Raw genomic sequence first — 144,179 nt, forward strand, 5'->3', positions numbered from 1 at the left:
GTCTACTGCATCAAATTCACTTACAGCCCTTGAAAAGCAAGTGAAATATTTAGAGAATAAAGTGACTGACTTAGAGGACCGATCTCGCTGTAGTAACATCAGGGTGATAGGATCCCTGAGCGAGTAGAGGGCCGTGACCCAAAATGTTTTCTCGAAGTGCTTCTCCAAGAATTATTCAATCTGGGAAAACGGGATCCATAGCTGTTTATTGATAGCGGACATAGAGTTCCTGGCTGGGGCTCGCAATATAATAACCGTCTGCATACATTCATGATTAAAATACATTATTATCAGGCTAAAGAATAGATACTAAGGTGTGAACAAGAATCAGGGCCTCTCACTTATTATGGTACTTGAGTTGTGGTTTATCCTGACTATAGCAGTGCCACTCAGAAACGCCAAGCTGAATTTCTCAGGGTCAAGAAACAGGTACATGAGCAGCAGCTCTGGTTTCATTTAATCTATCTAGCATGCTTACTTGTATGGGTTGACGATGGTTGGAAATTGATTGATTCACCTGGGGCTGTGCTGGTGTTCCTAGAGACATGTGGAGATAGGAAAATGGTGCAGCTCAACAGTCTGTGCCTCATGGTGGCCTGCGCTCTTAAGAATAGAAGTTGGGACTGCACAGAGTCACATGGGCAGGGGCTGGGCCCAGTCCTCATTCCCAGGTTAGTGGCAGTGCCAGCCCCAGTCAAAACTCTGTGGCCCTGAGCAATCCCATGGATTGGCCTCCTCTTTCTACATGTCAGCTCTTAGCGCGGCTCGGCCTCGTGACCTGGAGGAGCCTGATAGAGATCAATGATAGGGGCTGGAGCCCGAAGATCGTAGTGAGTTAAAGTGAGATGCAGGCTTGCGGAGAGCTGTGTGGCCATCATCTTTATCCATGGGCTGTTCTAGTCTACACCACTCCTTGAGTGGGTGTCCAGCTTTCACTGTGGCAAATCCTGACATCCTTTCATATTATTCCTCTTTGAGTTGCTATGAGTGTCGAAGGGGATGAGAATTTTCTATTGGTTTAATGTTTTGTGTGGATTCTAGAGGGGTTTCCAGGGTACTAGCGGAGGATTCATTGTAGTATGCTACCATTTAGGTATAGGGAGGGGTTTAGTGGGAAAATAGCTGTAGTGAGGGGGGTGGATGAGTGGTGGTGCAGGGAGGTGTGTGTGGGGGGGATTACATGTTACTATCTCTTTTCCTTGCAATATATGCTTTAACCTTAGCTGACCAGATTATCACTTTGTACTGATATACTCATCGAGCCAGTCAATAATTCTGATATTTATGTCCCTGTCCTGATGGCATATTGATTCATCTTAGGACTGGGCTTGGACTTTGGGTTGAGTTTTAACGTGGCCCTGGGGAGAGTTGAGAAGAGCATGGGAAGATAGCTTAGGCGATGGAAGTTTAAAGAGATTTTTTAAAGGTTTCTGGTATTGGGGGTTTGGTAAAGATGGGATTGGGGATAATGCTGGTTTAAGAAACAGAGGACAGGTTGAAGTTTGGGAGATAAGTGCTTGCTGCTTCTTTGTACGACAAGCTATTCAATTTATAGTTCTGGGTTTTTGGGTTATCGTCTTAGGGGAAGTTGGGGTTGTAGGGGGTCCTTGGAAGGTAGCTTTTGGGTACTTATTTTGCATTTTATCACATAGATGACATCATTGCAATTATGGTTAACTCAGAAATCAATATCATCATGCTCAATGTTAGAGAGATTGGTACTCCAGTAAAGCATAAACACATTTTAGATTTTTAAGGAAAAGAAAAGTTGATATTGCACTTCTGCAAGAGACTCATCTGACAGCTGGGGAGCACATCAAGCTTAAGAGGTTGGCCAGGTATTTTACTTCTCCTACAGTACTAAAAATATGGGGTTTATATTTTAGTCAATAAAAACCTTCTTTTGTCTGTCAACAGCCATATTGCAGACCCGGAGGGCCACTACCTGGTTATAGACTGTGATTTATATGGGGTGAAGTTTACATTAGAACATAAGAACATAAGAAATTGCTATGCTGGGTCAGACCAAGGGTCCATCAAGCCCAGCATCCCATCTCCGACAGAAGCCAAACCAGGCCACAAGAACCTAGCAATTACCCAAACACTAAGAAGATCCCATGCCACTGATGCAATTAATAGCAGTGGCTATTTCCTAAGTAAATTTATTTGGCATCAGAGGCCAGCGCTCATTAAGCTATGTACACTCTGGAGACCTAAAGAGGCTGGGGGCATGGCCCTCCCTGATCTGAAGAGTTATCACTGGGCCTGTGGACTGGTGGGGGTCATGATGTGGTTGCACAGGGATCACACTGTATCCTGGTGTGCTCTTGAATGCAATATGGCTAGGGAAATGGACTTACCAATGTTACTATTACAGCCAGATTCACTCAAAGATGCCATAAAAGCTAGTAGGACCTACCCTCATATTACTTACACTCTAAAAATCTGGAGGACCCTAAGCAAAAAATTGAAGTGGCCAGAACTAGGACTTTCAGTGCTTACTCCCTTGCGTGGAAATCTCAAATTAGTGCCAACTATGTGGTATATTTATTTATTTATTTATTTATTTATTGTTTTTGTTATACCGAGTTTCATGATAGTCATCACATCAACCCGGTTTACAAATAACAAGGAGTGTAAAGCATAACGTAACGTAAAAAACAATATTTTCAATAAGAACCTTGAACTTTAAATACAGTGAATCAGAAAAAGGGAGATGGCACCAGATGTTGGAAGCTTGGCTTAAAGTTTCTTGGCCAATTATGGGAAAATGACAGTATACAACTTTGATCTTTTCAAGATCTCAAAGACAACTATGGGGTCAAGGATGACTCAGCAGTCTTTTATGGATTGTTAGTGGCTGCACTGACCCGTCTCAGAGATAGTGGCAACCCATGGTCTCTGACCCTGTAGTGCATATCCTTATTCAGGACTCTGTACCTCTTAGGGGTATATCTCATTTTTATAAAGCTCTATTGCAAATATAGATTGTGCAGGAACCCCCCTTAGATTTAATACAACAATGGAATGGCGACCTCCAACTGACATTAATGGGTCACCATTGGAAAAGAATTTGGGAGAAAGCACATTTCTTTATGTGTTCGCCGAGATGAAATGATGGTATAGCTTCTTCTCTGGACATACAGATACCCTTTATTTTATACTAAATTTTCTCCTGACTCCATGAAGTTGTGTTGCTGAGGATGTGGTCATCCTCACCAACGACCTGTGACTTTATTGTGGCTTTTTGGCATTCTGTCATAGCGGTTTGTTGTCTTATCTTGAGAAAAGAGATTGCCATTAAACCTGAGCTATGTGTACTAGGGTTAATGGGAGGGGGGGGGGGGGGGACATGACCTCACTATCTCGCAAAGGAGATTAGCAGATTATTTATTACATGCATAGAGATATACGATAACTCTAATGTGGAATTGGCTCCTACTCTCAGGTGTTGGCAAAGTCAGATTCATGAAATAACTCAAGTAGAGAAGCTTACCTACATGTTAAAATGTAAAATGTTGTTATATGATAAAATCTGGTCCCCATATTGGACATATCGTAATAGCCATCCTTTCTGAGTCTACCAGCGGGTCCTCACAGCTGGGCATGATGTACTTATTTGTTTGTTAATAATCGCTATGTAACTTTGTCAATTTGATCTGTCTTGATCAACATTTTGATTCTGCTTCCTTCTTAGGGTGAGGAGGGGTGGGAGGGGATACTACTGTTGTCCTAAAGTTGGATTGTTTCCTTCCTTGTCTTTTTTTCTGTACTATCTGTTAAAATAAAGAGTTAAAAAAAATACCATTCGATCTTTTTCACTTACTCTTTCTCACAAAGGTAAACTCATGGGAACAGGTTCCCTTCCTCCTTGGGCCCTCTCAGTACTTTTTGGGTGGTTTAAATCTCTTTTCTTTTCTCTTAAGCAAGCTTTGGCAGATTTTCTTGATCAGCCAACACTTGTGTGTAATTTCCTAGGCAGACTTACTTCTGAAGCTTCACAGACTCCAAGGGATCCTATTCTCCCCCGGGTTTCTAGACTCTGACTTCCTTAGGAACAATTCTTCTTTCAGTACTCTTTGGACTCCCCAGGCCTCTTCCCTCCTGAAATCCTTCTTCTCAGTAAGACCTGGCCCTCTTCTCCCTCAGGTCCCAGCTACCTTCACTAAGCAGGAACACTTCTCTTCCTCTCTAACCTTCCTTGTGCAGGGATACTAGGCCAACTGGCAATACTCGGAAAAGAGATTGCACCTAAGCAGAACTCCAGTACTTGGAATTCTTTTCTCACTCTGCCCCTAGCATCACATGGATGCAGTGACTTTATACTTACTGACAACCGCCCCTGCCCCATTGGGAAGAGATGCACCTCTCCAACACATGGACAGTATTCTGTCACCACTTGAGAGCAATGTCTAGTGAAACCTCTGTCACACACTGAGAGCACTCAGGTCAGCTGAAACCACTAATTTCATGTTTGTAAGAGGCAAAACTATTTTTAAAGGGCAAAAATGGATACCCCCCCCCCCTTGAGGGGGCGCTCTAGCGCTGAGACAAGATGGCTGCCTGATCCCTCCGCTCCGACAAACCTCCTTATTATTCGCTATACAGAGCGTTTCTTTCTAGACTTACAATCTCTCTGATAACAGTTATCTGCTTTCTATGATGGCCACGTCCAAAACGGGCAAAATTGAAGCAGCTTTTGCGGCTGGATCTGGTACTAAACGGGCTAAACAGGATCCGCCCACGCCGGACAAGGCCGCAACAACGAAACCAATGGCATCGGCTGAATTAGTATTAGTTGAACTTAAACAAGTAAAAGATATGATCCAATTGAATATTGATTCAACGACGGCCATTCGAGCGGATTTGCAGGCGGTAACAGCCCAAATGGGATCCTTTCAATTAAAATTGGAGGATCTGGAAACTCAAACGTCCACCCTTCTGGTAACTACTGCACCACTTCCAAAGGTGATGAAAGAGGTGGAGAAATTACAACGGGACTTGGAAGATCTGTCCAACCGTAATCGCCGAAGTAATGTCCGCATTTTGGGGATACCGGAGGGCGTGGAAGGTACGGACATGATTGCTTTTCTCCAAAAATGCATTCCAGATTTGCTGCGCATTACTTTTGACCAACCTTTTGAAATAGAACGCGCGCATCGCGTTCCTTCCCGGTCTCCATGGTCTTCACGGTTCCCCAGACCCATTATTTTTAAGACCTTGCGATTTCCTCAAGCTTTGGCGATCCTCACCACTGCTCGCACTAAAGCACCTCTTACCTTCCAAGGCACTTCAGTATTATTCGTTCCAGATCTTGCCAAGACAACGGCAGAGCGGCGCAAGGCCTTTCTTGCAATGCGACCTAGATTGCAAGCACTGGGAGCAAAATATGGGATACTGTATCCGGCACAGCTAAAGGTAACCTTCAATAACTCAGCGGATGCTGAGTGTTTTTTGTCCCAGCACGAAGGAGCCGCTGAAATGGTTACCTGAAAGACATTAGCTACTATATCTGGCGCTTGTTTTTTTTGTATGAGTGTCCCGTCGGAATTGATGGCTTTTGCCTTTATTCCCGGTGATGGCTTCCTCATATTTTGTTCTTGTTGCCTTTCAGGCCTGTTTATGACCCTGTTGCTGATATAAGCGTTTATTTTTTCTTTCTCTACGCACCGTGGAAGATCAAAGCGACAACGCATTTGGATATTAATATGGCGTTTTAATTTTTGTCTTCCTCCACACGACTCAGGTCTCTAGATTTTGAATTTCAGTGGCGGGGAAAGATACTTTGCTTTGCGACCTGGCCTTCATGGATGACCATTTCATTTTGTTACTCTTATTCTTTTTTTGCTCTGCATTGGCGAATCGGATATCTCAGCTCAGAATCTCTAGTAGCGGAGGACGCGGAGTCATCTGTCCACCTAGAGGCTCATCATTTACTACTTTTTTGCCTACAGTGCATTACTGTTTGGCTTTTACTTTTTGGTCTACCTCCTAGTCTCTGATCTCTACTCTCTACTCTTCCTGGGAATGTTTAGAGGCTCTTCTCCTCATTGGCTCTTACTTCTCTTTTTCCTTTTTTTTTTCTGTCTTTTCTCTGGTATGCTCTCTTTTCAGATTTTTGGAATACGACAAGCTTGGCTAGAGCTTTGGTTACTTAAAATACCGCTATCATGGCTTCTACTATATCTAATTTTACCATAACATTGCTTAACGTCAACGGTTTCACCCATCCGATCAAGAGGAAAAAAATTCTTACGTATCTGCAATCTTTGCGCACGGACATCGCCCTAATACAAGAGACTCATCTGAACGCTGTGGAATCTCTCAAACTTAAGCAACAGTGGGTTGGACAAGTTTTCTTCAGTGAGGCCGTAAAGAAAAAAAGGGGTACGGCTATCCTACTCCATAAAAGCTTGGGGGCACAGCTCCTCCATCAAGCAGCAGACTCAGAAGGTCGTTGGAACATTGTTCAGCTATTGTTACAAAATGAGAGATATACAATTCTTAATATCTACGCACCCAATCATGATGATCCGGTTTTCTTTCAGACAGTGCTAGCACAATTGCTATTGCTGGATCCTGCACAATATATAGTTGGGGGAGATTTTAACCAACCAATGGATGCTATCTTGGACAGACGGACTAAGGCCAAACCTTTCCTTTCAAAAGCTACGCAGACCTTGAACCATCCGGTGCAAACCTATGGGCTTTCTGATCCCTGGAGGCTTATTCATCCTACTACGCTTGATTACACTTTTTACTCCTTTTCTCATGCATCATACTCCAGGATCGACTTTTTTCTGGTATCCCATGCACTGATTTCGAAGGTCCGCTCTTCTAAAATACATCCGATTTTGATCTCTGATCATGCGGCTGTAACTTTAACCTGTGCCTTTCGGACACCGATCCAAACAGATCGTCAGTGGCGATTTAACCCATCCTTGCTTTCCGATGAGGTTTTCACATCTACTCTTCCTACAAAAATTGAGGAGTTTTTTCACATCAACGTCTCACCTGAAATACCACTACCCACTGTTTGGGCAGCTTTCAAGGCCACCATTAGAGGTGAAATTATTAGCTATTCTGCCTATAAACATAAATCTCAAAAAGCTAAATTAAACCAATTGCTGCGAGACGTGGAGGATCTTGAACAATCCCATATACAGAGCCCTTCGCCGCAAACGTTAACTCCACTATTGAAAGCTAGATTTCAATACAATCAGGCTCTTAGTGATCAAGTGGAACTCCATCTATTTCAAAACAAGGCTAGGTATTACGCTGAAAATAACAAATGTGGACATCTTCTTTCGTCTTTATTGAAGAAACGAGTGGACAAAAAGAAAATAGTAAAAATCCAATCTCCCATCAATGAACTTCTGACTTCAGATAAGGATATCTTGCAAACTTTCCGTGATTTCTACGCACATCTTTACCAAAGTGAAGCTTCTCCTTCGGCTTCTAGTATACAAGAATTCCTATCGTCTCTACCTCACAGCACGTTAACAGACAATCAGAGCCTTCAAATGGATGCCCCGATTCAGCTGGCTGAAATCTCTGCTGCTATATCATCTCTACAGTCGGGCAAGGCTCCCGGACCAGACGGTTTTACGTCTGATTTCTTCCAAGCGTTTCAAGGAACATTATGTACTCATTTGCAATCTTACTTTGCTTCTCTTTTGCTTCACCCACAAGCCTCTTCTGATTTTACTGAAGCATGCGTGGTGGTCTTACCAAAACCTGGTAGAGATGATTCTCTACCTTCTAATTACCGCCCAATTTCTCTCCTCAATACGGATTATAAAATCTTTGCTAAAATATTAGCCACTAGACTATCCCATCTACTGCCAATCCTCATTCACCCAGATCAATCTGGATTCATCAAGGGACGATTGATTACTAACAACTCTCGTCTGTTTATGCTAGGGATGTGAATCGTTTTTCAACGATTAAAATTATCGTCCGATAATGTTTATATCATCTTAAATCGTTATAGAACACGATACAATAGAAATTCTAACGATTTATCGTTAAAAATCGTTAAATCGTGTTAGTGCGCACTAACTCGAGTTAGTGCACACTAACTCCCCGTTAGTGCGCGCTAACTCGATTTAGTGCGCACTAACTGAAAATGATACAAATAAACACTTTCCAGGTCACTGAAGGTCAGTTAGGAATGAATATGTGTTCCTATTGGCTGGCTGCCCTCTTATCTATTGATGTTACCAAGGTTACCACTGAGGTGATGGTTGGGGGGATGGGAAATGGAACTGGAAACTAACGAACACCAACAGAAAATGAAACAAAGTGTTCACACTTCCCAGGTCAGTAAAGGTCACTTAGGAATGAATATGTATGTATGTATTCCTATTGGCTGGCTGTGCTCTTATCTATTGATGTTACCAAGGCTAATACTGAGGTAATGGTTGGGGGGATGTGAAATGGAAACAGTTGGAAGCTTGACAAAAAAGTAATGTAATGATCAGCACTCACGTGACTAGAACTTGTTTGTTTATTATTTTTGTTAGCAGGCACCTGAAATGCTAGTGCATGTTGAATTTGCCAATCACTGTGCATTTTAGAAAGGTGGTCCTGGCTGGAACTGTACACAGTTCAAATATATGTAATTGATTGTTGGTAAGTGTATTTTTTAAGTAGCCACACTGGCACAAGTATGTTTACTTTTCCTCCTACTTAACTCACTAGCTCAGCTTTGTAAGAAGGGCTTCTCTGCTTGTGTGTTGTTTTTGTTTGGTGTGAGGAGAGCAGAAACATCAGATCTTTATTCAATCTACTACAGTCATCTCTTACAGTGCCCTATCCCTATTAATACCAGGAGTGTTGTGATCTTCCTGCACACAGTGCCCTAACCCTGATACCAGTCTGAGACAGCTCCCTCCCTGCATTACTAGTGAGAGGCTGGCTTCACAGACAGGGGGGAGCTGCCTGACCCTCACTCCTGACTTCCCCCATGTCCCAGCTAGTGAATGGTGTGTGGGTGAGGGGGGGGGGGGGAGGATGGTGAAGTCTGAGACAGCTCCCTCCCTGCATTACTAGTGAGAGGCTGGCTTCACAGACAGGGGGGAGCTGCCTGACCCTCACTCCTGACTTCCCCCATGTCCCAGCTAGTGAATGGTGTGTGGGTGAGGGGGGGGGGAGGATGGTGAAGTCTGAGACAGCTCCCTCCCTGCATTACTAGTGAGAGGCTGGCTTCACAGACAGGGGGGAGCTGCCTGACCCTCACTCCTGACTTCCCCCATGTCCCAGCTAGTGAATGGTGTGTGGGTGAGGGGGGGGGAGGATGGTGAAGTCTGAGACAGCTCCCTCCCTGCATTACTAGTGAGAGGCTGGCTTCACAGACAGGGGGGAGCTGCCTGACCCTCACTCCTCCGGGGTATTGTGATCTTCCTGCACACAGTGCCCTATCCCTGATACCAGGGGTGTTGTGATCTTCCTGCATGCAGTGCCCTATCCCTATTAATACCAGGAGTGTTGTGATCTTCCTGCATGCAGTGCCCTATCCCTATTAATACCAGGAGTGTTGTGATCTTCCTGCATGCAGTGCCCTATCCCTGATACCGGGATGTGTGCAAGAAGATCACAACACCCCCGGTATCAGGAATAGGGCACTGTGTGCAGGAAGATCACAACACCCCCAGTATCAGGAATAGGGCACTGTGTGCAGGAAGATCACAACACCCCTGGTATTAGGGATAGGGCACTGTGTGCAGGAAGATCACAACACTCCTGGTATTAATAGGGATAGGGCACTGTGTGCAGGAAGATCACAATACCCCTGGTATCAGGGTTAGGGCACAAGTTCTAGTCACATTGACTGATCACATTACTTGTTTTGTCAAGCTACCAACTGTTTCCATTTCCCATCCCCCATATACTGTCAGTAGGAAACTTGGTAACATGAATAAATAAGAGGGCAGCCAATAGGAATACATATTCATTCCTAAACTGACCTTAACTGACCTGAAAAGTGTCAAATTGTATCATTTTCAGTTAGTGCGCACTAACTCCCAGTTAGTGCGCACTAACTCCCGTTAGTGTGCACTAACTCGAGTTAGTGCGCACTAATCGGAAAAAACGATTTTTTAACGATTTTTTAACTAAAAAATCGTGCCTAAGACGATTTTCTTGCCCTGCCACACGATTTCTATCGTTAAGACGATATGGAAAACGATTCACATCCCTAGTTTATGCATTTAAGTACTGTACAATTTAATACTGTTGAACCATCTGTTGCTATTTCTCTTGATGCGGAAAAGGCCTTCGACCGTGTCGAATGGCCTTTTCTTTTTCATGTATTGCAGTGGTTTGGCCTTGGGCCTATTTTTCTTTCTTGGATGAAGCATATATATCATTCTCCCTTTGCTTATCTTTACATTAACAATCAGAAATCCACTAGATTCCCACTTTTTAGAGGAACAAGGCAGGGGTGTCCTCTCTCCCCCTTGCTTTTCAATTTAGCGTTGGAACCCCTCTTAATAGCTATCTGCACTGCTCCTACTGTAACTGGTGTTACAGTTGGTATGGATACCTTCAAATTGTCCGCTTATGCTGACGATGTTCTGCTTTTTCTTACTCAACCTTCTTCTTCCCTGTCTGCTCTTTTTTCTCTTATCTCTCAATACTCATTGCTCTCTGGATACAAAATCAATTGGCACAAAACTGAGCTTCTCCCCCTTAACTATAGTGGCTCCCTCTTGGATCTCTCCCACTATCAAATACAGAAGGTGAAAAAGGGTCTTAAATATCTAGACATCTACTTCCATACTGATCCCAGCGACACTATCACCCAATGTGAAGCAACGATCCTGCAACAACTCCGAGACGCCACTCTCAAATGGTCTCCTCTCCATTTAACTTGGTGGGGACGACTGGAAACTATTAAAATGGTTTTAGCACCAAAGATCACATATATTCTCGCTATGGTCCCTATTTTTTTTTCAGCTGACTTTTACTCCTATGTTGACCGATTGTTAACCACCTTCCTCTGGAACCACAGGACCCCGAGGATAGCCTTACGTAAATTGAAAGCTGCCAAGCAGCATGGGGGGTGAATTTTCCTGATTTTTATAAATATCACCAAGCTTTTATTTTACAGTCGGGCTATTTTTACTTTTCCCACTTTCTTTCTAATGGGCAACCCCCGCGATGGTTGGGCCTGGAAACCACGTTAATATCCCCGCTGCCCATCTACTTATTCCCAGGGGTTATTTTATCTTCCCGATTGGCTTCCAATCCTATTTTACGATCTCTGCATAGAGCATTTGTGGAATTGGAAAATCTCCGCCCTTCCTCCACGTTTTCGTGGAAGTCTTCGAAATATGGTCCGCTCTGGGGGAACTCTTTGCTACGTATTGATACCCGTCCCATTTTTTGGCCAATTTGGACGCAGAAGCACATCTGGTCACTCTCAGATGTTTTTGATGCTAGTGGCTATTGCTCCTTCTCCATATTGCAGGATCGTTTCTCTCTCCCCAAGTCACAATTTTACTCCTGGCTACAACTTAAAGATGTGTTTCACACTGTTTGTGGAAGGAATGTCTTCCCCGCTCAGTCCCCTTACTTGCTCGAGATCTATCAGGAATATGGTCCCAGGGGTCACTTGGCTTCCCACTTATATAAGCTGATTTCCCGCCTTTCCCATAAACCTTCTAGCTTCCCGCTATCTATTATTTGGTCTGAGGAACTATCTATTCAAATCTCCTCTGAGTGTTGGGTATATGTATGGAATGTTATGATGCGCGTCTCATTATCCTCTAGCCTTACTCAGTCTATGTTTTTTGTATTACATAGGGCATTGTGGACACCTTGGAAACTTTATAGGGCAGGAGTTCTTCCCTCGCATGCTTGTTGGTCCTGTGACAGCCCTAATGCCACATTACAGCATATGTTATTCTCGTGTCCTTATACATATCAATTTTGGACAAAAGTATGGACCATAGTAACTGAGATTTTCCAGTTCACTGTACCCCTATCTTATGCCGTTACTATTCTGAAAGGTGCCCACCCTTCAGTGTCGCTCTCCGCCCCTCAATGCAAATTATTAGATTTTTTTCTTATAATTGCCCAACATAACATTCTATCCAATTGGAAACGTAGCGATTTGCTTTCTGAACATCTTTGGTGGAACTCTGTATGTATATATGTGAAATATGAAAAGGCCATGGCTATAAAGTTCCGGAGGCTGGCTGCCTGGGCACAAGTGTGGAAACCGCTTGACGTTTACTTGCAGATGTCTCCTTAATTAACATGTGTACCTTGTTGTATTCCATGTGGATTTATTTGCATATTTCTATATTTGATGCATACCTTTTCTCTCTCTCTCTATTGTATGCCCTGTGCTTTTCTCTCGTTCTGTTCTTTCTTTTTCCTCTTCGCTGCCTCTTATTTTCCTTTCTTTCTCTTTTCTTCTCTATTTTCTTCCTTCTTTCTTCTTCTTCTCTCATTGCTCTCCTATTTCATAGATTCTCAATGGCTATTGTCCGGATATAGCATTTGTATTCTGCATATGCATATATGCTCCTGATTGTAGTTTTAATATTGGATGTAATGCCCACTATGTTCTTTTTGTGAGCAATGATTTGTTCCTTTGTTCCTTTTGAAAAACTTTAATAAAAGATTTCAACAAAAAAAAAAAAAAATGGATACCCCTTTACATGTATGAAACAGATGCACTTTCCTGCTGGATCCTCTTTACAAATTGGTTTGTTGCTCAATAAAACATCCCTGCTGTTATGCTCTTATTTGGCTTCAGCCTATTTTAAAGTCAGCATCCACAACATGTAATAAACATTTTATTCTTCTTTAACAGTCTATATTCTTCTGTCTTCACTGTTGTTTGCAACAAGTATTTAATATTTTAGAACATTTATGCTCCAGTTATTTTCTACTCCTCCCTATTGGCAGCCCCCTACATCACTGCTTCTGTGGCCTGGTAAAGGAACTGGTGCCAATGACACTCTTTAGATTAGTTGCAAGCTATAGCAATTGCTACTAGCAATATTTGTGATGGTTATACTACTCTGTCCCTGAGAAACTGAAATTGTATCCATTTTAACTAGGCTCCAAAGATCTAGGTACTGGGAAGCTTAGCCTTTCCTCATGGTACCACCATACCAATGGAGCAATTCTAAACATTACTGTAAATTGAAACAGCATGGGCTCTGGTCACATAAATGTATTCATGATACCACGATATCAATTAAACAACTCTAAGCATTACTCTTAACTGAAACAACATGGGCTTTGGTCAGATGAGATGCTTACAAACGTATTTATTTACCCTGAAATTTGAGAGAAATAAAAAATAATGACAACATTGTGAAACATATATTTTGTTGAATTAAACTTCTACTATAAATTTCAGCTTCAGCATCCAAACCCACCTTCTTCTACAATACTCAGCTTACAAAACAAAATGGGTACAAAATAATTTCTTTAACTCTCTGAAGAGCACAGGTTTCAATTAAAATGAAAAGGATGTTAAGCAGGGGCAGCGAAAACGTTTCAAGTTGGGGGTCAAACAAACCGACCTCTATTGCCTGCCCACGACCCACTCCACTGATTTCTTAATTTACATTTACATTTATTATCCTTACATATGTAACCCTAACTCCAGGTACATAAAATGATGAGGGGTACTGTCCCTGAAGGAAGGGCAACAGACTTTGAAAGTTATTTAGTGGATTATAAATTATGGGTCATGCAGCTGGTTACGTGGACCCAGACAGAAACAGTAGGGGTAGCTCACTTGCCCTTGACTGATCAGGGCGAGCATTGACCCCTTTCCCCTTCATGAACCCGGTCCCCATAGCTATCCATCAGTGCAGGCACAAATAAAGCCTTGCAAACAGAGTCATACCACTCGCAGGTAAAACCAAAACTCTCAACTTTATTTCTGGTTTTGCAACCAGTCACTATGTTTATTTCAGTACGGGGTAGGCATTTCAGTTCTGAATACTCAGAATTCATGGAATACACAGCCAGAGTAAACATCCATGATAAAGCAGTATCTGGTACCTAAAAGGTTAAAGTACTAATCTCTCAGTTGTGAGGGATACTCCGATCCCCTACTAAAAACATTTTCCCTTTTGACCAATACTAGTGTAACCTTTTTTTTTTATTTTATGGTAGTCCAAGGGCACAAAATAATTTCTCTTGGGGCTATCTCCTTTCATCACTTCCCTAATTTTAAGAAGTCCCAAGGAGTAGATTCTTTCTTATGGGGTAAAGGCTTAACCTTTCAGTTCTACACAGTAAACAGGAAAACTCCCTGAGGTGTGTTACTGTCACCTTTGGTAATGTTAGAACTGTAGAATCCAGCAGGACATGATATGGGAGTTCAAAATAAACTTTACTTTGATTTTCAGAAATTAAATAAATATTTCAAACTGTGAAGGACTTCAAAGGGGCGTGGGATAAACACTGTGGATCCATCAGGTCTAGAGGACGTGTATAAAGAGGAGGCAGCAAAACACTGCACGGAGCGGCAATAGCCACAGAGGCATTCACGGAGCGGGATGCCAGTGGTCAGTGGTCGGTGTTCCAACTTCACGGAGCGGAAGGATGGAGGGCTGCCATCTCCAAATAAAAAAAAAAAACAGGGGTGGGTAAGAGTATGTAAAATTAACGGTGAGTTCATAGGCTATAGGTGTTACCAATTATTAGGTTTTTTAAATATTTGTTGATAGTTAATGTGGCTCTCGCGGAAATGGGGCTACTACCTGGAGATAATGCCTTGCCCTTGTTCAGTGTACATGCACAGGGTTGATGAGACTCCATCATGGCTCTGGGCTTCAACGGCAAGAGGTAATATGGAAGAAAAAAATAAAAAAATAAAAAAATAAATAAATACTTTTTTATTCACAGGGAAGCGAGGTGTAGCTGGGCTGATACTTTACTTTCAATGCATGTCCAGTGTAGCTCTCTGCTTCGGCGAGAGAGAGAGTCTGATACTTCATCGCCTTAGATCCGTGGAACCACAAGGCTTAAACGAAAAGATTGAATGGTACACTCTCATTTAGTCTCCTCGTTGTATATTTATATATCACAGCATTAATGCATGTTTTGTTCTATTGCTATGCAGATTACAGCGCATCGAGTTCTCTCTCCCTCTAAGATGGCGTCGCCAATGACGAATATGTCCTTTTTAGGACAGTCCCGGGGCTGCCCTTCATCAGCGAGGTATCCAAAATGGGGTCCGATGACGTCAATTTCCTTTTATGGGATAAGCGTCCAGTTCAAGATGGCGCCCCTCATGACGTACATGCCCTTTTAAGGACACATGTACCGAATTGGCGGTCTTTTTGCATCCTTAAAGGTCAGCGTTTTCTCTTCTCCTCGCCGCCGATAGATGTCTCACGGCCAAGCGATTGTCACTAATTCCACATCACCAAAGTTAGTATTTCGCGAGGATCAGGTATTTCTTCACGGCACTAAACCTAAGTTTATAGCCCTTGTTTTCATAGACTGCAATTTGTTGTACTTTCAGAGCTATATTGAGACGCCATCGGTGCTGCCGCACAAATAATCAATTCAGCACCAGTAAGTGTTTCCTCATATTGACGCGCCATTATTTAATGTTTGAGTGGGATAACTTATGCACATTATCTCTTGTACTCATTTCATTTATAGCATGCAAAAATATTCCCGGACAACGACAGAGCCGACCATAGTGGTACCCGACCCCCTGAAGAAGGAGGTTCTCTCCGAAACACTCTGTGTCGGGACTATGTCGGAGCATACCATTTGAACATCATTTTAAGGCTTGTCAACGGATACAAGATAAGTACATCTTTTGGATTTAAGCTTTAAAAATTGAGCAATCCGTTTTGGAAGTACTTACAGACTCAAAGTGCATATTGGGTAGCTTTCAAGATTGAGCACCCCTCACACATAGCCCACAGAGACCAATGATTAAATCATTCAATGCTATCAATGCTATCAAAAGCTTTCATTAGCTTAGCCTCTTGGCATCTATATATGAGGTCTCTCTGAGCTTTGACACCCACTCTCCATTTATTTCAGGATCAATATTTTGTAGTTTTACTACCGACTTCCTGTCTTTGTGGATTCTTTATTTTGTTGCCTAGTTTGTGTCCTGCATTCTCTGGTCTGGAGATTCAGTTGGGGTTTCCAATTTTATCTTGAACTCTTCTGGATTCCTTCTATGCTTTGACCTCTTAGGGGAAAAGGTATTTTTCTGCATACCAGCAGGGCTTTTATAGCCCAGCCACACAGTGAGGAGAAGTGGTGCAAATTAAAGCGTCCTCACTAAAAACACAACTTTGTATAAAATCCAAAACTTCACCATTGTGAAATTTCTTTTTTCGGGGTTAGCGCACACTAACTCCCCGTTAGTGCGTGCTAACCCCGAAATTCGGGGCGGCCGAAAAAAAAAGGCCTGAACCGCGGGAAACCGAAATTTCCTGCGGTGGGCCGATAACGAAGGCCAAACTGAAAGGTTCAGCCGAAGCACATCTCTAATGGATACCCCTGTGGAAAGGCTTTTATCACAAAGCTCTGCAATAGGATGTGGGGGTAGTCTAAGTTGAGAGTAAGAGAGGTTGTATTTTTCTAAGTTGGATTTTGGGCCTTCCTGGAGCCTCAGAAACCATCTGAGACCCCTCCAGGATAGGTCAAAGGTGCTACACTGCTGTACTCTCCGCACAAGGTACAGAGTGGCTCTTCTGGCACTAATTTGGGGATTTTAAACATTTGTTTAGAGGAGGCCCTGCTGAAGGCCTGAGCCTTTCCAAAGCCCAGGGAATGGGGAACCCTGGGTTGAAAACACCCAGGGCCAGATTTTAAAAAATATGCCCGCGGCCTACATGTGCGCCCGATTTTATAACATGCGCACGCATGTTATAAAATCCGGGGTCAGCGTGTGCAAGAGGGCGAAATTGGAGTGGCCTCGGAGAGAACTTCCTTACCCCCCCCCCCCACCTTCCCTTCCCCTACCTCCCACGCCCTTTCCCCCTACCTTTGATACTTTTTTTTTAATTTCAAAACCAGGGATCCTACAAGATTAATCTACTAACTGTGAGTAAAAGATCTACATTCAAGGAAGGACACATATCTGGCGTCGACAAAGAGCCCTGAGGGATAGAGACATTAACTCTGTGCCAAGATATATTTTTGTGCCATCATGAGGGGTTTCCCGACCGTCCAAGGGGGCCTGTCCCAGAGGAACCACTGCACAGTCTAATCCAGAAGTGTGGATGGATTCCTGGACTGATAAAGGCTAATGCACAGATAGAGGAGAAAAAATCTGTAATTAAGAGAGAAACTGCAGAGACTGTGGTGTCTGGTTTACCATTTTTGTGTCATTCAACGAAACTGTATCAGTAAAGCATTATTTTGGACACTGCCTATGCGGTCCAAGTGTGGTTTGTTTGGCACACAACACCCAGCGCACAGCAGAATGAGCAAACTCCAGCACAGCTCACTAGTCACTCCGGACTGAGACCGGCGAGGACTCCTTTCCTCTCCTAGTCTGAAGGACCTACATAGCCAGGATCCCCGTCCCAAAGAACTTACAAATAACTTATATGTCCCCCTCCGTACTCAACTTGCACCTTAAGGAAAGGTTAAAGAAGCTTTAGGATTTTGCCATTCAAGGTCCAGAGTTGGAGGATTATCAGAGAGATTGAGACCTGGCTTTTCTGCCAGAAGCCCACTTTCAGTCACCCAGAAGTGTGGGTCTTTCAAAAGTCCCTACCCCAGAGGGATTACTGGCTCAGCAAACTATGAAGTGAGAACAGGCACTATGAGCATTTGTGGGGATTTTTTAGATTCCTGAACTTTATCTTTAGTATGCACTGTGCAGTTAATGTTTGTCCTGTATGTTTTTATTTTATTCTGAAGGAAGTTACCATCCATGTGATCCAGCGTGCAGTGAGTACTAACTATCAGAGCGTGGAGAGACTGAAACTTGGTCCCCCATTCCCTTACATGCCTTAGGCCCAGGAGGTTAAGTCTCCCCCACCCCCCATTTAGATAATCCACACCCAGGGGCGTAAAGATCTGGTGCTAGAGAAACTGGGACTTAGCCCCGGGACTGAGTATTCCCCCTGCACCAATTCAGCCCTAACACCGAAGTAGGGGGTTACACAGTCTTCTATTGAACAGTAATTAAATCTTCCAATCATCCCATACCACACATGAATAGAAATCAGACCTTTTCACGCCCATTATTTTCGCTGCCTCTCATTGTCTCTTCTGGGACATAGAAAGGTCAATATTGAAACGGCATTCAGCCGGTTAAGTCAGACTTAACTAGCTAAGTAGCAGCCACTGTATATTCAGCACCCTTACGTTGGAATCCCTCTCTCTCAACCTCCACTGTAGAGAGGCAACTCCCACTAAATTGATCTGAGTTTTTATACCTCCCTGGGACACCTGCCAACCAATCAAAACCTCTTTTAACTTAGGAGGACACCACACCACTCAACACCCCATCACTCAGATACCTTTCCCTCTACCACGCACTGTAACCCAGTAATCCACCAAGTGCCATCCAGTGGCCACACCGCAGAAATGCAGCTTCAAGCATCCACACGTTTTTCAGAACTCTTTAGGCAATAGAACTCCTGGGTCTCCCCCCACAGAGTATCTCATACTGCTAGAAGTGAAAAGGGCACAAATTTGGGGGTCTGCAACTACACATTCATCAGGTTGAGGGCAACTGTCAAAATTCATTTTCCTGTGTAAAAGTCTATTTGGGTAAAAGGGCTTTATGAAAAGTGCCCACGCTGCATGCGGATAAAAGTATGCGAACTGTAGATCAACGCGCCTTTTACCCACATTTTCGTGGCAGGGTTCCCAGGGTGAGATTAGGCTGGTGGAGGCAACAAGGTGCATAGCTTTTTATTTTAAAAACGATGCGTGCTATTTTTTAGGGAAAAAGTATCCACGGAAAACACAGGTGCAAATCTCTGTGAGCAGTTTTTCCTTGTCCCCCGACCCCCCCTCTCTCTTTCTTTCCCCCTGCCCATCCCCTCTTTGACCTCCAGAACTGGACACACAATTCTGCATAAAAATCCACACTGCTCCCGGAGCCTTGGATTAAATAACAGAGTTAATGCTTACTCTGCCATGGTTTTGTGTGGGTGGTGGTGGGCATCGTTAAACTTTTCACAGGCAGGTCTCCTTCCCCGATCTACACATCTAATCCAGGGCTATTTTCTGAAGGGACTTGATTGTAATTAGTACCAGCACCTTTTTCTTCCCCCTTCCCCAGGAGGGAAAGGCTGGATTAGGAAGCAGAGTAACTGAGCTCCTCTCTGCTTCAGTCTGTTCTCTAATCTCTACAGGGTACTGGTCAACAGACATGGAGGGGCCCAACATTTATGCCATAACCAGGGATAATATAGAACAGCACCAGAACCAAATAATTAACCATTCTATAAACCATCCTGTACCCTATAATTTTAATTGCTGTTATTAGTACTATTAGATTCTTAACCCCCCTCCTAAGGGAGAGAAGGTAAAGAGCATGGTATCATTTAAGTGAACTGCAGCAGAGAAAACAAAGAGGCAATGCAGCTATGTAACATGAGCTACCAGCCCAAGAAAACCAGAATGAGATTGAAAAGGTTGCCAGATCCCTTACTGTCAAGGTGCTTAAATGACATTTAAATAGATGAGTCAGAGACTCAGGTAGGGGAATTACGCATGTCACAGCCCCCTGGATTACTGCTGGTAACTTGCAGTGAAATATCACTTAAAATCATGCAGAACTATGACTGGAAATGTCCTACATTGGAGAATTCTGAATGAGAGAGGGATTGATGAGAGAAATGTACTAAAAAATCAGTCCTAGAAAACAAACAGATTCTCACCCTGACTAACAAAAGGAGTCAGACCCTTTGGTACCCTTTTTCTTCAGACAACAGAAGAAAAAACCAGGCAGGATGAAGGTTATGCACACATTCTCTTTCCATGGTCCTGCCTGGGTCTTGGCCTTTTGGCTGAAAGAAGGTGACCCAACCAGGTTGGGTAACAACGAATGACTGGCCATGAGCTTAGTGGAGCTAAAATCACTAAAAGCTGAGACTGCAGAGGGCCTGAATCACTGAACGCTAAACAAATCATTACTCCTGGGGGAATTCTGTGCAAAAAAATGGAAAATTCTGCACCAAAAAATGGAAAATTCTGCGCACACATTTTCTAAATTCTGCAAAATTCTGCACATTTGTCAAAATAACACAATATTTTTTGCAAATTATTCTGCATTTCAGTGCAATCGAGTATTTTCATTTAAATAATAGCACAGAAAACATTTTTTCTCACTGAGTGATTTCTTTATTTGAAAAAACTGAAAACATCTCTGCTGAATTTGATCACCTACCCACCTATGCACCTTTTCAGAATTCATGAATATAAATGACGCTACAATCATAAACATTCTTACAAAATCAAAGCCTTCAAAAAGCCCTTTCAACTCCTGTTCAGGACAACTGCTAAAAGATATTAAAAACACATTGCTCCGTCTATAACCGAAATAGTAAATGCATCATTATCGCAAGGAATATTCCCTGATTCAATCAAAAAGACATCTGTTATACCCATACCTAGAAAGAAAAATCATGATCCCCTCGATCTATCCAATTATCGTCCAATCACCACACTCACATCAATAGCCAAGATAATTGAATCTGTTGCTCTTCACCAAATATCAACTTACATTGAAGAAAACAACATATTACACCAAAACCAACATGGTTTCAGAAAAGCACACAGCACAGAATCATTACTTATATCAGCTTTAGACACAATCATAAGAGGCTTTGACTCCAACACAAACTATATACTTGTTTTGATTGATATATCGGCAGCTTTTGATACCTTAAACCACACCATACTACTTTCCAACTTACAACAAATCGGCATCTCAAAGTCAGCATTACAATGGTTTACCACATTTCTCTCAAGTCGTCCACAAAGGATAACACTTGGAAATTCAAAATCTGAGTGGTATACCACTAAATCAGGTGTACCACAGGGTTCCTCACTTTCAGCGCCGTTGTTCAAGATATATCTTCTACCTCTGTGTCGTCTTCTTGATGGTTTAAACTTAAATTTCAAATTATACGTAGACGACATACAATTCATCCTACCTTTTACTGACTCTTGGAATAATACATTCTCACTACTACAAATCTACCTAACAACAGTAAGAACTTGGTTATCCCACAACAGATTGAAACTTAATGCAGCAAAAACTGAATTAATTTAGCTATCAACCGTACCAGATTCTGCTCATCAACCCCCAAATACGTTCTCATTCGACGGACAATCCATAACCATAAAGAATCATGCAAGAAACCTAGGTATAATTATCTACTCAAAACTAACACTAACCAAACACATATCAGAAACCGTAAAAAAATCCTTCTTCAAAATACATATGCTCAAAAAACTCAAACCGTTACTATTATCATCTGATTTCCGAACAGTCACACAAGCTTTAATATTATCAAACCTAGACTATTGTAATGCACTATACATAGGTTTATCCCTATCCACATTACATCCATTGCAACTAATCCAAAATGCAACTGCAAGAATGATCTTTAATTTACCACGAAAAGAACATATCACCCCCATATTACAGCATTTACATTGGCTTCCCATAACTCACCGTATCAGATACAAAATCCTCAGTACCATTCACAATCTGCTCTACAATCCCAGTTCTGTCTGGATTTGCTCTATGTTACACATATATAAACCTCCAAGACAGCTCCGATCCATGGATAAATGCCTACTAGAGATGCCCTCAGTCAAAACAGCCAGTCTAGCTCTAACAAGGAAAAGAGCCTTTTTGATTATAGGTCTAACACTGTGGAATTCTATTCCTGAATCAATCTGAATGACATCAAGCCGTAAAGACTTCAAAAAAGAATTAAAAACTTATCTGTTTAATGATGCCTACAAGTTTAATAACTAACCTGCGGGGAACGAGGTCTGGTATTGGTGAAGCAACTGCTGGCTCCCGTTCATCAGGCCACTTCGCCTACCGACGGTGGGGACCCATAGGTTCCTACCTATGGGTTGCATCAACCCCACCTCGGCCCAAGGGTCCACCTCCGGCGCAACAGTGAACAAAGCCCTAAGGTAAGTGAAAGTCCTTAATTAAGCAAAACAAACACTTGTATAAAAATAGGAAAAAAGGGCAATATTTGGAAAGCTATATACACTAATACTCATTGTATGGGAAATAAAGTCCCAGATCTAGAGGCAGTCATAGAAGAGGCTGACTGGTATGTAGTTGCTGTCATGGAGGCATATTATATGGAAACCATGACTGGGATATAGGGGGTCATTTTCCAAGGAGTTACCGCAGGAGATAAGTCCGCAAATCGCACTAACAGCCGTTAACGCGATTTGCAATTTTGTATTCAGGGGGCGGAGCATATGTTAAGTAGGAAAGAGTTATCGTGTGCCGCGAAACAGCCGCAGTGTTAGCACAGCCAATAGCTACACCTCTTTCATTTGCAGTACGTTGTGCGCTAGAGGCTGGTAAAGGTTTATTGCAGTTCACGATGTTTCCAGACAGCCTGTTTCAGTGTTCTGCGGGGGGGGAAGAAAGAAAAAGAGAGAAAGAGAGAGAGAGAGAGAAAGAGAGAGAGACTTGCTATAATGTCTCTTCCCTAGACAGGTATTTGTAACCCTATGAGAGGCTCACCTAGTAACTCGAGGTGGGGATTAGGTATGAGTGTAGAGGGTTGGGGGCCACTTTCACATTCAACGTGAGATGTACGAACAGAATAGTGGTCTCTTGTGAAGATTTGATGGCCTTTGGAGTGAGGAAACTCACTCCAAGATGAGATTTGGGCAATGTTCTCTCCACCTAGCTTGATGGACACTCTACCTGGGCAAGAGCGTGTTGCAAGCTGTTATCGCAATTTGCGATACGCATGCTTATTAGCATAAGGTAACACCCCTTTTTGGTATCGCATGCGATACTGTGTGACATTGGAAAATGAGGCCCATAGTTATAAAACGAACACAATTTCCTTGGAAAATTTATAGATGTAATAAATTCTAAAAATTATTCTATGTATATAGGACCTTATTCAAAAAGCAGCTTAATTATAATGAAATAGGACTGCATACAGATGTTCAGCCAAATTGCTATATTTTTTGTATTTTTATAATCCAATGCAATTAAAAATAAATAAGTAACACAATCCTAACCACACATGGAATAACAAAATTCAAATCCCAACGGACCCAAAAGGATAGAAAATGTAACTTCATCTTAGAGAAAATAACAGTCTAAAAACTGAAGAAAAACACTTAGCTTAATACTGTTAATAACACCTCTAGAGGTAGAAGGAAGCTACATTTTCCAATCCTTTTGGGTCCGTTGGGATTTGAATGTTTGTTATTCCAAGTCTGTTTAGGATTGTGTTACTTATTTATTTTTAATTGCATTGAATTATAAAAATACAAAAATATATAGCAATTTGCTGAATCTCTGTATGTAGTCCTATTTCATTATAATTAGACTTTTGAGTTCAGTCCTAAATACATATAGTAATTTTCAGAATGTATTACATCTATAAATTTTCCAAAGAAATTGTTTTTGTTGGGATTCATCATATTTTCCTTGTACATTGCATTTTTGGGAGCTTTCCATGGGATATAGCTATGCCAGGCTACAATCTATTCAAGAAGATCTGGTTAGAAAGAAAGAGAGGAGGACTGGCAATATATAAACGGCCCTATGGCCACTAGATGGCATGCTGGTAATAGAAAAGAATGGGAGTTATCTCTAACCATGTGATTTTTCAAGCAAAAGAAGGTCACTGGGAGTGCAAAAGTATTCTATAGTGTGGTCTAGTCTTTATAATAAGGAACTTTCTGGAAAAGGTAGTTCACTAAGAAGACAAAGGATGGAAGGATCATTAAGCTGAGTGACAGAGTGCTTCAACCCAGAAGGGGGTAGGTACTAAGAAGCAATATATAATATACTTTCCATGAGGATTTCAGGGACAAAGAATAGGAATAGACTGAGAGATGGTTGAAAATACCACTAAGAGTGGTGACACTGGTGCTGAGGAGCTGGGGTGAAAGGAGTCTGAAGCAAAGAAAACTTGCGCTAACCTTTAAAAAGGAGATAGAGCAGCTTTTAAACTAGAACAAAGGGGAAAGCCGACAGTCGCTCAGCAGCGCATGGTTCGGAGAGAGGTATCTTTAAAGGATACTAATGATGCATTAGAATTAGGGCATCCCGACAGTGAGGTTCCAATAATTAGAAAAGTAGTCCAAGTGCCTGTAACTAAAAACTCCCCTGAGCTAAAAAAATTCTAACTTATCTCTATCAATTAAAAAGCAGAATGAAAATACAAACAAAAATCAAACTTTGAAATGTTTGTATGCTAATGCCAGAAGTCTAAGAAGTAAGATGGGAGAAATAGAATGTATAGCAGTAAATGATGACATAGACTTAATTGGCATCTCAGAGACATGGTGGAAAGAGGATAACCAATGGGACAGTGCTATACCAGGGTACAAATTATATCATAATGACAGAGAGGAGCACTCGGGAGGAGGTGTGGCACTTTATGTCCGGGATGGCATAGAGTCCAACAGGATAAACATCCTGCATGAGACTAAATACAAAATTGAATCTTTATGGATAGAAATCCCTTGTGTGTCAGGGAAGACTATAGTGATAGGGGTATACTACCGTCCACCTGGTCAAGATGGTGAGATGGACAGTGAAATGCTAAGAGAAATTAGGGAAGCTAACCAAATTGGTAGTGCAGTAATAATGGGAGACTTCAATTACCCACTTCACTAGAAAGACGTCATGCAAATATGATTTTGCTTAATGTGCTGTTACTTATGGAGCCATCATAACACCTGCAGGCATACCATAAGTAACAGCACATTAAGCAAAATCATATTTGCATGACGTCTTTCTAGTGAAGAATTGTATTTGTTGTGTTGGATCATAACTGTTTATAGTGTGTGAGACTTCAATTACCCCAATATAGACTGGGTACATGTATCATCGGGTCACGCTAGAGAGATAACGTTCCTGGATGGAATAAATGATAGCTTTATGGAGCAATTGGTTCAGGAACCGATGAGAGACGGAGCAATTTTAGATCTAATTCTCAGTGGAGCACAGGACTCGGTGAGAGAGGTAATGTTGGTGGGGCCGCTTGGCAATAGTGATCATAATATGATCAAATTTGATTTAATGACTGGAAAAGGAACAGTGTGCAAATCCAAGGCTCTCGTGCTAAACTTTCAAAAGGGAAACTTTGATAAAATGAGAAAAATTGTTAGAAAAAAACTGAAAGGAGCAGCTACAAAAGTAAAAAGTGTCCAAGAGGCATTGTTAAAAAATACCATTCTAGAAGCACAGTCTAGATGTATTCCACACATTAAGAAAGGTGGAAAGAAGGCAAAACAATTACTGGCATGGTTAAAAGGGGAGGTGAAAGAAGCTGTTTTAGCCAAAAGATCTTCATTCAAAAATTGGAAGACGGATCCAACAGAAGAAAATAGGATAAAGCATAAACATTGGCAAGTTAAATGTAAGACATTGATAAGACAGGCTAAGAGAGAATTTGAAAAGAAGTTGGCTGTAGAGGCAAAAACTCACAGTAAAAACTTTTTTAAATATATCTGAAGCAGAAAGCCTGTGAGGGAGTCAGTTGGACCGTTAGATGATCGAGGGGTTAAAGGGGCACTTAGAGAAGATAAGGCCATCGCGGAAAGATTAAATGATTTCTTTGCTTCGGTGTTTACTGAAGAGGATGTTAGGGAGGTACCCGTAATGGAGAAGGTTTTCATGGGTAATGATTCAGATGGACTGAATCAAATCACGGTGAACCTAGAAGATGTGGTAGGCCTGATTGACAAACTGAAGAGTAGTAAATCACCCGGACCGGATGGTATACAGCCCAGAGTTCTGAAGGAACTAAAAAATGAAATTTCAGACCTATTAGTAAAAATTTGTAACTTATCATTAAAATCATCCATTGTACCTGAAGACTGGAGGATAGCAAATGTAACCCCAATATTTAAAAAGGGATCCAGGGGCGATCCGGGAAACTACAGACCAGTTAGCCTGACTTCAGTGCCAGGAAAAATAGTGGAAAGTGTTCTAAACATCAAAATCACAGAACATATAGAAAGACATGGTTTAATGGAACAAAGTCAGCATGGCTTTACCCAGGGCAAGTCTTGCCTCACAAATCTGCTTCACTTTTTTGAAGGAGTTAATAAACATGTGGATAAAGGTGAACTGGTAGATATAGTATACTTGGATTTTCAGAAGGCGTTTGACAAAGTTCCTCATGAGAGGCTTCTAGGAAAAGTAAAAAGTCATGGGATAGGTGGCGATGTCCTTTCGTGGATTGCAAACTGGCTAAAAGACAGGAAACAGAGAGTAGGATTAAATGGGCAATTTTCTCAGTGGAAGGGAGTGGACAGTGGAGTGCCTCAGGGATCTGTATTGGGACCCTTACTTTTCAATATATTTATAAATGATCTGGAAAGAAATACGACGAGTGAGATAATCAAATTTGCAGATGACACAAAATTGTTCAGAATAGTTAAATCACAAGCAGATTGTGATAAATTGCAGGAAGACCTTGTGAAACTGGAAAATTGGGCATCCAAATGGCAGATGAAATTTAATGTGGATAAGTGCAAGGTGATGCATATAGGGAAAAATAACCCATGCTATAATTACACAATGTTGGGTTCCATATTAGGTGCTACAACCCAAGAAAGAGATCTAGGTGTCATAGTGGATAACACATTGAAATCATCGGTACAGTGTGCTGCGGCAGTCAAAAAAGCAAACAGAATGTTGGGAATTATTAGAAAGGGAATGGAACTTTTGGCCAGCTTGGGGGGGTCAGGAGGCCCCCCCAAGCTGGCCAAAAGTTCCTTTTGGGCCGAACGAGCGTTCCGGCGCGAACCCGCGGGGAATCACGTGACGCCGCGTCACTGCGACGTGACGCCGACGTCACGTGCTCCTTGCAAAGTTGGTCAGAAATGGCATCCTGACCCCGCTGGACCACCAGGGAGTTGTGGTAAGTCTTGGGGCGGGGGGGGGGGATTAAGGAGGGTGAGGGGTTTAAATTTTTATTTGCACATATGGACATATACTCAACTGAATGAATTATGTTTATGTCCATATTGACCGCAAATGGGACCCCCTTTGGACATATGGACATATGAACTTAAACTTTTGCTCTGCACATCCCTAGTAACTTGCCTTGAGCACAGGTTTGGAAAGGCAAGAAACTACATCCTGATCCAAATATGCATGCTTGAGCACCATTTTCAAAGTGAATTTACATATATAAGTCCACTCTGAAAATTATCCTGGCAAAATTACATGCAGACTATTACACATATGGGGCCACATTTAGTAAGTATTATTCCCATAGACTCCTTTAGTACATAAAATCCATTATTTGCTGAATGTAGTTTTGCTGAGAGAATTTACACATTTAAAGATGAATTTTCAAAAGTTGTACATGGAAAAAAGTATATATGCAAGTATATGCTATTTTAAAAACTGCAACATATACACATAAATCAAGATCTGCGAGTAAATTTGTGTGTGTTAAAACAGGTGGACCAGGGGTGTTCTGGGGAGGAGCAAACATTTAGGTGAGAAAGTTGCTATTTTATAAGTGAACTGGTAGACTAATGGTAAAACTGATTATTTCATTGCTGCACGTATTAGAAAATCCAGGAGTCCATATTCAGCTGCTGTGTGGCTGTTTTAATTAGTTAGCTGGTTATGCATAACCGGTTAACTAGCAGCGTATATTTCAGTGCCACAACCACACCGCTGAATATTTCTAGCTATCTTAAAGTTAGCAGGTTATGTAAAACTGGTTAACATTAGGACAGCCCCACAGCTGTCCTAATGTGGGGCTGGAACACCTCCAGCTTATCTGGTTACATTCTAGCCGGCTAGAATTTTGCTGGATAAATAGTCGGATAAGCCATTTAAATAGATAAATATTATATTATCTGTCTAAATGGTGTTTGAACATGAACTTCCCCTGACTTATGCGTATAAAATTTGACTTACAGAGGGTAAATCTGTCTATATAATGCACGTAAAATCTACTCACATATTCCTTTAAAATCTGAATTACAATTATGTGGATATATCATTTATGCACACTTATATGGCTAAATTCCAACTTATCCGGCTAAGCAGTACATTTACCGCTACTTAGATGGACAAATTTGAATTTATCTGGATAAGTAGCACATTTTATTAGACTTAGCCAGCTAACTTACATACCCAAATAAGTCCAAAAAGAGCTACTTAGACAAGTAGTGCTTTTCAAACTTAATCAGTTCGGTGTTCACTAAAGAGGACCCTGGAGAAGGACCGTCGCTAGTTAACAAGAAACTGGAGGGGAGTGGAGTAGATGTAACTCCATTTACAGAAGAGAAGGTATGAGAAGAGCTTGGAAAACTAAAAGTTGATAAAGCCATGGGGCCTGATGAGGTTCATCCCAGGATACTGAGGGAGATCAGAGATGTGCTGGCGGGTCCGCTGTGTGACCTGTTCAAAAGATCCCTAGAAACAGGAATGGTGCCGAGTGATTGGAGAAGAGCGGTGGTGGTCCTGCTTCACAAGAGTGGGAGATGAAAGGAGGCTGGAAATTACAGGCCAGTTAGCCTCACCTCAGTGGTAGGAAAAGTAATGGAGTCGCTGCTGAAAGAAAGAATAGTGAACCATCTACAGTCGGAAGAATTGCTGGACCAGAGGCGGCATAGATTCAGCAAAGAAAGTTCCTGTCAGACAAATCTGATTGACATTTTTGATTGGGTGACTAGAGAATTAGATAGAGAAGAGCACTCGTTGCCATCTGCTTGTATTTCAGCAAAGCTTTTGATATGGTCCCGCACAGGAGGCTTGTGAATAAAATGAGAAGCTTAGAAGTGAGTGCCGAGGTCATGGCCTGGATTGCAAACTGGTTGATGGACAGAAGACAATGTGTGATGGTAAATGGAGCTTACTCTGAAAAGAGAGTGGTGTTAAGCGGAGTGCCACAAGGAACGGTGTTGGGACCGGTCCTGTTCAATATCTTTGTGAGCGACATTGCGGATGGGATAGAAGGTAAGGTCTGTCTTTTTGCGGATTATATTAAGATCTGCAACAGAGTGGACACGCCGAAATTAGTGGAGAGAATGAGACGGGATTTAAGGAAGCTGGAAGAGTGGTTGAAGATATGGCAGCTGAGATTCAATGCTAAGAAGTGCAGTCATGCATATGGGATGTGGAAATCCGAAAGAACTGTATTTTATGGGGGGTGAAGGGCTGATGTGCAGGGAGCAGGAGAGAGACCTTGGGGTGATAGTGTCTAATGATCTGAAGTTGGCGAAACAATGTGACAAGGTGATAGCTACAGCCAGAAGAATGCTGGGCTGCATAGAGAGAGGAATATCTAGTAAGAGAAAGGAAGTGATGATCCCCTTGTACAGGGCCTTGGTGAGGTCTCACCTGGAGTACTGTGTTCAGTTCTGGAGACCATATCTCCAAAGGGACAGAGACAGCATGGAACTGTTCCAGAGAAGGGCGACCAAAAAGGTGGATGGTCTTCAAAAAATGACTCATAAGGAGAGATTGAAGAACCTAAATATGTACACCCTGGAGGAGAAAAGGAGCAGGGGTGATATGATACAGACTTTCAGATACTTGAAAGGTTTTAATGATCCATGGTCAACAGCAAAAATGTTCCGTTGGAAAAAAATCAGTAGAACAAGGGGTCACAATTTGAAGCTCCAGGGAGGAAGACTCAGAACCAATGTCAGGAAGTATTTCTTCACGGAGAGGGTGGTGGATGCCTGGAATGCCCTTCCGGAGGAAGTGGTAAAGACTATAGCTGTGAAGGATTTCAAAGGGGTATGGGATAAACACTGTGGATCCATAAAGGCTAGAGGATTGGAATGACGAGAAGAGCCATGGGGGTAGGGTACTGGAATGGATGCTACTACCTGATGATTACTACCCTTACTCAATAAGCCTTCGCAACTCCAACATTGCTCTCTGCTTCAACAGCAAGGGGAAATGTGGAAAAGGGGATTTGCATTCAGATAACAACCAACAAGGGCTGAACTTCACAATCTGGGTAAACAAAGAAACATGGGGGTAGCTTGCTTATTACGGTGGTTACTACCCTAAACTAATTAAGCCTGATATCACTTTGAATGCATATACAAAGTCACTCTCTGCTTCTACGGCAGGAGGAAATGTGGAAATCAGGATTTGCATTCAGACAACCACCAACAAGGATTAAACTTCACAATCTGGGTAAACAAATAAGAGTGGAAGTAGCTTGCTTATTTCGGCAGTTACTACCCTAAACAAATTAAGCATGATACATATACGTATATATTACAAAATGTTTTAATGTATACAAAATGTATACAAAATGTTTTAATGTAACGCCTGAACCGCGATTGTTCTGTTGTACTGTAAACCGATATGATTTGTAAACTATACAAGAATGTCGGTATCTAAGAATTCAAAATAAATTCAAATGTCGGTATCTAAGAATTCAAAATAAATTCAAAATAAATTCTCGTTCTTCAGAGGAGGGAGGCCTGCGCGATCGGCGCCCAGACCCGTCGGGGTAAGGCCTGTTGAATTTTCCCTTCCCCCCGGCGGGCCTGATCGCCGACCTCGCAGATTGAGCAGCGGCCCCGGCGCTAAGACCCGCCCACAGCCCGATCCGGCCAATCAGACAGCAGCAGAGGGAAGTTTAAAACTCCTCTCCCTCCGGCGCCGCGTCTGACTGCCTGCCTGCTGCCCTTATTTACCGAAGCTGACATCGCTCATTCTTCAGAGGAGGGAGGCCTGCGCGATCGGCGCCCAGACCCGTCGGGGTAAGGCCTGTTGAATTTTCCCTTCCCCCCGGCGGGCCTGATCACCGACCTCGCAGATTGAGCAGCGGCCCCGGCGCTAAGACCCGCCCACCAGCCCGATCCGGCCAATCAGACAGCAGCAGAGGGAAGTTTAAAACTCCTCTCCCTACGGCGCCGCGTGCCGGCGTCGCACGCTGAAGGAGCGCGACAAAGGGGCCTGCCCCTTTGTGCGCCCCTTCGTGCACCCCTGAGGCACAACACGCTCCCTTAACAATCAACGTCTACCACTCTTCTTCAATTTACCAGTCCTTCAAATCACTCGACCATTCTCCAAGCCTACAAACAATCCGCATTCTAACTTCACATCTCATTCAAACCTCAGTCACAAAACTACTGTGAATCTCTCCTACCTATCCACCCCCATTCATACAACAAACCACTAATTCCTCTCGTCAAAAATAACAACAAGACATCCGACTATTTCCAACCATCATGCTCTGTGGTCTCCCGATTCCGATTCTCCATCACAGGAGACACAACGCAACTAGCAACTCTCTGATCTCTCATCCTCACACCTATAAAGCCCTCATTCCCATTATGGCGTCCCCCTTTACACAATTACTAGGGCTAACATTTTTCTCACTATTTCTATTCAACGCCCAATCCATCACTAAGAAAACCCCCATTCTCAACGATCTTCTCCTAGACGCAAATCCAGACGTATGCGCTATAACAGAAACTTGGCTCAAACCGACAGACACTGCACTAATTAACCAATTACCTACACATTCATATGACTTCTTCTCAATTCCCCGACAGAAAAGAAAAGGTGGAGGAATTCTTCTTGCTACCAAAAAAGATTTGAATTTCACCCAATACACAGTCAACTCTCCTAACAAACTGGAAACAGGCCTTTTCAAATCAAACTATCTTCAAATCCTTCTTGTATATGCCCCCCCCAGGCCTTCTCGACTCAGATGCCTCTCCTCTTCTGGAATTAATAGTCTCCCACATTAATCTAGATTCTCCAGCAATTATACTCGGCGACTTCAATTTACATGTTAACAATCCCTCTCTATCTACAAATGGGAAAACTTTCATTACCGCCTTATCTGCTTTAGGTTTCAACCAAATTATCAAGGAACCCACCCATAAAGCAGGTCACACGTTGGACCTCATCTTCACTAATTCTGGTATCTCTAATTCAACTCAACCGATCTGCGAACCAGTACCCTGGTCGGACCACTCTCTAATCTCGACCACCATCACACTGGCACAAAAAAACAGCTCCCTCGCCCCTCAACAACAATTCTCCTATAGGAAAACATGTGCATCTGAGGACCTCCACAACCACCTAATTTTAGAACTACCCCACATGGACCTTTCCTCTCCAAATTCAGCACTTCATTCTTGGAATAATATCACAGAAACTGCAGCTAATAAACTCTGTCCTCTAACAACTAAAAAACTAAAACACAACCTTCCAAAAAAACAACCTTGGTTTAATGAAGAACTACAAAATCTAAAACTTTCCCTCAGACGGAAAGAAAGCAAATGGCGCAAATCTCCTTCAGCGTCCACCCTCTCTGCCTACAAATTTGCTCTCCACCACTACAAAAATTCCTTGCTAAAAATCAAAAGAGACTTCTATGCTCATAAGATCCATCATATGATCTTTGATGCTAAAGCCCTATTCGCCTACGTCTCCAATTTAACTCAAATCCAAATACCTATCATTCCATTTAACAAAGCCCAAGAAAAAGCAGAGGAACTTGCCCTCTTCTTCAACAACAAAATAGCCAACCTTCTTTCTAAGAATTTGCTCAATACCTCTTCCCCTCACAGTACCTTTATACACCATAACAAAAACATCTCACTCAACTCATTGGAACCCACTACAACTTCGGAAATCCTTAGAATACTGAAAAATATGAACCCATCGACACACCCATTAGACCAAATCCCTTCCAAATTACTCCTCCTTATTCCGGACACCATATCCAAAGCTCTGGCAGACATAATCAACTGCTCTTTATCTAAAGGACTCTACCCTGACGACCTCAAAATGGCATCAATCAAACCGCTCTTGAAAAAACCAAAGTTAGACCCAGACGACCCCTCCAATTTTCGCCCTATCTCAAACCTCCCATTCATTGCTAAAGTCATGGAAAAACTGGTTAACTCTCAATTATCAGACTACCTGGAAGACCACAAAATTCTCTACCCTTCACAATATGGCTTCAGGAAATCGTTAAGTACAGAATCTCTCCTAATTTCCTTAACAGACTACCTCATCCTAGGCCTAGACAAAGGCCAGTCCTATCTTTTGATTCTCTTGGACCTCTCAGCCGCCTTTGATACTGTTAACCACTCCATGCTCCTAAACCAACTATTGAACATCGGCATAACAGGCTCTGCACTGTCCTGGTTCCACTCATTCTTAAAAAATAGAGGCTTCAAGGTAAAAATACACAGCAAAGAATCTAAACGCTACCCTTCATCTCAAGGAGTTCCCCAAGGTTCATCCCTCTCACCTACCCTCTTTAACATCTACCTCCTCCCTCTCTGCCAGCTTTTAACCAATTTGAACCTTAAACACTACCTGTATGCCGACGATATCCAAATTGTAATACCAATCAAAGAATCCAATAAAAAAACCCTCGAGCTTTGGGATTATTGTCTACAAGAAATCAACTCCCTCCTTTCCAGTATGAATGTAATCCTAAATTCCTCAAAAATGGAACTCCTTCTCATATCCTCTGAGATCTGCCACACACCCACAATTCCTCAAACTAATTTACAAACAACAAAAGTAAGAGATTTGGGCGCAATCATCGATAATAGGCTTAATTTAAAAGCTTTCATAAACCAAACTACTAAAGACTGCTTTCATAAACTGCATGTTCTAAAAAGAATAAGACCACTGTTCCACAACCATGACTACAGGACTATCCTACAAGCAATAATTTTCTCCAAGTTAGACTATTGCAATTCTTTATTATTAGGTACCCCATCAGCACACACCAAACCGCTACAAATGGTTCAAAATACTGCAGCCAGAATCCTAACTAATACAAAGAGAAGAGAGCACATTTTCCCAATCCTTAAAGAATTACACTGGCTGCCAATTCATTTCAGAATTCTTTATAAGTCAATCACCATAATCTACAAATCCATCCAACAAATCGCTCCTCTCAACCTACAAATCGTTTTCATAAAACAACCTTCCTCCAGACCCATAAGAGAGTACTACAAAGAGTCTCTGCAAGTACCGCCTTCCAAAACTTCCCTCCACATAACTTACAGAGATAGGGCTTTCTCCACAGCAGGACCTACGCTTTGGAACTCCATACCAACGGAACTTAGACAGGAACCCTGCTTACTGACATTCAGAAAAGGACTTAAAACATGGCTTTTCAAACAAGCCTTCCCAGACTCAGATTAAAAACAACTCTATCCGATATTCAACCTCCAATCAACATCTTTTAGTATTATAACCATCCTGGTATCCTACCCCTAAGCATTATAATCATCCAGAATCTTCATTACTTATGATTTTGTCTTTATTGTTAAACTACATACTTGTACTGTACAATTCATTGTAAATCTCAAACATCCATTTTTGGAAATTCCTCCATTCTACAGGTTTATTCACTTTGTTAAAGTTTCTATCTGGTCTTCTTCTTGCTCCTAGTTGTACGTCTCCTTGTTTATTGTAACTGCATCTATATTATGTATAGTTCATATTATTTCGTTCTCTGTTCCGGTTATCACCCATTGTTTATTGTAAACCGGCTTGATGTGATATTATCACGAATGCCGGTATAGAAAAAATTAAAATAAATAAATAAATAAATATATATATATATATATATATACAGCACTGCTCTTTGCTTCAGTGGTAGGGGGAAATGTAGAAAACAGGTTTTACATTCAGACAACATCCAACAAGGCATTGATCTGTGCAGTCTGGGTAACCAAGCATCGGGGTAACTTGCTTGATCCGGTGGTTACTACCCTTAACCATTAAGCCTTATGCTCACCTTTGATGCAACTCCAAACATTACTCTCTGCATCAATGACAGGGGATGGCAGGAAATTTGAATCAAACAGTTACCAACAAGGGCCCTGAACTTGCTGGTAGATGAAACAGATAAGTATGGGAAAATAATGAAACAGATAAGTATGGGAAAATAAGGTGGGAGCTTGCTGGGCAGACTGGATGGGCTGATTGGTCTTTTTCTGCCGTCATTTCTATGTTCTATATAAGTGCAGCTATTTAGTTTGCTATAATCAAAATGTATCCAGATAAGTTCTGCTACTTCTCCAAATAAGTCCGAACTTGCACAGCTTATGGTTTTACATATGCCAACATGTGCATGCATATGTACTCATATGTTATAACCTGCACATATTATACCACACAGATTACAAAATACAGTAGTATATTTGCGTGCACCCCATATACACGTGTGAATGGATGCATGCAAGCAGTTTTGAAAGTTATCCACCCTCCTTTTAAAATCAAAACTTCCCAGTCCTGTCTAGTCTCCATCGGCTGGACTGCCTCTTCCATATGTTCATAAAAATATGCGCATTGGGAGCCTAATTTTATAACATAGCACATAGGGATGAAGTCTACATATACAATGTATATGCAAACTTCAGCCATTATTTTCAAAGTGGATTTGTATCATGTCTGTTTTTAAAATTAGTGAGTACATGTGAAACCTTGCACGGCATAGAGATATATTTATGCCTGCATGGGAGCAGTTGTAATATTCATGACATGAGTATCATAGAGTAAGAGTGCTTGTATGAACTGGCTGTTTTTCACTCTACTTCTCACTCTAATTATTATTTTGATTTGCTATTTTAGTTCTTTATTATTATGTTTGATGTTCGTTTTTGAATCCATTTTTTCCTAATGTATATTAAGTGACCCTTATTTTTATTTTTGGCAGAAAGTATATGCAGAAATGATTATTCTCACCCTAACTTCCCCCCCCCCCCCCCCCCCGGAAATGCCTCTTTCAGGCATTACACATATAGGTGCATACAAAATTGCTTCTGCAGCACTTTTGTGTATAGATCCCCAGGGTAACTTTCAGAAAGCTAATCCATATATGTGAAATGATGTTGTACGTACCAATATGCTTTTGAAAATTCACCTCCACCAGTGTGTCTGCGCAAAACTTTAAAATGTGATCAGTGCACCCACATTTCTGTAGGGCCATTTCTTCAGGGAAAAGCACTACTTTGCTTGGCAGAAGTCCCTTTGAAAATTACCTTCCCTAAGTGGCTTTTTCCCATTTTTTTTTTAAAAATCTCAGAAAAGAGGTCTGCGCTATTTTGGGGTAGATTTTAAAAGCCCTGCGCACGTAATCCTACTGGATTTACGCGCGCCGGGCACTTGCTTGCCGGCGTGCCGATTTTGCATAGGCCGCGGCGCGCGCAAAAGCCCCAGGACGTGCGTAAGTCCCGGGGCTTTGCTTGGGGGGCATGTCGGGGGTGTGTGTTGGGGGCGGCGTGGCGTTCGGGGGTTTGTCTGGGGGCATGGTGTTTGTCCGAGGGGCAGGGCTGGAGGCATGACCGGCGGGCCGGGGGGCGGGGCCGAGTGCTCGGGCACAGTGGCCTGTGCCGGGGCAGAGAGCCGGCGACACGCGCAAGTTACACCTGCCAGGAGGCAGGCGTAACTCAATTAAATAAGGTAGGGGGAGGGGGATTGAGTTAGAGGGCTGGGGGGTGGGTTAGCATACAGGAAGGTAGGGAAAGGTAGGGGGGGACAAAAAAATAGTTCCCTCCGAGGCCGCTCCAGTTCGAGCGGCCTCGGAGGGAACGGAGGCAGGCTGCGATTTTGCGCAGCCTTGTGTGCGCCGACCCTGGATTTAAAAAGGTACACGCGGCTACGCGCGTAGCTTTTAAAATCCGGCGTACTTTTGTTCACGCCGGTCGCGCGTACTTTTTAAAAATCTGCCCCTTTCTGAATAATGTGCACTATTCGGAAACAGCACACACTATTTTGCAAAATAAAGGAGAATTTAACAGCGTGGTGCACGCATTAATTAGGGGATGCACGCATAAGTTGGGCTTACGCACATCAAGTAGATTTTAAAAACTGGCAACAGTGGGGAAGGAGAGAGAACGGCTCCTGGTTTGAACGTGCGGAGATTCCCCTTCTTGAACCAGTAAATATTTCCTGAACATTATTACCTGAAACTTTTCCTCTTCAACGGAGGCTCCGGGACATTTCCTGCTTCAAACCCATCTGCGTCTGACGTCATCTTAGGGGCGGGACCGGTAGGGCTAAAACCGGCCCCCCCTGCGATGAGAGGTTGGGGAAGGAGAGAGAACGGCTTCTGGTTTGAAGGTGCGGAGATTCTCCTTCTTGAACCAGTAAATATTTCCTGAACATTATTACCTGAAACTTTTCCTCTTCAACGGAGGCTCCGGGACATTTCCTGCTTCACCCCATCTGCGTCTGACGTCATCTTAGGGGCGGGACCGGTAGGGCTAAACCGGCCCCCCCTGTGGCGCGCAGTCATCGCCGGCGCGCGGCTTTGCCTAGAAAATTTGGACATAAAAAATTTGTAATGGAATAAAGAATAGGAGCCAACAAGACTACTAAATGTAAGTTTATCTTTTCTGCTTAACCGTCTCTCTTCCTTCCCTCACGAAGACCCTAGCTTACAAATAGGTGATTGAGAAAGTACTTAATATTTTCTTTTTTGAAATATGCCGCATACAAAGCGGAAGGGAAGGTTGCGTTCAGAGACCCCGACTGTTCTCACTCCAATCCCTTCACAGCCGTTAATAGATAACTTTCTCAAAGCTTTAAGTGAGATATCTCCGGGCAGTTCCGAACTAGGTACAGAGAAGGAGCAGTCTCTGGTACCTCAGGAACATTTTCAGACCTCTTTAAGTCCCGGAGCTCCCCTAACTCCTGAACCGCCTAAGCCTCCAAATATGAATCCTGAGGCAATGAACTCTAACGAAGATGTAAATTTATTGCCTAATTTCGGGGGAGGAAACATGTTGGGTGAGGCTTCTGGAGGGAGCCCTAGAGATGACCCATTGTTGGAGACGGAGAAAGGAAATGGAGATACATCATCCTCTAGGGACCCCTCAACATCAACCCCGAAGAGCGGCACAGGAGAGGTTGGATCCTCAGGAGTGAGGGTCATAAACTACCTGCAGCAAACTGGGAACAGTGTTAAGAAGAAAAACCCTCAAGTCAAAGATAATGGTGGGATTACATTAGAAAACATATGGGAAGTATTAATAGATCTAAAAACTTCAATGAATAATTTGGAAGTAAAATTGTCTGAGGTACAAGTACAAGGGAAAGTGATAGAAGAAAAAGTAAAAATAAACTCACAGAAGTGTGAGACTTTAGAAAAACAGTTGATCAAGGTCCAAGAGATACAGATAGTTTTGATAAAGGGAGAAACAGCTAATGCAAGAAGGCTAGAGATTTTAGAAAATAATCTTCGCTATAAAAATATAAGAGTTTTAAATTTCCCCTCAGTTAAACTCATATCACCTTTAGAACAATTTAAAAGATTTTTGCATCAAAATTTATCGATTACCCCTGAAAATATTCCCTCAATAGAGAAAATCTTCTATATTGTAGAGATGTGAATCGTGTCCTCGATCGTCTTAACGATCGATTTCGGCTGGGAGGGGGAGGGAATCGTATTGTTGCCGTTTGGGGGGGTAAAATATCGTGAAAAATCGAAAAAACGTAAAATCGCAAAACCGGCACATTAAAACCCCCTAAAACCCACCCCCGACCCTTTAAATTAAATCCCCCCCCAAATGACTTAAATAACCTTCGGGTCCAGTGGCGGTCCGGAACGGCAGCGGTCCGGAACGGGCTCCTGCTACTGAATCTTGTTGTCTTCAGCCGGCGCCATTTTCCAAAATGGCGCCGAAAAATGGCGGCGGCCATAGATGAACACGATTGGACGGCGAGGGTTCCGGCGCCTCGCTGAACGACCTCCTGCAGTCGATCTCCTGCCGGCGCCATTTTCCGTACGAAAACGATTCGCGGCGGGAAATCGCTCCCTGACCCCCGCTGGACCTCCAGGAACTTTTGGTCAGCTTGGGGGGGGCCTCCTGACCCCCACAAGACTTGCCAAAAGTCCAGCGGGGGTCCGGAAGGACCTCCTGCCGTCCAATCGTGTTCGTCTATGGCCGCCACCATTTTTCGGCGCCATTTTGGAAAATGGCGCCGGCTGAAGACAACAAGATTCAGTAGCAGGAGCCCGTTCCGGACCGCTGCCGTTCTGGACCGCCGCTGGACCCGCAGGTTATTTAAGTCATTTGGGGGGGGGTTCGGGAGGGTGGGAGATTTAATTTAAAGGGTCGGGGGTGGGTTTTAGGGGGTTTTAGTTTGCCGGCTCACGATTCTAATGATTTATAACGATAAATCGTTAGAATCTCTATTGTATTGTGTTCCATAACGGTTTAAGACGATATTAAAATTATCGGACGATAATTTTAATCGTCCTAAAACGATTCACATCCCTACTATATTGTAACAAAAAATCAGGGACAAGGTGAGGCTACTAAACAACCTCAACCATTGGATAATCTCACAGAGTTTTTAGAGAGTTCAATGGAAAACCAAATTGAGTCAAGGGGAACATTGTGTGTGAGGTTTTTAAAGAACGAAGATAGAGATAACATCTTAAAACTGTTCTTAAGGAACCGAGAAAAATTATATCTCACTGAAAAAGTTTGGATGTACCCAGATATTACTAGAAATACGCAAGTTAGAAGAAAAAATTTTCTTCAGATGAGCTCAGAAGTTAGACAACTAGGAGCCCAGATGACAGTTTATTATCCATGCAAATGCATTGTAAAACATCTAAATGACCGTTATGTTTTCTTAGAACCACTGGAATTAAAAAGATTTTTGGAATCAAGGGTTAAAATTAACACTCCTCCCAACTAACTGGTCAAAGGGATTTAGGAATGAATCACTTAAATACACCTATCTTCATAGATAAATATTACCTGTAATTTGCTCCAAATATAAGAAATTAGGGTCTTCTTTTTTCCTTATAAATAGGTATATGTATATGGGAAATGGATTGTTTTTCTTTTAATAAGTTTATTTTTGTTAAAATTGTCAAGGATTTATAACCTATATGTACCTTTTAAATGACAAGATGTTTAATTTGTCAAAAATGTATAAATTTCATAAATAAAGTATATATAAAAAAAAACTGGCAACATATGCGTGGATCTCTCGCAGTGCGCACATCTAGAAAGTTTTCAAAAGGAGGTCGGGCATGGGCATTTCGGGGCATGATCCAGAGATGTGCACGTAAATATTGAGGTGACCCGCGCGCACCAGGGTCCCCGCTGCATAACTTTACTTCTTCTATGGATGATGTGTATGTTAGAAAATAAAGAAAAGAAGTCAGGTCTGCAGGATTTTAAGGGTCAATGATAACTTGGGGGAGTTTGAAGTACCTATCTCTTAAGTGGGCGAACTGGGGACAAACTGTTAAAATTGGGAATAGCGTTGGCATGTGCCCCTTATAAAATCCCCTGATTTGTGTGGTAAAAATAGCATTTGTGCATACATACATGTGTACTGCCAGGCATGCAGCTATTTTATAACATGCATGTTATAAAATAGCTGCATGCCTGGGCATGATCCAACACATGTGTGCACATGTGCGCCCACACACCGGTTTGAAAGTTTCTATCCCAGTGTGCACTAAAAATGATAGAAGAAAAACACGTTGATTTTGTCTATGTCATTTCGAATGAACACACATCTCTAATAATAGGTAATAGAAGCTGCACAAATTGACAATCTCTAGCCTGGACTTACATCAGCTCTGAGCCAGATTAAGTTTAAGGCAAATAAAAGGTGAGGAAGAGTCTCTTCAGTATGTCTCCCAATACAATTATTCCTTGTGGCAAATCTTTATCAAGCCATCCTTTTATGAAGTGACCTCAGTTGGTGGCTCAGAATATGATAATAAAAAAAAAGGGAAAATAAAATATATCATTATCTCCTACTATAAGTAATGGATAGAAAAATTTACTGTAGTGAACTAACTGCAGTGTGCACAGCTATACAACACATTGTAACCTGTACAATTACAGGATTGACAATAAGAAAACCTCAAATGCAGTCTTTTCTGGTGTAGACTTCCAGGTAACAGTCGGGAGCTGAACATGGGTGAAGTGGACATTCAGTAAAAGAAAGAGCTGAAATGTAGAATATGTATGACCCTAGAGGCTGTTTGCCCAAATGTTTTCCCAGGCCCTTTCTCAACTTGTCATGAGGAGTTTTATCTTCCATTGGATCACCCTGTATTCACTTAGACAGATTCATTGGGATTTGCATCATTGGTCACTTGAAACTGACCATGGCTTTCACCTTGTCTTCACAGCCTAAAATTTTCAACAATAAAAAGTGGTAATGCTTGGATAATTGATTATCCTTGCTTGACAAAATAGCTGAGTCACTGTTGTCTAAAAGGGATCAAACAGTTCTTTAATTCTCCCTTATAACAAAAAGAAAATTCTAACTTGAAACATTAATATTTGTAATAAAATATTTTTCATATTTTGCATGAAAGAGAGAGATCAGAACTCCAATTTTAGGTTGGAGCTGAAATAGAAAATAAAGGGGGCTATTTTCAAATGAACCTGCCTAGTTGAAAAGTCCATGGGTATTTTTATTTTTTACATATAGATCTTGCACTGCCCCCTTTGTATACAAATAGATCTCATGTATAATCATTGTGGAAATTCCAAAAACTCGACTGGATTGCAGCTCTCAAGTGCTGCTGGAGGAGAATAAAAAAAAGTGCTTATGAATTTGGATAAACTGGTATATTTTTGTAAGCATAACTATAAGCAATTTGCTAAAATGACTTTTTCTCATTCTGTACTATCAAAACATTTATGCTAGCTTCTCTTCCTTCATGCTCCAAATATCTGTTTTCAGACTGTGCACTATATATATATATATATATATATATATATATATATATATATAAAGCATGCATAGAAACATAGAAACATAGAAACATAGAAATGACGGCAGAAGAAGACCAAACGGCCCATCCAGTCTGCCCAGCAAGCTTCACACATTTTTTCTCTCATACTTATCTGTTTCTCTTAGCTCTTGGTTCTATTTCCCTTCCACCCCCCACCATTAATGTAGAGAGCAGTGATGGAGCTGCATCCAAGTGAAATATCTAGCTTGATTAGTTAGGGGTAGTAGGGGTAGTAAGCGCCGCAATAAGCAAGCTACACCCATGCTTATTTGTTTTACCCAGACTATGTTATACAGCCCTTATTGGTTGTTTTTCTTCTCCCCTGCCGTTGAAGAAGGGAGCTATGCTGGATATGCGTGAAGTATCAGGTTTTTTTCTCCCCTGCCGTTGAAGCAGAGAGCTATGCTGGATATGCGTGAAGTATCAGTTTTTCTTCTCTCCTGCCATTGAAGCAGAGAACTATGCTGGATATGCGAGAAGTATCAGTTTTTCTCCCATGCCGTTGAAGCAGAGAGCCATGCTGGATATGCATCGAAAGTGAAGTATCAGGCACATTTGGTTTGGGGTAGTAACCGCCGTAACAAACCAGCTACTCCCCGCTTTGTGAGTGTGAATCCTTTTTTCTTCTCCCCTGCCATTGAAGCTATGCTGGATATGCATGAAGCATCAGTTTTTCTTTTCCCCTACTGTTAAAGCAGAGAACTATGCTGTATATGCATTGAAAGTGAAGTATCAGGCTTATTTGGTTTGGGGTAGTAACCGCCGTAACAAGCCAGCTACTCCCCTCTTTGTGAGTGCAAATCCTTTTTTTCCACATTTCCTCTTGTTGAAGCTTAGAGCGATGTTGGAGTCACAGTAAGCATGTGTATTTTTATTGAATAAGGGTATTGTCTCCAGGCAGTAGCCATCATTATGGCGAGTCACCCACTCTTCATTGGCAGCCTCTTGACTTTATGGATCCACAGTGTTTATCCCACGCCCCTTTGAAGTCCTTCACAGTTCTGGTCTTCACCACTTCCTCCAGAAGGGCATTCCATGCATCCACCACCCTCTCCTTGCAGAAATACTTCCTGACATTGGTTCTGAATCTTCCTCCCTGGAGCTTCAAATCGTGACCCCTGGTTCTGCTGATTTTTTTCCTACGGAAAAGGTTTGTTGTTGTCTTTGGATCATTAAAACCTTTCAAGTATCTGAAAGTCTGTATCATATCACCTCTGCTCCTCCTTTCCTCCAGGGTGCACATATTTAGATTCTTCAATCTCTCCTCGTAGTCATCCGATGAAGATCCTCCACCTTCCTGGTTGCCCTTCTCTGTACCGCTTCCATCTTGTCTTTGTCTTTTTGTAGATACGGTCTCCAGAACTGAACACAGTACTCCAGGTGAGGCCTCACCAAGGACCAGTACAAGGGAATAATCACTTCCCTTTTCTTACTCGATATTCCTCTCTCTATGCAGCCCAGCATTCTTCTGGCTTTTGCTATCGCCTTGTCGCATTGTTTCGCAGACTTCATATCATTAGACACTATCACCCCAAGGTCCCTCTCCTGCTCCGTGCACATCAGCCTTCCCCCCCCCCCCCCCCCCCCATCGAATACAGTTCATTCGGATTTCCACTCCCCATATGCATGACTTTGCACTTCTTGGCATTGAATCTCAGCTGCCATGTCTTCGACCACTCTTCCAGTTTCCTTCGATCCCTTCTCATTCTCTCCACTCCTTCCGGCGTGTCCACTCTGTTGCAGATCTTAGTGTCATCCGCAAAAAGACAAACCTTACCTTCTATCCCGTCCGCAATGTTATTTATATATTTGATTTTTTTTTTGTTAGTATCTTTCAAATATCACATTTTACAACAGTTGCCATATCAGGTTTTTCCAGTATTCACCCTTCTGAAGTCATAAAGATAAGGGGTAAATCAAGCCTCAACTGACTTTTGTGACCCCCATGATTAAGAATACAAGTCACAACTACAAACATTTTGCAGATATTGACAGAGGTGAAGAAGCAAATTCAAATTATTTCTGTCCTCTGCACAGCCCTTCTTATGCTTGATGAGGAAAGAGAGAGAGAGGCAAAGGAAAGGATGCTCATCTTAAAAATAAGTTTACTTTTACTTTAAATAAACACACTGATTCCCATTACCTCTGACAGCTTGTTTGCAAACCATAGAAAGCAGTATGATACGTGGAATATCGGCACAATGTGGCATTCTAATGCAGCTTCCCAGTGGAGCTTACATAATGCACTTTTAATATTACACACCACAAAATCCCATAAAACATGTACAGCCAGATTTATGAATTGGAAAGACTCTCTGCAAAAAAAAAAAAAAAAGCCCACAGAATTACAAATAGTTAGTATACATGACTCCTTCCTTTCAGAGTGAGAAACGGAACAAAGCAGTAAGTTTAAAGGAGCTGAGTCATCGGCAGCAAGGCCGCAAAGCATAGCGGGGCTCCCGGAACAGGCTACCACAAGCTTTGGGATAGGGTCCATTGACACAGTCTGCAGGGACTGTGAAAATGGCTCATGTTCTGCAGTAGCCCCTGCTTGCATAGGATACTGGTGCTAGCCTTAGGCTAGAGGGATGCCATCTCTTGCACAGCACAGTGCAGTTGCAGTATTTGCCCGTACCTAAAGATGGTTCTGCTTTCTTGCATGCTGTCTGTCACGCTGCTCTGTTTCTTGCCACCCCCCCCCCCTTCTCCCTTGCTCACTATCCCTCTCTCTCTATTCTGACTTGTGTGCTTTCTTCCCTTATCTCTCCTTCACTTTTATCCTCCTTTTCACTCCATCCCATTTTATTCTCTTTCTTCCAAGCATTGCTAACCCTTCCCTTCTGTAGTTCTGTCTTCTAAACCTGTCTCTTTCTGTTCACAAAGCCTCTCTCCCTTTCCTCTTCAGTATTCACGTTTTTTCCCTCCTTCACTTCCTCCTAATCCTGCATATTTTCGTCTTGAACCTTCCTCGCTGTAGCACAATGTTTCCTAACCAGCGTAGCATGGCAGGTGCCTTCAGACCTGCTCTGTGCCATGGAAAAGTCACCGCTGCCTGATGCTCAGATCCAGACCAGTGCCTGGGCTCTGCTTTCAGCATGTCACAGCAACAAGAAACACCAGCTCCTAAACATGTATGAGTGTCTTTCTGAGAACCTGAGTGTGGTAAATAATGGGCATCATGCAGGGCACAGAGAGAGGGGACCCATTTTGTGAAGCACATTAAATTGCACACTAGGGATGTGAATCGTGTCCTCGATCGTCTTAACTATCGATTTCGGCTGGGAGGGGGAGGGAATCGTATTGTTGCCGTTTGGGGGGGTAAAATATCGTGAAAAATCGTTAAAAATCGTTAAAAAATCGAAAAATCGAAAAACCGGCACATTAATTAGTTTTAAAGCCAGCTCACAGGTCAAAGTTAGCGCCGGCGCCATTTTGTTTTTTTGTCCCCCGACGTCAGAAGCGTAGGAGATCGCTCCCGGACCCCCGCTGGACCCCCAGGGACTTTTGGCCAGCTTGGGGGGGCCTCCTGACCCCCACAAGACTTGCCAAAAGTCCAGTGGGGGTTCAGGAGCGATCTCCTACCGCAAATCGTTTTTCCGTACGGAAAATCCAGTGCTCCCTCCATGTGACAAGGGCCGGCCAATGGCACGGATACCCTGTCACATGGTAAAGGCAAAGGTCATCGGCGCCATTTTTATTAGTGGCAGCCGATGGCCCGAGAGCGGGAGATCATTCCCGGGACCCCCACTGGACCACCAGGTACCTGTAAAAAGTTTTTTGGGGGGTCGGGAGGGTGGGGGAAGCTAAGGGATTAGTTTTAAAGGGTCGGGGGTAGGTTTTTTGTTTATCGGCTCGGGCACAACCGATAAAAAAAAAACCCGATCGGGCCAGACAAAAAAAAAAACCACGATGTGAATCGGAACCAGAATCAGAACCAATTCCGGTTCCGATTCACATCTCTAGTAACTGCCACCTTATGTAAAGTACCTCCATGCTGAAATGTGGCACCTAAAGTTATAACAGATTACCCCATTTCTTCATTTCCATCTTCTAAGGAATGTCTTCATTCCTTACATCCACTACCCTTTCTGTGAAGAAACATTTCCTGACATTGAATAAGATCAAAGCAGTCTGCCTACCAGTTCCTCCTAGATTACCTTCTTCCTGACATTCTGCCTCAAGTTAGGGAGTGCCTGCACTTCCTGCATTGATCTTGTTGTAGCTGTTTGATGATAGAAATAGATAACAGAGAAAAGGGAAAATAGAAGAGAGAGTGAAGAGTTTGAGGAAAGGAAGAGGAGGGAAAGACATGATAGAAGGAAATGAGAGAAAAAGAGAAGGGGATAAGACAGAGAGAGAAAGACCATATAGAGAGGTGAAAGAATTTCCAAATTACATTTTCAACTCTATTTCAACCAAAGGTGTTGGAATTTTTTAAATGGTCCCTCCTACAGTCCTTATTTCAATGCATTTTGCGATTAAGATGTCTCTGCTTTTTTCTCATCACACTTCCCTCTTAAGAGATTTCAATTGTTAGCACATGTAATGAGAGCCAGGACATGGGAGGTGGGTGAGGGGCAGAGAAAAAGTAAATGAGGTAAAGAGACATAAACCATTGAACCACATGGAAAAGTGAAAGAAACAAAGAATGGCAGGCTGCAAGGATGAGAGATGGAGGATAGAGGCTACAGCATTGTTTCCCAACCTATTCAAGTCCAAGGCACACCTACATTAAGAAAAATGTGTGGCACACCATTCTCCATGAAGCAGACAGTGTGGACATGGCAAGGTCTCATATAGTCATAAGAAGAGCTAGCAAAGCACTGAAAGCCCCAACCATCTCTCTTCCAAATTTTAAAACAAAGAGAGAGAGGGGGTGAAAACACACCTGAACCCATAACTATGTTTGGCTCCCTCTATATACAGTTGGAGGAGCAGGGAGGAGTCAGTGTGGTGCAGGTAGCCAGCTCACAGGCCGATTCAATATAAAGTGCGGGAGAGCCGGCTCTCTGTGTTGAGTGCCCGCTCTCCTGACACGCACCTAGGAACATCTCCTGGGAGCACAATTCTCTATTTAAATTAGGGCCCGCACTAATAAGCAGGTACTAGAGACAATAGTCCGTCCCTAGCGCCTCCTTATTAGCGGAAGTGGCGGCTGTCAGTGGGTCCGACAACCGACACTTAATTTTACCGGTGCCGGTTTTCGAACCCGCTGACAGCCACAGGTTCGGAAAACGGATGCTGGCAAAATTGAGCATCAGTTTTTGAACCCGTGGACTGGTGGACAGATTTTTTTTTTTGGAAGTTTTTTATTCTTTTTATTTTTGGGACCTCTGACTTAATATCGCTATGATATTAAGTGGGAGGGTGTACAGAAAAGCAGTTTTTTCTGCTTTTCTGTACATTTTCCCGGTGCTGTCTATGATTAACGCCTGCCTTTGGGCAGGCCTTAATTTCTGAGAGTAAAATGTGCGGGTTGGCCACACATTTTACTTTCAGTATCCGGGGTGACTAACTAATAGGCTCATCAACATGCATTTGCATGTGATGGCGCTATTAGTTTTCACGAGTTTGGCCGTTCGTTTTCAAGGCGCTATTACCCCTTACAGTATAAGGGGTAATAGATGTGCGTCGAAAACGCACGGCCAAACGGGTGCTAAACTGTGCACTCAGCCGAGGGCGTTGTACTGACTCGGCCTATCAGTTAGTTACTTTGACTGCTGCATGCAGCTGCAAGATCTCATTGACTGCTGCTGTCACATCTAGTGTTCAGTCCAAGCTCTCCCCATCTCATTCAGCTTAGGGATAAGACAAAGGTTGGAAGGACTCAAAGAAGAGGAAGATGGAAAGGTGTGTGCAATAGGGATGTGAATCGTTTTAGGACGATTAAAATTATCGTCCGATAATTTTAATATCGTCTTAAACCGTTATGGAACACAATACAATACAGATTCTAACGATTTATCGTTATAAATCGTTAGAATCGTGAGCCGGCACACTAAAACCCCCTAAAACCCACCCCCGACCCTTTAAATTAAATCCCCCACCCTCCCGAACCCCCCCCAAATAACAAATAACCTGCGGGTCCAGCGGCGGTCCGGAACGGCAGCGGTCCGGAACGGGCTCCTGCTCCTGCATCTTGTCGTCGTCGGCGGCCGGCGCCATTTTCCAAAATGGCGCCGAAAAATGGCGGCGGCCATAGACGAAAAAGATTGGACGGCAGGAGGTCCTTCCGGACCCCCGCTGGACTTTTGGCAAGTCTCGTGGGGGTCAGGAGGCCCCCCACAAGCTGGCCAAAAGTTCCTGGAGGTCCAGCGGGGGTCAGGGAGCGATTTCCCGCCGCGAATCGTTTTCGTACGGAAAATGGCGCCGGCAGGAGATCAACTGCAGGAGGTCGTTCAGCGAGGATTCCGGCGCCTCGCTGAACGACCTCCTGCAGTCGATCTCCTGCCGGCGCCATTTTCCGTACGAAAACGATTCGCGGCGGGAAATCGCTCCCTGACCCCCGCTGGACCTCCAGGAACTTTTGGCCAGCTTGTGGGGGGCCTCCTGACCCCCACGAGACTTGCCAAAAGTCCAGCGGGGGTCCGGAAGGACCTCCTGCCGTCCAATCTTTTTCGTCTATGGCCGCCGCCATTTTTCGGCGCCATTTTGGAAAATGGCGCCGGCCGAAGACGACAAGATGCAGGAGCAGGAGCCCGTTCCGGACCGCTGCCGTTCCGGACCGCCGCTGGACCCGCAGGTTCTTGTTATTTGGGGGGGGTTCGGGAGGGTGGGGGATTTAATTTAAAGGGTCGGGGGTGGGTTTTAGGGGGTTTTAGTGTGCCGGCTCACGATTCTAACGATTTATAACGATAAATCGTTAGAATCTGTATTGTATTGTGTTCCATAACGGTTTAAGACGATATTAAAATTATCGGACGATAATTTTAATCGTCCTAAAACGATTCACATCCCTATTGCACACACCTTTCCATCTTCCTCTTCTTTGAGTCCTTCCAACCTTTGTCTTATCCCTAAGCTGAATGAGATGGGGAGAGCTTGGACTGAACACTAGATGTGACAGCAGCAGTCAATGAGATCTTGCAGCTGCATGCAGCAGTCAAAGTAACTAACTGATAGGCCGAGTCAGTACAACGCCCTCGGCTGAGTGCACAGTTTAGCACCCGTTTGGCCGTGCGTTTTCGACGCACATCTATTACCCCTTATACTGTAAGGGGTAATAGCGCCTTGAAAACGAACGGCCAAACTCGTGAAAACTAATAGCGCCATCACATGCAAATGCATGTTGATGAGCCTATTAGTTAGTCACCCCGGATACTGAAAGTAAAATGTGTGGCCAACCCGCACATTTTACTCTCAGAAATTAAGGCCTGCCCAAAGGCAGGCGTTAATCATAGACAGCACCGGGAAAATGTACAGAAAAGCAGAAAAAACTGCTTTTCTGTACACCCTCCCACTTAATATCATAGCGATATTAAGTCAGAGGTCCCAAAAATAAAAAGAATAAAAAACTTCCAAAAAAAAAAAATCTGTCCACCAGTCCACGGGTTCAAAAACTGATGCTCAATTTTGCCAGCATCCGTTTTCCGAACCTGTGGCTGTCAGCGGGTTCGAAAACCGGCACCGGTAAAATTAAGTGTCGGTTGTCGGACCCACTGACAGCCGCCACTTCCGCTAATAAGGAGGCGCTAGGGACGGACTATTGTCTCTAGTACCTGCTTATTAGTGCGGGCCCTAATTTAAATAGAGAATTGTGCTCCCAGGAGATGTTCCTAGGTGCGTGTCAGGAGAGCGGGCACTCAACACAGAGAGCCGGCTCTCCCGCACTTTATATTGAATCGGCCTGTGAGCTGGCTACCTGCACCACACTGACTCCTCCCTGCTCCTCCAACTGTATATAGAGGGAGCCAAACATAGTTATGGGTTCAGGTGTGTTTTCACCCCCTCTCTCTCTTTGTTTTAAAATTTGGAAGAGAGATGGTTGGGGCTTTCAGTGCTTTGCTAGCTCTTCTTATGACTATATGAGACCTTGCCATGTCCACACTGTCTGCTTCATGGAGAATGGTGTGCCACACATTTTTCTTAATGTAGGTGTGCCTTGGACTTGAATAGGTTGGGAAACAATGCTGTAGCCTCTATCCTCCATCTCTCATCCTTGCAGCCTGCCATTCTTTGTTTCTTTCACTTTTCCATGTGGTTCAATGGTTTATGTCTCTTTACCTCATTTACTTTTTCTCTGCCCCTCACCCACCTCCCATGTCCTGGCTCTCATTACATGTGCTAACAATTGAAATCTCTTAAGAGGGAAGTGTGATGAGAAAAAAGCAGAGACATCTTAATCGCAAAATGCATTGAAATAAGGACTGTAGGAGGGACCATTTAAAAAATTCCAACACCTTTGGTTGAAATAGAGTTGAAAATGTAATTTGGAAATTCTTTCACCTCTCTATATGGTCTTTCTCTCTCTGTCTTATCCCCTTCTCTTTTTCTCTCATTTCCTTCTATCATGTCTTTCCCTCCTCTTCCTTTCCTCAAACTCTTCACTCTCTCTTCTATTTTCCCTTTTCTCTGTTATCTATTTCTATCATCAAACAGCTACAACAAGATCAATGCAGGAAGTGCAGGCACTCCCTAACTTGAGGCAGAATGTCAGGAAGAAGGTAATCTAGGAGGAACTGGTAGGCAGACTGCTTTGATCTTATTCAATGTCAGGAAATGTTTCTTCACAGAAAGGGTAGTGGATGTAAGGAATGAAGACATTCCTTAGAAGATGGAAATGAAGAAAATGGGGTAATCTGTTATAACTTTAGGTGCCACATTTCAGCATGGAGGTACTTTACATAAGGTGGCAGTTACTAGAGATGTGAATCGGAACCGGAATTGGTTCTGATTCTGGTTCCGATTCACATCGTGGTTTTTTTTTTGTCTGGCCCGATCGGGTTTTTTTTTTATCGGTTGTGCCCGAGCCGATAAACAAAAAACCTACCCCCGACCCTTTAAAACTAATCCCTTAGCTTCCCCCACCCTCCCGACCCCCCCAAAAAACTTTTTACAGGTACCTGGTGGTCCAGTGGGGGTCCCGGGAATGATCTCCCGCTCTCGGGCCATCGGCTGCCACTAATAAAATGGCGCCGATGACCTTTGCCTTTACCATGTGACAGGGTATCCGTGCCATTGGCCGGCCTTGTCACATGGAGGGAGCACTGGATTTTCCGTACGGAAAAACGATTTGCGGTAGGAGGATTGCTCCTGAACCCCCACTGGACTTTTGGCAAGTCTTGTGGGGGTCAGGAGGCCCCCCAAGCTGGCCAAAAGTCCCTGGGGGTCCAGCGGGGGTCCGGGGAGCGATCTCCTACGCTTCTGACTTCGGGGGACAAAAAAACAAAATGGCGCCGGCGCTAACTTTGACCTGTCATATGACAGGTCAAAGGTAGCGCGGCGCCATTTCTACAACGCACGGAGATCCGAGAGTAAAAGATCACACCGGGACCCTTCCTCTGGACCCCAGGTAATTTAAGGCATTTTGGGGGGGTTCGGGAGGGTGGGGATTTATTTTAAAGGGTCGGGGTGGGTTTTAGGGTTGTTTTAGTGTGCCGGTTTTCCCGCCCTCCCCCTTCCCCAGATTTATGATTTTTTAACGATAAATCGGGGGAATTGTTATTGTATCGCGGCTCTAACGATTTTTGATGATTTAAAATATATCGGACGATATTTTAAATTGTCAAAAAACGATTCACATCCCTAATTGGCAGCATTAAAACAACAGACTGTGAGGTTGGGCAGGTCATGTAGGAGTTTCCATAGCAACCAGCCCTCATGACTATGATTCATGTGTAAGATCAGAGGAAAACCGGGTTCTTTTGTCAAGGAAACCTGACTGACAAAGCAAGGGAACATATGAAAGGGAAGCATTTTTCTAAATCAGCAAATCACTGAACTTTTCATTCTTTGTATTGCAATCCCTGACTGTTTCAGCTTGCAGTTGGATTCTACCTCTCATTTGTGGAAAATACATTCTGCTTTGCTGTTGTCTTAGAATTCTGAATTACTACATCTTTTGTATCAACAGTGCTTTGGTTCTAGATTAGAAACATTCTGTCTGTTCTAATCCTTTAGCTGCTGTCACACTGTATTAATTTGCACAGGTTTATAATATTTTTTTAACATCTCACTACTATCACTGCTACTGACATAGAGGAAGGTTGGTGATCTCCAGCATTCCCTTTCATTTAGGGGGAAGTCACTCCAGGCTACCTGGCCTGCCTGGCTGGCACTGGATATTTTTCCTGTGATTTATTAAATTTTAAACTTGTTGCTAACCAATGTAGAACCAGTGCTGCAGCTGAACTCTGTCATAGTATCCCACCTAGGGAGGCTGTTTTAACTTTCTTTGTCTGGGTCTGTGTCTGTTAGAAATGTCAGTGTATCTACAAAGAGTGCAGTAGGTCTGTGTCAGTTACCACCACAGGTATAGCCAGCTATTTTGTGGATTATTTTATTTTGCTACTGCATTTTAATTATTAGTGCACTCACTTTTACTTATGTTTTACCAGTAGTGAGCTCACACACAAGGTATAGCACTATATCATTCTTTGCTTTTTCTGTGTGGTGTGCATCAGTGTGTACTGTAGTCAAGTCACTAGCAGAGCAAAATACTAAAATTGTTGTTTTACTGTAGTATATTCTCTCTGTGTGTTGTTCAACCTTACACACAAAAGGATTACAATAATAGTTCATCACACTAATGTCATCAGTGTGACTAACCATGAAAGTTTCAGAATAAAGATTAATTGACAACACCTTTGCCCAGCACTGCAAACAGGAAAAAAAAATCCATCATGTCAGGCAAAGGATGTGGCTAGCTCGCAGTTTGTTTGTGCCAGGAGGTGGACCCTTGGCCTAGTACAGGATTGGTAGGCTCCCTGGTCTGCCTAGAGAACACCTGCCATGAGGAGGTGGAGCACAAGAGGAGACAGAGGCTAGCTGGAGCTTCGCCACTAGCAACCCGGGGTACCCGAGTCGCCGGGTCTTAGGTAGGCCTTGCAGGATCTCCTAGATAGAAAGTACAGAGGTGTGCCCACCACGATCAAGCGTGCGTGGTTGATATTCAGGCCAGAAGTCCAGGGTGCCTGAGAAGGCAAAAGAGACTCTCTGAATGTTTTGGCAAGGATCAAGGCCAGATTCAAGGAAGTGTGGTCAGCCAATGCAAGGGTAAGAGCCAGTAATCAGTCTGTGGATAGTCAGGCAAAGCAGGGGTCAATTACCAGTAGTCAGTCCGTAGGTAGTCAGCCAAAGCAGAGGTCAGGTTCTAGAAGACAGTCAGACGTGGTCGAGTTCAAGCAGAGGTCAGTTCCAGGCACCGTGCAGACGTGGTCGGTAATCAGGCAGAGGTCAGTTCCAGGCAGCATGGAGACATGGTCGTAGAAACAGGCAGAAGGTCAGGGGCAGGCAGCAATCAACATAGTCAAGAACAGGCCAAGGTCAATACCGAGAAAACAGTCCGAGGTACTACCTGGGGAGAAGAGGAGACAGAAGGATGCTGGAACAGAAGAACGTTGGAATAGAACTGGAACAGGACTGGAATGAGACTGGAACACAGACTGGAATGCATAGGCAAACTAGAAATCATGTGATCGACCCAATTGCCAAGGTAAGGAAGTGAGGGCAGGAGCTTCCTGTTATTCTGTGCTCAATCAGGGTGCACCGCAGAGCTGGGATCCGCCCTGATCCTTTAAGGCCCGGGCGATCTGTGCGCAGATAACTAGGGGCAGGACTGATGCCACGGAGGACCATGAGCCCCGCCGTGAGGCCTGGCTGGAGGAAGAAGGTCCGGCGCAAGGCCTGGCTGTGCTTGCCACCACTGCAGGGGAGGTTGACCCTTGGAGGAGCTGGAGAGATGAGCAGGCCTGGGCGTGGGCCGAGCGTGGATGGGATGCGCAACAGTACCCTCCCTTATAGACCTCCCCCTCCTTGGGCGAGGCTTGACTAGGTGCACCCTATGAAAGGCCCTGAGGACGTCCTTGTCCAGGATGCTCTGAGAGGGCTCCCAGGAATTCTCCTCTGCCCCATATCCCTCCAGAGAGTAGATACTCCCCAGCATCCTCGACGCCAATGGATGTCGAGGACCTATCTTATCTGGAGGGTATGATCTGGCTCGGTGGACACTTGTGGAGGAGGAGGATCTTTGCGGGAAGGCCAGGAAAGCACAAGTGGCTTCAGTACAGAAACGTGGAAGGTATTGTGGATACCCATGGATCGCGGAACTGTAGCTGGTAGGTGACTGCTCCCACTCTCCGGAGGAAGGGTAAAGGTCCAATGTATTTTCGTGCCAGACGATGTGAGGGGAGTTGCAGCCTAATGTGCAGCTCACCCACTGCTTTAGGTTCCACTTGTTTAGCAACTTCTTAGAGAACCTTGGATAGCTCCTCATTGCTGTGCTCTTCTGTCTCTTTTTCCATAAATGCAACCTTCAAAGCATGACTTCTCTAAACTCCTCTGTCTCCTTTTCATCAAATGCAACCTTTGATGCATGAATCCGTTGAGCTCCTCTGAATCTTTTTGCCCAAATGCATACCATAAGGCATGACTCTACTGAGCTCCTCTGCCTCCTTTTAACAAATGCTACCTCAGAGGCATGACTCCACTGTCTTCCCCGCCTGCTTCTCCTCAACAGCTGTCTTGTGTGAAGCAGGCAGGGGAAGTCATGGGAATCAGGCCTCATTGGTCACTGATTCACCCCAAACAGCTGTTGAGGAGAAGCAGGCAGGGGGAGACAAGGGAGTCATGCCTCAGTGATGGTGTTTACCAAACACCATGTTCCAACCATTGCCAATGAGGCCTGTCATTTGCAGCTATGGTATGCCAAGTTCTAAACATTAACACTGAAGCCTGTCCATTAAAGTTGTAGCATACCATTTTCCAAGCATTAAGAATGAGGCCTTACACCATGCCATGTTCCAAAAATTAATGTAATACCCGCTTGACCGCTTACCTTGCGGGGATGTTCCTGGGTCTGGGACTGACCTGGTGGGAGCCCCCCTAAGGCAGACCCCATCGGACCTCATGTTCTTGGAGCCTGGTGCCTCCACCAGGGGAATAAGTGCGTGGGATTTCCCTCCTTTTACCTCAGGAAAACAAATGGGACTGTGAACAAGGCTGGCAATATGTACAAATATATACAGGTTTATTACAGTATATAAGAATATACATTTCTGTCATCTTCAATTTCATGATTCTGAACTGACAGTTGCCATATCTCTTGATGCTGAAAAGGCCTTCGACAGGGTCGAGTGGTCTTTTCTTTTTCATGTATTGCAATGGTACCGGTTTGGGCCTACTTTTTTATCTTGGATTAAACACATTTACCGCTTCCCTTCTGCGTACCTCTATATTAACAATCAGAAATCTACACGTTTTCCACTTTTTAGAGGTACAAGACAGGGGTGCCCTCTCTCCCCTCTGCTTTTTAACCTGGCTTTGGAACCTTTATTAACGGCAATTCGCACTAATCCTACTATTACTGGAATAACAGCAGGAACGGAAACATTTAAGTTGTCTGCATATGCTGACAATGTCCTGCTTTTTCTTACAAATCCTTTGTCTTCATTGTCTGCTCTCTTCTCTCTCATCTCTCAATATTCTATGATTTCTGGGTACAAAATTAATTGGCACAAGACTGAGCTTCTCCCTCTTAATTATAGTGGTACACTTTTGGATCTTTCCCAATATCAAATATAGAAAATGAATAAGGGCCTTAAATATTTGGGAATTTATTTCCATACTGATCCAAGTGATACCATTACTCACTGTGAATCTACAATCTTGCAACAACTCAGGTGTGCCACCCTTAAATGGTCCCCTTTGCACCTAACCTGGTGGGGAAGATTGAAAACTATCAAAATGGTTTTAGCCCCGAAGATCACATATATTCTCGCTATGGTTCCTATTTTCTTCTCCACAGATTTTTATTCATACGTAGATAGACTGTTGACTACATTTTTATGGAATCATAAAACTCCAAGGATAGCTTTGTGTAAATTGAAAGCTAGTAAGTAGAACGGTGGGGTAAATTTTCCTGATTTCTACAGTTACCACCAAGCTTTTATTTTACAATCGGGTTTTTTTTATTTTTCTCACTTTATTCCTACTGCTAATTTCCCGAGATGGCTGGGCTTAGAATCCACTTTACTTTCTCTACTTCCCATATACTTATTTCCGGGTATTACCCTGTCTCCCCGTATAGCTTCGCATCCAATTTTACGCTCCCTACATAAAGCATTTGGGGAGTTGGAAAATCTTCGTCCTCTATTAACCTACTCTTGGAGGTCTTCGAAATTTGGTCCGCTTTGGGGTAATTCCTTGCTCCGTATTGACAACCATCCCATTTCTTGGCTAATTTGGAGCAAGGCGGCAATTTGGTCAATCTCAGATGTTTTTGAAAATAGTGAACTTTGCTCCTTTTCAGTGTTGCAAGATCGTTTTTCTCTCACGAAATCTCAATTTTATGCCTGGCTTCAACTCAGGCACATTCTTCTCTCTGTACAAGGGAAGAATATATATCCAGACAAGTCTCCTTTTCTGCTTGATATTTATCAGGAATATGGACCTAGAGGACATTTGGCCTCTCATCTATACAAGCTGATTAACCAACTATCTCATAAACCCTCTCAATCTCTGCTTTCTACAGTTTGGGCTGAGGAACTGTCTATCCAGATTTCCTCAGAATGTTGGGCATTTGTATGGAATGTTATGATGCGCATATCCTTATCCTCTAGTCTTACCCAATCCATGTTTTTTGTATTACACAGGGCCCTGTGGACTCCTTGGAAGCTCTATAGGGCTGGAGTTCTTTCATCCCATAACTGTTGGTCATGTGCCGGCCCTAATGCCACGTTACAGCATATGCTATTTTCTTGTCCTTACACGTTCAAATTCTGGACACAAGTGCGGCGCACAGTGACTGAGATTTTTCAGTTCACGGAACCCTTATCTTACTCTATCACTATTTTAAAAGGAGCTCATCCTTCTATATTCCTTCCAGCTCCACATTGCAAATTATTAGACTTCCTTCTTACCGTTGAGCAACATAACATTCTTTCAAATTGGAAAAGAAGTGATTTACTCTCTGAACATCTTTGGAACTCTGTATGTTTATATGTGAAATATGAAAAAGCTATGGCAATTAAATTCAGGAGGTTAGCAGCCTGGTCGCAGGTGTGGAAACCATTAGACGTTTACCTGACGTTACATCCTTAATTCACAAATGTGCTCTGCTCAACTTCTGCCTGTCAGTCTATTGATTTCTGTCAAGCTTTCTTCGTACTCCTGAGTGTCTTTTTCCTACCTTATTTCCAGTCTTTTCTTTCTTCTTTCCTCCCCTTCTTTCTTCCTTTTCTCTCTTGTTTTTCTTTAATTTTCCCTTACTTTTCACGCATAGTATTTTCTTTTTACTTTTGATTTTTATCTGATATCATGTTAGATGCTATGGATGTCCCTACATAGCCAGGATTTTTGTTATTGTTATGGATATGCTGATTAGTTTTGCTTTTCTCTTATGTTTTGTATTGTTTATTATAAAACTCTCAATAAAAGATTTAAACATAAAAAATATATATATATACATTTCTACATGACTATGTACATTGCTAATAGGATGTCAAACAGCACATTTATCTACTCATGGTTAGTAGTCTCAGGCCACACAACAATATACATTTCTACAAGATAGCAAGAACATTTAATATATGGCAATTTTAGGTTGTTGGCCCCTACAGTATATCACCATATAGAAGGAACCTCTTGCGTTTCCACTTAATTAAGTATTATTATTATCCTCCCCCCTTTACCCCAATTCTCACCCATGTGAAAAAATGCAACTGGGCTGGTGGACAGTGTAGGCCTCAGGACGTCCATTGTATCTAAACCTCTGCCATCTCCTCAGTGCTGCTTCCACTCTGCTGAAAGGTCTGTGCCAACACTGGGGTCCACACCCTCTTGGGGACCTGACTCCACTTCACAGGCTGTTGCTGGAGTCCATGCCCTCCTGGGTAACCCAACTTCACCTCTTGGAATACTGCTGGGGTCTACTGTATCCATGCCCTCCTTGGGGACCTGACCCTACCTCCTGGAATGCTGCTACGATGCATACTCTCATGGGTGATGACTCAATCTGCCACTATGGTACACATACTCCTGGGATCCCTGACTACCTGGGGGACTTCTCAATCTACCACTGGGGTCTCCTTCCTCCTGGGGGCCCCAGGGTCAGCTCCTGATCTGACACTGACTCAATATGCTGCCGGGTTTCCCTTGCTCTAAGGGGACCCAGGGTCACCTTTCAATCTGCCACTAGGATCCTCTTATGCCTGGAGGACTGCTTGATCTTCTGCTGGGTTCCTTATCCTCCTGGGGTCCCATTGCTCAAGGGGGAATCAGGGTCACCTCCCAATCTGCCGCTGGGGTCCCTTCCCCCCTGGGGACCTTTTGCTGTCCAGATCTGCCACTGTCCTTTGGTGTCTCTCCCTTATTAGAACATTTTTTCATGGCTTGGTTTTACAGCTCCACTAGGTACATGGTTTGTTTAGCATTCAGTGATTCAGGACCTCCACAGTCTCAGTTTTCAGTGAGTATATTTCTGCTAAGCTCTGGGCCAGTCATTCGCTGTTACCCAGCCTGGATGGGTCACATTCTCTTTGCCAAAAGGCCAAGACCCGGACAGGACCATGGGAAGAAAATGTGTGCACACCTTTCCATCCTGCCTGGCTTTTTTCTTCTGTTGTCTGAGAGCTGAGTATTCAAGGGTCTGACTCCCCTTGTTAGTCATGGTGAGAATCTGTTTACTTCCTAGGATTGTTTTTCAGTACATTTTTCTCATAAATTCCTCTCTTATTCAGAATTCTCCAATGTAGGACTTTTCCAGTCATAGTTCTTTATGCTTTAAAGTGATATTTCACTGCAAGTTACCAACAGTAGTCTAGGGGGCTGTGACATGTAAATTCCCCTACCTAAGTAATACTAATCTATACAATGGTCATTTAAGCACCTTCACAGTAAGGGGTCTGGCAAGCTTTTCAAACTTATTCGAAGTTTCCTGGACTGGCAACTCATTTTACATAGCTGCATTGTCCTCTTTGTTTTCTCTGCTGCAATTCACTTAAATGGTACCATGCTCTTTAACCTCTTTTCCATGGGAGGGGGTTCATGAACAGTGAGGGCTGTCACACCTATGGAATGCCATTTTCTAACCCTAACCACTGAGACTTGTCACTTATAGCTACTCATACCATAATCAAACCATTAGCACTGAGATCCTAGTCATAGATTGCATTGTAAACTTACTGAAACACTCCTGAGGATTTTAAGACCATTCTTCATCTATTTTGCCATCTTTTTGCCATTTCTTGCTCTTGCCATGGTTATCCAATTCTTTTGCATACATGTAGCACCACTTTATGAACCATAACTGATTTCATGGCCCACTAGCAGTTCCTCTGTACTGTGCATTTGGGTACCTACCTACTACCTAGTTATGAATTGTATAGCTTACTCTGTGACACAAACATATCCTATTGGACAGGTGGATCATTCTGGTGCAGCCATACTTTGACAGGAAGAGTCATCTTCCCTCTCTATGATTGTCTGTGTGCTCCAATAGAATGACTGGTATCTCCCATGCCACTCTGCCTTAATGCTATGCCCCTCATCCTATACCTTCAAATCCTTGTGCTGCTCAGCCTTGCTGCCATGCGCAGATTTTACACCTTTATATTATTAACTTATTTCTGCCTGTATCTTCCTGGCATACTTCAGCTCTTACACTTTGAGGACTTCGTGCCAATCTGGGGTGCTGCTTTGTACCTCTCCCATGCTTTTCAATTATTTATCTTGATACCACTTTTTCTGATTCTTGGTCCTTTTATCTGTATCTTGGGATTTTTCTGCTACATTTTCTTTTCATTCCTCCTTCATGTTGCTTTATGGTCCTGATGCAACTTTTGGTACCACTTTACTTCTCATGCTGCTATCAGCTGTTCATGACACTATTGTTGGCCAACCATCCTCTTTCTAAACCTTGAGGTATACTTCCTCCTCTTACTGTTTCTTTGCTTCACTTACATTGCATTAGAGACCTCCTGTCAACACCATACTCCTCAATCCCCATTACAGAGTCTTAGGCTACTTTATGCCACATTGTTTATGCCATTTTTCAATATTCTAAAGTACCATGTGACTCTCTCTCTCCCTTTTTATGATTTCTTCTCCCAAGTTTCATTATAACTTATATAAAATTCACTATTCTAGAGCCTATTAAAGACTCTAATAGTTCTCCCATATGATTTAATGGAAAACAAATGAAACAAATAAATGACATTCTTTTTTTCATTTTCAAACTAATGATATGAATATGGGTCCCAACAAAATGAATGAAAGAAACGAAAACATGTTTTTGGTCTGTACATCCCTATCACAGGATGGGAATTAAGGTTTTCTGTAATTCTTTGTAAAAGATCATTAGATGCAAAACATAAAGGGGTAGATTTTTAAAAAAAGCGCGATCGGGTACTTTTGTTCGCGCAGCAGGCGCAAACAAAAGTACGCAGGATTTTATAAGATACGCGCATAGCCACGCGTATCTTATAAAATCCTGGATCAGCGCGAACAAGGCTGCCGATTTTGGGCAGCCTGCGTGCGCCGAGCCGCGCAGCCTGCCTCCATTCCCTCCGAGGCCGCTCCGAAATCGGAACGGCCTCGGAGGGAACTTTCTTTCGCCCTCCCCTCCCCTTCCCCCCCCTTCCCCTACCTAACCCACCCCCCGGCCCTATCTAAACCCCCCCTTACCTTTGTCCCTAGATTTACGCCTGCGAGAAGCAGACGTAAATCTACGCGCACCAGCGTACTGCTGGCGCGCCGTCATCCGACCCGGGGACTGGTCCGGAGGCTTTGACCATGCACCCGGGCCGGCGCCACGCCCCCAGTCCCGCCCCCGAAATGCCGTTCCCGCCCCACGAACCGCTGATGCCCCACCTAGACCACACCCATGCCCTGCTCTTTTTCGAGAAGTTCTGCTATGTGTATAAAGCGGTATTTACACGCGTATCCGGGCAGCTTTTAAAATGTGCTCGGTGTGCACGAGCCCAACATATTCACGCATCCCCTAATTTGGCACATTCCGGGCTTTTAAAATTCACCTTTAAGCATGTAAATGGGCTTTTGAAAGTTTCTATGACAGTGTGCTACATTTAGATGTGTAAATCCTTTGAAAATGACCTCCTGTGCTACTATACAGGCACAAGCAGCTTTTGGCAAAGAATTTCAGGTGTACAGTTCTTTTTTTTTTTTTTTCTGGGGCTGCTGGATCTCTTATTCCTTATGTGACAGGCCTTCAAACTTAGGCCTGAGTCACTTTATATAATCCTGCAGAGATTATTGATGTCAGAGTCCATTGACCTCTACTTGGGGGTTTTGATGTGGATTTGATGGTGTTAAAAGGGTTTTTGTAGTATATTAAGAATGCAGTCTTTGGAATATGTGAGAAGATCCAACATTGTCCTCTCTATTCAACTTTTGGCAAGCTGATGAAATTCAGAATTGTGTATTTGGCAAATGTTTTGGGTTTGAAGTAAAGATTAGACAGGCATTTACCCTGAATTTTCATTGGAGTTATTACAGTGAATGATAAAATTTTGGGGGAGAGTCTTTTAACTGTACTAGCTCCTGAAGAAAGAAGGATTAAATTCAAAACCTACTATCCACTATCAGGGAACTATCAGGAACACATAAATTGTTTTTCTTCTCTGTCTCTGTGGGCTCCGATCTGTGCTTCCTGCTTAGAACAGAGATCCCACTGCTGACATTATATGTGGTACTAAGTGGTCAGGATAGCCAGAGAACAGACTCCAGGCTTCTCTGGCAAAACAATCTTTATATACTTCTTTATTGGTGAAGTGTATCAAACAAAACAACTTGGCTCTTTTATGCAGTTCAACAAAACAAATGTGGCTAGACTACTTACAGTTCAGATATGTTCACTTTCTGGAGGCTTCTGTGTTTCTCCTGGGGCCCTGGCCTCTTATCCCAGTTTTCAGGAATCCACCCTAGCCCAGAATCCCTTGCTGGGTTGGGACTTAAGGAGGCCCTGTATAGAAAGCGGTCACTTAAGGTGCTCTGAGGGGGGTTCTTATATACTTCCTCATAGTACCCGTTAAGAAAATATGAGAGTGGGTGTTAAATAAGTCATTGTTCAAAGTTCGGCAAGAAATTTCCAAAGATATCCACCAGGATGCTGGGAGGCCCAGAGTGCATCTCCTCAAGAAGGGGGCTCTGCAGGGGTCTTACCACTCAAGGAGACAGGCCCAATGCTAAAAGATTGTTTCTCCACAAGGGGAAAGACTAGGAAATCTAGAATTACTTTAAAAAATTGAAGAGTGATTCAAAGTCCCATAACCCATGGAATGCCTAGGGATGAGTTGGACCATTGTGTGTAAGCTTGGGAGGCTACCAATTCCCTTGCTTATGGATTTTGGAGTGTTCCCATGACATCCAAGGAGGATACTGAGTGGTCCCAGGGTGGTAAGAAGATTTATGTGGTACCTACAATTTAAGTAATGAATGAATAAGGTTGAAAAGAATATTAAGAGTGATATATGTTGTCTTACTGAATTTGAGAGAGAGGGAGAGAACCTAAACTGCGGTAACATTTTATAAATACTACATGATGTGAAAACCTGGAGGGGGATTTTATTGCTTTTCTTTGCTAATATTCATGCTGCTACAGCCCTGCTGTACAAGCTGTAATACCATGATCAAAGCCTTTTAAGACTGTAAATTTGGATTGTTGTTTAAATCCTAGATTTGTAATAAAAGTTTTGTGGTTGAAAATATGTCTGGAGTTAGTCCCACTTTTTATTGGGTGCAGTCCTAAGGGTCACAGAGGGAAATGACTAAGAATTATTTTTCTAATTCAGTGGGCATAAGATAACCTATGCCACTAATGCTAGTCCACTACACCATCTGCTTGACCATTTTTTGTCTTTGTTGAATGTGAACTCTATAGAAAGACTGGTGCTCAGGTCCTAAAACAGGCACCGTACAATGGTCACATTTTATGTGCATCCTCAGAAGGGGGTTGCACTTAGATGCTAAATGTGCTGACATCTTTAAGCAAGGCAGGTGGGAGAAGGCCAGTCTTTTAGTCTTATTTTTCCTGTTGGGTTTCTTTATAGAGCTTCTAAATGTTTGGAAAATACACTATGATTTTCATTTTCACAAAGGACTCAAGACTTACAAGTTTCATCAGCAGATTCCTCAGAATGTTTCTTATGAAATTCATGTTAGAAAAAACACTTGCTCATAAAAATATGTTGATCTGAAGATTGAGAGGGCACATATGAGTATTTTCTAAGTTGACTAGCTGTCAGGCAGCTTATTCCAAACATCCATACAATTTAGTTGTGTTTTTTAAGACTGTCCTTTCTAATCCAGAGGTAGATTTTGCTTTTCAAGAATCTCTAGTTCTGTTGCAAGATCTTTTGTTTCAAATTCCACAATTCCTTGGCCTGTAAATCCACTAGCTCAAATTGGGTCAGATTTTCAAAAGGGTTACGCGTGTAAGATTTATTTATTTATTTATTTTACTTATTAGAATTTTTATATACCGAAGTTCTTGTAGGGATACAAATCAATCCGGTTTACAAGGAACAGCAAATGCCAAAGGCCTTAAATAAATGTCCAGGGCTTTACATGAAACATTAGACAGTTAAAACAGAATGACTCCATAGAACAATTGTGTGGTAACCTCTCATCTGGGTTTTGAAAAAAAAAACATACCCCAGGCTTTAAATAAAAACGATTAAGACAAATAATATACAATTAAATACAAATTAAAAACAATTATAACAAAGAAGGCAAATACAAATTAAATACAAATTAAAAACAATTATAACAATTATAACAATTATAACAAAGAAGGCACCTGTTTAAAGTTGACAAATTGAACGAGGTGGTGGCCTCGGAGAGGATAACTGAATAGAGTGAGATCCTTAAGTGTCCTGGAAAAGATTGGCAAAAGAGCCAGGTTTTTAGTTCTTTTTTTGAAGACAGGATGGCTAGGTTCAAGTCGTAGGTCTGGAGGAAGCACATTCCATTGGTGGGGTCCTGCAGCAGATAGAGTTCGCTTCCTTAGTGATGTTTTTGCAGGTGGGGCATACAGAGTCCCTTTGTATGCGCTTCTGATTAATACACTTCTGATTAATACGCACATAAGATACGCACATAAACCCCCGAAAGCTGCCCCTGTCTGTCCCTGCGTGCGCCGAGCCTATTTTGCATAGGCTCGGCGGCGCGCGCAAGCCCCGGGATGCGCGTATGTCCCGGGGCTTACAAAAAGGTGTGGGGCATGGGCAGTCCAGGGGGCGGGGCGGGGCCTGAGCCTCCAGGCACAGTGGCCATTTGCCACTGTGCCCGGGATCGTGGGCTGGCCATCGGCCCAACACGTGTAACTTCTTCACAAAGGTAAGGGGGGGTTCTAGTAGGGCTGGTGGGTGGGTTAGGTAGGGGAAGGGAGGAGAAGGGAGGGGAAGGGGCGGGGGGGTGGAAGGAAAGTTCTTCCAAGGCTGCTCCGATTTCGGAGCGGCCTCGGAGCAGGCTGCGCGGCTCGGTGCATGCAAGTTGCACAATTGTGCACCCCCTTGCGCGCGCTGAGCCCCTGGATTTTATAACATGCGTGCGGCTGCACGCACATGCTAACAAATCGGGCATAGATTTGTGCGTGCCAGGTTGCACGAACAAATCTGCGCCCGCACACAGGTTTTAAAATCTGCCCCATAATGTTTGATCAATTAGGAAATGCTGAAAAATTAAATTCTGAAGTTTCATCTTAAAAAGGTTTCAACATAAACTGCAAAGCTGTTTTTTCATTTCTAATGCTTAAAATAGTGCAGCAAATTTGAGTATAATTTCTATAAATGTAATGTCAATATTATTGACATTTGTTTCTTTTATATTACTTCAGTGATTGGAAATGGACCAGTGTGTCTTTCTCTATGTCTCTTGTGAATAAAGACAAATCTTTGATAAAAAAAAAAAGCACTCCCTCCAAAAGTAAAATTATGATTATTTCTCTTTGCCTGTAGCTTCCAATTTAGCACATTTAAGAGAGCAGTTGTGTCTACCATAAAATCAGTTAGCTCTACATATTAATGGCTCTTCTCGTGTAGAAAATCTTTATATTCTCAAGAAAGAATACAAACCATTTTAGCACATCACCCTTGGAAAGTCATCTCACCTTATTATACATAAGAAGATTGGAATATTGACTGTTGACTTCTTGAAAAAGCTTGCAAAATTGACAATGACTAAAGCCTTTTCCATTATTTTGGTAACAATCTACACAACTATATCCATTACTTTTCGGTTTCCTCTGAAAAGGAATGTGTATAAAAGGCCCTTTAGTGGATCACTTTGGAAAGTATCTTGTCTTAAGAAATTAGGGAAGGCTTTAAAGATAACATTTGCTCATGAACACATTTAAAGAAATATTATAGTAACTTTTGTAATATGATTTCATTTTATAACCTATCATTAAAATCATCCATTGTACCTGAAGACTGGAAGGTAGCCAATATAACCCCAATATTTAAAAAGGGCTCCAGGGGTGATCCGGGAAACTATAGACCAGTGAGCCTGACTTCAGTGCCAGGAAAAATAGTAGAAACTATTCTAAAGATCAAAATCACGGAGCATATAGAAAGACATGGTTTAATGGAACACAAACAGCATGGATTTACCCAAGGGAAGTCTTACATCACAAATCTGCTTCATTTTTTAAAAGGGATTAATAAACATGTGGATAAAGGTGAACCAGTATATATAGTGTATTTGGATTTTCAGAAGGCATTTGACAAAGTCCCTCATGAGAGGCTTCTAAGAAAACTAAAAAGTCATGGGATAGGAGGTGATGTCCTTTTGTGGATTACAAACTAATTAAAAGACAGGAAACAGAAAGTAGGATTAATGGTCAATTTTCTCAGTAGAAAAGGATAAACAGTGGAGTGCCTCAGGCATCTGTACTTGGACAGGTGGCTTTCAATATATTTATAAATGAACTGGAAAGGAGTACGACAAGTGAGATTATCAAATTTGCGGATGATACAAAATTATTCAAAGTAGTTAAATCACAAGCAGATTGTGATAAATTGCAGGAGGTCCTTGCGGGACTGGAAACTCGGCATCCAAATGTGGGACAAGTGCAAGGGTATATAGGGAAAAATAACCCAAGCAGAAGTTACACGATGTTAGGTTCTATATTAGGAGCTACCACCCAGGAAAAAGATCCAGGCATCATAGTGGATAATACATTTAAATCAGCTCAGTGTGCTGCAGCAGTCAAAAAAGAAAACAGAATGTTAGGAATTATTAGGAAGGGAATGGTGAATAAGAACATAGGGGCGGATTTTAAAAGGAGCGCGAATAGCCTACTTTTGTTTGCGCTCCAGGCGCAAACAAAAGTACGCTGGATTTTAGGGATTTACGCCAGAGGGAGGCGTAAATCCCCGCGCGTCAGCAGGCCTCCTGCGCGCCGGGACGCGACCTGGGGGCGGGTCCGGAGGGTGCGGCCACGCCCCCGGGACGCCCCGGGCCGTAGCCATGCCCCGGAACGCTCCCGACACGCCCCGAAACGCAGCGCGGTTCGGGCCCGCCCCCCGACACGCCCCCCCCCGACACGCCCCCTCCGAAAACCCCGGGACTTACGCGAGTCCCGGGGCTCTGCGCGCGCCGGTAGGCCTATGTAAAATAGGCTTACCGGCGCGCAGGGCCCTGCTCGCGTAAATCCGCCCGGTTTGGGGCGGATTTACGCGAGCAGGGCTCTGAAAATCCGCCCCATAATATATAACAGAGGTCTTCAAAATCTTGAGAGGTCTAGAACAGGTAAATGTGAATCGGTTATTTACTCTTTCGGATAATAGAGGACTAGGGGCACTCCATGAAGTTAGCATGTAGGCACATTTAAACTAATCAGAGAAAATTATTTTTCACTCAACACACAAATAAGCTCTGGAATTTGTTGCCAGAGGATGTGGCTACTGCAGTTAGAGGTAGATCTTAAAAAAGTATGCGCGCGTACTTTTGTTCATGCAACCGGCACCAACAAAAGTACACACCGGATTTTATAAGATACGTGCGCCGAGCCGCGCAGCCTGCCTCCGTTCCCTCCGAGGCCGTTCCGAAATCGGAGCGGCCCTTGGAAGGAAACTTTCCTTCCGCATCCCCCCACTTTCCCCTCCCTTCCCCTAGCTAACCCACCCCCCAGCCCTACCTTAATCCCCCCCTACCTTTGTTGTGCAAGTTACGCCTGCTTAAGGCAGGCATAACTTGCGCACAGGCCGCCTTGGCATCCCCTGGCAACAGGCTGCAGTGCCAGAGGACTCGGGACCACCCTCCCTGCCTGCCCCCGAACCGTCACCATGCCCCCTCCTGCCCCTTTTACTAACCCCTTGGCTTACGCGCGTCCCGGGCCTTGCGCGCGCCGGTTGGCCTATGCAAAATATGCACACTGGTGCAGGGCTTTTAAAATCTACCCCTTAGTAAGTTTGGATAAGTTCTTGGAGAAGAGGTCCTTTAACTGTTATTAATCAAGTTGATTTAGGGAACAGCCACTGCTATTACTCGCATCAGAAGCATGGGATCGACTTAGTGTTTGGTACTTAACAGGTTCTTGTAGCCTGAATTGGCCACTGTTGGATATAAGTTTCTGGGCTTGATGGACCCCTGGTCTTACCCAGTATGGCAATGTCTTATGTTCTTGTGCCCTTTGTTGTGAATGAATAGACAATCTTTTCTAATATTTACCCATTGTCAGTAAATTTGATATAGGGCGATAACTTGATATAGGGTGATAACTTTTTAGAACAGGTCAAATAGTTTGCCTGTTTCAATTCTAAAGAGTCAATGTCTTGTCTTCCTTTAAAGATTGATTCACCAACAGTGCCAGGATTCCTATACATTCCTCCTTTAAAATGGACAAATAAGAACAGAGGTTAGAAAGGTATTCTTTACTTGTCCTGGTAAATTTTTGATCTCAAGTCACTCCAACCTCATCAAATGATTCACAAATAACTGTGGACTCAGCTACAAATATAGGAGAGCTGGAGGGATGTAACTCTATAGATTGTTGGTAGTTAATCTGATTGTATAGAATTGGCTACATTATTTTTTAAATGATTTGCAAAAATCCTCAGAGGAAAAGCTACATTTATTCTTCCTTATTAGCATGTTCATTAATGTGCTTTACAATACTAAATAGTTCAGTTGGCCGAATAAGGGAAGTCTGCAGCTATGTAATATAATACTATTTCCTAGCTACTTAGAAAAGTTGTTTATATTCCTGCCTAGCAGAATGAAACAACTAAGGAGAAGATTCAGACCTATTTTCCTCCAAGCTCTCTCATAACGTCTCATTAATCTTTTGGTTTGAGTGAATGAACTATCATACTAAGGTACTCTACATTTTGCAGATTTCTTCTTTCTCTGAACTAAAGGTGCATTGTTATGTTAAACAGCCTCTAGGGCAGAGTTTTCCAAACTTTTCATGTTGGTGACACACTTTTTAGACAAACATAATTTCACGACACAGTAATTCAGTCTACTAGCAAACCAGAGGTTAAAGGTTAAATGAACGAAAGGAAACATACATAAATTGTCAAAATACATAAATATATACATAAATAAAATGTTTCACGACACAACCTATCTCATGAAAACCTTCCATTTATATTAAAAATATATAATATTCCAAGATTAATGTTATTGTTATAATTTATGAGTAACAATAATAAAACAAATTGAATATCACCAATAACTATTTACCACTTTAATGAGATGTATGAGCTTGATGGGGTGAACAAGCTTTTGAATATTGGTGGATATTAGATAAAGACTCTTGCATTTCGTCATCAAGCATTTTTAAGCTTCCACGTTTCAATGTCTTCAAATTTGTCATCGTTGAAAAGGATACTTCAACAAGTGTATGTAGTGGAAAAACTGCAGAAGAATTTTAACACTTTATATTTATGTTTGGATGCATTTTGAACATGAATCCAAAAGTTTGTCTAAGTCAACCCTCTTCAATCATCATTAATAGACTTTGATTATTTTTTATTTCAGCTAATTCTTCTTCTTCTTCAATAAGTGAAAAGTCATCGTTGCAGTTGAAAGAAATATATTTTCTGATCCTTTCATAATCTTATAATTCATCAACATTTGGAAGTAGTGATGAACTTTCGTCTCCAGCAAGGCTAAACCAGTCAACAATTAGCGAACTGATCTCACATTTTAGCTCACAGTCAGCAGTTTTGGAAAACATTTCAAAATTTCCTTCTGTCACTTTCCTTTCCAATTGCTATCTTGTCTCTCATAGCACAAAATTGTATCTAACCGTTGTGTAAATATTTTTCTCCTTTTCCTTGCATACTGCTTTTTTTATTTATTCAAGTGTTCAAATATGTCAGCAAGATATGCCAATTTTGTACACCATAGTTTGTTTTGAATTAGATTGCAGATTTATTTTTCTGATTTTTCTCAAACTTATGTAATAAAATAGCTTGGTACCAGATATGTGCGCCTTACAGGGGCACAGGATGAAGAGATAATACAATGCTCTAGGAAGTATATTGGCTGTCAAGAACAGGCAAAAGTCAGTACCAGAGAGTCAGTCCAAGAGATACTACCTGAGGGAATGCAGGAACAGACAGACGCTGAACAGAAGATGTTGAACAGGAGGACCTGGAAGATTAGGATGCGGAACAGGACGCTGAAGACTGGAACAAGACTGAAACAAGCGATGAGACACTGAGGCAAACTAGTACACACACGGTGTTGACCCGATTGCCAAGGCAAGGAAGTGGAGGCAGGAACTTCCTGATATACTGTGCTCAATCAGGGCACGCTGCAGAGCTAGAACCCACCCCTGGCCCTATAAGGGACTGGACAGTCCGCACGTGCATGCCTAGGGGTGGGGCCGATGCCATGGAGGATGCCGAGCCCCGCCGTGAGACCTGGTGCGCTGAGGAAGGCCCAGTGACTGCCGCCGCAGGATGCTGAGGCCTTGAGGAACTAGCTGCGGCCGCGGGAGAGGCTGACCTGGGACCTGCAGAGGAGTTGGGAAGGTAAGCAGGCCCGTGCGCGGGCCCAGCGCGGATGGGGCATGCAACAAATAGAGTCCTTTAACTTTGGTCACTAAAATGTCAATAAGCTCATCGCATGGTGTCTTTGACAAACATGAAGATTACCCAGATCCACAATTTTCATGCTTTTTAATGTGATTAGCAAGAAATGGATCAAATTTGTCAATTATTCCAGTAAACCAAGTAAGTTACAATTTCTTGGCAAACCAAACTTTTCATCACTGCCCTCTGAAAGCCTAAACCACATTCTGCTAATGTAAAAAATGACTACAATAACATTTGTAAGTACTTGACTCCATTACTCTTGCTCCCTCTGGTCTGCTCTTCTAGCTGTGAATCAACTGTTAATCCACGCCTGTCCTTCTCATTAAATATATCAGTAGGTATTTCTATGATCCCTAGAGGTTTCATGATTTCAAATTTTCACTGGGTTTTGCCAATCTCTAAACCCATCACCAGACAGTTCTGTGGTAGATTTGATAGAAAGGAGTTGACACACAAAATAATAAGGCAACTGGTTTCTGGAGAGTAAACTACCCATTGTAGGCTATATTTTTCACTCTTAGCTTTTGTAGAGTAAAACAGGCCACTTGAGCAATATCTAACTCGTTTATTAAATAATTGCTTTGACTTTTCAAATGGACTGTCAGCATGCCGACAGTTAGAAGGACTTTTCTGGACCCAGTATGCAATATCTTCATTGTTTAAAATTTCCACATGCCAACATCAGGCTGTATGTTACAAGTGTTCTCCTGTCACACTTTTTCACTGACTACAAAGCTGATATTGTGTTTCTAATGATCAAGCTCAGCCTGCTTATCACTAGTAATCATTATCTCATGATCATTTACTATGTCTTTGTCATTTGTACTAGAAGAAGCCTCCCACTGAAGTGCTCTGTTGCTGGTAGGCTCTCTTGAACTTGAAGTTCACTGTCATCCTTTATTGTAAGTTGAAGATAACTATAGAATTTCAGTAACAGCTTCAACTGGGTCTGAAATAGTAGCTTCTTTTTTTTTTTCTGATAGCTGCTTTTGAAACTTCTTTTCATTTGGGCTCAATTTCTACACAAAGAACAAAATGGTCATCAGGTCATGGTAAATCATATTAATGCGAAGTTAACATATACATACAACTGACCTTTAACATTCATAAACAGAAATGAACAAATAGTAGAACCTATAATTTAACTTCATAGTGAATGAGGGCCTCGGTCAAGTGACAACTGTTGAATGTTGTGCTGTCACTGCATTTTGACATCAATATTATAAGTCTGAACCATAAATACAGAAGAGTTAGCATCGATTGATGTTGGAGTTTGGTAGGAGGCAGATAAATTGGTTTATATAAGTAAGCATTAGTAATGTCTGTTGGTGACAAGCTGTGTAAAACAAAGAATGCTTAGTTACAGACTTAAGGACTTCATCTCTGAGCGATCTTTCAGAGGTAATACAAAATATTAAGTTGCTTAAAAAAACTTTCTTGCTGACTGTCTGACTATGAGGCCCTTCACAGTGTGAGGCCCTAAGCTTGGTTGGCTTATGAGTAAATCCAGTACTGACTGCTACAGTGTATTATTCAGAAGACTATACAGTAAACTATTGTTTTGTTGGAGTACAACAATTGACCGGACATTGGCTTATTTATGGGGAGTGTCCTTGGCCTAGTATTGGCCATGTAGGTTATCCTGTCCCCAGCTCATGGCCCCAGAGAATGTTTCCCCTACCTTGGAAGAGTGACCCCAATGCTCCCCAAGGGTGGGAAGGTGACCACAGTGGGAACAGAGGTAACACTTATTTTTGTTAAAAATTAATTTTGTGGGCAACATTTTGATATATTGTATATGGAGTTTGTTTTGATTAATATAAGGACATCTTTCAAATATTGAGGCAGTACCTTAAATACTAAAATAAACATCTTGAACAAAATTCTAAATTGCACTGGTAGCCACTGCCAGTGTAGTTGCTTCAGTATTGGAGACAACTACATGGGCTAGTAGTAGTAGTAGTAAACGTCTATGAAATTTGCCCCTTTACTTTTTCCTTGAAGATTTTTATGTGCAGTGCAATAGCAGTAAGCTGCAGAATCCATGCTTGTTTGTTTCTGAAATTCAGTTTGAAATGTATTTCAAATCCTGATTCCCTTTTTGACAAACATTTTTCTAAAAGTGTTGTATTAATGATAGCATCCTTGGTTTGAGCATGATGCAAACAGTAGAAAAATTGTTAAACTTTTGGAAGGTTGTACTGTTTTGGAATATTTCTTAAATAACAAGAATAATTATTTTAATTGAAAATGTTCAGTAAAATCCATTAGTGAGAGGAGAAGTAAATGTGCAGATCTATCAAGGCATGCTCACCATCTCCATTCAATGAGGCATGCTTTTTATTTTAAAAAAATGAAATAATCAAACAAGTTGTTCCCAAAAACCTTCAGTATCCCCTGCCAGAACATCTCTGTGCAGGCCTAAGGGAATGGTTTCCTACCTTCTCAAACACAGTCGTACACTCTTTATGTGAGCCAAAGTTTTGGATCTCCTTCATAGATCTGGATTAAGTAAAATACCATGCCTATCCCTAGTGGTGATAATTTACTATGAACATTTTCTTTTTCTTTTCCATATTAAAGGTCTGTCACCTTAAAATTGCATCTGTAAATTGTAGTTGATTGTGTAGCAGAGTTCCTAGGATTTAGGCCGTCTATCCTTAAATGGCCTTCATTCTGTGGGATCTCCCTCTCTCTCTTAAGAGCTGAGTAGGCTCGTGAATATATTCATGATGATGGCTATTGCACTGCCACTGTTTGAGAACCAGCAGGACTGTACATTGAGTTGGATGGATAGTGCAGCCCAAAGCTGCAAATTTTATATTCATCTACTTCGAACTCTTAGAATTCAAAAAATTAAAATGCATTTAAATTTCTCTTGTCAAGTCAGAAAAAAAGAAGAAACGCAGACCCATGTGAAAAGGAAAGGTCATTCTGGGTAAACAAGCATAAATCTAACCAAAGACCAAACGCCTGCCTTGCCTAATTCAAGAGATTGAATAATGAGTATTTAATTCTCTCATAAGTATTTTCACATTGAAAGACTTTCCATATTAAAATCATGCTGGGCAAAATGTCAAATCCTTTATTTAAGTGCAGATATTTTAAGGCATACAATAATACCCAAGAGACATGCGGTAAGTACAGTATCAAGTTGCTGACCCATTTCTATTTTCATTTTAGTTTATTTGTAATATGTATTTGACAATTTGACCCTAAAAGAAAAAAAGTGCCTGTCCTTTTATACTTTCTTTCATATTTTCATTCAAAAAATGAATTATGAATGTTTTTGCTTCTGTGCTGCTTTCTTCATGCCAAACTCTATCGAGTAATTAGAATGAAATGCAAAGCTGTGCTTTCCTTAAGAAACCTGCTGTCCTGCCTCTTTCATGGCTCACTGCCAGGAAGAGTTTGCAGGTCCTGAAGTTCTCAGACAGCTAATTAAACTGAACTGCACACTGAAAGTCTTCCAGCTCTCTACACAGAGGCTTAATTGTACTTTGCATTGCTGACCTTCTAGAATTAACCCTCTCCTTGCATGCAGAGATAGAAAGAAATGCTATTGTCATATAGCAAGGAAGATGGGAGAATGTGATAACCATATTTAAAGTAATGCATTTCTCTGGATTTCTTTCTCTTATTGCTGAATTAGATTTCAATCCCTTTAAAGTCGTTTGCTGTTCTTATCTTTTCAAGATGGTGAATGACATGGAAGATATGATGGTGGGTAGATAAACATGCTTAATACTACAATCACTTTGTATAATTTCTTCTGATTTACTTTGGGACTTCAAGGACAATTAGGGTAATATTCATAATGACCTAGAACAATATATTTAATTAGAGACCACTATTTATGAGTAATGTTGCCAGTATATCCATTCACAAGCAGCTCAAAAATCTACACCTAGAGCTATTAAACATCGGAGAGTGAATTACATCTTTCTTCTATTTGATTTCTTTTGCCATTTTGTAGGGTGCTCATTCTTTAGGTTGCATATTTTATTAAGCTTTTGTATGTAGATTCTTGCTTAAATACAGAATATCACATTGCAATCTAAAATCATCCTGTTAAAGATAAGTCAATTTTTTTTTTTAAATTGAGGCCTTTTGGATGCTGAAAAGAAGCTAAAACTGATCTATTTCGTTCAAGATGTTTTGTAGGTATTCAATTTATTGGTTAAAATTGTTAACATAAGTGTTGAGTATTAAAAGCACACTAGGATTTAGGATTATTCTTTGGTGGGGGGGGTAGCAATTTTTAAAGCCTTAGTTGATGAATGCATGCAGAGATTAAGGATCAGCTTACTACTTCTGCTCGAGCCAGTGCACGTATATGTTCAAAAAGGGAAAAGTATGTGCATTATCCAATAAACCACTGAAGTTGGCGCATGTGCAAGTGGAGCATTCTTGGGGTTTTTTTTTTTAATGTTTAAATCTTTTATTAATAGTTTTATATTAATTGTTGCAGTCCAGGAAGCTGCAGACCAGGAGTGAACCCTTGGGCCGAACTACCCCAAGATAGGGCAGGTCGGGAGGCAGAGCCACCGGCAGAGGTCTTCACCCGGGAACCAGGAACCCCCCAGGAGGAGCCCGTAGGGTCCTGGATCCTTGGGACTTAGGAGCTCAGTGTAAGTCTCTATAGTAGCAGAAGGCCTGGGCAGAGAGTAAGGTACGGTAGTCCAGAAGACTGGGGCTAGTGGGGTCCAGCGGTGCTGGAGCAGAAGGTGAGCAGATACAGAGTCTTTAGCGTGCTGTGCACTGAAGCAAGCTGTGAGCAGGGACGGAGTCTGTAGCGTGCTGAGAACTGGATCAGACTGTGAGCAGGAACGGAGTCTGTAGCGTGCTGTGAGCTGGAGCAAGCTATGAGCAGGAACGGAGTCTGTAGCGTGCAGAGAACTGGAACAGACTGTGAGCAGGAATGGAGTCTGTAGCGTGCTGTGAGCTGGAGCAAGGTGTGAGCAGGAACGGAGTCTGTAGCGTGCAGAGAACTGGAACAGACTGTGAGCAGGAACGGAGTCTGTAGCGTGCTGTGAGCTGGAGCAAGCTGTGAGCAGGAACGGAGATGAACCCAAGTAGGTTGGCAGCCGGCTGGAGCGGAACCAGGCACGAGCAAGGTCGGTGGCCTGCGGCAAGCAGAAGCGGAGTCAGGAACAGGCTGAGGTCGATGGCAGGCAGCAGACAGAAGCGGAGTCAGGGACAGGCTGAAGTCAATGGCAGGCGGCAGGCAGAAGCAGAGTCAGGAACAGGCTGAAGTCAATGGCAGGCGGCAGGCAGAAGCGGAGTCAGGAACGAGCTGAAGTCAAATCAGAAACGTGGAACAAGTGAAGCACAACTTAGAACTACTATCCAGTAGCGACCCTCGTTGCAAGGCAATGAGATGGAAGCCCAACGCCGGTTAAATCGGGCTTGGGGCGCGGCGTCGTTAACCCGGGCGGGGCCCGACTTCCGGTGGCTGTGCGTCCATAGTGCGCATCCTCACGCGCGCGCGTGGCGGCAGGGAGATGAGCCGGCAATGGCGGATGTCCTGAAGGGTCAGCAGAGCCGCGAGAGCGGCGTTTCCACCACAGTAGGTAAGCGCAGTGCAGAGCGGGTAGAGGGGAAGCGGTGGAGACCGCAACAGTACCCCCCCCTTTACGGCCCCTCTTGAGAGGCCCAGGTTTTCCTGGATGGTCCCGGTGGAACTGGTGCAAGAGGTCTTTGTCCAGGATATTACGGCTAGGCTCCCAGGTGTTATCTTCGTCACCACAGCCCTCCCAGGCCAGCAGGTACTCCCATCTTCGATTGTGGAAACGGATATCTAGTACCTCCCATACTTGATATGTGGGATCATCATCGATGGTCGCGATCGCAGGGTCTGGAGGCGTGCGATGGTACTGGGAGAGAACTACAGGTTTGAGCAGTGAGGCGTGAAAGACATTGTGGACCCGGAAGGAAGATGGTAATCTGAGCTGATAGGACACCAGGCCTATCGGCTCAGACTCGTTCTGCAATTCGAAACGGTCCGCAGAACTTCGGAGCGAATCTCCGAGAGGGAAGTCGGAGGTGCAGATTCTTCGTGCTGAGCCAGACTCTATCCCCTGGCTGGAATGTGGGAGCTGGTCGGCGATGACGATCGGCCGTCTGTTTGGACCTAGCGGCTGCGCGGAGGAGCTGTTTTTGCGTCAGGTGCCACAATGCCTGGAGCTGCTGGGCTGTTACCTGAACAGCAGGTGAGGCACTGGGAGCCTCCAGCGGGAGCGGAGGTCGCAACGGCTTTCCGTACACCAGATGAAATGGTGACTTGCCAGTGGCAGCATGGACCTGGTTGTTATATGCGAATTCCGCCCAGGGCAGGAGTTCCAACCAATTGTCTTGCCTCTCGTTAATGAAGGCCCGGAGGTATGCTTTTAGGGTCCTATTCATCCTCTCGGTCTGTCCGTTGCTTTGAGGATGGAAGGCTGTGGAGAAACTAAGCTTCACCCTAAAGCATTTGCAGAGCGCTCTCCAGTAGCGGGCTACAAACTGAGACCCTCTGTCCGACACGATGTCCTGGGGAAGGCCATGGAGCTTAAAGACATGTTGGGCGAACAAATGAGCCAGGTCGGGTGCAGAGGGAAGCTTCGGAAGAGGAACCAGATGGACCATTTTCGAAAAACGGTCAACTGTGACCCAGATGACCGTATGTCCATTAGACGGAGGCAGGTCAACTACGAAGTCCGTAGCTATATGGGTCCATGGCTCAGTAGGGACCGGAAGCGGATGGAGGAGGGCCGCAAGGAGAACCAGGATTGGGCTTCTTGCGGGCACAGATTGGGCATGAAGCCACGTAGGAAGCAACATCACGCCGGATGTTAGGCCACCAGTAATACCGGTTAATGAGTTCCAGGGTCCTTTCTCGTCCGGCATGTCCTCCGATCAAGGAGTCGTGGGCCCAACATAAGGCGGTCAGCCGATCCCGGCGCGAGAGCACCGTCCTGTCTCGAGAGAGAATAGTCATGGCAGACAGACGAACTTTAGCAGGGTCCAAAATGAATTGGGGTGGATCATGGTCCTCTTCGGCACAGGAGGTGCGAGACAGGGCATCTGTCCGGAGGTTCTTGGCCGCAGGGCGATACTGTACAACAAAGTCGAACCGACTGAAAAACAAGGCCCAGCGGGCTTGGCGAGGGTTCAGTCGTTGAGCCTGGGTCAGGAATTCTAAATTTTTGTGATCGGTGTAAACAGTGGTGGTATGCAGGGAGCCCTTGAGCCACTGTCTCCATTCCTCGAGGGTGAGTTTTATTGCTAGCAGCTCTTTATCTCCAATGGAGTAATTACTTTCAGCGGGCGAGAACTTCCTGGAGAAGTACGAGCAGGGAAGAAGTTTTCCGGAGTCGGAATGCTGGCTGAGGACTGCTCCCACTGCGATACTGGAGGCATCGACCTCCACGATGAATGGTCGGGAGGGGTCCGGGTGCCGGAGGCAGACATCTGAAAGGAAGGCCTCCTTGAGATCAGAGAAAGCTGCAACCGCAGCATCAGGCCAATGTTTAGCATCCGCTCCTTTACGGGTCAGAGCTGTAAGAGGAGCCACTCGGTGAGAGTAACATAGAAACATAGAAACATAGAAACATAGAAATGACGGCAGAAGAAGACCAAATGGCCCATCCAGTCTGCCCAGCAAGCTTCCCTCATTTCTTCTCCCATACTTATCTGTTTCTCTTAGCTCTTGGTTCTAATTCCCTTCCACCCCCGCCATTAATGTAGAGAGCGGTGGAGGAGCTGCATCCAAGTGAAATATCTAGCTTGATTAGTTAGAGGTAGTAGGAGTAGTAACCGCCGCAATAAGCAAGCTACACCCATGCTTATTTGTTTTTACCCAGATTATGTTATACAGCCCTTATTGGTTGTTTATCTTCTCCCCTGCCGTTGAAGCAGGGAGCTATGCTGGATATGCGTGAGGTATCAGTTTTTTTCTTCTCCCCTGCCGTTGAAGCAGAGAGCTATGCTGGATATGCATCGAAAGTGAAGTATCAGGCACATTTGGTTTGGGGTAGTAACCGCCGTGACAAGCCAGCTACTCCCCGCTTTGTGAGTGTGAATCCTTTTTTCTTCTCCCCTGCCGTTGAAGTTATGCTGGATATGCGTGAAGTATCAGTTTTTCTTTTCCCCTGCCGTTGAAGCAGAGAGCTATGCTGGAAATTCGTGATGTATCAGTCTTTCTTCGATGCCGTTGAAGTAGAGAGCCATGCTGGATATGCGTCGAGAGTGAAGTATCAGGTACATTTGGTTTGGGGTAGTAACCGCCGTAACAAGCCAGCTACTCCCCGCTTTGTGAGTGCGAACCCTTTTTTCTTCTCCCCTGCCGTTTAAGCAGAGAGCTCTGCTGGATGTGTGAAGTAACAGTTTTTCTTTTCCCCTGCTGTTGAAGCAGAGAACTATGCTGGATATGCATTGAAAGTGAAGTATAAGAATGGAGTGATCAAGCTAGTTGAAAGGCATCAGGAATAGAGGAAGGTGGAGGTAGTAATCTGGATATTTGGTTTGGGGTAGTAACCGCCGTAACAAGCCAGCTACTCCCGTCATTGTGAGTGCAAATCCTTTTTTCCACATTTCCTCTTGCTGTTGAATCTTAGAGTGATGTTGGAGTCACAGTAACCATGTGTATGTTTATTGACTAAGGGTATTGTCTCCAGGCAGTAGCCATCATTCTGGCGAGTCACCCACTCTTCATTGGCGGCCTCTTGACTTTATGGATCCACAGTGTTTATCCCACGCCCCTTTGAAGTCCTTCACAGTTCTGGTCTTCACCACTTCCTCCGGAAGGGCATTCCAGGCATCCACCACCCTCTCCGTGAAGAAATACTTCCTGACATTGGTTCTGAATCTTCCTCCCTGGAGCTTCAAATCGTGACCCCTGGTTCTGCTGATTTTTTTCTTATGGTAAAGGTTTGTCGTTGCCTTTGGATCATTAAAACCTTTCAAGTATCTGAAAGTCTGTATCATATCACCTCTGCTCCTCCTTTCCTCCAGGGTGTACATATTTAGATTCTTCAATCTCTCCTCGTACGTCATGCGATGAAGATCCTCCACCTTCCTGGTCGCCCTTCTCTGTACCGCTTCCATCTTGTCTTTGTCTTTTTGTAGATACGGTCTCCAGAACTGAACACAGTACTCCAGGTGAGGCCTCACCAAGGACCTGTACAAGGGAATAATCACTTCCCTTTTCTTACTCGATATTCCTCTCTCTATGCAGCCCAGCATTCTTCAGGCTTTTGCTATCGCCTTGTCGCATTGTTTCGCAGACTTCATATCATTAGACACTATCACCCCAAGGTCCCTCTCCTGCTCCGTGCACGTCAGCCTTTCCCCCCCCCATCGAATACAGTTCATTCGGATTTCCGCTCCCCATATGCATGACTTTGCACTTCTTGGCATTGAATCTCAGCTGCCATATCTTCGACCACTCTTCCAGTTTCCTTAGATCCCGTCTCATTCTCTCCACTCCTTCCGGCGTGTCCACTCTGTTGCAGATCTTAGTGTCATCCGCAAAAAGACAAACCTTACCTTCTATCCCATCTGCAATGTCGCTCACAAAGATATTGAACAGGACCGGTCCCAACACCGATCCTTGCGGTACACCACTTAAAACCGCTCTCTCTTCAGAGAAGGTTCCGTTTACCATCACACATTGTCTTCTGTCCGTCAACCAATTTGCAATCCAGGTCACCACCTTGTCACTCACTCCCAAGCTTCTCGTTTTATTCACCAGTCTCCTGTGCGGAACCGTATCAAAAGCTTTGCTGAAATCCAAGTATATGACATCGAGCGCTCTTCCTTGGTCCAATTCCTTGGTTACCCAGTCAAAAAAGTCAATCAGATTTGTCTGACAGGATCTTCCCCTGGTGAATCCATGTTGCCTCTGGTCCATCAATTCTCCGGACTGTAGATAGTTCACTATTCTCTCTTTCAGCAGAGACTCCATTACTTTTCCCACCACCGAAGTGAGGCTAACCGGCCTGTAGTTGCCAGCCTCCTCCCTGTGGATAAAATGTCTATAAAAATTCGCAAACCCCAGGAACCGTTCGAGGGCTTTAAGGCCCGTGGGCCGGGGCCATTTTGTAATGGCTGCTACTTTCTCTGGGTCCATACAAAAGCCGGTAGCAGAGATAATATAGCCCAGGAAAGGTAGACACTCGGCCTCGAAGACACATTTCTCCAATTTGGCGTATAGATGGTTAGCTCGGAGGGCCTGGAGGACCTGGCGGACATGCTGGCGGTGAGAGTTCATGTCTTTGGAATATATGAGCACGTCGTCTAGATAGACTATCACGTGGGAATGGAGCATCTCTCGAAGCACCTCATTCATGAGGTGCTGGAAGACGGCGGGGGCATTACAGAGCCCGAAGGGCATCACGAGGTACTCATAATGCCCGTCTCTTGTGTTGAATGCCGTCTTCCATTCGTCCCCTGGACGTATGCGGACGAGGTTGTAGGCTCCTCTAAGGTCCAACTTTGTAAAGATACGAGTCCCTTGGAGACGGTCCAGCAATTCCGGAATAAGCGGGAGAGGATATCGGTCCCGCTTAGTGATGGCGTTGAGGCCGCGGTAATCAATACACGGCCAAAGCGAGCCATCCTTCTTGGCCACGAAAAAGAATCCGGCTCCTGCCGGTGAACGGGATGGCCAGATGAACCCCTTAGCAAGGTTCTCTGAGATGTACTGGGACATCGCCTTGGTCTCAGGCAATGAGAGGGGATACACACGGCCCCGGGGCGGTGTGGTACCTAGAACCAGATCAATGGGACAGACAAACGGTCTGTGTTCAGGAAGGATCTCCGCCATCTCTTTGGAGAAGACATGGAAACTCTGGTAGGCCTCGGGCAGAAGATGCGAGGAACAGAGATGCAGAGAGTGAGGAGGACGTGGGAGGTGTAGGCATCGGTCAAAGCAGGCAGGGCCCCAGCTGACTAGTTGGAAATCATCCCATCTTATGATGGGAGAGTGTTGTCGAAGCCACGGAAGTCCCAACACCAGCGGATGCACTGCTCGTTCCAGGACAAGTAAAGAGATCTCCTCGGAATGAAATAGACCTGTCTGCAAAGTCACTGGTTCTGTGGAACAAGAGATAATCCCAGGAAGCAAGGTCCCTCGGATCGAGGAGATCCGTAGGGGAGGAACCTTCTGTACGGTAGGCAGGGCAAGTTGCGTCACCAGCTCGGCCACAATAAAGTTCCCCTCGGCTCCATAATTGACAAAGGCCCGAATCTGGATCTCCCCACCGGGGTATTTGAGGGTTACAGGAAGTGTGCAGAGAGGAGCTGATCCGGTAGCGCCTAGGTGTAGCTCCTCGGTGTAACCTAGGCACGAGCATTTCCCGGACGCTCAGTACAGGATGACAGGAAATGTCCTTTGCCGCCGCAATATAGGCAGAGGCCTAGGGAGCGCCGTCGGCTTCTCTCTTCCGGAGTAAGTGGTGACCTGCCTAGTTGCATGGGTTTGGACGTAGGGGTAGAAGCCCTCAGCGGGGGTGACCTCGAGGAGGCCGGCAGGCGGTGCAGACTTCTACTAGATGAACGGTTCTCTCTGTCCCGCTGCTGAAGATGGCGGTCTACTTTACCCGCAATGTCCATCAGGTCGTTCAAATCATCAGGGATCTCCCTTCCTGCCAGTTCATCCTTAATCCGACCAGCCAAGCCCTCGAGAAAAATTCCCTTGAGACAATTGTCCTGCCAAGCCAACTCCATGGCCAGGGTTCGAAAGTTAATAATATACTCCGCTACCGGGCGCGTGCCCTGTCGGAGGTGCAGGAGCTCCGAGGCCGCTGCGGACTGGCGCGCAGGATCATCAAAGGCTAGTCGGAATTGAAGAAGGAATTCCTGAAGATTCTGTAGCAGAGGATCGGAGCGTTCCCACAAGGGTGAAGCCCAGTCTAGTGCCTTGCCATCCAGTAAAGAAAAGATATAGGCTACCTTGGCTGCCTCAGAAGGAAACTGGGACGGTAGCAGGGTAAACCGTACTTGACACTGGTTCAGGAACCCACGGCATGTTTTACTGTCCCCAGCGTACCTGCTCGGAGCGGGCAGTTGTGTATTAGGAACAGACGCCGGCGCAGGAGGCCCTTGACGAGTGGAAGCTTCTAGATGAGAGACCAACTGGTCCACAGTGGCAGCAAGCATATCGATGCAATGTTGCTGTTGTTGAAGGCGTTGTGCCATCCCAGGGATAGCCTGTAAGCTAGGAGACTCCGCCGAGTCCATGGCCTTGCAAACTGTTGCAGTCCAGGAAGCTGCAGACCAGGAGTGAACCCTTGGGCCGAACTACCCCAAGATAGGGCAGTCGGTCGGGAGGCGGAGCCACAGGCAGAGGTCTTCACCCAGGAACCAGGAACCCCCCAGGAGGAGCCCATAGGGTCCTGGATCCTTGGGACTTAGGAGCTCAGTGTAAGTCTCTATAGTAGCAGAAGGCCTGGGCAGAGCTGGAGCAAGCTATGAGCAGGAATGGAGTCTGTAGCATGCAGAGAACTGGAACAGACTGTGAGCAGGAACGGAGTCTGTAGCGTGCTGTGAGCTGGAGCAAGCTGTGAGCAGGAACGGAGACGAACCCAAGTAGACTGGCAGCCGGCTGGAGCGGAACCAGGCACGAGCAAGGTCGGTGGCCTGCGGCAAGCAGAAGCGGAGTCAGGAACAGGCTGAGGTCGATGGCAGGCAGCAGGCAGAAGCAGAGCCAGGAACAGGCTGAAGTCAATGGCAGGCGGCAGGCAGAAGCGGAGTCAGGAACGAGCTGAAGTCAAATCAGAAACGTGGAACAAGTGAAGCGCAACTTAGAACTACTATCCAGTAGCAACCCTCGTTGCAAGGCAATGAGATGGAAACCCAACGCCGGTTAAATCGGGCTTGGGGCGCGGCGTCGTTAACTCGGGCGGGGCCCGACTTCCGGTGGCTGTGCGTCCATAGTGCGCGTCCTCACGCGCACGCGTGGCGGCAGGGAGATGAGCCGGCAATGACGGACGTCCTGAAGGGTCAGCAGAGCCGCGAGAGCGGCATTTCCACCACTGTAGGTAAGCGCAGTGCAGAGCGGGTAGAGGGGAAGCGGTGGAGACCGCAACAATTAATGCCATACATACATAAGAAAAGACAATGTACAAAAAAAAAACTTTGATATCCCATTAAAATAAGATACATAGAATTGACTTCATACAATCTAACATAGAAACTTATGCATTAAGACATTGTCTAAGCTCCAGAATATCAAACAGAATAAATGGCGTTAATAGGATAGAAAACTAAAGTGAAAAAGAGAGACAGGAAGAAAACAGAAAGAACAAGGGGAAAAGAAGGAGAGAATGAGAAGAGCAGAGAAATAAGAAAGAGACGTAAGAGAGGCTCGTCATATCCAGCGAGCAGAAAAGGGGAGCATCGACCTCATAGATTTAGAGGACAGAAGTAATATAAACGTCTAATGGTTTTCACACTTGTGACCATGAAGCTAAACGTCTGAACTTAATAGCCATTGCCTTTTCATATTTCACATATAAACATACGGGGTAGATTTTCAAAGGGTTACGTGCGTAGGTTATGTGCGTAACCCCCAAAACCTACCCCAAACCCCCCCTGCGTGTACTGAGCCTATCTTGCATAGGCTCGGCGGTGCGCGCAAGCCCTGGGACGCGCGTTAGTCCCGGGGCTTTCCTGGGAGGGGCATGTTGGGGGCGTGTTGCGGCAGCGCGTCATTCAGGGGCGGGGCCACGGGCGTGGTTCTGGCCCGGGAGCATTTTGGGGGCATGGCCGAGGCCTCTGAAACAGTTCCTGGGCCGGGGAATCGCGCGCCAGCTGGCCGGCCAGTGCGCGCAAGTTACGCCTGCCTCTGGCAGGCATAACTTTTAAAACAAAGGTGGGGGGGTTTAGATAGGGCTGGGGAGGTTGGTTAGGTAGGGGAAGGGAGGGGAAGGTGCGGGGGGGGGGGGGTGGAAGGAAAGTTCCCTCCGAGGCCGCTCCGATTTCGGAGCGGTCTCGAGGGAATGGAGACAGGCTGCGCGCCAACCCCAGATTTTAAAGGATATGTGCGGCTACGTGCATATCTATCACACCTGGTGCGCGAACAAAAGTGCGTGTGGGCATACTTTTATAAAATCTACCCCACAGAATTCCACCATAAGTGCTCTGAAAGCAGATCACTATTTTTCCAATTAGAGAGAATATTATGCTGAGCAACATTGCGAAGGAGGTCTAACAGCTTACATTGAGGGACAGAAAGTGATAGAGAAGAATGAGCACCTTTTAAGATAGTTATTGAGTATGACAAAGGGATCTTCAACTTAAGAATACAGATACCGTTTTCCACACCTGTGACCAGAATTTGTAAGAAGAAGGACATGAGTATAACATATGCTGTAAAGTAGCCTTAGGTGATGTACAGGACCAACAGGTGAAGAGAGTAAGCTAGCCCAGTGGAGTTTCCAGGGAGTCCACACTGCCCTGTGTAGTATAAAAAAGGCTGTTTGGGTTAAGCTAGAAGAAAGTGAGATACGTACCATAACACTCCAAACGTATCTCCAGGTCTCAGGGGAGATCGTAATAGCCAATTCCTCAGACCATACTCTAATTAGCGTTGATGTGGAGGGACCATGAGAAAATTGTTTAATCAATTTATTAATGTGAGGTGCAAAATGGCCTTTGGGGCCATGTTCCTGATATAACTCAAGCAGAAAGGGAGTTTTGTCGGGAAAAATTGTCCTACCCACAGTAGATAAGAAAACATTCCTAAGCTGCAACCAGGCATAAAACTGAGACCTAGGAATAAAAAAATTATCTTGCAACAATGTAAAGGAGCAAAGTTTGTGATTGTGGTAGATGTCAGAGACTGACCATAGATAGACCAATAAATAGGTTGATTAGCAATCCGAATGAAGGGATTACCCCATAGTGGACCATATTTCGAGGATCGCCATGAAAAAGTTGATGGTGGACGTACAGTTTCCAACTCCCCAAATACTCTATGTAAGGAGCAGAGTAGCGGATTGGGAGCAAGGGTAGGAGGTAATAGAATGCCTGGAAAAAGTTCCATTGGTAGAGGGGTAAGCAAATTACTTTCTATGCAATACCACCGCGGATATTCTAAATCAGGTAAAAAACGGGAAAAATAGTAATACCCCTGCTGTAAAATAAAAGCTTGATGGTATGCATAGAAATCAGGGAAATTTACACCTCCATGGTGCTTACTAGCTTTCAATTTTTTCAATGCAATTTTTGGGGCTTTATTGTTCCATAAAAAATTTGTCAATATTCTATCAACGTAAGAATAAAAATCCGAAGTAAAAAAGGTAGGTATCATTGCTAGAATATAGGTAATCCTAGGAGCCATAACCATTTTAATGATTTCCAGTCTCCCCCACCAAGTTAAGTGTAAGGGGAACCACTTAAGCGCTGCATCTCGAAGTTGTTGCAAGATTGTAGTTTCACATTGTGGAACAGTATCACCAGGGTCCGTATGGAAATATATCCCTAAATATTTAAGACCTTTATGCACTTTTTGTATCTGAAAACGAGAGAGGTCCAAATGAGAACCACCTCGAATAGCCATCAGTAGTGGTTCCACTATAATTTAGAGGAAGGAGTTCTGTTTTATGCCAGTTGATTTTGTAAATGGATATAGAAGAATAATCGTAAATAAGGGAAAAGAGCTTAGATAAGGAGGAAGGGGGGGTGTGTGAGAAAAAGAAGAACATCATCAGCATCAGCAGATAACTTAAACATTTCGATACCAACCATAACACCAGTAATTTCAGGATCACCTCGAATAGCCGTCAGTAGTGGTTCCAGAGCCAGGTTAAATAAGAGTGGCGAAAGAGGACATCCTTGTCTTGTTCCCCTAAAAAGAGGGAATTGAGTGGATTTCTGTTATTAATATACAAAAAAGCTGAAGGGAAATGATAAATATGCTGAATCCATGACAAAAAAAATGGGGCCAATCCCAAACCATTGTAAGACTTGAAACAGAAAAGGCCATTCGACCTGATCGAAAGTCTTTTCCGTGTCTAGGGATATGGCAATAGCAGGGTTGGCTTTGTGAAACTGAAGATGGTTAAGGTGTAAGAACAAACGAGAATTGTTGGTAATGAGACGGCCTTTAATAAACCCCGATTGGTCCAGATGAACTAATATTGGCATTAAGTGGCTGCCCAAACTGTGGATGTTGGAATCTCTGAAGAATTATCTTAAAATTACAATACAATCTTGTGCAATAATATTTATTACTATACCAAACCTGTAAACATGTACACCATTAAAATGCGTAAATATCAATCACTCAAGCATTCACATGTTAAAAACAAAAACCTAATGACACAGTATAATTCTTGCAATACATCCAATTTAAGTATAAAGATAATACATCTCAAATCTTTATAATCCAGAAACCCTTTTCTTCATAAAGTTTCCAATATATTCCAACTTGACCACTTGTTTTTCTTTTTATGAAATCCAACTGTTTATATACGATGTGTGCGCGCTGATTTTCTGCACCAGCACGCTGCTGTTTGTAATACTCCACAGCTTCTTTGATTAATTTGTGTCAGGGAAACTAGCCCTTTAACACTCCATCCACATCTTATACAGTCCAACAACGGATCCTTGTTTCACCCACGCTTGGGCTTCATCAGGGACATGTTTTTAATATCACCTACATCAAGCAAACAATACAAAATTGTATATAATTGGATAGTATATTTTGGATATATATTCCCTATGTGTTGTTCACCATAGGAATCTCTGAAGAAGCATTAAATTGGAAGTATTCCTCAATTTTGCAGGTGAGTAATGGTAGAAAGTCTGGATCCGATAGTAGAGAAGGATTGAAGCGCCATTACCGATCCACTTTCACCGGTGTCTGAAAGTCACAGGTTATGGAGACTGCTGCATGACAGGTATCAGGTATATTTTAGGTGATCAAATTCTCATAATCAAATCATTGAATGTAAGGAAAAAATCAATCCTTGAATACGAGGAATGCAGAAAAGAGAAGAAGGTATAGTCTATACTAGGGATGTGAATCATTTTTTGACGATTTAAAACAATCGTCAGATATATTTTAAATCATCAAAAATCGTTAGAGCCGCGATACAATAGCAATTCCCTCGATTTATCGTCAAAAAATCGTAAATCAGGGGAGGGGGGAGGGCGGGAAAACCGGCACACCAAAACAACCCTAAAACCCACCCCGACCCTTTAAAACAAATCCCCCACCCTCCCGAACCCCCCCAAAATGTTTTAAATTACCTGAGGTCCAGTTGGGGGGGGGGGTCCCGGCACGATCTCCCACTCTCTGGCCACGGCTGCGTTAATAGAAATGGCCCTTATCATATGACAGGGCAAAGGTAGCACCGGCGCCATTTTGGCACCCGTCGTCACGAGTGCAGGAGATCACTCCCGGACCCCCGCTGGACCCCCAGGGACTTTTGGCCAGCTTGGGGGGGCCTCCTAACCCCCACAAGACTTGCCAAAAGTCCAGCGGGGGTCCAGGAGCGACCTCCTGCACGCGGGCCATATTGCCAATATTCAAAATGGTGCCGGCGCTACCTTTGCCCTCACTATGTCATACGGGCGTGCAGGAGGTCGCTCCTGGACCCCCGCTGGACTTTTGGCAAGTCTTGGATAAGAGCAACAACAGCATTCAATGTTTGCAATTAAGTGAGGATTTTTTTTCATTTGATGGGATGGGAGAAACCATTAACATTTAGCGAGACTAAGGTAAAACTGGAGATGATAGTCGCCATTGTAGAGAATCAAAGACACAGTACATTAAAGCCTTTCTGCCTTCCTTGGTTGGAAAATATAGGAGGTAGGAAGAGCCAAAGAAAAAGATAAGTAAGAAAGTAGAGGAGAAAAGGAAAGTACAAGCAAAGAATCTACCGCTAGACATCATGCAGGTATGAACTATGATGTATAGCTGTAGAGAAGAAAAGAAAAAAAATCCTTGAATACTGAAGCCAGTCAGTGCAAGCACTGCAAGCAGATAGGGGAAAAAAATAAAGAGCCTCTAGGTGGGCAGGTGGCTCCAAACCTTCTGCTTCCTTAAGACCTTGATCATGTCAACTGTGATTGCACCATTACAGAGCCGAGTGGGGTCGCCTGAAGAATTCAATTCTAGTCCAAAGTAAAAAAAAAACAAACAATCAGTTCTGAGGCTTGATGTAACCATCAGGGAAGCAACTTTCTTAGAAGAATAACCATCAAGTGAAAAAATAAACAAGCCTTGCGGAGGCATCGCCACCATCTTATAACATTTAGGAGGGCTAGCAAACAGTATGAGAAAACAAAATATAATTCCAAGGTTTAGCAACCATCAAAATCGCACGGAACAATATAGTTGTACCCAGCTGTAGAACGCAACAAGCTCTAAATGAGCGGTTGATATACAAACTATAAGAAGGAACCAGATAATTTTCATGTAGCCATCTCTGAAGTCTCCTCGTGTAGCGTGAGAAAGTCCTCAGCATCTTTCAGAGTGTGGAAAAGTTTCATTTGATTATTGAAAGTAATTTTTAACTGAGCGGGGTAAAGAATCCCATATTTCAACCCCATGGCCTGCAATCGTGGACGCATGGCTAGGAAAGCCTTTCGACGTTTTGCTGTGGTTTTCGCCAAGTCAGGGACAAAAAGGATCGATTTACCTTGGAATGTAAGTGGGGCTTTACTCCAAGCTGCAGTCAAAATCCGCAATACTTGAGGATAACAAAGAGTCTTGAAAATGATCAGACGAGGGACGAGGGAACTTCGGGTTCCGAGGAGGCCTTGAGGGAACACGGTGTGCCCGTTCAAAATCTATGCTGATGATTTACAGTTCATGGTTCCATAATATACTTCCTGGTCAGACACTCTCTCTTTAGTTTCCTTATATCTAATAACCATTAACACATGGTTATCACATAATTGGTTAAAACTAAATCCAGTAAAAACAGAAATTGTTCTTCTCACCTCTAACTCAGAATCTTCTATTGATCCCCCCTCTTATTTTCTCTGTAATGGTACCTCTATTCCAATTTCTAATCATGCAAAAAATGTAGGTGTAGCCATCAATATAGACCTAACTATGAAACACATTTCAACAGTAACAAGAAATTCTTTCTATAAACTACAACTTCTGAAGCGTCTTCGTCCATTACTGTTCTTTCGGGATTTCCATACTATCCTTCAATCTCTTATTTTTTCAGGTCTCGATTACTGCAGTTCTCTTTATCTAGGTCTCCCCGATAGTGCCATCCAACCTTTACAATTAGCCCAGAATGCGGCAGCACGTTTCCTATCAGGTACTTCCAGTATAAATCACATCACTTCACTACTTCAGACTTACCATTGGTTACCAATAAAATTTAGAATACAGTACAAAATCCTTACCATTATCAATTCACTCATTCACAACTCTTCTTCCACTTGGCTTTGCTCTCTACTCCATATTTACAAACCCACTAGACATTTGAGATCGCTAACTAAAAACTTCTTAGACACCCCTTCACCTCGATAAGCATGATTAGATATCACAAGAAAAAGGGGGCCTTTTTAGTAGCAGATCCAGTCCTTTGGAATGCATTGCCAGATTCATTAAGAATGCTATCCAATCCAATTCACTTCAAGAAATCCTTAAAAACCCACCTGTTTCAGATTGCTTTCAAAATTACTTCAAATAAACATTAACCACTTTACACAACACATAACCATCCATTTTTCAGTTTTCCCCTCATAAACCGCTATAATGTAGAAGATGGCACTTATTTTGTTTTTGTTAGGATTTAATAACTTATGAACTTGTTTTATAGTATTTTTTATTTTACTATAAGATTTGTGTAATTTTAATTATGTTATTTTATTTTAGGATTTGTATCTTTTGTACACCATTTTGACTAAACTTTGGAAAAGCAGTATAGAAACATTTTTAAATAAATAAATAAAATAAAAACTGTACAATGGGAATATTTATGCTGTATTCCTTGGTTCAGAACTTGTGTCTTTTTTCTGCTTCTGGGATAGAGCTTATCACTTTCCTTCAAAGTGAATAAACTGTCCCAGTGGATTAGGGAAATCATATTGTAGGGAATCCCCTGAATCCCGAAAAAAATCCTACCTTAGTCCAAAGTTCTGTCTCATTCTCCCAGCCTGTGCCCTGGCTCCTTAGGGTGGCAATCCTGTTAGAAGTCTCCTGATCTTGTTCCTTCTTGCTTAACTTCCAATAGATGTGTCTTCTCTGAGGGAAAAGTCTGATACACACAAGAAACTAGCTAAACCAACCCAGTTTTCCTGTGAAGAGGGGTGGTAAATCTTTAGTAGTTCCAAAAATCTATCTCTGTGACTAGGAGGATACTGTCACTGATCTTCCCTTTTCTCTGACCTAGAAGGAGGGCTCAGCTCTTATTCTCTGGATCCGGGGAATACTTTCACCTTTGGGGTTCAAGGTCACACCAGTCAGCAAATATTTCAAAATCCTAATAAAATGTATCTTCCAAAAATGAGGCAGACCCTCTCAGGCATGGAGTACACTAATAAGGAATCTCCTCTGAATGAAAAAACAATACGTTGGGATAGTAGGCCCGACCCAGCAGGGAAAACACAAAAAAAACAACCCCACACTCTTCAAAGGTTAACTCAGAATGACCACAGTGCTCATACTCCTAGCCCCCCCCCCCCCCCCCCAAGTGGATTGAAACTTTGGATTGGGCACTCCGTGGGAAATTTCGGTTTTCCACGGTTCTTTTTTTTTTTCCAGCAATTTTCAACGAAGTGCATTAGTGAGCACCAACTGCGCACTAACAACCAGTTAGTGCGCACTATCTACGCATTAGTGAGCAGTACACTGAACGAGATAGTGCGTACTAACTAGATGTTAATGCGCATTAAAACCCGTTAGTGCGCACTAACAGGTTAGTTAGTGCACCCTAATAGAACTTACGGCACACTAAGTATGTAGTAGTGCGCTGTAACTAATGTCAGTGCGCACTAAAACAATGCTACTTAAAAATTAAAAAGTATCAATTCAAGAGGAGTTCGTTAGCTAGAGAAACAGTGCACACTAATTGGTATTACTGCGCACTAAGAGATATGCAGGGCGCAGTAACTCCGTTAGTGCACACTAACACGAAATACGAATTTTGCCAAAATTTCGGCAAAAATCACTTCGTATATTGGCGCTACCGAACGTGACGAATTAGACAATATCGTTGACATTGTCTAATTCATGAAAAACGAATGCACATCCCTAATAAGCATGGAAAAACGAATGCACATCCCTAATAAGCATGGAAAATCAATGGGCAGGGATATAGGGCCATGTAGTAGCTGACAAGGGTGTCACGACAAGTGGGCTCTGGTAGAACAATACCTGGACCCAAAGACACCCAGTCTCCTTTACTGAGAAACATCCAGAATATCTGCCCCCCACTCCCAAAGAGGAGTAAAATATCTAAGAATAAAAGAATTACAATGGGCTCTGGTAGGATAAGGCCTGTGATGAAGAGAAATCCACTGTCCACATTGATAGACTTATACAATGACTTTTCTGTATTAGAAACTGAAGCTGCTCCTGCAACAGACAATGAAGGGATGTCTGAAAAAGTAGAAGATACCCAAAGCAACTGAAAACCCATTAACTTTACCAAACCTCATAAAAGAAAATTCCTTCTGCTAGGAGACTTGTTCATTAGAGGAACTAATTTGGAATCTCATTTTGAGGGAGACACAATAATTAAATGCCTTCCAGGATCCTCAGCTGGTAGAAATGCAAACCGGGTAGTCTGTGCAAAAGACTAATATCAATGCTATCATCCCTCTGGGAACCAACAACCTCACTAAAAACAGCATCCAAGCATTACAGAAAGATTTCCGGTGTCTTTTCTTAAATATTACCTGTTCACAGAAAGGGAAAGGAAAGGAAAGGATAAGCCAGATAGAAAATTTCAATACATTGTTCAAAACATGTTGTAAAGAAAGTGCATTTGGATACATTGGAGGCCAGGGTAATGCATGGAGCAGAAAAAGACTATACAATAAGGATGGCCTATGTTTGTCAGTGGCAGGAAAGAAGATCCTAAGCGAGAAATTCCAGTCATACTGATCAGGCGTTTAAACTAAAGGATGGAGGTGGCAGAAGGTGGTCAATAAAATTGGAATGTCACCATCAAGCAAAACAGGAAGTAAGAAGACATAAGTTGAGTCAGCTCAACATTTCAGGCTTAAGAAAAAGAGCAGAAAAAAGTGACTAGGAAGAGCTGCAAACTAATAGGGTAATTTTAAAAGGAACACGTGTGCACCCATAAACGCGCATATCGGCTCACGAGCGGAGAGACTCTGCAATTTTAAATCATGCTCACAAGTATCTGCTTATCATTTAAAGTACCCCTCCTGCGTGTATTTCAGCAAGGGCATTAGTAGCTTTTACGTGCTTATGCAGGCGGATTTTAAAACATGTCCGCATGAGAGAAAAAAATGTTTTTTTCAGTAGTCCACCAGTTTGCCCAATTCATATCAAGATCTTCAAGACCCTTCTGGCTCTTCATCCTGCAAGCCCACCACTTAACCAAGAAACCTCACACTATGCTAAATGCCCTAACGAGATCTTCAGACTTACTTCTGGTTCTGAAGAGAAGCAAGTTACATGGATAAAAGCAATGCATGACATAAAATCAATTTTTTTAAAATGTGGATTTATGCACATAAGTGTTGGCCCCATCCCAACCTGGTTCACCCATGTTCAGCCCATTCTCTGCCCCTTTTCTGCCTCCTTCTTCTTCACATGTGCACGGCATAGTTCTCTCTAAGCTGAGCGCATGAGCAATTGCTTATACATTTCGGTGCGTTGCTCACAGGTTTTACATAGTCGCTCACATACATTTTTATTTATGCTATATACAGAAATGCAATGCTAACATTGGAGCTCAAAAATTTTTGGTTTAAAAAATTGTTGCTCACATGAAAAAAATTTGCACTCACCTAGTCAGTCTTTGGAGGGAGCTTGTGATGGGTATTACGCATGTAATTCACAGCTTCTTAAAAATGTTGTAGCTTATGCGTGGCCCGCATACATGCATATATGGCCATTATTGCATGAGAAAATCTTTTAAAATCGACCCATCTGGATGGAAAGCTGGCAAGTTATGACCACAAATACTTGTGGGCTAAGCAGCAAAATCCCAGAACTGCAGGCTCTAATTGTAGATGTGTACTTTGACATTGTTGCTATTACGGAGACTTGGCTCACGGAGTCTCATGATTAGTAGGGATGTGCATTCGTTTGCAACAAAATAGGAAATAAAGATGATATTTCCTATTTCGATGCATTTCAGGGGGGCGACAAAATGATAGGGAAACCCATGAAATGTCATGTGGCTTTCTTATCATTTTTTTTTGGGGGGGGGGGGTGGAAAAGGGCACATTAAAAAAAAACCCCCACCCCAACCCTTCAAATTTAATTTATTGCATCCCCCCTCACCCTCCCAACCCCCCAAGACTTGTCTGACCCCCCCAAAAAACTTGCCGAAAGTCCCTGGTGGTCCAGTGGGGATCCCGGGAAGCGATCTCCTGCTCTCAGGCTGTCGGCTGCCAGTAATCAAAATGGTGCCGATGGCCCTTTGCCCTTACCATGTGACAGGGGCTATCAGTGCCATTGGTGGGCCCCTGTCACATGGTAGGATCAATGGACAGCCGGCACCATCTTAAAAAATGGCACAGGCCATCCATTGCTCCTACTATGTGATAAGGGCTGGCCAATGGCACTGATAGCCCTATCACATGGTAAGGGCAAAGGACCATTGGCGCCATTTTGATTAGTGGCAGCCAATGGCCCGAGAGCAGGAGATCACTTCCGGTACTCCCGCTGGACCACTAGGTACTTTAGGAAAGTTTTTTGGGGGTTGGGAGGGTGGGGGATTGTAAATAATTATATCTAAAGGGTTGGGTGAGTTTGGGGGGTTTTTTTCTGTGTGCCCTTTCTCCCCGCCACCCCCAAAATGATAAGAAAACCACATGAAAATTTTGTTGGGTTTTCTTTTCATTTTCAGGGACCCCCGATACATGACACATTAGAAAATATCGAACGATATTTTCATCAGTCAAAAAAACGATGCACATCCCTAATCTCTAGAGCTCCTTTAATAATGGATTTTTCTGATACGGTGAACTGCAGATCCTCAACATTCCTTTTCTCTTCCTCGAGCGGGTTGAGAAACTCCACCTTCTCCTGGTCAACAGCTTCCCCCATATATTGCAGAATGATCTTTGCTTCCATTTCTCTTACGTAACTGAAGGCCTTAGCAAATTGAGGAGCTCCTAGCTTAGAGAGACCTGTGTTGTTGCTTCTCTTTCAGATCCTGTTGCCCATCTGTGGCATCAGAAACTTTTCTCATGGTTTCTTCTAACTTCTCTGCACCTTGACCATCTGCAGTGCCACCCTCTAGTCCTTCTGCAGTGGGTTGCATCGGGGCACTCTACAGCACCTCCCTCTGGGCTCCTGATCTGTTTCTAAACAGCACCTCTTTCTGGCCTCTCTGCTGTGCCCCCATCCAACCTCTCTGCAGTGTCTCTCTCTGGTTCCTCCACACTGCTTCCCATAGGCTGATTAGTGCTCCATCCAGCAGGCCATTCTGTACTGCTCCATTTTGTGCAGTCTGTGTTGTCTTTTCCAGGCCAGTCTATGAAGCTCTGCCATGAGATTTCTGGTATCTCAAACGCAGTCACTGCAAGTTCATTTACCTGGTATTCAAGCTGTTCTTGCAACTCAGGGTCTGTTTTGGCTTCTGCCCCTTTGCTGCTTTCAGCTTTCTCTGAAGTGGATTCTGCCTGAAGGGTCAAGCTGCAGTCAGGTGACTTAGTCAGCTGCTGTGAAGCCTCTGCTTCCAGCTTTATTTCTGCTAGACAGACAGTTACCTGTGCCCAGTGTGCTTGTTAGAATATTTTGATCTTCATGGCACTCTCTTGTCCAATTGCATGCTTCTCTGTGGGCTCTTGCCAGTCAAGATCTGGTCTGATGTCAGCTGCCTTGCTGCATCCAGCTTCCTCCAAAGGAGTATCCCTTTGAACAGTAGAGCAGACAGGTGTCTGGGTTAGCTGTTGAGCTCTCTCTCTGCTTTCAGCTGCACTGGGTCCAGACCTGGCTTTACTTTAGTCAGGCTGGCAGTTATATGTGCCCAGGCTGCTTCCTGTTTTTCCAGGTGTTTGTCCAGAACACTCATTTTTCAGGGCACTATCCTGCAGCTGCTTCTGCCCTTCTAGGAGGCTCTGAACCAATGTTTTCATATTTACTCCAGTTATGCTTTCCCTTGTGTATTAATAGTTACTAGGGATGTGCACTCGTTTGCGACGAAATAGGAAATAAAGACAATATTTCCTATTTCATTGCGATTCGAGGGGCAGGGGCGGGCAATGAAACAATAAGAAAACCAACAAAATTGTATGTGGTTTTCCTATCACTTTTGTGGGGGAGAAAGGGCACATTTAAAAAAAACCCCAAAGCCACCCCAATGTTTCAAATTTAATTAATTGCAACCCCTACCCTCCTGACCCCCCAAAACTTGCCCGACCCCCCCCCCCCCCCCCCCCCCCCCCCAAGACTTTCCAAAAGTCCCTGGTGGTCCAGCGGGGTCCCGGGAGCGAACTCCCATTCTTGGGCCATTGGCTGCCAGTAATCAAAATGGCGCCAATGGCCCTTTGCCCTTACTGTGTGACAGGGGCTTTCGGTACCATTGGCCGGCCTCTGTCACATGATAGGAGCAATGGATGGCCGTCTAGGGATGTGCAGAAGGAAAAAATGTGTTTCATTTTGTTTTTTGTTTCGCTAGGACCAAAATTTGTTTCATTAGTTTCATAGGGGGAAAAACCAATTCGTTTATTAGTTTCATTCATTTTTCGTTTTACCATTAAAGTCAATGGGGGAAGTATTTGCAGCCTATTTTTGGCTGCAAAATTGGGGTTTTCTTATAAATTCTGATGAAACTTCTGGGGAGCAATCATCAGAATGAGAAAAGAGCTCCAAGGTACTTAGACTGTGGCAAAGTGGCACCAAAGTGGCATGAATAGCCTAAGGCACTGTAAAGGGGCAAAGGGGTACCAGATGTGGCAAGAGAGCTTTAACAGAGGTGCAAAGCAGCAGCGAGAGTATCAAAAACACACCACAGCTTCAAAAGAGAGCACCGATAACAGTTGCATGAACCCTCGAAGGCAGCACGACAGGTAAAGTGGCAAGACAAGTGGCATCAACATCCTACAGCACAATGAAGGGGGAACATCGCAAGCAGAAAAAGAAAAACCACGAGGCGCTGATAAAGGGACAAAGCAGCAGAAAGACTAGCACCAACACACTGAGGAACCATGATAGTGGTAAGAACTCTACAAGGAGTAGAGTGAGTCGTCTGGTGTATGGCAGCAAGGCAGAGTGGCAGAAAGTTGATAGGGGCAAGACAGGCTGGCAGAGCGGAGGTAGTCAGGTCCCTGTGGCTTTGATAGGGGCAAGACAGGCTGGCCCTGGGGAGAGTTCCCTTTCCTTTGTGCAGTAAAGGGCTCCTTAGAATGGGTTCTCCCCTAGAGTGTGGTGGTTCTGTTGGCGTCTAGTGAGGTCTCGCTGGCACCATCTTGTGCTCCTACCATGTGACAGGGGCCAACCAATGGCACCAGTAGCCCCTGTGACATAGTAAGGGCAAAGGCTATCGGCGCCATTTTGAATACTGGAAGCTGATGGCCCGAGTGCAGGAGATCGCTCCAGGACCCCCGCTGGACCACCAGGACTTTTGGCAAGTCTTGGGGGGGGTCATGAGGATGGGGGTTTATTCGTTAGTGATACGTTGTATTCATGGGGTTTCACCATATATTTCGTGACCCCCACAAATACAACGAATATGGCAGAGGTGACGTCAGAGGTGCGACCGGCGGGGTATTTAAACTACCACGTCAGAGGTGCGACCGGCGGGGGTATTTAAACTACCACTCTCCCTGGCGTCGCGCGCCGGGCGTCGCGCGCACGAAGGAGCGCGACAAAGGGGCCTGCCCCTTTGTTTCGCCCCTTCGTGTCGACCCTCGCTTCCCCGAGCAGTTTCACACCAATATTACACTAGAGCTCAACCAGCGTCCAACATGCTCACGTCCTTCCAGCTCTCCTCTTTCAAGCAACCACCCAGCGCCCTTACAGCGCCCTCTAAGTAATCAACCTTCCTGCGCCCTCCCATCAAGCATCCAGCCTGCGCCCTCGCAGCAAGCACTCAGCAAGCAAACTCAGCAAGCACTCAGCAAGCAACCAGTCTGCGCCCTTTCAGCAAGCAACCAGCCTGCGCCCTCTCAGCAAACATCCAGCCTGCGCCCTCTCAGCAAGCACTCAGCAAGCAACCATACTGTGCCCTCGCAGTAAGCACTCAGCAAGCAAACTCAGCAAGCACTCAGCAAGCAAACTCAGCAAGCAACCAGTCTGCGCCCTTTCAGCAAGCAACCAGCCTGCGCCCTCTCAGCAAGCATCCAGCCTGCGCCCTCTCAGCAAGCACTCAGCAAGCAACCATACTGCGCCCTCGCAGTAAGCACTCAGCAAGCAAACTCAGCAAGCACTCAGCAAGCAAACTCAGCAAGCAACCAGCCTGCGCCCTCTCAGCAAGCAGACTGCGCCCTCCCAGCAAGCAACCAGTCTGCGCCCTCTCAGCAAGCAACCAGTCTGCGCCCTCTCAGCAAGCAAACTCAGCAAGCAACCAGTCTGCGCCCTCTCAGCAAGCAACCAGTCTGCGCCCTCTCAGCAAGCAACCAGTCTACGCCCTTTCAGCAAGCTACCAGTCAGCGCCCTCTCAGCAAGCAACCAGTCTACGCCTTTTCAGCAAGCAACCAGTCTGCGCCCATTTAGCAAGCATCCTTCCAGCGTTCTTTCAGAGCACTAACCAACCAATTATTCATCTCCTAATCTCAGCCTATCCTCCCATCTGCCATCCGCCTACACTCTGCGCCAGCCGGCTAACCTCCCACAATGTCTCTTGCTCTTCCAATACCAATCTTACAACACCGCCTCCTATCTAAAAGAACATCTACCAGACGAGCCCCTCACAATAACTTAAAAACCCTCACCCCTATCTTGATCACACCAATTACCCAGCTTCTAGGCCTCTCCCTCTTTTCACTCTCTCTTTTCAATGCACAATCTCTAACGAAGAAATCCCTAATTTTCAATGATTATCTCACCGACGCCAAGCCAGATATCTGTGCAGTAACCGAAACATGGCTTAAGCCCTCAGATACAGCTTTAATAAACCAACTACCTACACAAACCTATGACTTCTTCTCACTCCCGAGACTGAAAAAAAGAGGAGGGGGCATCCTTCTGGCTACCAAAAAAAGCCTTAACTTCTCCCAACATCCTTTCAGCTCTAACTCAAAACTGGAAGTCGGCTTCTTCACCTCACAACATCTTCAAATCCTTCTTGTCTACGCCCCCCCGGGACTCCTAGAAGCAGATGTCTCCCCCCTCCTTGAAATCACCACCATGCTCATCAACCTGGATACTCCAGCAATCATTTTAGGAGATTTCAATCTGCACATAGACAATCCCTCACCATCTAACAACTGCGTAACACTCATCACAGCCCTGTCTGCTATGGGATTCCAACAACTAGTCAACGAACCCACACACAAAGCGGGTCACACTCTGGACTTGATTTTCGTCAACAAGGGCATTACGACTACATCCAATTTGAAGAACAAAAAGGTTCCATGGTCAGACCACACTCTCATCTCTACCTCATTCACGCTGGAAAAATCCAACACTCCCTACTCCCCCTCTCCTTCATTCCACTACAAGAGGCGATGCTCACCAGAAGACCTTAACAACCAATTGGTCTCACAGCTACCCCTGTTAGACCTCACCGACCCAAACACTGCCATTCGCTCCTGGAACAACATAACAGAAAACATAGCCAACAAGCTCTGTCCTTCAACTACAAAAAGATCTCACACCAATGCATCCAACAGACAACCGTGGTTCACTAATGAACTCAGAAAACTAAAACAAAGTTTAAGAAAAAAAGAAGCGACTTGGCGCAAAACCCCTTGTGACATCACCATTTTTTCATACAAATCCACACTTTACCAGTACAAATCTCTCACCTCAAAATCAAAAAAAGACTATTATGCATCTAAGATTCACAACCTGGTTTTTGACGCCAAAGCCCTCTTCGCTTATGTCTCCAGCTTCACTCAAACCATTCCGCGAGAAATCCCAGGCAACATGGCACAACCCAAAGCGGAAGAACTCGCTCAGTTTTTCCAAAATAAAATCACCAATCTCTTAACACAACTGCCTTCCAATACAGCCGACCTCCAGACATATCAACAACCTGCCCACAAAAACGTCAGCTTAAACACCTTTGAACCCGTCTCTTCCACGGAGATACAAACCATCCTGAGAAGAATGAAACCTTCGTCTCATCCTGCAGACCACATCCCCTCCAAACTTCTTCTATCTATTCCAGACACAATAGCCACTTCATTGAAAAATATCATCAACTGCTCTCTAGCCCAAGGAACCTTCCCAGATGATCTTAAAATGGCCTCAATCTCACCGCTCCTAAAGAAACCCAACCTAGACCCGAAGGACCCTAACAACTTCCGCCCCATAGCTAACCTCCCATTCATCGCCAAGATCATGGAAAAACTAGTGAACTCTCAACTCTCAGATTTCATCGAAGACAACAATCTTCTCTTCATCCCACAACACGGCTTCCGTAAAAATCGAGGCACAGAATCCCTCCTCACTTCGTTGACAGACCATATCTTACTGGGCCTCGACAAAGGAAACTCTTTTCTATTGATCTTGTTAGACCTATCAGCAGCGTTCGACACGGTTAACCACACCATCCTCTTAAACCAGTTATCGTCCATAGGAATCTGCGGCACCGTCCTATCTTGGTTCAAAACCTTTCTCAACAACAGAGGTTACAAAGTTAAACTCCAAAACAAGGAATCCTCAAGATTTGACTCTGCCATAGGAGTCCCACAAGGTTCTTCATTATCTCCGACTCTATTCAATATTTACCTGCTTCCTCTTTGCCAACTTCTCACTGACCTCAATCTAAAGTACTTCCTATACGCAGATGATATTCAAATCATCATCCCCGTCAAAGACACATACTCTAAAACTCTTGACTACTGGGAATCATGCCACCAAAAAATCAAACAACTTCTCAACAGCCTTCACCTCATCTTAAATTCCTCCAAGACAGAAATCCTACTCATCTCTCCCGAGAACAATACACCTAACATTACTCTTCCCACCAACCTACCTACTGCACAAGTTAGAGACTTAGGAGTGTTATTGGACAACCGGCTAAACTTCAAGGCACACATCAACAAAACAACCAAAGACTGCTTCTATAAACTCCAGGTTTTGAAAAGGATAAGACCTCTCTTCCATGCTCAAGACTTCAGAACGATCATCCAGGCAGTCATTTTTTCAAAATTAGACTATTGCAACTTCCTATTGCTAGGTCTGCCTTCTTCCTATTCCAAACCATTACAGATGGTGCAAAATTCAGCAGCCCGACTACTAACTGGCACAAGAAAAAGAGACCACATATCTCCCATCCTGAAAGAGCTACATTGGCTACCCGTATACTTCCGTATCATGTACAAAACCATATGTATCATTTTCAAAACTATACATCAATGCACTTCCCTCGATCTTCAATTTCCTCTACAAGTATACAACTCGACAAGACCTACCAGAGATGTTTATAGAGGCACACTCCAAGTTCCCCCTGCAAAAACGACTAGACACATTACCCTAAGAGATCGCGCCACCTCCACAGCTGGCCCCCTTCTGTGGAATTCATTGCCCACAGATCTCAGACTGGAACCTTGCCTCCCAACTTTTAGGAAAAGACTTAAGACTTGGTTATTCAAGCAAGCTTTCCAAGACACAATTTAATGACACAATCCAAGGACACAACCCAAGGACTCCTCAAAACATTCAGCCATTAATCATGCCATTTGTACATAACTTGTAATGTGACTTGTATATCGTTTAACCATTTATTCTTTCCTTTTTCTTCCTCTTCACCAAGTTCTGCCACCCTTGTTAATTGTAACTGTACTTTCGGTCACCTGAGTTCTAGTTTGATGTATTTAATGCACTCCCGTTTCATGTAAACCAGCAAGATATGTTCTCGTGATTGCCGGTATATAAAAACCTTAAATAAATAAATAAATAAATAAAATATACGTTGCGGATTACCAAAACGTTTCCATTGAAAATTTCCACCGGGAAATTATTTTTCCTGCGGTCCAATTGTTTGTTTTTTTATTGGCTGCGTCGAGCCGATAACCCAAAAACACAGCCTGACGCTTTAAAATTAGTTCTTTAGTATCCCCCCACCCTCCAGATCCCTCCAACCCCCCAAAAAAACTTTTAAGTACCTGGTGGTCCAGTGGGGATCCCAGGAGTGTTCTCCCGCTCTCAGGCCGTTAGCTGCCAGTAAATAAAACGGCATCGATGGCCCTTTGCACTTAGCATGTGACAGGGTATCCGTGCCATTGGCCAGCCCCTGTCACATGGAAGGAGCAATGGATGGCCGGTGCCATCTTTAAAATCCTACCATGTGACAGGGGCTGACCAATGGCACTGGTAGCCCAGGTGACATCAAAAGGGCAAGGCTATCGGCACAATTTTGAGTCATAGCAGGCCCGACAGCCCGATGGCATGGAGGGAGAGATCACCTGCGGGACCCCACTGGACCACAAGGGACTTTTAGTAAGTCTTGGGGAGGGATCAGGATGGTGGGGGGGTTATAAGAAAGTAAATGTGAAGGGTTGGTGTGGGGTTTTTTTCCGATTCACATTTTTTTTTTCCGATTCGTGTTTTGTTTTTTTTTATTCATTTTTCCGGTTTCGGGTTCAGGTTCCAGTTTCATTTTTCCGGTTTCGGGTTCAGGTTCCAGTTTCATTTTTGGCAAAAAACGATCCATGGGAAAACTCGTTTTCCCACGAAGCGCCCGAACCGAAACCCGACCCGAGCCAGAAAAACGAAGCTCATCTCTAATCAGCACCCATTTTGATTAGTGGCAGCCGATGGTCTGAGAGGAGAAGATCGCTCCCGGGACCCCCGCTGGACCACCATGGAATTTTGGCAAGTTTTGGGAGAGGTCGGGAGGGTGGGGTGTGCAATTAATTAAATTTGAAGGGTTGAGGTGGGTTTGGATTGGGTTTTTTTTTATAACCCCCCCCCCCCATTGTAATTAATTTAATTTGAAGGGTTGGGGTGGGTTTCAGGCTTTGTTTTGGGGGCAGCCGAAATAAAATCGGCCCAAACGCGGGAAAACAAAATTTCCTGTAGCAGGCCAATAACAAAGGCTGAACCAAAAGGTTCGGTTGAATCACATCTCTAATAATTACAGCTTGTTGCTGGAGAGTTACACCTTGTCCACACACTAGCACTTTCACTTTCTGTTGGGATCACATTCTTTCAAATCCACACCTTCTTTGTATCACTATTTTCTCTCTTTTTTTCTTCTGTAAAAAGGTAAAAAAAAAAAAAGGAAGAAAGAAACTCCTGCTTTCAGAGTCATAGTCAGGCATTGTGGTGCCTATGGGCAATGAAAAACGGCACCCTTGCCCATTACACAATACATAATACCATGACCTGACCCCATATGTGAGGATGACTGAGAGAAATATTGTGGGCTGGAGCAGGAACCATGCTGATTCCAGCCTTTTCTCATGCAATTTCAACCTTCATTAATATAAACAGCAAATAATACTAGCAACAACTGCCTACCTTTGCATTATAATCACAACACAACTTCTCAGAGAGGGTCAGGGGCTCCTACACTTGGAGACACGGGGGCCTCCTGATCTCAGCTGGGCTCTGCCTCTTAACCTGCCCAGCAGGGCCTTACCCACTGAGCTCTCTCCCTCTATGGGATTTAAGGTGGACCAGGTATCTAGCCTGGTCCCATATAAGTTAAGGAGGGGTTGTAAGGCTACGCCTTCATAGTCTTCCTTTCATTTCTTTATCATTTATTATTTTTACTCTTTCTCTTTCTATTTGCCGGATGTCACACCACAGCTCATTATCTTCTCTTCTCCTAGTTTCACCCTTCTCCTGCCATCTCTCTCATTCACCTCTTCTTGCCTCTTCTCTCCACTATGTTCCCCTCCCAATCCTTCTCTTGGATTACCTCCCCTATCAGCCCCCCTCCTCTCTGACCCACACAGCTCCTTTCCCAGTCCTTGTCACCTTTCTCTCATCCTCTTAAGTTCCACTCACAAAACCACTCACCTTTGCTCCATTTCTTGTCACAACCCATGTCCTCTCTCCCAGTTTGTATCCCCTTATCCCTTCTCTCAGCTACTTTCCCCCTTCTAACAGCCCATGTCCTTTCTCAGCCCTCTCTGCTACTCTCCCAGCCCCTCCTGCTCTTTCAGCCTGTGTCTACTCCTTTCCCACAGTTCCTCTCCTAGTCCCTCGTCCCATTACAGTTTCTCGCCTCTGCCCTCCCAGACAGAATTCTTTCAGTTTGTCTGCTAGATCCTCACAGAAGTATTCTCCCTCCTAACCAATGTCTCTCATCAGTTCTCTCAGCTCCACTATCCCTCTTTTCTTTTCTTTTCTTAGTCCCTCCATCAGCAGCCCTCCCTATCTCTACTGTACATCAGGAAGTCTGTCTTTCCTACACTTCTGCCGCTATCTGGTTCCCCACAGCCGATTGGTCAGATATTTCAGAGCCAGCCAACAGGCTGCAGAGGGTGGCAGGAGCAGTATCAGAGAAGACACAAGTACTTCCTGCCTGCCTTCCCCCATAGCCCTGTAGCAGGGAGCTCTCAGTTTCCAATCTACAGCAGTATAGGAGATAATATTGGGGGGGGGGGGGGGTGCTCAAGCTCCTAGAGAGCTGGCGTCAACGATGCCAATGATAAACAATGTAAATTCTACAATTTCAAATTGCACAGATTAACTTGAACTATATTTTTTTTAAAGAGGACTTCAAGTTTGAGCACAGGTTATAGGGTGTTTAGGGAGTCTTTCTGATATACACAGGGTCTACAAGTCATTTTTTCTGATTACTTTTATTCTCTGAACATGACAACTCTAGACCATAAATTTTTGTAAGCCTCAAATATGGATGAGTCAAGTCCTATACATTTATCCTGAAATCTTTTCTTCTAGCATAATATCTAAACACTCAACTATTTTTGTGTGTTAGCATGTGTCTTTTCCCTAATTGGAACCCTGTTTTCTTTAATAGAAGAAGAAAAATTATGCCTGGGGATATCATTTTTAAATTTCAGCACTCGATGATTGTTTTTGGAGCTTTGCCAGCTCGGTGTCTCTCTTACTGTTTATATTCCACCAGAGGAGGTTAATGTATATGGCAGGAACAATCCCACAGCTTTTTGAGATGGTTTTCTTATTCATCTTTTCATAAGCTCAACATATTTATCAATATAGGTCAATGTTATTAGACATTTTACTCTTATTTAGATTAACACATTCCTAAAAGTGGTACCAACTTTATAAACTTGATATAATGATTGATAGGGATGTGCAGACCAAAAGTTTAAGTTCATAAGTCCATAAGTCGAAAGGGGGGGTCATTTGCGGTCAATATGGACATATGGAGAATTCCATAAGTTGAGTCTATGTCCATATGTGCAAATAAAAATTTAAACCCCTCACCCGCCTTAATCCCCCCCCAGACTTACCAAAACTCCCTGGTGGTCCAGCGGGGTCAGGACGCCATTTCTGAACTCCTTTGCAAGGAGCACGTGAGGTCGGCGTCACGTCGGAGTGACGCGGCGTCACGTGATTCCCCTCGGGTCCGCTCCCGGAACCCTCGTTGGGCCCAAAAGGCACTTTTGGCCAGCTTGGGGGGGTCAGGAGGGGTCCGGGAGGGGTCCGGGAGCGGAACCGCGATGGACCATGTGACGTCGGCGTCACGTCGGAGTGACGCGGACGTCACGTGATTCCCCACGCGTCCGCTCCCGGACCCTCACGGAACTTTTGGCCAGCTTGGGGAGTTTTGGTAAGTCTTGGGGGGGGGGGGGGATTAAGGAGGGTGAGGGGTTTAAATTTTTATTTAGATCAACAATCGCGATTTCCAACGTATTCAACATAGCTATGTTGAATAAGTTGGAAATCCGATCGTTTACGCCTCATCACTTTTTTAAGTTAAAAAAAAAAATAAGTTGCGTTTTCCATTTAAGTTCAAAACGAATGCACACCCCTAATGATTGATATTAAGAATATTTTTAAGGCATTGTGCTGATTTATGTATAACCCCCTCTTTGGGGATCTCCAGGAATGTGGGTGCAAACTGTTGTCCCTGGAGTCTCTTTTGTTCCCTGCTCTCTGACTTTTTCCTTTCTTGCATCACTCAGTCCAATGAAAACCCAGGGGTACCAGGGGTATCTGGCAGGAAGGAGGATTCAAGCTCTGGGCATCTATGCCCACAAGGGGGAGCCATACTCAGTCTTTCAATCTCTTTTTGGTTGCTGTCTCAGCTATACTCGTTAATTTGATTTCCTTCCTTCAGGACAGGGGTGGGCAATTCCATTCCATGAGAGCCATAAACAAGCCAGCTTTCAGGATATCAACAAAGAATATGCATGAAATAGATTTGCATGCACTGCTTCCATTGTATAAAAATCTACCTCATGTATATTCATTGTGAATATCCTGAAAACCTGGCTTGTTTATGACTGTCAAGGACCAGAGTTGGCCATCCTTGCTTTAGGGCACCTTTGGCTTTTAATGAGGATGATGGACCCTCTGTTTGAGTGTTCAACAAAAATTTACTGCAACCAAAAATACTTGAAGTCCAATTCACAATAAAATTCTCCAATTTATCTTCTCACAAAAATAGAAAGTCCAAAAGATACTTCTTTCCTCAATTCTAAGAGCTGAGTCAGTGTCCCTAAGGTGGCAAACATTAGGCCAGACCCATCTTCCAGAAGTTAGAAGATGGCTTCCTAGTAGGGACTTAGATCTCCTGATCCTGGTCTAGGATGTTTTTCTCAATCTCTGGGTTGGAAAGTCCCAAAATATAATAATTATAATCTTCTTTCTTATTAATGGGCAAGAAATAGTGGCAAAAATCCTTCTCAATAAAACAGGAACAAAACTCTTGCTCAAAAACTGCAACTCACTTTTTGTCTGTCAGGTCACTATTCTACCTCCTTCACTGTGTGGAAGGATTCACAGCAACATATCTTGATCTTCCACAGACAGGGTTAAAAATCCTCCTGGGAAGGATCAGGATCCAAAAAAAGAAAACTCTTCTCAATAAACAAATAGATCTCACAAAACTCTTTTTCCACTCCACTTCCAGACACACTCCCTGCCAGACCATAGAGTGCAGGCCGAGGAACATGTGTCATCTCCTGGTACAAGACTATACACTATAGGCCTAAATATGGGGAAACACTTCATCAAAACTCTCCAGCTTCCTTGAACTTTAACAAAAATTGCCACACTTCTCTACTGCTTGCTCTGTGTAAGTGCCTGGCAGGGATGGTCTGCAAACTACACTTTCTCAGCAAGTACTATACTTTATGAAATCTTCAATACAGTTAACACACTCTCTATATTCACAGCATCACAGGATCAATTATACATTGGCTAAGTGAAAAATAGGGATCGCTTTCCCCAATGAGTTCAGAGGGAAAAGGAGTCAGCTACCTTCCCCTAATCTCTTACTTCTGGCAAAATGCAGCCTATATCTTGCATAACTTAGTACATTTTCATAATAGTGTTTCCTTTTACATAACACTTATGATAATATTGTTACACAGTCTCTTACATAGAAAAGAGAGTGGAATTGTTATGGTTACTTGGAGGGCATTTATCATTAATATAAATGTTTGACTAATCTCCCAACGCTAGTCCTAACTGATCGGATAACAAGTTTTGGTAATGGAACTTCTGTAGTTTGTTTCCTGTTCTGTGGTGTACTATGTGGATTAGATGCAAATAGATGTTTTCTTGTTTTCTAGTCTTCTTTACTATGTGAGTCAGCACACTGAGCTCTACTGGGGTCAGTATTCAAAAGGATCTAACTGGCTAGATACAAGTCTTTGAAAGTTTGACAGCATAGGCAGCAAAATTTAGCCAACTACATTCTGGGCAGACCTGGGGTTGGTGATAGGGTGGGGACAGAAAGTTAGGTGCCTAGCACTGATTTCCAGCATTAGGCTCTTAACAAGGCCAGACAAATCTGGGTGCTGCAAAAACAATCATAAATATGGCTGACTGAACTCCCTTCTGCCTGAATTAAAAGAACTGTGGGGCAGACCCATCCCCTCTCCCCTACCTTCCTGATGTATTTCTTTTTTTAAAAAAAGCTATGATTCCCCTCCCCCCACTACTTCCCCTCTTCTCATCCTCCTTGTGATCTGCTAAGTAAAAAAAAACAAAAAACAGTGAGCCAATATCACCATCCTAATCCTCCACTATTCCGATGATATCTTTGGAACAATGAAGAGCAGTAAATTTTAAAGATTGAGATTATTCCCAGCATATCCTGGTTTACGAATGAGGTTCATTCCTATCAATGTACATACAAAACAAGCCCATTTCTAGGGATGTGCAGGGGAAAAAATTCATTTTCATTTTTGGTTTGTTTTTGGGAGGTTTTTTCCCCACGAATGTCAGTTTATGGATTGCATGATTCGTTTAATTCATGTGAAAAAGCAAATCAATTAAAAAAAAAAAAGGCCAAAAAATGAAAATTAGACCACCCTCTCATCCTCCCAGAAAAATGCCAGGGCCAGATTTCTCCCCAGCCCCCACTTACCTAGTCCAGTGGGAATCAGCTGGGTAGAACTAAGCCAAAGCCTCAGACTTGCATAGGCCGAGGCTGCAGTAGGTCACCGTGCCCTCAACTAGAGCCTAGACCCCAGCTTGACACCACGACCCAACCCGGAGGCTGGGTCCCAAAGCCTGGGCCTTGGCATAGGCCAGAGCCCAAGCCCAGGCCTGATGCCACAACCTGATCTGGAGGCCAGGTCCTGACACTGGGGCCTAGGCCTGCTTCCAGGCCCATTCTTGGAGCCTTGGCCAGGAGGCTGAGTCCTAAAGCCTGGGCCTTGGTTTAGAGTCAGGCCCAGGCCTCAGAGGCCAGGTCTGGGAGCTTGTCTTCTCGGGTACTCTTCTTTCTTCAGCACTTCAATTACAAATGATGACACCTGCTGGGGTAATTAACAAGTAAACACAATTGCAGTGCTTATTTTTAAAAGTTAATAATACACAGAGAGAAAAGAAATCATATTCTAAACATATCTTAAATGGACCATCATACCACCCTCTGCGAATAGTGGGGCCATTTTCATTGGATGCCCATTTTTTTCGCTTTAGGGTCTTCTTTAATCATCAGTCCTTATTCCACACAAAAATTATTTTTTTTTGTAATTTTTTTAGTAATTTTTTTAATTTAGAGATAAAATTAGATACTTCCTCCATTTAAGCACAGTCTGACATGATATCCCATTTCGCATTTGCTGCCTCAGAGGCTGTCATGGTATCATTCTTAAAGCCAGGAATTTGTATCTCCTAATGAAGTAATTACTCTCTGTAATGAGAAAAAATTATTTCAGCACACACAAAATATATATAGGACATAATTACAAGTTCCACATTATTTATAAACCCACAGTTATTGGTATAACGGTCATGATATCGACTCAACCTGCTCACCGACGCTATCTAACAGACTTTATGGAAAAGCTGCACATGTGCACTTTTAAATGTATGCTGCTTTAATACCTAACCATGACATAAGCTGTCAATATATCACAGCAGCTGTCAAAAAACCCCTTAAGTCAATGGAGAATCTTTAAATTCATATAGCCAATATGGGAAAAACATTAAATTCATCAGAAAAAACGATGAAGTAGCTTTAAAAAAAATGTTGACAATTCTTATTTCTGATTAGTCCATTTGGAAGGGACAGACTGGAGACGAAAAATTCATTATTGTTCTTGTGCTTCAATTTCTGTAAAGAGGAAATCAATTGGTGCCCCCTACCTCCTGGAGATCCGGGCTATATGCACTTTCCAGGAATTGGTGCTGAAGGACGTACAAGTGATGGAGCATTCTAGACAACATAAATTCAATAAAATGGTACCATTCACTGGGGTGAATGTGCCATCATTTGTCATTGAAGTGCTGAAGAAAGAAGAGGACTCAAGAAGAGAAGCTCCCAGACCTGGGCACCAAGGCCTAGACCTGATCCTGGGCTGAGGCCCAGGCATCAGGACCCAGCCTCCTGGCCGAGACCCTGGTGTCAGGTCACAGCATTGTGCCTGTGTCTGGGCTGAGGCCCCGGAATCGGGACCTGGCCTCTGGGTTGGGTTATGGTGTTAGGCCTGGGCTTGAGCTCCTGCCTATGCTAAAGCCCAGGTTTCAGGACCCGGTCTCCAAGTCGGGTCATGGCAAAGGACCAGGATCTGGGCGATGGTCCCGGTGTCAGGACTCAGCCTCCAGGTGGGGTCGCAACATGGAGCCCAGGCTCAGGATCCAACCTAGGCTAAGATCCATGCATCTGGACCTGGCCTTTGTCGAATTACACGACGGATCAGGTAAGTATTTTTGTATTTGTTTTTATTTTCGGAGTCCCAAATGAGGTTCCATCATTGGCCTGTACCTCCATCAAGATCCCAGCATCATGCTCAGGCATAGGCTGTGGTTCATCCTTTGGACCTTAGCCTATACTCTAGGCGAGGCCGGGAGCTTCAGGCCTAGACTTACGCCCAATGCATTAGTTTAAAAGAAAATGAACAAATAAGGTTTGTTTCATTTGGGCAGCCTGCGATTCAGTTCAGGGTCCCCTGAATGAAATAAATTAACTTTATTCATCACATTTTGAACTTTCTTTAAAAAAAACCCCTACATATCCCTACCCATTTTGAGACACTGAAGTCTCAGAGGAGATCTAGAAAGACATCAGAGGTGTGGAGACACTTTCAAGTGAAGAATGACCAGTGTCTTGCAGATACATTCACTTTTGTAAGGCTATTAGTAGAGGAAAAATATTGAGTCATCTTATAAACAGTGGCAAACAACATCATTTACAAAAAGAAAACATCGATTAGTGTTGTTTTCAGGGGAGCCACCAATAATAGTCAGGGAATCCATCTACCTCTCAAAGAAACAGCAGTAACAGGAGGAAAGGCAGAAAAAAGTGGAAATCTCTCTCCCAGGATGGCCTCCCAGCCCTTTCGATCAATAAGGTGCCAGGCAAGTAGCTCTCAAACCCATGTTAGTTGCTAATCACCACAGAGCAGATGAGGTGTTTTACTACATCAATGTCTCATACTAAGAGACAGGCAGCATCAAAGGTGGTGGAAAGGTGCATCAGGGAAATAAATGCCCTGGAGGGCCAAGCCCTGCAGATCATGGAAAACATGGGATTTAAGCAGATGCTGCACCTCTTAGCCCACTATAATAAAGTGCCCTTCCTTACAACATTCAGAAGACAGATTATCCCTGCCCTATACACTCAGTGCATGCAAGCACAGCTGGGCAAGGTGAAGAGGGAAGGCATCCATTTCACTAGCAACATCTAGACCAGCCAGATAGCTAAACATACCTATCTCTCCCTAACGGCACATTGGTGGCAGGTGACCGAGGCAGAGATAGGTAGAAGTTCAAACAGAGGTGGATCAGCAGGATATAAGTGGGCTTTGCTGCACACTCAGATGATGGACAGCAGCCATAACTCAGTCACTATCTTAGGAGCAATAAGAAAGATCATTGAGGCCTGGCAGTTAGAACAGAGAGACATAACTGTTGTTCCTGGGTTTTTTGTTATAGACAGTAGTGCTAACATGAAAAAGGGAGTAGAAGATGAAAACTATGAGGGATTGTTGCCTTGCACATTTGCTGACCAGGCAGTAAACGATGCTATGAGGCCCGTTGAGGAATATGGGTAAGGATACATGCCGACTTCACTTCAAGTCTGCAGGTGGTGCTGTGAGCTTCATGGGCTATCTAACCAGTCCTCCCAGCCTGGTCCCCTCACTTTCCCATGACCATCTTGTTTCCTGCCTAGACATGTTCTTATGCTAAGGAGTTTTGTCAGTCATTTGCCAGAGCTTACTGCTATTTCCTGGTCCTTGTACTCTGGCTCCATCCTTGTTACTTTAGTCGAGAAGACTTCTTCATTTCTAGCTTCTGCCTTCAAAATTCCTGCTTTCCCTTGTTCGTGTTCTGGTTTCCTAGTGCATACCAGTCTCCCACTCTGTTCCAAGCCTCAAGCTCCTTGCTTGGATTAAGGGCTAACCCCAATCCTCATGACTTGCCAACCGCCAGCACCTGAGGACTCAACCCAGGCAGAAGGTGATTGGCATAGGCAGAAAACATTTCCCCATCAAGTGCCTGGATTTGACTCTTCAGATGTTAGGCTGCTCATTCCTAGGGCAACCCAGAGACAATTGACATTATATTAAGGTCTGGACAATATGAACCTACCAAGCTGGATGCATGTACAGCAGTCCAGGGTAAGATCCTGGGATAGCTGAATGAAAACTTGGTAAGCCTACAGGAACAAGTTAGTGTGCTAACCCAGAACCTCCACCCTGGGTCACCTGGATCACAGACACAGCAAGTAGGGATGTGAATCGTTTTTTGACGATTTAAAACATTGTCCGATATATTTTAAATTATCAAAAATCATTAGGGCCACGATACAATACCAATTCCCCTGATTTATCATCAAAAAATCATAAATCGGGGGAAGGGGGAGGGCAGGAAAACCAGCACACTAAAACACCCTAAAACCCACCCCCGACCCTTTAAATTTAAATCCCTCACCCTCCCGAACCCCCCCCCCAAATGCCTTAAATTACCTGGGGGTCCAGCGGTGGTCCGGAATGGTCTCCTGCAATTGAATTGTGTTGTCTTCAGCCGGCGCCATTCTGCGCCGCCATTTTGCAAAATGGCGGCGCAAAATGGCGGTGGCCATAGACCAACACGATTCGACTGCAGGAGGTCGTTCCGGACCCCCGCTGGACTTTTGGCAAGTCTTGTGGGGGTCAGGAGGCCCCCCCAAGCTGGCCAAAAGTCCCTGGGGGTCCAGCGGGGGTCCGGGAGCGATTTCCTGCCGCGAATCGTTTTCCGTACGGAAAATGGCGCCGGCAGGAGATCGACTGCAGGTGGTCGTTCAGCGGGGGTTCCGGACCCCCGCTGAACGACAATTGATGATAGAGGCTTTACTTCCTTTTCACTGTTTCTATGTTATTTTATGATTTTGTGTAATGTGTTTTCTTATAATTATTAGCTTTGTTTTATTTCTATTTCTTTTAATATATTTATAATTTATTTTATTGTAAATTTATGATTTTATTGATTTTATTATTTTATGATATTAATCCTTATAAACTGTTGGTCACAGAATGATGGTAAATAAATGCAATAAATACATAAACAAACAAATAAGTAAGTAAGTAAATAAATAAACAAATAAATAAATAACTATGGACAATGCCACAAAAATAGTGGACTGGAGTGAAAAACATACTAAATCCAAAAATAGGCAATAGAGATGTGTGTTGCAGAATATAGTAATCCTGTCTAGAGTGTACAAATCAGTCTTTACTTTCAATAGAGACCAAACAGTTCTTGTTCATAAGCAGAAACTTTTATTCATGTTTTCAAAACATCAATGGTAAGAGAACAAATCAATGAATCAAGTGCAAAGAAACAGAGCTGACTGGATTTGACTCTCCAGATGTTAGGCCATTCATTCCTGGGGCAACTCATAGTCGAGTGATGTCACATATGGCAGCTTAGTCCTAAAGATAATGCATTACTGCAAAATGGCAGGACATTTTCTCTGAAGCATGAAGGTGGTCATCTCCATGAGAAGCAGGAAGCATTAAGGGCGCATCTGGATGTATGCATCTGTTGGAATTATACCTATCTAATGCTGAAGAGATTATTGGAGCAACAGATACCCCCTTCATGAATCATCTCTGGAAAGTAAGATAGGTGTGGCGTTCCCTAGGACTTCATAATTGGCTATACATTAAGCAGATGATATGAGCCTTAAAGCCCTTCAAGGATATTAAAGAGAATTTCAGTTCCACAAAAGCCAGCCTGTGTCAGGTCATTCACAAAGTTAATATCATAGAAGAGAAGTTAAAGGGTTTCTCATAGGAACAGGAACTGGCACCAGAGTTGTTGCTGTTTGTGAACTGCTTGCAGCAGCAGGTACAAGATGGGGTCAAACCTCTCACCTAAAAGGATATGTAAATGCTAGCCACATTGTGTGGCCCATGGATGAAAGAGAGTATTACCCTCCAGTTCAAAAGTTTAATTCACTGGATGGCTAGGCTGTGGGAATAGCAGCACCAGAGGAAGATGAACAGAGCAGTACAGCAAGGAAACAGTAGACACTCCTCATAATACTGTCAGCTTGAACTACTACTTCTTACCCCATCTTTATCCACCATCCCCCTGTGGCCACCTATGACATACATCATAGTTAGAGGGAGCAGTTGTCAGCAAAGATTATCCTCCCTCAGTAAAGGAAACCCAAGCACAAATTTTAGTCACATGCTATCTCTCAGGGCCCATCAAGGACATGTAAACAGGGCTGCATTCCGGCCATATCATGCTAAGGTGGACCAGCATTTCTTCTTCTACCCATCAACTAATGCACCCAGTGAGATGGTAAATAGCAGGAGACATTATGAGTCCACATCGTTCATGGCCAGTACCAAAGTTGTTGGAAAAGTTGGTTTTCATTAAAATAAACCTCCCTCTGTTGGGTTTCTCTGAATTTCCATGGAAATGCAGGAGGACTGAGTGTGTAGCTACAGAGGAACAATGTCCACAGTTTTTGTCCTGCGTAGTTTTCTGCTGCTGCCCAGCCAACTCTCCATGCCCTGCTTCTCTACTGATTCAGTTCTTTGCTGTGTTGTACTGCCACTGTTTCTGCCCAAGCCATCTCATGAGCCTTTGAGAACACTTGGTATTGATGGTATAATTTTACCCTTTCATGGTGCCTTAGTGCTGTTTTGCTCCTCTTTTGGATGCCGATGCATTAGCTGAGTGCAGTCAGAAGCGGATTGAATAGGCGCTAATGAATCCCCTAATGCAATACGGGAATTAGCACCGATTCAACGTGCGTCCAACACGGAGTGAGTCTAATAGCGCTAATCACGTGCAAATGCATGTGATTGAGGCTATTAGCATTCACTCCAGATGCAAAAAAAAAAATGTGCATCTAGGACGCACATTTAGTGCTCAGCAATTAATGCCTGCCTGGAGCAGGCATTAATTGCTGAGCACTTCTTAAACCAGTACAGAAAAGCAGAAAAAAACTGCTTTTCTGTACTGCCTGAGGAAAATCAAAAGTAAATAAAGTTAAAAAATAGAAAAAAAAAAAAAACCCTGGCAGTCGGGTGCAGGAAACAGATGCTCAAATGACAAGCACCTGTTTCTGAACCCCCTGGCTGTGCGGCTATGCAGCATTTAGGAAAACCGACACCAATAAACTCGGCATCGGTTTTCTTAACCGGCAGACCGCCGACGCCAATCGGGTTTGCGTTAGCAAGGAGGCGCTAGGGGCACGCAAGCAACCCTATTGCCTCCTTACTAACGTGAACCCCTAATTTAAATATTGCATGGCGCCCCCCCTTGGAGGCACCTGAGGCACGTTAAGAAAGCGGGCACTGACTGTTCTGCGTCCGCTTTCTGCACATAGAAACATAGAAACATAGAAATGACGGCAGAAGAAGACCAAACGGCCCATCCAGTCTGCCCAGCAAGCCTCACACATTTTTTCTCTCATACTTATCTGTTTCTCTTAGCTCTTGGTTCTATTTCCCTTCCACCCCCACCATTAATATAGCGAGCAGTGATGGAGCTGCATCCAAGTAAAGTGTCTAGCTTGATTAGTTAGGGGTAGTAGGGGTAGTAACCGCCGCAATAAGCAAGCTACACCCATGCTTATTTGTTTTACCCAGACTATGTTATACAGCCCTTATTGGTTGTTTTCTTTTCCCCTGCTGTTGAAGCAGAGAGCTATGCTGGAAATGCGTGATGTATCAGTCTTTCTCCCATACCGTTGAAGCAGAGAGCCATGCTGGATATGCATCGAAAGTGAAGTATCAGGCACATTTGGTTTGGGGTAGTAACCGCTGTAACAAGCCAGCTACTCCCCGCTTTGTGAGTGCGAACCCTTTTTTCTTCTCCCCTGCCGTTGAAGCAGAGAGCTCTGCTGGATGTGTGAAGTATCAGTTTTTCTTCAGCCCTGCCGTTGAAGCAGATAACTATGCTGGATATGCATTCAAAGTGAAGTATCAGGCTTATTTGGTTTGGGGTAGTAACCGCCGTAACAAGCCAGCTACTCCCCTCTTTGTGAGTGCAAATCCTTTTTTCCATATTTCCTCTTGCTGTTGAAGCTTAGAGTGATGTTGGAGTCACAGTAACCATGTATATGTTTATTGAATAAGGGTATTGTCTCCATTGCATTGGCCCCTTGGTGGTATCCTTTGCACCTCTCATGATGCCTTGGGGTTTTGATGCCACTGTGCTTGCTGCTTTCACACTATGCCTTAAGCTGTTTATCCCACTATGTACTTGAATCCTTCCCCTTACAGTATGCCTTGGAAGTTTTGACGCCACTGTGTTAGCTTCCTTACCCCTCCGTCTTTGCTTTGGTATGTTTATGCCACTGTTGTTGGTGCCTTATGCCCCTTTTATGGTGCGCTGGGGTCTTCATGCCACAGATATTAGTGCCCTTTACTCCTCTTTTGGAGCCTTGAGGTGTTCTTGTCACTCTTGGTGCCACTTTACTGTACTCCTTGTGATTTGGAGTGCTTTTCTCGCTGCTGCTAATGTCTGCCTGAAATGTTCACTAAAGTAGGAGAGAAAACATCAATTTTTTAGTCCAAAATATTAGGTACTGCTTCCCCCATTGACTTTAATGGGAAATAAATGAACAAATAAAATGAAAAAAAAAATCATTTTTGGCAGCAAACCAAACCAAACAAATCAGTAAACCAAATGAATGAAATGAACAAATCAGATCCAAAATGTTTTTCCATGCATATCACCAGTCCTTATGACATGATTCCAAGGGAGGACATCTGAATGCACTGCCAGGTCTCTCCTGCCTGGGCCACAGAGATCTTCCCTCTGGCAGTTGCCTTCTTGCTACTTAATAGGTCCAGAAAGATCAGTGAAATGCCTTACAGATGAAGAAACCCTTCTAGCAGAAGCAGTGGGGTCCTAATTTATGCTTACTATGAACCATTTTGTGCACAGTCCACTATCCAGTGTTGCAATTATTAATCCCTCATCTTTAGGTTTATGTTCACCTTTTTATAGCTATTCCTGTGTCAGGCTTTGATCTACTTGTGGTCACTGAGATTATTTCTTGTATTTCCTGCTGTATTTGTGACTTTGCCACTTGCTTTTCCTTGTTTGCTGGTTCAATTTTAAACTGGCAATTGTTGTTCTACTCCACCTTTGAAGACAATCTTAATTAAGGAGTTTCTGCTATATGACTTGTCTCTGCTTGTCATCAGAAAAGCAAAAATTGTTTATCAGTAATAGATGTCCTCTGGTAGCAGCAGAACATAATGAGTCCAACATCCCACCCGCTTCATCTTTGGCATTTATAATCTCTCCTTTCTTTGTCCCAACTTGGGATATTGAACCACAAAACCCCAAACATGCATGGAAATAGTTACTAGAAAGCTCTGGAGGACTTCCCTGTATCATCTTTATAATTCATTGTTCTGCTGTCATCAGAGAACACCTGTTACAGATGAATAATTTTGCTTTATTCAGGATTCCATAGTTACGCATTGCATCTCAGCAGCATTTTTCAAACACAGGATAAGATTAAATGTATTTGCCCAAGAAAGCTAATACATTTTTGTAGGAAATTTTTCTAAGGGATAAGAGGGGCTGAATTGACCCCATAATTCTCAGGTATACGAAATATATTAGTAATGTGCTTGCTTGCAGGGATCCAACATACCATGTCACTCTTTGCATTTCTAGGCTTCTGTTTTCTCAGCAGTAAAGGTTTGATGGTAGCGGTATTACTCAGTCCTTCATTTGTTTCTTTATCAAGTGAACTGTAAAAGAGCATACATTTTGTTTGCTTTATCCAACTAGTTTGTGCAGTAGACTGTTCAGAACTGCCAGGTTCCTTCAATTCACTCCCTTATGTCCCATGAAATGCACACAACTAACCTTTCCCAGACTCTACACCTGCTCAACTAAATTATCAAACAGAGAAGACAATGATTGCTGGGAGCTCTGCAGAAATGCTCATAAATTGTCAGGCACTGATAAAAGAAAATAAAAATGTCTACAGTATACATGAAAATCTGATGAGTGAAATTCAGCTCGCCAAGTCTTCATCACTCAACTGTATAATATGCACATAATGGCACAAGAATATAGAATCATTTTAGGCTCTACAGTGTTTTTATACCATACTTAAAAGGTCTTATCTTAAGCTCCATTGTTTTCAGTTATCCTGTTCATTTTTTGTTGGTTCTTTAATGGTCACATTATTTTATTTGAGTTTGAAAACATTATCATGCAATCGTGCATAAATTTTAGAAGAACTTCTAAAATTTATGCACTTATGAACTTACTATGGAATAAAATACATTTTCTTTACTCAGCTTTCCTTTTTTCTTTAGAAAATGATGAATATCAGAGTGAACATCTTGCATATTTTTTTAGATTTATTTTTTGCAGTGATTTAATTTGAATCTGTCTTCAATTAGCAATATTTCCACATTTGAGGCTATAAATGTAAGCCTTTGACTCCTGCAATGTACATTGAACTGTTTGGTTATAAAAACATTTAAAAAAATGTGAGGAGACAGCAAAACCTGTCTCTTTACTAACAGTACTTGCCACTGGTTGGTATGGCAATTGTGGTCTCAAAAGGTCAACCTGCCAGCAGTGTGTCAGAAGTCTCAATTCATGCTCTATCCCTGTCTTGTGATATCAATGAATTGCAGATTGGTTAGTGCACCATTCTGCTCCTCACTGGAAAGCTGTATAAATTCCCTGCACCCAAGCAGGGCAGAAAGAGAGAGAAGTGGGACTGTAAGAGAAGAAGATTCAAAGATCTGGAGTTCAGCTTGGGTGCTCTCTCTTCCCAGTGGGCCATGCTGGATAGAAAAGAGGCAAATAAATGTTTTCCTGTTCAGGAAAAATGGCTGGGACCTGAGGGCCAAGCCTTCTGAGAGGAAGGATTCCATGACGAAGAATTCCTGAGAGTTAAGACTGCATTGAAGGAAGCATTCCTGAAAACAGAAGAGAATCTGAGACGATCTAGACAGATGATTGCATGAGTGTACCAGAGAGTAATCAGAAGTGAGGCATCCTGCCTGAGAAAATACTCAGTCAAAAACTGATCCAACAATTCAGTCAGAGATTCTAGAAAGTGGTTCCCAATCCTGTCCTGGGAACCCCCCAACCAGTTGGGTTTTCAGGATATCCACAATGAATATGCATGAAAGAAAATTTGCATGCTATGGAGGCAGTACATGCAAATTTTGTCATATTCCAGGCTCAGTACATATGTGTTATATTTCTCCGTAAGGAGTTAGCAATCTGTTATTGATCTGATGCCTGATGGGACGAGCAATCAGATAGCTGAGGGTGAATCCTTGGACCAGGGACAGATGACCACACCCCCAGGGAATGATCCTGAGAGGGACGACCGGTCAGGCTCAGAGTTAGGAGACAAACACACACCAGTTGTTTATTAGACAGTATACTGAACCACCAGAGATGGCAGTAGTGAGCTGACAAGCCCGGTTGGACTGTAGTCCCTCAGACACTGGAACAGCGATCCCTGGAGGCCGAACTGAAGAGAGTCTGAGATATAGTGAGTAGGCAGGTTATGCAGATGTATCACTTACACAATGTCCCAATGAAGCCCAGGAGCTGGAAAGTACAGGAAAAGCTCAGAGAGAACAATGGTAACTCGATGTGTTATCAAATTCCAAGACCTTAAATATCCATCGCGGGTGATGTCATCTTCAGTGGACACCCCCGAGGTTCGTGCCAATGCCGGTACTTCAATCGGGGCTGCACCGCGCGTGTGCCCCTAGGCCTCCAGGAAACATGGCGGTTGCAGCGTCGAGCCAGTTCGGGAATGCCCGAGGAAAGTGGCAGGAGAATGCCATGATAGCCAGTCTTCCCGCGGATGGAGAGGGAGGCGCCAGAGAAGTAAGAAGGATGGAGAGAGGGCATCGGGCACCGACGGACACAACAATTTTCTTGGAAGAAAATTCACTGAGTATGAGTTGTTATCAGCAGTGATGGATGAGCTGCTGATAACAACTCATACTCAGTGAATTTTCTTCCAAGACTCAAGATCCACCTGTCATCATTGCAGAAGACGACTTGGAATACAAAGTCGAAGAGGTCTTGGATGTTCGTAAGAGAGGCAAGACGTTTGAATACCTTATAAAATGGGAAGGCTTCGGCCCCGAAGAAAACTCTTGGGAGCCTCAGACCAATATCCTGGTCAAAGAGATGCTTCGTCAGTTCCATCTCGCGCATCCTTCAAAACCTAAGCCTGGTACCCGAAGAGGAAGTCGCCCTTTGAAGGGGGGTACTGTTGTGTCCGTCAGTGCCCAACGCCCTCTCTCCGCCCTCCTTACCTCTCTGGCGCCTCCCTCTCCATCCGCGGGAAGACTGGCTACCACGGCGTTCTCCTGCCACTTGTCCTCAGGCGTTCCCGGACCGGCTCGACGCTGCAATCGCCATGTTTCCTGGAGGCCTAGGGGCGCGCGCACAGCACGTCCCTGATTGAAGTACCAACATTGGCACGAACCTCGGGGGTGTCCCCTGAAGATGACTTCACCTGCAATGGATATTTAAGGTCTTGGAATTTGCTAACACATCGAGTTAGCAAGGACACGGACACGGATTGACAACAGACTCGCCTTGTCTGTCTAAGCTACTCTGCTTCCTCGGACTTACCAGAGGTACCCGCTCCTCAGGGGCCTCGCTCTCTCCTTGTTTTTTCGGGTGATAGTCTGGAACCGGTACTTGCTCCTCGAGGGCCCTCATCCCAGACTTACTTAGTATACTCTTCTGCCTAGAAGTCTTCACTACCAACTATCTCAGCTACATCAGTGAGTTACCATTGTTCTCTCTGAGCTTTCCCTGGAACCAGGTACTCGCTCCTCGAGGCCCTATACTTTCCAGCTCCTGGGCTTCATTGGGACATTGCGTGAGTGTTACATCTGCATAACCTGCCTACTAACTATATCTCAGTCTCTCTTCAGCTCGGCCTCCAGGGATCACTGTTCCAGTGTCTGAGGGACTACAGCCCAGCCGGGCTTGCCAGCTCACTACTGCCATCTCTGGTGGTTCAGTATAGTGTCTAATAAAGAACTGGTGTGTGTTTGTCTCCTATCTCTGAGCCTGATCAGTGGTCCTTCTCGGGATCATTCCTCAGGGGCGTGGTCATCTGCCACTGGTCCAAGGATCCACCCTCAACTATCTGATTGCTCCTCCCATCAGGCATCAGATCAATAACAGATTGCTAACTCCTCATGGAGAAATATAACAGATTGCTAACTACCTAGCAAATCCTGAGCAATATAAATCATCACCCTTAAAAACCGTGTGCAGAATTGGTATCTCCCCAACATCTTTATTAGTAAACACTGAAGCAAATAATGTATTTAGTCTTTCTGCAATGGTCTTATCTTCCTAAGTACCCCTTTAAACCCTTTATCATCTAAAAGACAAACCTTCAATCTCACAGGCTTCCTGCTTTGCATATATTTTAAAAAGTTTTTTTTATGCGCTTTTTCTCTTGCTTTTATTAGCTTTATATGTAACTTGCCAATGCTTATGTTTTTTCCTATTTCCTTCAGATAGATCCTTCTTCCAATTTTTGAAGGTAGTTCTTTTGGCTAAAATAGCCTCTTCCACTTCACCTTTTAACCAAACTGTTAATGCATGGAATATATATGACTGTGCTTCTAAGATGATATTTTTAAACAATATCCATGCCTGTTGTAGTCTCTTAACCTTTGTAACTGCACCTTTCAGTTTTTTTCTATCTTCCTCATTTTATCAAAGTCTCCCTTTTGAAGGTTTACTACTAGAGAATAGATTTATTTATTGTCTCCCTTCCATTCATTAATTCAAATTGGATCATGTTATGATCACTGTTGAAAAGTGGCACCACCACTGTTATCTCTTTCACCAAATCCTGCATTCCACTAATAATTAGATCTAAAATAGCTCCCTCTCTTATCGGTTCCTGAATCAATTGTTCCATAAAGCAATCATTTATTCCATCCAGGAACGTTACCTCTATAGAATGTCTTGATGTTACATTTACTAAGTTAATACTGGGATAATTGAAATTTCTCATTATTACTGCATTGGCAAATTGATTGGTTTTCCTTATTTCTCTTAGCATTTCATCATCTGTCTTATCATTTTGGTCGGTGGACAGTAGTATACTCCTACTACTATACTCTTCCCCAACACACACAGGATTTTATCCATATTCTACTGTGCATTTAGTCCCTTGCAGGATCTTTATCCTGTTGGACTCTATGCCATCCTGAACATAAAGTGCCATCCGGCTTGTTATGCTCGCCACCCGCGGCAGCCCCGCAGTGCGGTCCTCTCATATTTCTAAGCAACCTCCAGGCTGTAGCTCCCCATCGCTTGTGGCAGTGGGCCGCTGGCTCCGACCTCGGGCTCCTACCAACACCTCCAGTCCAGCTCCACTTCCCAGGACTTCCAACCATGATGCCTCCATCCATCGGCCTTCTCCACGGGGTTCGCGGAGAGATGCCGCCAGCATCCTTAGGGATGCTTAGGGAGGGGCACGGAGAGATGCCGCACCCCTCCCTAAGCACACGCATGCACATCAGTGGAACTTTTAAAGGGCCCCCGGCGGGAACCTTGCCACAGATCCGGATACTGATGTCAGATCCTTTAGCGTGTAAATGCTCAGGCCTCGCACTGAAGCGTTGCCTTTACAACAGGTCTCCTCGGTTCCCTGTTTGATTCGGAGTACTCATTGCCTCCGTGCTTCCTTGTTCCATGTTCCTGAAAGTCTTCAAGTTCCTGTGTCCTCGTTTGTCTTGTCTGTACTTTGACTGACCTCCTGGTGCTGACGTCTGCTACGTCTGACCTTGCCTGCCTTCTCCAAGCCTGACCTCTGCTACATCTGACCTTGCCTGCCTTCTCCAAGCCTGACCATTGCTACGCCTGACCATGCCTGCCTTGACCATTGCTACACCTGACCACATCTGCCTTCTCTGTGCCTTGACCATTGCTACGTCTGACCTCGCCTGCTTTCTTGGTGCCCTGATCATTGCTATGGATGACGCTATAGGCTCCTTTGTGTCTAGAGTTCTATGTTGCTTGCTATACCTTCCAATTGCCGTCAGCTCTCCTTCTAGTTCAACAGTGACGCCTCTGACCCTATCCTCTGTATTTGGACTCCTAAGTCTCCAGCCTTTCTCTGTTCAAACATCTTCAGTCAATCCTCATTCCTTGGTGCTTGGGTTCCTGTACTGGCACCAGTCCAGGATAATACTATGCCAGCTGCTGGCTGCAGTCTCTGGGTTGAACTACCTGCCTTTGACGTTCTATCTCAAGGCCCACCTAAGTCATACCGGCCCCGGCACCCAAAGGCTCAACCCGAGGGGAATGTGGTCTGGTATAGGTGATGCTCCAGTGGCCTCTAGCTTCAGCCCACTCCACCTGCTGATGGTGTGGACCCATAGGCCTGCGGGTTGCATCATCCCCACCTCAGCCCAAGAATCCACCTCCAGCGCAACACTACCTCCAAGTTGATTACCCTACACAGGGGGGAAAGGGTGGGAATTCCGGGTGGTCATGGCATCTTGCATGGTCCATGACCTTCCCCATGTGCCCCCCCCCCCCACAAGAGCTGAACAGGATCAGGATTACACAATAAATGATGATGACTATGTTGATAACAATAAGAAATAGTATAATCTATGATTTTTTTGTGGCAACGAAAGAGCTGAGTCCGTGGCAATGATTAGAAAAATATTCAGCATATTTTTGAGATTTCTGCAGTACATTTGCATATATTAGAATCCATGTGCATATAACTTAATATGCAAAATAAAAAAGCCAAATTTATTGTATACAGGGGCAGTTCTACCATTAGAAAAGATAAAGCATTTGCCTCAGGTAGCAAAGTTTTGTGGTATTGGCATGGTGACTGATGTAGCAGACATATAGCAGTTTACTGAAAGATGTACCAGCAGGGTTCCCACCCTGCAGCAACCTATGGCAACTTGCTGAATGATGAGCAGGTGGAGTTTCCACCCCTCTGCCAGCAGGAAGAAAACTCACATGATGGTGTGCAGAATGACATGTCATCACAATTCCCACCTCCCACTGACAGGAAAAAGACCCACAGTGGTGGCACGCTGAATGACAAGCTGACACATTTCTCACCGTCCACTAGCAAGAAGAAGACCCATAGTAGCACACTGAATGATGTACCTGCAGAGTTTCCACCCAGTCCCCATTGGCAGGAAGATGCCCTGTGCTGGTGTGCTAAATGATGTACCAGCGTGGTTCACATCCCCATCAGTAGAAAGAAGAACCGTGCTGCATAGGGTCTAAGCGAGAAGGGAGAAAGAGAAAAAAGGGGAACTGGGAGTGATGGAAGGAAAGGGGAAGGGGAATGAGAGGTGAGGAAAGGAAGGGAGAGGAAGGTATGTGTGGGATGGCAAAGGAGAGTGAGAGGAAAAGAGGGGAAAAGGGAGAGGGATGTGAATGGGATACAGTGTGTCACCACCACCACAGTCACCCATCCACTCCCCAAGGAGGCAGATTCTGAGGAAGGGTTGGAGGTAGAATATAGGGTTCCTGAGAGAGTGACAGGGTTGCCAGCTTCCTAGAAGTATTACTGAAACTCTATCTCCCACACCCCCTTCCCCAGCATTTCAAATCAAAACTCCCTCTCCTACCTCAGCTCAGCAAAAATCCCAAGAGGGAGCCTCCATGCTTTGGCAGAGGTTATGTTATCTTAGCCTTTGCCTTCAAGCAGCTTATTTCCTTGAGTCACCACTGGTTGCAAACTTACAAAGTTTAAAATATTTTTCTTTAAAAAACTAACAGAATTAAGAGCTCTCCAGCCTTTTTTATGTGCATTTGTGTATCTTATTTTTTCAATAATGTTTCTTTTCTTGAGTTTTATTTCCTTTGTGTTATTTTTTTACATTTTCATTCTTCTCTCTCCCATTACCTTTTTTCTCTCAAACCCCTGATATCTGTACTTCTCAGGACCAGCAGAAAAGCCTCATTCTACCTGTGCAGGTCACTTCAACCAAACAGAACTACTGAGCAAATCACTGGCTCGAGTCTGCTATAGCCTCTCAGTTTCTACCAGTGGGCTACACTATATCCCCTATTCGTAGTTTTTACTGTTATATTCTTTTCTTTTCATTACTTCATTGTATCTATTATTTAACACATTGTACCTCACTTTGAACTCTCTTGATGGGAAAATGTGTCATAAGAGCATAAGAAGTGCCATGCTAGGTCAGTCCAAGGCCCTTAAAGCCCAGCATTCTGTCTCCAACAGTTGCCAGTCCAGGTAACAAGTACTCATCAGATCCCCAATAGTTTATCTATTTCTTATATTTCACTCCCAGGGATAAGCGCTTGCTTTCCCACGGCTGCCTGGATAACAACTAGTTATGGAATTTTCCTTCAGGAACCTGTCCAATCCCTTTTTGAATCCCATTATGTTATGTTATAAGTATACAAATACAATGATGATGAAGAGAAATAGAGAAAAGAAAGAGAATTTCCTCCCCTCCAATTTTTCTTTCTGTTCTCCTTAGGGATACTAACACTCAGCTGTAAGAAAGCATCTACGAACACATTTATTGCCACTTCTGCCATTAGGAAAACATGCATTTGTTTTGAAGAAGAATCACAAATGACAAGCTTACATCAGCTCACACAGCCCATGGATCCAACAACAACACCCACAACTCACATCAACATGTGTGGGCTGTATGTGCTCATGGCGGCACATTCAGCCCCAACATTAGGTCAGTCAGGCAACTGCTGATAGCAGTATTTACTATTTATAAGCTTATGATAGCATCCACAAGCCACAGCCGCAGCACTAACCTGACAAGCTGGGAGACAAATGCTAAGCCTGCAATGGCTTGAAATTTGAACTGGGAGCAGGGAGAGGCTGGGACACCTAATAATTTGAGCCTTTCAGGGTTTGAGATTTTGAGAGGCACATAATGGCAGCATTATCTATTCACTCTCAGACCAGGATAGGGACACTGGTCCTGGGGTACAAGAGGTCTCAGCAACAGACCGTATTCTGTCATATTTCTACCTGTCCTACCTGTAAGAGCCAAGCAAGCACTGCTATGTGTTGAGAACCTTGTTCTCTCCTGCTGCCATCCCTTGGCTTCATGCTGTAACAAGTATAGCTCAGAGGCAGGAACATAAGAACATTCCATACTGGGTCAGACCAAGGGTCCATCAAGCCCTGCATCCTGCTTCCAACAGTGGCCAATCCAGGCCACAAGTACCCAGCAAGTACCTAAACACTAAATATACCCCATGTTACTGATGTTAGTAATAGCAGTGGATTATTTCCTAAGTCAACTTGATTAATAGCAGATAATGGACTTCTCCTCCAAGAACTTATCCAAACCATTTTTAAATCCAGCTACACTAACTGCACTAACCACATCCTCTGGCAACAAATTCCAGAGCTTAAAAGTTCATTGAGTAAAAAATAATTTTCTCCGATTAGTTTTAAATGTGCTACTTGCTAACTTCATGGAGTGCCCCCTAGTCCTTCTATTATCCGAAAGAATAAATAACTGATTCACATTTACCTGTTCTAGACCTCTCAAGATTTTAAAGACCTCTATCATATCCCCCTCAGCCGTCTCTTCTCCAAGCAGAACAGCCTAACCTCTTTAGCCTTTCCTCATAGGTGAGCTGTTCCTTCCCCTTTATCATTTTGGTCGCCCTTCTCTGTACCTTCTCCAGTGCAATTATATCTTTTTTGAGTTGTGGCGACCAGAATTGTACACGGTATTCAAGATGCGGTCTCATCATGGAGCGATACAGAGGCATTACAACAGTTTTTGTTTTATTCACCATTCCCTTCCTAATAATTCCTAATATTCTGCTTCCATTTTTAACTGGCACAGCACACTGAGCCAACAGTTTCAATGTATTATCCACTTTGATGCCTAGATCCCTTTCCTGGGTGGTAACTTCTAATGTGGAGCCTAATGGCACTGGCTTCTTGTAGAGAGTGACTAATGTTTCAGTTCTCAATTGCATGACTAGGAGGCAGCTGGCAGGATCTACACAAGTTTCTGTGCTTGGAGCTGAATCATGACTGGGAGATGGTCGGGCTGGAGCATGAAATCACTTCACATAAGAACATAAGAACTGCCATGCTGGGTCAGACCAAGATCCATGATACTATCCTGTCTCCAACAATGGCCAGTCCTAGGTTACAAATACCTTGCAGATCCCATAAAGTAGATCTAATTCCTCTTACTCACTCCGAGGGATAGCAATAGCTTTCTGTAGCCTACCTGGCTAATAATGTGATATGAACTTTTCCTCCAGGAACTTTTCCAAAATTATTTTAAACGCCGCTATTCTAGTTACCCTGATCAATTCCTCTGGCAACAGATTCCACAAACTGATATTGCTCTGAGTGAAAAAGTACTTTCTATGTTCTGTTTTGAATCTGCTGATTATTAATTTCATGGAATTTCCCCTTGTTGTAGTATTATTTGGAAAACTGAATAACTGTCCTTTATTTACCTGTTCTACCCAACTCATGATATAAACTTGTATCATGTCCCCTTTCAGCTGTCTCTTCTTCAAGCTGAAGAGCCCTAACAGCTTAGCCTCTCATCATAGGAAAGATATTCCATCCCCTTTTTCATTTTTGTTACCTGCCTATACACCGTTTCTAGTTCCACTATGCCTTTCTTGAGATGGGGCAACAGGAACTGCACACAATACTCAAGGAGCAGTTGCATCATGGTTCGATACAGAGGCAATTTGTCATTTGTCATTGTATTCAACATTTATTTTTGGATCATTCCTAACATTCTATTTGCTTTTTTGACTGCCGCTGCACACTGAACAGAGGATTTCAATATATTATCCACAAAGACTCCAAGGTCCTTTTCCTGGGTAGCAACTCTCAATACAAAACCCAGCATTGTATACTCGTAACTGGAATTATTTTTCCATATGTGCATCACTTTGCACTTTTCCATATTAAATTACATCTGCCATTCAGTTGCCCAATCTCTTAATCTCACAAGGTCCTTCTGCAATTCCTCACAATCCACTGCTGTTTTAACAACTTTGAATAGTTTTGTATCATCTACAAATTTTATTACCTCACTCATCATTCCCTTTTCCAAATACTTTATGAATATCTTAAACATCAGGAAAATCTTGGCAGACATCTGCCATCCACCCCTATTGGTCACTGTTTCATTCTATCAATAACATGTATGTAGCATCCACTGCTGTTTTGCCCTGTTTTCAGTATCTAGGATTCTTGCATCTTTGGGGTCCTCCCCCTGCTATATTCTCACCTTTTTGTGAGCTGTGGCTCAGGGATATAAATTTCTCCCAATCACATGGTTAGTGTTGGTGACAGTGGGCCCTATGCCTGCGGAACTGCTGTGACCAACAGCAGCTCCCCAGTGCTTCTCTCACAGTAGGAGCCTCATGATCAGTATATATTTATATTTAGGCTATTCAAAAGGCTTCTTATGGTATGGACACGTATTTTTGCTGAAAATCATCACACGTTTCACATCAATGAGTGCTCAGATCTGGCAGTGATTGTGGTCTGATCCACTGAATTGCCGGTGCTGGTGAGAAACCGGATGGCCAGAATTATGATTACAGCAGTACTTGGTTCCCTTCTGCAATCTGCTTGTTTTCTGTGCAGTTCCCTATCCTTTCACGGCACTCTTGGATTCTCTCTCCCACCTTCAACTGCCTCTCCTCTTTGGCTCTGCCGCTTGGCCACCCTCCAATCTTCAGGTACAATGGACGATTTTAATGATAGGTTACAAATTAGTTGAAATAGGTCTGAAATTTCATTTTTTAGTTCTTTCAGAACCCTTGGGTGTATACCATCTGATTCAGGTGATTTACTACTCTTCAGTTTGTTAATCTGGCCTACCACATCTTCCAGGTTCACCGTGATTTGGTTCAGTTCAACTAAATCATCACCCTTTAAACAGTCACTGGAACAGTTATCTCCCCAATATCCTCTTCAATAAACACTGAAGCAAAGAAGAGTTTTAATCTTTCCACAATGGCCTTATCTTTCCTAAGTGCTCCTTTAAACCCTCAGTCATCTAACGGTCCATCCATCTCCCTTGCAGGCTTTCTGTTTTGGATATATTTTTAAAAGTTTTTATTATGAGATTTTTCCTCTATGGCCAACTTCTTTTCAAGTTCTCTCTTAGCCCGCCTTATCAATATCTTCCATTTAACTTGCCAGTGCTTATGCTTTATCCTATTTTCTTCTGATGGATCCTTCTTCCTGTCTTTAATTAAAATTTGATCATATTATGATCACTATTGCCAAGCGACCCCACCACTCTTACCAATCAATTTCTTAACATTTTCTTTCAGTTCTATGACATGAATATACGGCAATATACTTCAGTTCCAGGATAATATGCTGAAATTGATGTTCGTGTCGGAGAACTGAAAGAAAATGTTAAGAAATTGATTGGAATAAGTAGTATACATAAACACTGTAGAATTGATATACAGACGTGGTTATTGCATATGGGAATGAGAACGAAGGAAGCTCGTTTTATGAGTATTCGGGTCAGTCCCTAAGGAAGCCCTTAGCAAAAGGATGAAACTGAGATATCTTGGTTGGACAAGGATAAGAAAGCAATACCTGGACTAGGATAGGGACCTATACATTGCGGATTGCGCATTCATTCAAAACGAATGCACATCCCTAATATGAGTATAATCTCTAGTATTAGGGTTAAGCGTATGCCCTGGATGCCTTAACATACTCTGATAGATTACTTTGTTGGTGATCCATTTAAGGATCCATAACACAATTTATATCCCTCTACCTACAATCACTACTGCATTTCCCAAACTCAAAATCTTTGCCAACAGTAGGGATGTGCAGACAAAAAGTTTATGTTCATAAGTCCATAAGTCGAAAGGGGGGGTCAATTTCGGTCAATATGGACATATGTAGAATTCCATAAGTTGAGTCTATGTCCATACGTGCACCGATTCCCCCCCCCCCCAAGCTGGCCAAAAGTTCCGGTTATGTCCAACGAGGGTCCCGGAGCGAACGCGCGGGGAATCACGTGACGCCGACGTCACGTGCTCCTTGCAAAGGAATACAGAAATGGCGTCCTGACTCCCCGCTCGACCACCAGGGAGTTTTGGTAAGTCTTGGGGGGGGGATTAAGGAGGGTGAGGGGTTTAAATTTTTATTTAGGATCAACAATCGCGATTTCCAATGTATTCAACATAGCTATGTTGAATAAGTTGGAAATCCGATCGTTTTCACCTCATCACTTTTTTAAGTTAAAAAAAAAAATTACGTTGCGTTTTACATATGCGTTCAAAACGAATGCACACCCCTAGCCAACAGCAACATGAATTTTTGGTATTGTTACCTGGATTATTCTCTTTAAGTTACAGTAAAGACTCTTTTATTTGAGCACCATTTTTGGATTCCAGAGAGTATTTGTTTTCCTGATTTTCTTACCTTTTTTAGTGTTTGAACTGTGTGGCTGGACATTGATGTGAATCCATTTATATACCCTTGTTACTGTTAATGCTTTCATTGCTCATTCTCTGGATTGTTTGGCACTTGTTGAAGGTCCTCTGCCTCCAGTGTGAGCATTGAAAGTGAAGAGTGGATAGAAATGCCAGGGGTCACAGAAGATTATTCTTCCTTCCTGTCCGGACTGAACCCAGACCTGTACCAACCCTTACTGATGGATAAAGCCCCAAACAGGTGGACTGGTTATTAAAATGGGTCTCCATGTTCCCCTGCACACCTTGGGCTCAGGAGGTAAAGCCTCCTCCACATTGAGGGAATACACACCCCAGGGTTGAAAAGACTGGTGCAAGAGAACTAAGTCTTAGCACCCTGTACCAATTTGGCCCTAATACAAAAGTAGAGGGCTACATAGGAATCTTTCAATCAAATATGAGCACTGCAACATTAACATTGCTTATACTTGATTAAAAGATTCCTATACTATTCTGGCGTGCTTGTATATCTTCTTGTTTTACAAGGCATGCCTAATGAAGATATGGTCTTTGGTCATGCGCATCTGCTAAAATAAGAATTCTTTTATTTTGCTAATCCACTACACTTGCAGATTTGTTTGTGCTACTGTTTGCTATGATTTTTAATGGAAACACTTATTAACTTTTTGCTAGTTAATGAGATATTGAAATGTTTTCTTTGTGGTCCTGCAAAGCTCATGTATGCAAGAATGTTAAGGAAAAGGCCTTTTTACCAATCTTTTCTTTGGGTTAGGTTCTGCAAGACCAATTGAGAAAAGGGTATGCAGTCACGTAGATTTAAAAAAAAAAGAAAAAAAAAAGCTCCTGGCAACTGGTAACTGAATCTGTATACATTTTTGTAACAGGAGGTTCTTTATTACCTGATTATCCAGAAGAAACACAAAAACACCATTGATGCCGCAACTTTGTGTGAAAAGCAACCAACTGAATCATTGTGGTTCTCATTGTTCTTGTCTTCACTTTCAAAGCTGGGAGGGAGGAATTGCAACCTAAACTGACACTTATTCGCCAGTTACAGTATATCATTATTTAAATCCCTTGTAAAGAGATTAACTAAGAAGGTGAAACCTTAAATCTGATTACAGAATTAGAATTTCTCTTAACAATTTAGGTGACAGCTAAAGTGTTCTCATTTGTGAAATATTGCCTTTGAGACTGTGCTATAGCAGCAATAACCACAAATAAGTTCAGGCAGATAAAATGAACAAATCATAGTAGATTTTTTTTTTTTTTATTTCTGTTTTCAATTTTATTTCACTTCTGAGTGGACATTATTCTTTTGATTTTTTTGAAAGCCCCTCCTATGTAGCCTCATGCCTAAAAATGAATCTCAGTAAAGTGAGGTGCTGACCTTTATTGGAGTTCAGTGCAGTCTTCACATTGGCATACGTAAAGTCTGAATATTCTGCATTTATTTATTTAAAAGTTTTTATATTCTGTTTATATTGGAAAAACCGTGCTAAGCAGCCTTCATCATAAACAATAAGACAGCATTAAAACTAACCAAAACAAACATCAGTACATGTTAAAAGGCAGTGGGAGTTCGAGCAAAATTAAGAAAATGCCAGGTTAAATAAGTGGGAGCTTTTAACTTTTCTGAAAAAAGGTATAATCTAAGATATCATGGAGCTTCTGAGGAAGGATATTCCATATCGACCAATTACAGAAAAGGTCTGGTTCATGGCTTGGATATTATTCTGAACATTTTGATTAGACAAAAGTAATTGAATATGCAACTGAAGAGTACATTCAGGAAAGTGATATTATTTTAAACTGGCCACCTTAAAAATATATAAAATATCTATATAAATAAAAATGTTAAATAGTTGGTACGTCGTCGCTAATCTCGCCAACCGCTTAACCGAATGAGTTCAAATTTGCACACAACATTCACTTCCCATATGGGAAGGATCTTATACACTTACATTACATATAGGTCACACCTGTGACAGGTAATACAAGTTTAAAAATTGCTTACACAAAACAGCGACATCTGGTGGCCGTCAGCGCAAGCGCAACCTCTTACACCTTTCACACACACTCACACACCCACACCCCACCCCCACACAGGGCTATTTTCTTTCATTCACACTCCCTCATAACACACAGAAATCCACACTCATCACACCACACACCCCCACCCACACGCCTGTCAATGTCACTTACTTCACCCACCCTCCCAAAACACACCAAAACACGAATTCCTGGCTGCTACATCGGGAAGCCACGCATTTCACACACCCTCCAATTTTAAATTAAAGTACCCTCTTCCACCCACCCACGCACTGCACTCCGATCACACACTACACCTGAAACAAGTCCGTGCTTCTCCGCCGGCACCACAGGAACGGTCCGGGACACATCGAATATAGTAGGGCCGTCGGATGCCAGCAACCAAAATGGTGCCGGCGGACCTTTCCCTTACTATGCTATACGGAGACAACAATGACGTCGGTACACCATGTGACATAGTTAGGGCAACAGCCCGTCAGCGCCATATCTTCAGCGGACATTTGCCCTTACTAGGTCAGGAATCCTGACGCACATCTTTCACCAGTGAAGTTTTGCGACATGGCAGCCGGCGGAACAAACCCTAGCACACACCCTCGCCACCAGCTGTCAGTTTACACAGGTAGCCGGGGAGGAGCATGGTGGGGGACCGTTCTTATTTTCTGCCGCGTGTTTTTCACAGGGGGGGGGGCACTCATTCTCCACATCTCCCGAGAGGGGGGCTGTAGCGTGGGTTACTCTATTTTGCCGGGTTGGGGTGGGGGGCCAGGAAGGTTTGCTTGCATATTTAAACTATTCTTTGCTGGTGCTGTTCATTTGGGGTACATAAAAAAAAACCCCACACAAACTGTAACCTTTACTGCTCAGTTTTGTTTTTTCAACTTAACCAGGCTCAGTCACAGCAACGCATGAACCAATTGCTTTCAAATTTGGACACAAGCTTCACCTCACATACGGCAAGGTTCTTCTACACTTACATTACATATGTCACACCGGGGGCTGGTAAAAAAGTTTTAAAATTTGGTTCCAAAAAACATCGACATCTGCTGGACGTAAGCGCAAGCTCTTACACCTTACACAACGCCTCACACCCCCACACACACGTGACCAAATGTTTGGGATTCACACACCCTCCGACCAGACACAAATCCACCCTCCTCACACCCCCCCCCCCCCCCCGCACACATGCCAATTGTACTTACTTCACACACCCTCCCAAAACACACAAAAAACCCCAAAAATTCCAGCATGCTACACCAGGAGGCCACTCACATGCCACATGTTTGCTATTCCCACACCCTACGAACTCACACAAAAACACCCTCCTCACACCCTCCACACCCATGACTTTTCTACTTACTGCCCACACCCTCAGAACGCACGTAAAACGACAGAATAGTTCGGGCTGCTCCAGCGGGGGGGGGGGGCAACACCGCTCCGTGACACATCACATACACTACGGCCGTCGACTGCCAGCAATCAAAATGGCGCAGACGGCTCTGTCCCTTACTAGGACACTCGGGAACGCCAATTGCGGCAGTAGCCCATGTGACATAGTAAGGGCGAGGGCCCTTCGACACCATTTTCTGGACTGGCAACCGCGCACCTTCGCCCTTACTATCTGAGCGAGACGACCGCTCCCATTGCTCCACCCCACTGACAGAGTAAGTTCTAACAGCCGTCGGAGACAGTTTCAGTGCTGGCTGCCAAGGGCCCGGCGCTAATACTTCCAAGCCGGAACGAACGCCCGCTCCACCGACTACCATTTTTGACAGGTATCGGCGGGCCTGCAGGGGGAGGGGCATGGGGATGTTCTTGCGTCCATATTCGGGAGGGGGGGGGGAGCAGGGGGCGGTTATCCCCATTCTCTTTTCTTTCTTTTCCACTTAACCTGGCTCTGCCACTGCAACGCGTGGCCGGGTACAGCTAGTAAACAATAAATACATTTAGGAAAAAAAAGGTTACTTTATAATATGATTCAAGAGAGAAACAACAGAGAAAAGAAACAGATAAGTTAATATTTTGAACACTAGCTGGTATTCAGGCTATAATAACTCTTTCTTCCCTCTTAAGCTAGTGGATAATAATAACAGACCGTTTGGTCACTACTTAACATCTCTGACAGCTCAATCTATGTCTCTCTCAAAAATATATTCCATGCCACTACATCATCTGTATCCCCATATCCCCAGCTACAACCAGGACTTAATTTTTTTTATTATTACTGCATTTCAATTTACACATAATACAGTGGGCCAGATTTTAAAACTTATGCTGTGTGCATGTTATAAAATCTGGGGTCGACGCACGCAAGGGGGTGCACACATGTGCACCTTGCGCGCACAGAGCCTGAGGGCAGCCCCGATGGCTTTCCCCATTCCCTCCAAGGCTGCTCCTAAATTGGAGCGGCCTTTGAAGGGAACTTTTTTTTCAGTCCCCCCCCACCTTCCCCTCCCTTCCCCTATCTAACCCACCCCCCAGCCCTACCTAAATCCCCCCTCCTACCTTATTTTATTTCTTATGCCTGCCCGGAGCAGACGTATCTTGCGCACGCCAGCCGGCTGCACGAAGGAGGCCTTGAGACCGCTCCCCGGCCCTGCCCCTTTTTCGAAGCCCCGGGACATACGCGCATTCCGGGGCTTGTGCACACCGTCAAGCCTATGTAAAATAGGCTCGGCGCGCACAGCGGCAGATTTTCTCAGGTTACGCACGTATGTTATGTGCGTACCCTTTGAAAACCTGCTCCATAATGTGAACGGGAAAATAAAGGGTAGTACAAAGAAATCATGAAATTCACTTTTACAAGTTCTCAGATTTTCACAGGCAAAATAATACTGTACCCCCTTAATTAAAGGCATACTTGGGGGGAAGAGCCTTACAACAAGGAGCGATATATAGGAAAAATACAAAAAGAAATACTAAGATAACCTATACTTTGTCACTTGCACTGATCAGGTCACACTAAGGTGGTCATCAATAAAGAATCTGTTATGGTCGTGGACCCTTGGGCCGGCTGAGGTAGTGGATGGTATGCTGTGGAGGACCACAGCGAGCATCCCAGCTGGGGGGCGGCATGGAAGAGACTTGGATGAGGCTTCACCACTGGAAGTCCGAGGTCCCCCCAGGAGGAGCCCGTAAGGACCCGGACCTCTTGGACTTAGGTGGGATCCTATGCGACCAAGGATCCAGGCTGTGGCCGACAAGATGGATGAATAACGGCTGGGCCCAGGTGGCTGAAGAGTCTTCACCCTCGGAAGCCCGCGGCTCCCCCGGGAGGAGCCCGTGAGAGCCCGAGCCGCTGGGACTTAGGAGAATCCTCTGGGCCAGCAAGTACCGGATACCTGAGGTGAAGAAGAAGCCGAAGTCGGAGTCCAAGGGCGAAGCCGAGTCAGAGCCAGGAGTCAGAGATCCAAACCAAAGCCAGGGACGAAAGCAGAAGACCGAGTCGTGGGACGGAGCCAGGTCAGAAGCCAGAGGTCAGAAGACAATACCAAGCCAGGAACAGAAGCTGGAGACGAAGTCGTGGGACAGAGCTGGGTCGGAAGCCAGAAGTCAGACGTCAATACCAAAGCCAAGGGGCGGAAGCTGAAGACGAGCCAGGAAGCAAAGCCGGGTCGGAATCCAGAAGACAGAAGCAATCCAGGGATACAGCAGCAACTTGAGACTCAGACAACTGAGGAACCTCGTTGCAAGGTGAGGTTCTACTGCAGCTGCCAGGTTTAAATGGCCCAGCAGCGTCTGATGTCAGAAGGAGGTGTTCCCAGGCTTTTCCCGCACTGGCCCCTTTAAAGGGAAAGCGCTAGCGCACGTGCATGCCTAGGGGGCAGGGCCAGCAGCGGATTGGCGTCAGCATCTCCCTGCAGGGAGAACACCATGGAGGGCCTCGTCTTCAGTCCTGGAGGATGGGGGAAGGCATTCCTGCGGCTGGACCGGCCGCGCGATAAGTGTAGGTCCCAGCGCACGGCCCGGGACCTTAACAGAATCTTAACTGTGAAGGTTCAAAAAAAGATGTAATTAGAACCACAAAACTTTACATAGCATTTGCACGGGTAGCGAACAGTAAATTTAGTGCATATTGTAAACACCTCAGTTCTCAAATTTAAGAACTGTGTGGTCTTAGTGATATCAGGGTACAACCACACTTTTTGGCCATAATATAACTCTATTCTATTTCAAAAGAGCATTCTAAATGTGTTATTTTTCTCCATAATAAATGCAAATGTCACAAATAGTACTCCTCTCCTCGAAACTAAATCTTCCTGAGATTGTTCCAGCAGATCTGTGACTTTTAATTGACTCTGATCTTCCACATTTTCTTGAGCTCTCTCCAGCTACTTCTGGGGCAAATAATACACCTTTGAAATTAATGGAACTGCTTCCTTTGGGATTTTCAATTTTTCAGTTAAATAGTTCTTTAAAAGATCTATTGGTGATATCTGAGGTATGATAGGGAAATTTACCATTCTTATATTAGTACTCTGTAATGAATTTTCCAAATTTTCCATTTTTTTATTTTGAACATTTTCCGCTTGTATTAGATTATGCTGGTATTTTTCAATCTGTTTTACTTTCTCTTCCATTTCGTGCATTTTCTTTTCTTGGGCATTAATCCTATCTTCGTTGTTCTGGCTACATTTGTTTATTTCAAAGGAAGATCTAGATAAGCTTATGATAGCATTTTCTATCAAAACCAGTGCTTCCCAGATAGATTCTATTGTAATTTTTGCCTGTTTAATCAGAAAGGATTTTAATTCTGTTGTCTGCTCACCTCCTCTCATGGCCTCAGTAGCAGTGTCCCGATTAAATTCCAGCGCTGGGTCAGTGGGGGTTGATATTCTCCAAGAGTGAGGGTAAATATGTTCCTACCGGGGATCCATAAGGCTCCAAATTTAGCGAATCTTTTCCATCCCCCACACTTGCAACTCCTTGACCGCTCTCCTTCTGAGCTTCCAGCTCTGTGGGGCTGTCCTGAAGGGTTGACAACGCAACCTCTCCCGCTGCTCTCATCCACTGGGGTGGGATGGTGTCTTTGGCGCGCCAGGGCTCAGCGAGATCTCGTCGGCCTGTAGGACTTAAAATTTTAATAGAACAATGTTTTTTGATAGAAAGGAAACTTGAAGACAGATAATGGTAAAGACAATCAATGTGCTGACTCTTCCCTTGATGGCTGTATACGAGTCAGCAGGTGTATACTATAATTTCTTAGTACAGTGCTCAGATAATCTTTTGTATGACTGAGTGCTATTTTGGGCATCATCCTGGAAAGCAAGCTAGAATGACTATTCTTCCTACCAGGGTAATTGCTGGACAAAACAAAATCCCAAGCAATTGTTGATTTCAGCTTCACCCTTCCCTTTCAGGCTTACAAGCTCGCAGACTCACAGATTGACTCAAAAGGAGAGTGATATGGCATCCGTCTTGGCTTGGCCCCTAAAGTGGTCAAACTTCTTATCTACCCTTTATAACATCATTTTTCCTCCACCCTCAGATGGGTGAAATAAGTAACATTTGTACTTACAATTAAATAAGACCACTTTTTCTGCTTTAAGTCTGCAGTATCCTTCTGCTCCTTTGAGCTGCTAGCTGAATCAGAACTAGGACTGGGAGCTGCCTGGTGCCACAAGCCTTTGTTCATAACTATCTGGGAATTTTCCTCCTATTTTGTATTCCTTCCCATGTTATTGCATCAACAGTCCTTGACCCTTAATCCAGCCACTAGGTGTCATCATTGCACGATGACTATGACTATAGAGGTTGACTCAGGGTATGAAGAGCCATTAATTGTTTTTTTTCCCAGAGGGGTGAGAGAGGGCATAGCAATAATTTGTCTTCTTTCTAACAGAGGAGATAGGGATAGGGGCGATGGTGATGGTGGACTCATCATGGAACATGATCTTGTGCCTAGGAAGAATATGGGGATAGATAAGGGTGCTATGGTCCTTGATTGTGTGTTTGAGGGGAACAGGGATCGGGGCACCTTGGCCTTTGCATTGGTGTTGGGAAGGAGGTGCAGAGTGGTGATCTGTCTTGGGAGAATGAAATCTCCCATGATGACTAGCCTTTCACTTTGATTTGGTTAGCACATGAGATATGGAGATGTAGCATATACAGGCTATACGTTTGGGGGCAGCATGCATGCTAATTTTTGCATGGTGATTTAAAAAGTTATATGTTAGTGGATGTGCAAAGAAATTTAGTGCATCACTCAAATATTGTTTAGTCTGCATGGCAAACATATTACTGGGTGCACACTACATTTGTTTTAGCATGGGTTTTATTTCACAGGCCCCAAATGTAATGACATTTCTGCCAGTTTTTAAATTGCCAGCTCTGTGTGAATGTGTGTTTGACTGTATGTGCATTTTTTCAAGCTATACATTTGAAGCAGGAATCCAAAAATGTGTGTAACCCCTCTTAAAAAGTTAATACAGTATCAAGAGGATCTGAGCTGTATATAGCAAGGGTTAGGATTTTATTTTGTGGGTTCAACAAATGGTTATGCAGATGGTGATGTGGACCCAGATAAAGGCAATAAGGTGATAGCACTTCTCCCTTTCTCTCTTAATGTAATCAGTGAAAGATAAACCCTCTGTTATCTCCATGAATACTCCCTCTCCCACCTCACTTCAAACCTGTAAAAATGAAGACTGCTCAGGGATATCTTCAAACATTCAACTTTATATTCATCTGGTAAATCCCCGCCAGCAACTATAACATGGAGATAGATATTCAAAAGTCATTTAGACGGATAACTGAAAAGGTTATCGTCTAAATGGCTACGCAGTGATATTCATCACCATATATAGCTAATTCGAACCACATAATGAGTTATGTGGCTAGAATTTCGCTGTATAGATTGGGGGCGTTCCGGGGGTAGGCAGGAGGAATTTCCGCTGTAACTTTAGGGCTGTAAGGCTGCCCTAAAGTTAGCTGGTTAGACATAACCGGCCATCTTTAAGATAGCCAGATATATTCAGCGGTGCATCTCTGCCACTGAATATACTCTGCTAATTAGCCAGATATGTTTATCCAGCTAACTAGCTGAGCTGCACAGCTGCTGAAAATGGACCCCATGATATATAGAGGGAAGATAGATAATACTGAATAAATTAGAGTTCATTGGATCACAGTCAAGACCAACATTTGACCCAAATAATGATAAATTGTACAGAGTGGCAGCCTTGAAAAATTGTTTGGTTCATTCATTCATTCATTCATAGATCATAGTCATTCATCAGATTGTCTCAAATGAAAAAAAAAATGTGTTGCATTTCTTTTTTCAGTTTACATTGAAGTTAATGGGGGGATGCAATCCTTTTACTTCATTTTAAAAGGAAAGTGGCCTGGGCCCGATACTGGTGCCTAGCCTAGGCGCAGGAACTGAGGCTGGGTCTAATCCCGGAGGCCCAGACCTAAGCCCAGGTACTAAGGACTAAGGATTAAGCCAGATACTAGGCCCAGCACAAAGTGGGTCCCATCCCGAGGCCCGGGTCTAAGCCTAGAGTCAACGGTGGACCCTGGCTTGTGACCAGTTCTCATTGCCAAGGCCAGCTTCTCTTAGTTTTTCCAGGTATTGTTGCTTGTCTTCCACTTTTTATGATCTCTTATGGTTTATGAACACTAATCATGTCTCCTTTACCTTTTCAGGTACTTCTTTAGAAAACCATAGTGTCCTTGTCTTTTTTCTTTCCTTTATTTACTTTTTCAACAAAAAGGTTAGTAATTCTCATAATATCTCCTTTTAGCGTTGCCCTGTGAATGTTACACTGTTAGACATTTGGAGGTTGGTGGCAAAGCTGGAAAGAAATTTATCTCACTTGCTATTACAATTGAGCAATTTTTCAGCTGAGACTAGATCCAAGATGGAGGAACATGAAGCCAAACTTCATGTTCCTCCATTAAAGACAGTTTGTATGTTCATAATCAAATAGAAATCTTTGAAAATAATCAGCGGGTTAGAAATTTTTCCACAAACTAGATTGAAGTCTGCTTATGAACTATTTAAGAAGTATATTGCTGATATTTTACAAATTTTTGAAGAAAACATTCCTCTCCTCTCTAAGATTTATTATTTTCCTAGAAAAGATCATTTTTCAACAAAATGAGTGTGTGTGGGGAGGGGGGGTGGGGTGATGGATACTTTGATTTTGAATAGCTCTGAGATATCCACTTTCCTTGAGGCTTGGTATATTTTTGTTCAGAGCTAGACAAAGACCTGGTTTTTAAAAATATTTTTCCTAGAAAGATTTCCTGTTCTGCGGGCAAAACGTTCAGGTCTTTCCTGATGTTTTTTGGGGAACTCAGACCCGAAGGAAACAATTTCTGACTCAGAGAAAAAAAATGTTAGATATTGGAGCTAGAATTTTTCTTAAATATCCATGTAAATGCTTAGTAGCATATCAGAACAATAAGTTTGTGTTTACTAAACCTCTTCAATTAAGGCAATGTGGGCCTACTTACTTAATGCTATTTTTTATTTCCTATTTTATTTCTTTGCATGTATAATCACTCCTAGTTAAGAGTTAAATGTTTATTTTCTCGTATATTCATATTTACTGAAATGTTTTCATTGCATGTAAATGATTTAATTAATATACATTAAAAAAAATAGGAAACAGAGAATAGAACTAAATGGTCAATTTTCTCAGTTTAGAAAAGTGGAGTGCCTCAGGTATCTGTACTGGGACCGGTGATCAAATTTGCAGACAATACAAAATTATTCTGAGTCATTAATTCACAAGCGGATTGTGAAAAATTGCAAAAAGACCTTGTGAGATTGAAGACTGGGCATTTAAATGACAAATAAAATTTAATGTGGACAAGTGCAAAGTGAGGCACATGTGGAAAAGTAATCCACACTGTAGTTACCCAATTTTAGGTTTTATATTAGGAGTTACTACCCAGGAAAAGGACAATACTTTGAAATCCTCAGTTCAGTATGTGGCAGTGGTCAAAAAGGCAAACACAATATTAGGAATTATTTGGAAGGGAATGGACCATTAAATGTCAAATGTCATGATATCTCTGTATTGTTTGATAGTGAGGCTGCACCTAGAGTACTGTGTGCAGTTCTGGTTGCCACATCACAGCAAAAGGTACAGAGAAAGGCCAAAATGATAAAGGGCATGGAATGGCTCCCCTATTAGGAAAGGTTAAAGAAAGTAGCGCTGTTCAACTTGGGGAAGAAACGATTGAGGAGGGATATGATAGAGGTTTATAAAATCATGAGTGGAATAGAACGGGTAAATGTGAATCAATTATTTACCCTTTCAGATAATAGAAGGTTTAGGGGGCACTCCATGAAGTCAGCAAGTAGCACATTCAGAATAAATCGGAGAAAATTCTTTTTCACTCAATGCACAATTAAGTTGTGGAATTCATTGCTGGAGGATGTGGTTAAGGAAGTTAGCGTAAATGACCGGCGGCGCGGGCCTGTCCTGCTCCACCGAGAGTAATCAGGGAAAAGGCGCGTGGCGGCGCACATTCGGGGGGGAGGGGAAAGGATGAGCGTCATTGGGGGGGTAGGCAGAGCGCACGAAGCAGCGGGGACGCAGCGATTTGAATCGGTGCGTCCCCATTGGTCGAGGTACCCTCAGCCTGCTGGTGACATGGTGATTCCAGGCCAAACGGTCCTGGCAGGCTGAGGGGAAGGCTGTGCTGGCTCGTCGTCGCGGCGGTTAGTCAAAAAAAAAAGAAAGAAAGAAAAGTTTTGCAAGCAGGCCGAGTAGGAGTAAGCTTGGAGCAGGGAGAGTTATTATGCAGCGCCAAAGTAGGGAAAGGGGGGGCTCTCGTAGGCCAGCCACTGCCGCTGTGGTGCCTTGTGCTCTCCTAATTACTGTAGCAGTTTCTGTACCTGCTGCTGCGAGTCCCCCTCCCCCTCCTTGTCCCCGTTCTCCTTCTATGTCGGGAGAAAGCGGCCCGGAGGCAGCCGGATCATCGCCCCCCTCCTCCGCGGGGGTTGGTGGGTGATTGCCAGGAATTTTCCTTCCTAGGGAGTGAGGAGTTTTCCCTGCCTCCTACCCCCACCCCCCCGGCCAGGCATGCGTCCCCCTCCTCCGCCCGTGGCTCCTCCCCCTTTGGGTGCTGCCGGTGGGGTTGAAAAAGGTACAGCGGGAAAGGGCAGGAGGAAAGGTAAAGCCCCAGTGGTCAGAGCTGCCCTCAGCAGGAGGGGTAATGCGGCAGAAGGAGTTAGAGAAGCGCAGTATGGAGTAGGAGGTGTTCTGCCGCAGCATGGTCCCGGGTCAAAGGGAATCACGGCGTGTGGTGCAAGAAGCAAGAAGAAGGAGACAACTACCAAAGGAACCAGAAAGGCAGAGCACAGCCTTCTGATAACAGCGGTGGAAGTTAGGAAGAGCGGCAGCGGACCCAGGAAGGGAGTGAGGAGGAGCGGAGAGGACATGCCTGCAGATAAGGAAGGAAAGACACGGAAACAGGTATGCGGGATGGCAGACCCCCGCAGGACATGCTGGGATGCAAAGGTTTTTGGGGATGGCGAGAAGCGAGAGGATACGCGGTTTGGTTTGGGGATATTCCAGCAGATAAAGGTGACAGGTATGGGGGTGATTTAAAGATACGGAGCCTGGGGAAGGTACTAGTAAGCAGATGGTTGCAAGTCCAGTGAGGGAGGGTTATGGAGGCCCGGTGGGCAGAGAAGGCCTGGGATATTGGCAAAGGAGCAGTGCTGCTGCTGGTGTTTCTGTTTTCGTAGATCTGGAGAGCATGGTGTTTACGGGCACGTACATTCAAGGAGCCAGGATGGAACGAGAAGACAGGCATCCAGCAGAAAGCAGGAGAAGGAGCAAGAGATCGGGAACAGATGAAGACATGGTGTGGAGGTCCGTGAGTGCTGATGGAGCAAGAACAGCTGAGTTCTTGCTCCATCAGCACTCACAGAGTGCTGTACCTTTTCCAACCCCACCGGCAGCACCCAAAGGGGGAGGAGCCACGGGCGGAGGAGGGGGCCAGAGAGCGACAAGAGGCATGGGAGGAAAGATAGGAAAGGGAAAAGAGGGTTAGGCGATCTAGCTCTGATTCAGAGTCCAGTTCGGAGTCATCCTCGACTTCAAGCATATCAGATGCAGACAGACGGAAAGGGGAGGGGCAAGGGCCGAGGAAGGATATGGGGCACCCAGCATTGGCATCCTTGTCAGAGCTTTGGGAAGAGGGGCCGAGGAAGTTACAAAAACTTAGATTGTAAGCCCTCTGGAGATAGGGAAATACCTACAGTACCTGAATGTAAACCGATGTGATATCTCAGATTGAATGTCAGTATATAAAAATAATAATAATAATAATAATAATAATAATAAATAAAAGTTGAGAAAGTGAATTCGTAAACACAAATATGTGAATGTATTTCGCTTGTTGGAAGGCAGAAGGGGGGAAGGGAAGGACAAAAAGAAAGGAAAAACGAAGGATAAGAAAGGATCAAGAGGGCCCAAAGTTTCCAAAAATATCCTTAATTGTGTGAGAGGTTTTTTAAGGAAGGCAAGTGTGATGGGTCACTATGAGCCAGTACAATATGGGCCTTTGTCAGCGTATGTGGATAGCATACTCGGGGCATTTAAGGATTATGAAGGTTGGGCATGGCTCAACTCCGATGAGAAGTTCAGGGACAAAATGGCAGGAAATAGTTTCATGTCGTGGGGCACTCAGGATATCAAATTATGGCTCAATCAAATGATCAATAAGAGCATAGGAAGCATGAAAAGGGGGTCAGGGAGTGGCGTGGGGTAATCAGGGTGGGCAAACTTGGGTGCGGGCAGTGGAGGGTTGGGGTACTTTCGAGGACCTGGGAACAAAGGTAAAGCGGGAGCGGGTAGCAAAGGGATGGGAGGAAGATCAGACGTCTGCTGGCATTTTAATAAGGCCACAAGCTTGTTCCTGAACTGTAAGTTCAGACATGCATGCGGATCCTGCAGAGGCACTCACCCAGCCAGTAGATGACCCCATGGACAGAGAGGGACTAGTCAGAAGGGGAGCAAATAGGGATGCATATAGGGGAAAAGCGTTTTCTCCAATCAAGATGGGGGAGTTATGCAAGGAATTAGCGGAGTATCCAGATAGGAAGGCAGCGGCCTTATTATGGGTAGGAAACTTATTATGGGTAGGATCACTTACTTGGGTCCGGGGGCTGCAGGAAGGGCAAGGAATGCTAGGTCGGCAAGTAGATTGAGGGAGGTGGCAAGGGGTAAATTGGGGGCAGAAATTCAG

This window comes from Rhinatrema bivittatum, chromosome 2, assembly GCF_901001135.1.
Source record: "Rhinatrema bivittatum chromosome 2, aRhiBiv1.1, whole genome shotgun sequence".
NCBI lineage: Eukaryota > Metazoa > Chordata > Amphibia > Gymnophiona > Rhinatrematidae > Rhinatrema > Rhinatrema bivittatum.